The sequence below is a fragment of the Entelurus aequoreus genome, linkage group LG12, assembly GCF_033978785.1.
Source record: "Entelurus aequoreus isolate RoL-2023_Sb linkage group LG12, RoL_Eaeq_v1.1, whole genome shotgun sequence".
NCBI lineage: Eukaryota > Metazoa > Chordata > Actinopteri > Syngnathiformes > Syngnathidae > Entelurus > Entelurus aequoreus.
The window spans coordinates 31,306,952-31,426,951 of record NC_084742.1 but is presented as its reverse complement, the minus strand read 5'-3'; the positions used below and the strand labels follow the sequence as shown (position 1 = coordinate 31,426,951).

At 39.5% G+C, this 120,000-nt stretch overlaps 3 protein-coding genes across 3 annotated transcripts; 1 reads left to right on the top strand and 2 right to left on the bottom strand.

Annotated features, from left to right (window-relative positions):
* Nucleotides 1-2,078: 2,078 nt before the first annotated feature.
* Nucleotides 2,079-14,315, bottom strand: dera (deoxyribose-phosphate aldolase (putative)). The gene is made up of 9 exons (XM_062066959.1): nt 14,148-14,315; nt 12,346-12,443; nt 11,999-12,146; nt 10,692-10,787; nt 10,475-10,609; nt 10,267-10,395; nt 3,877-3,989; nt 2,766-2,915; nt 2,079-2,685 (listed from the first exon to the last, which is right to left on the bottom strand). Exons 1-9 carry the CDS (start codon nt 14,176-14,178, stop codon nt 2,629-2,631), a joined length of 957 nt encoding a protein of 318 aa, XP_061922943.1. The 5' UTR covers nt 14,179-14,315; the 3' UTR covers nt 2,079-2,628.
* A 9,660-nt stretch (nt 14,316-23,975) lies between these two features.
* On the bottom strand, nt 23,976-71,754 carry hmga2 (high mobility group AT-hook 2). The gene is made up of 5 exons (XM_062066958.1): nt 71,371-71,754; nt 67,337-67,423; nt 65,492-65,542; nt 29,837-29,869; nt 23,976-25,960 (listed from the first exon to the last, which is right to left on the bottom strand). Exons 1-5 carry the CDS (start codon nt 71,470-71,472, stop codon nt 25,889-25,891), a joined length of 345 nt encoding a protein of 114 aa, XP_061922942.1. The 5' UTR covers nt 71,473-71,754; the 3' UTR covers nt 23,976-25,888.
* A 16,513-nt stretch (nt 71,755-88,267) lies between these two features.
* On the top strand, nt 88,268-91,334 carry LOC133662012 (uncharacterized). The gene has a single exon (XM_062065653.1). It carries the CDS (start codon nt 88,960-88,962, stop codon nt 90,709-90,711), a length of 1,752 nt encoding a protein of 583 aa, XP_061921637.1. The 5' UTR covers nt 88,268-88,959; the 3' UTR covers nt 90,712-91,334.
* Nucleotides 91,335-120,000: the final 28,666 nt, after the last annotated feature.

The following is a 120,000-nucleotide window of genomic DNA, read 5'->3' as shown; positions in this document are numbered from 1 at the left end:
TCAACAGTCCAGGACTTTTATGGTATTGTTATTGTAACAAAGAAAGACATAATGTATGGAAACGAATCTGAAAAATAAAGGTTACAAATTAATTTGATCAGTTAGCATTAGGACACACGCCAGTGTTGTATCCATGAAACATACATATTAGTGATGTCCCTTTAAGAAAGGCAGTCTAATCTCAACTTTTTATCAAAGACACCTGTCACAGTCACATTCTTGTCCATTCAAACTGTGGGCCCAGATCAAAAAGCTGTAAAAGGGGATGAAGTTTTAGACCTACACAGACTGGAACAGGCTGCAAGGTAACATCTGTAACAAGTAACATTTAATGACTTGGGAAGCTTGGGAGAGTGCAATGTGGTTAGCATCAACTGGACACCATTCCTACTTTCAAACATGACTAGAAAGTAAGTATGTTGCTGTTGTCCTTTCACAGTGTCTGACGATAATGACTGACATTATTACAACTTGGGATGGGTTGGTACGAATAGGTATCGAACGGTGCCATATTTCGATACTTTTGTTGCCCTTACATGTCCAGTTGCAGACTAAACACTACCTCAAAAAGAATGCTTCGAAACAATCAATCAAGCAGCACCTTCTAGGTAATGCTGCAATTTACAATGCCAAAAGTATACTTGATGGAAAACGCTTGAGCGTAAAAGTAAGGCTCCAATTTGCCAAAATGCACTAGCTCAATGCTAATATACATTAGATTTGCAATAGACATGCTACTGATTAGCATTAGCAATTTTTACATGGCGATTTCCACACCCCCACATTCTATAATGAAAACTACAGATAAGATACATGTAAAAATTGAACAGCTGGTGTGTAATAAATAAAATATTTACAGTATAAACACTTTGTAGGGTGCAACATGAGCCTAGCCTGACACATGCAACTAACTAGCAAAGACTACTTCCTAGAAAGGCAACACTTTAGTCTATAGAGTGATTTTAAAAATGTTCACGGAAGTGCAGTGCGGCAGCCATTTTGAAAGTCGGGCGTCATCGTTCACGATAGAGCTACGAGTAATATTTCTGAACTATTCAGTGGAAAATAATGCACCGCTTGCGAGTCATTAGATAAGAATGACTGATGTTATAAGGAGAAAACAGCCGTAATTGGATGCAAGAATCAGTACAAGATCGACAAGCCTCAGTGGAGCAGAGATAACTACTGTACTTAATTGTTCAAACCAGCCCATTTTACACTTTGAAAGACTTCCCCAATTATAAGATTCAAGATAGTGTAGCTATAGTGGATTTGTTTGTGGATGGGTTTGTGATGTTTATGTTTATTTGTATAAACCCAGTGGACATTGTGTCATCAAGCCAGGCTAGAGTAATGGACTCTCATAACTGATCCGACCCAAGTTTGACACCCTGGATAATCATGGATTTAAGGTCATCTCAGCACACTGTGACTGTCAGGCAGGATTGGGAGAATGTTGTTCTCATGTCGCTTCACTTTTATTTCATGTGGACGCTACAGTCCGGATAAGAGAAGTGAGTACTATTTTTGTCAATACAACTACCATCAGTTATTCGACCAAGCACATCTTTTTAAGGCAAAGTGGGGCTGTTGTTTATTTTAGATTATTTTTTTACTTACAAAATGTTTTGTGTTCCGAACAAACACGCACAAAGTCGTCGGCATGTTACATATCGGTTGATTGTAGCAATCCATGCTCGTCTTCGCCGTTAACTTTTCTTTACAGCCGCTTCCGTTTGTCCAGAAATATGCTTAGAATGCGATTCAAGATAGTTTTATTCTTTCCACCTCAATTGTAGCAGTTGACAATGGCACACGTCATCTGCATTATGAATATTATTGGATAAATTATCCGAGACAATTAGCGTTTCACTAACTTTCTCCCTTCAATATGGATATCAGCAATGCATTGTGGGGAAAAAATCGAAAACCCTCTATACACTATAGCCATCTAATGTTTTGGAATTGCAACTGCACGCAAAGTTTACTATATAATACCTGCAAATGAGACTCAGAAATGTAATAAGAAAACAAGATTTAACAACTGGACAGCACCGTTATCATAAACAGCTCATTGTTAAATAAAACATGAGAGTTTATTATCCAACAGTTAGCATTTATTACCACATGGACATACAAAAGTACTGAAAATGTATACTGTTGAGTACTGGTATTGATTCCCCAGGTAACGGCACATGTTGACATAAACAGACTATTGTTAAAAAAAAAAGATTACTTAGGGTTTCAAAATTTTACGAGGACAAAATCAGTCGACTGTATGTTGACGTCAACTTAAGCAGGTACTTTTTAAAGAAGGACAACGCACCGAAAGAAGTTTGGCAAAAAAAAGACATTGACATGCACTAAAAATGTGCATTTTAGTTTGACTTTATATTAGCGTCAATAAACAGTCGTGGACTTCTCTTGATGCTTGAATGTTGTGTTTGAGGTACAAGTGCTGCTTATTATTATTAGCTCCGTCAGCTTTAAAGGATAAAATGTTGGGTTTTTTTTCAGTCACAGACACTTGATTCAATGTTCAATGTGTAGAACAACTTAACAAGTGAGCTGCTAGAATGTCTGGTGAATTTGAGGTCCTTACTGGTCTTTAGGAGCATCTCAGGAACTTCAGGCCATTGGAAGCTCATGGTAGGCTGCATACTGTCCAGTCACATGATGATAAATCTGGCCAAACAACACATTCATGATTATTATCATCATAACGTGAAACATTGTTTCAAATTTTGTATGGGCTGCGTTTCCACCTGTCTCTCAATGTCAGCCAATAGACTGCTGGCTCCCAAGCGAAAGAGGTGAGGAGAGAGCCAATCATTGCCCAGCTCCTCCTTGATTAGCATGAGCCACACCAAAGACTCCTTGGCTGTACGGATGCCCCCCGCAGGCTTGAAACCCACCTGAAGGGACACACACACACACACACACACACACACACACACACACACACACACACAGAAATGCACACACACACACAATTGATTTTTAACATTTACACAGTTATGGGACTTCTATCCAGTCCATCTTGTTCATTTTATCATTGTATTTTCCCGACTATAAGCCGCAACTTTTTTTACAAAGCTTTGAACCTTGCGGCTTAAAAAATACTTTTCATATAACACCGACAGGGACACTGAAAAGGTGTGTTATTGTTTGTGCTGTGGCGACATATTTCAGACGAGTTCGCTCACTGCAGGTGCTGCGGGTTTAAAATGTATTCCTGTTTCGTGCTTTGAACCCATGCAAACCCGTCTATAGCGTTCCTTCTTGAAAGGATTCTTCATTCATCATTCAAAGCAATGTTTGTAAGTTTTACAATACAACTAAAACAATTCTTACTTACTAAACCATCCCACGTGTGATGTCTGTGGGAGTGTTTTCATGCATATTTGTGAGTGTCATCATAATGAAATCAAGCTAGCGTCATTAGCAAATATGCTAACATGTTTACAAGTGTCTCTGTTAGCCTTATTAACTTACCATTGGCATTCTTTTTGTATTGTTTTAGTTTCGTAAATTCACCAAAACGTCACCGTAGAGTTATTGAGTCTAGTTAGCTGATTAGCGAGCTGGCCTCCGCAGCTAGTGGGTTCATGACGATGACTTCTATTTTCTTTGATCAGCTGTTTTACTGCCGTGTGACAGGCACCGTTTGGAAACAATTAAGGTATGTAAATAAACATTTACAAAATCTTTCGTACAGGTATATAACTGTGTCTTACAGTCCGATACGGCTAATATATGTAAAAATATGTATTTCTTCTCAAATTTGGTGGGTGCAGCTTAAATACCCTGTGCTCTACAGCCCAGAAAATATGGTATATATTATTTCCATTCAAAACATTCAGAGAATTACAGTACCTTCTGGCCTGTGCACAGGAAGTAGTCGCGTATGGCCCTCACCATCACTATGGCGACAGGGTAGGTGGCATTGACAGATTCTTTTCCTGTAGACGTCTTGATGAAGTCGGAGCCTGGAAGGATGGACGTTAACAAGATGGTTAAAAGCTTATATACACTTACGAAAGTTGTAGAATGTCTAGTAACTTGACAAGGTCAAGCCCTATTAACTTTTGTTAGCGATGCTGACTGACTACAGTTGATGTTTCCACTTAAAAATTAAATCCTCAGAACAACAGGAAATCTAAGGAACAATCTAAGAAAAATAATTGTAGCTTTACGCATGTTGGAAAAACCTTTCTGCAGAATCTAAGACCATCAGATCATGTTATGCTTTAGGTTGCAAACAGAAATTTGAGTTACAAACGTCCCTGCCACAAGTTGGCATAGCGAATGTCAGAATGGACCATGTATGATCCAAACAAAAGATCCGGTATTACTCGATAGCAATAGCTTATAGCAACATAACTTTGTTTTGCAAACATGGGAAAAGAGAAAGTGAGCGTGAAGGACAGTGCTGATAAGGAGAAGCAGATGATAATCTTTAAATTAAAGAAAGAAATCATCAAAAACATTGCCGACCCTGAAGCCTACTTCGTGAAGCCGTTGGAGCGTAGCATTGCAAGCCCGCACCATACTAAAGCAGAATGAGTCTAACGCCAGCCAAGGACGTTAAAATAATATTTAAATGTATTCATGAAAATATGGAGAAGTTGCTGATGGTGTGTTTGATGGCGAAGAAGCTTGAAGAAGTCCACTCTCCAAGGTAAATGCTGTAAAATATTATTTGATTACTTAATAAAACTATTGTAGTACATTCATTTTTACACAATACGATCTAGAAGTTTGTTCTACTTTTTAAAAGACATGTTACATGTTAAAATTGTACCTTTTACAATTGAACCATGGTACCTGAGAATCGATACCGGTACTCAACTATTTGCTACTTTTGTGTGTGTTAATAAATGTTAATTGTTTAACAGTAAAATGTAAAATCTAAAAATTTGTTTATTATGACAACTGTGCTGTCCAGTTGGTATATCTTGTTTTCTTACTACATTTCTGAATCTCATTTGGAAGTATCATATAGGAGACTTTGCATTCAGTTGCAAGTCCAAGACTTTAGAGGGCAGTTACGTGTAGACAACGATTGCCTAGTCAAGGAGTAGTCTTTGCCACTAAGTGGAATCTAGTCTTTTGCTGTGCCCCAAAAGTGTTTAAACTGTAAGAATTGTACTTATTACACACTTGCTGTTTGATTGTAACGTGCATCCTAGCTGTAGTTTTCATTACCAAATTTGGAAATGTTGAAATCACCATGTAAAGTTTCTAATAATAATCAGAAGCATGTGTATGTCAAAGCCAATATAATTTAGCATCAAGTTAGCACATTTTGGAAAAACTGAGCCTTACTTCATGTTTGAGCGTCTTCTTCTTCTTGTTTTGTTGACATGAAAAATTGTAACATGACCTAGAGGCAGTTTGGTTGAGTTCTGCTTGAGTGATTGTTTCCTTGCCAAATGTTTGAGCCGGTGTTTAGTTTGCAATCAAACATGACGTCACAAGCAAAAAAAGGTATCGAGATATTGCGTCTATAAAAAGTACCAAATTGTGTACCGATCCCTATGTTGACGTCGACTTAAGCGGACATTTTTTAGTAATAAGAAGACCGCAGTGGCCAAGTACTTGATGACTTGGTCGATATGAATGGGTTACACTGTATAACCAAATATTAATGGGGTTTATGTGTTTAGAAATCTCAAATAAATAAATGTAAACTCGTGCACCTAATTCTTGTTTTTATTCTTGTGGCTTTTCAACATGATGTTGTAAAGCCACTCCGCCCTACAAAATGAGCAGTTCCACTAAATCATGTAGCGCCCAAAATATCTACGGAGTTTTAAAGCAACTGTAAAGGTATTCCACTCATCTGTGCACAGTCCTATTTCAATCTATTCCTGATTGGGTGCTCTACTTAAAAACAGACTATAAGAAGGTGGACTGGACTCTTAGGCCCGCTTAGACAAGAACAGATGTTGCTGCTGATGGCTAACAAGAGGACAGCTGTACGCTCATCAATAAAATCCTTCATTTTTCCTTTGCAGCCAATTATCAGCTTTCCTGATAAAAATAGAAGATGAAAGTAGGCTCTTTTAATAGATTACCCACAAACTCCTTAAATCAGCCCCCTGTCTGCCTGGTGTATAATGACCGTTCATTACGGAACAGAACAAGATGAACATTTTCCAGTTCATTAAAGACATGTGCTAGGAATTTTTTTCCCCAGTTGGGTCTTTTTTTGAGCCTCAAACTGCCGTAATCCTTAAGATTCGTTATGGGGTGTCTTAATTATTAGATAATGGATAACGGTTATTAAATACGGGTGGAGGTAATGAAGCTCAATCCATTTGTGTGGGCAAGGGTTGGGAGGGGGGAATAGTTTGCGTCAGAGATTAATAGATGAAATTATCATTCAATTTCAGAAATCTCATCCGCAATTCATAGGAACAAGAGGAGATTAAAAAGTGAGAGCGGTGACAAAAGCAATGCATTTTAATAATGATCTCTATCAGAGTCCCTGACAATTTGGTTCTGTAATCAGCTTATTATGTGACGGCCTGTTAAGCATTGCATGCCTCTGTAAGTGTGTGAGTGTGTGTGTGTACTAGAATATTCAAATAAAATGTGTGTGTTTAAATAAGGTAATTTGAGGAAAAAAAGCCTGGGAAGAATGACATACTGTGTGAAAAACATTACAATATAATTTACTACAAACTACGAGAGTAGTTTTATGAAGTAGTGTAATAAGGTACAGCAATAACCCTGGAGAGTGAACTTCTACAGTATCTCCTTCCAGCTGCTTCTCTGTCAAAAATCACCATCAGCAGCTTTTTCAATTGTTCATGGATAAATGTCCGCCTTTTAGATATGATTTTAACGTCCTTTACTGGCGTTACATTGACGCATTCTGCTTCAGTATGGTGTAGACTTTTGATAATTTCTGTCATTATTCAATTAATATTATTTTTCTTTGCAGAGCTCTCCTTCACACTAACTTTTTCACTTCAATGGTTGGTAAAACAAAGTTATGTGATCTCTAGCTAAGAGCAATTGCTTTATTCTCCAAATGAAATGAATTAAGCTTCTTTGATGAACAAAATGTTTCTGCATCTTTAAATTTTTTTATTCGTGGCCCCTCCATAAAAAGTTTGGACACCCCTGACTAGGGATGTAACAATTACAAGGTAAAATTCTCGACAATTCTTATTATCGTTTCAAATTGTAATTATTGTAAAACCATGATTGATCACCCCACTTTGAAAAAGTCACAGTGATACAATACTGCTGATTTCATGGAGATACAGCTAGTGCGCTAATCGTTAGCTATCTTAAATGCTAAGAATACCAGACACATTAACGCCTTTCCCTATTACAAACATCACCTGTTATGCCTTTATCATTAGGAAACACTCTAAAATTTTACACATTAAAACGGAAGAAGATTAACATATTTAAACACTAAAGTCGTCCCGTCTACGGGGCGCTTTGAAGTTTGCAGCTTCACTCGATCGCAGATTTTTGGGTGAGGTTTTTTTAAGCATATTCTACGTATTTTTTACCTAAATCAAGCATTTTTAAGAATAAACATGGCTAAGTGAACTAAAACATCAATACTAGAGTAGCATTGGCCACTAGATGAGACCAAACCATTTGATTTAAAGCTTTGTTTAAAAGAAAGACCCAAAGTTTTTGAAGGGTGTAAAAACATTGATTATTTTTATTTATTTTTTTACTTTTTGCTAAATAAACTCAACTCAACTCAATAGATATCTCAATAAAACTTCAGTCCAAAACAAAAATATGAAAAATGTAACGTTTTTAATGTTTTTTTATTTTGACGACTGTTTAAACAGATATTATCACAGGTTCAAATTACTAAAATAACTCATGTTATGCAAATTTATACTAGTCGTCCCTTGCTAATCTGACTCTCGCCAGATCCTTGTAGTTCGCTGAGCTCCCCACAAGGAGCTGGGAGTTCTCAATTGGAGATGTATTTCAGAAGGCGGGACCTTGTAAAAAAAATCAAAACCACTTGTCCGTTATCTTGAATAGCGTGCTACTTCAACCACTCACATCGAAATCAACCCTTGACGCTGATGAGAGCGGCGCTGGGAAATCCTAACCCGGTCGGAAGAAGAGCCAAAACATCCTTGTCACCAATAAATGCCTTCAAAACCGTTCTCTGTTCATCTTTTAAAGAATTCATATTCGCTAGATTCGACAAAACAGTTGCAATAGCAGAATCAATGTCAGCACACGACGCAGCGAGGGCTGCGTGCCGCCATTGTTGTTTGAATCAAACAGTCGCTTCGGCGCTACGTCACATCTATGAAATCCTGATTGTTTCATTATTTTTTGCTATCTGGAAGGAGTTTGCAATGCCTTCAAACCCAGACCCTTGTGGAGCTCAGCGAACTACAAGGGTCTGGCGAGAGTCAGGTTAGTCCCTTGTCACATCATGCTTCAAATGTTGCAGCTTCACTACATCACATTTTTAATACATATCTTACAACATTTTTGCCCTAAATTAAGCATTTTCAATGGCTAAATAAACTGAAAATATCAATACTCCACGAGTACTGGTCTCTAGATGAGACCAAACCAATCAGAGCACGCTGTTCAGTATCGTGGCCACTGATTGGCTTAGCCTCAAGCATTGCTATAGTCACATTGCGTGAATGTGACTGAGGCGTGTTATTTCATGCCGAAAGTGCTCTCATAATGTTAAAAACTATATTTAGAAGTTTTTTTTAATGCTGTAGCTATAAAAATATAGGACAGTTGCATATGACGTCAGATCCGTTTTTCTTCTTTGCGGCTTCATTCATACAATGGTCAAGCAGCTTGAGCGTAGCATTAAAACAAGTGAGAGTGAGTGTAGAGTTTGATCAGAAAATGCCGTATTGCTGTTCTGTTCTTGGGTGTTCCAGTCGTTCAAATAAAGAAATAAGAAAGCTTTCATAGAGTCCTGAAAGAAATTGTTTATAAAAGGTAATAAAGTCAGGAAAAAACCAATGTGCGTCGAAGGAAATGGCTCTCAAAAATATAACTTTTATCATCTTATGGAATACAATCAAACTATGTTTGTGTCTGCAGGGATCAATTTGTAAAATGTTTGTTCGAACATTTGATTTGTTTGAGAAACTTTCTGTAATGCAATCGAGTTATATTAGTAGTGTTTGTGAGCAGAACTAAACGTAAAGAAATGACAATAGATCACTTTAGTTTTTTGTTCTTTTGTGGTTGCCATGCCTAAATATAACTACAAAGACATTGTTGCGCAAATAAACTAACATCATGTTAAGTCCTAGTAATAAATATTGTGATTGTTGGTCCAATTCACCGTATATTTGTTGTCGATTTTCATACCAGAAACTAAAAGCTTAGTTGTTGTGCAGGAAAGCCAAGTGCTTTCAGACGGATGACCACATTATAGCATCTTCGGTGATATTTGTTAGCATCAAGAAAATATCCTTAATACCGGTAGTAATAATAAACTAAATAAATAAATCTCTCGTAGACTCAACAGCATATACTGAATCTTGATATTGTTAGCATATATTGCTGAACAACAGACATTGACAGCTAAATAATAAGACAAAATAATTAACTTTACAGCATAAAACAACTGCAGACATGAATTGTAAACAAGACTAATATTTGTAGCAGCAGCATCCTTTTTCTCATTTGCGTCACGGCACTCTTTATGTCAATCCATTACGTTACGTACCGTTGCACGAATAAGTCCAACTTTGTCTTTCACGGATTAATGCTTCATTTGTGGATCCCTCAGATGTAAAGACATGACGTGTCTTCAATCTTTTCTTCTCCAAATACCATAAGTGTTAAATGAAGTGAGGTGGTAGTAACCTATTGCTGATGATACTGTAAATGGTTTAAATCTTTTAAAAATATATTTTTCTGAAGAGTGTAAAAATCCACTTCATCCCATTTTAAATATTTTTTCACTTTTATATTTACCTTTCAAAATAAGCCTAAATCTTCACAGATTTAGGTAAATAAACAGTAGCCTAATGGGTCTATAAACCATCGCCTAAGACCCAGAAGTGCCCAGATGTTAAAAACGATAAACACATTTTTAGTGTAATATGTTTTTTAAGAAGCTAAAACAACATTTAATGTTTCTTCTGCCAAGGAAAGTATATTGTCTGTTTTGTTTAATTATATTTATATCTAAAATATTTGAATGTGTGTGTAAGTACTTTTTGAGCACATTTGAATACATGCAAGTAAATCAAAGCAGAATGTTGTTTTGGTGCAACTGACCGGCCATCATGGAGACCAGACTGGCCTTGTAGACGTTGGTGAAGGTGCCCAGCTCTCCTATCGCCAAAATGGTCTTCATGTGGGCGTCGCCACAAGCCTCTCTAAACTGACAGATCTCGTCGTACATGGCTGTGATTAAGTATAAATATTCCATCTTGTGACAAAAAAATCGAATGTGATGTTCTGGCAGTGTGAGATTGCTCCCTACCTTCCCACTGTCCCGTGAGGGCGAGAGTCCTGTTGATAACGATGTCGATCTCAGTTGCGCCGTCTGCAACGGCGATGCGGACTTCCTGCAAGCGGGTCTCCAGCGGTGTCTGACCGGCTGGGAAACCAGTAGCCACTAGAAGGGACAATATAATTATATTGGTATTATAAGAATTTCATTTTAATAAAGAGTAATATATCAGTATTTGTTTTTTTACCTGATGCAACGGGCAGATTGGAATTTGCAGCTTTTAGAGATTTGACAGCATCTGCAACACGTGACGGATACACGCACACTGCAGCTGTTGTCAAACCTACAAAACAACACAAATACTGTAATACAGTACAGTGAACCACACGCTCAATGATCTAAAGTGGTCTGTGCTGCCCCTTGTAGGATGTAAACCAAACTGGTCAAGATATAAAAATAAAGGGTGGCCCTAAAATCTGGATATATACTATACCTACATTGTACAAAAATAAAAACATTTTAAAAAAAAGAAAAGAAAAAAAAAAGATTATTTTGCAACACATTTAAGAATAATTTTTCTTTTTAAAATGTAAAAAAACAATACAAACATGTAATTGTGTAGGCATAGGCATATAATACATACACATTATACGAGGCAGTACATTTTAATGAATCATCAATTAAATTATGAAAAATAAAAAAAGACATTAAATAATACATTATTTTAAAAAACTATTTCATTATATTTCAAAATTAAATATAACATTATATATAATGGCTGATCATGCACATACAGAACATTAAAAACATACATTAAATAATTATTTTTAAAATAACTTTATTATTAAAAAACAAAAAATAGTGTGGATAATAAAAATTATATTGTGGAAAAATAATGCACACAGATAAATACAAAACTCTACTTTCAATGAATAATTATGTTATGTTCTATTTATTCAGTAATAAACAATGAACCAAATATTCTATTGTTTGACATTGTTAAAGCCTTTTATATAGTAAAAACAATAACTGAAGAATCCAGTAATAATATAAATACAGACTTTACATTAAAAAAACTTAATACATATATATTAAACATTGTAAACATTTGATTATTTTTCTAATTGTATAAGACAGTAAATTCCCTCTATACTCAATAGCAAAACATTGTGAATAATGGAAAATGCCTGATTTTGATATTTGGCACACTATTGTGAAACACATTTTTAATTTAGTTTCACATACTACAATACCATTACAAGCAAATAGTATACAGTATTGTTCTTACTAACATGTGCAGTTAGTTATCATGTCTTGACATCCTGCTCAAAAAGGTTTAATGACTTAGGTCAGGGACTTTAAAAATGTACAAACTTGGGTATCATAAGTATATTGTATACACAAAATGTAACAAAGAAAAAAATATGGGGATCTACTGTTAATGCTTTTTTGCATCCAGACTTCAAGGACATTTTATTTTATTGATAGCTAACGCTCTAAAATATCAAATATTCCAATTCGGTGCAACTCGGCGTGATGACATTTGGCGCAGACCTTTATCATGCATATCCATCTTCTTGAGCAAGTCATACTGGACTGGCTGAGTGGCTTTCATGCACAGTCGATGGATGTTGGATGGTGTATCATCTCCCGCCAGTGTAGTCAGATCGATACAAGTGACAGCCTTCAGTAGCCAGGCAGCCTGCGGACGACAATATATAACAATTGATTGTATATCATATATTATTTAATCTTAATCAATAAACCAAACAAACTTGCGCTTAAAGAATAATTATTATAAGTAAAACAGTGCCTAAACAGATATTAAAGGTTTCATACTAGATAATAAAAGCAAAATCCAATGCTCAATACCCAGATGAATACTACAAAGGTTGTTGTACCTGCCACTGTTTTTTGGGGGTCTTCTGTCCTTGGATGTGCTGAGCTCTCCTTAGCACAGCTTGTGTGTTAACTCTCACTTTGGAGATCCACTTTAGGTCTGTTGCACACATGTAATAAGGAAAAGAAAAACAGTTATGTAGAAAAAATAAATGCCTCTATGTCATTTTTACTGCAGATTTTGGACAGCACACTTTTTTTAACTTCAAGTTACTGTTTGTGCAGGAAACAAATAATATATGTGACAATCAAGATTGTTGTCAATCATTGATGCATTTCAGAGCTTAATAGTAGCATTAAGCTGATACTGACTAAATCAAACTTTTTCCACTAAAGGCCGCACACTGAAAAATTAAAGCATGCGGAGGCCATTTTGATATTTTTCTTTTTCAAAACCAATACAATTTATATTGTAACCCTTAGGACTCCCTTCAATTATGGTGAATGTTAAAGGTCCCGCGGACCAAAACGGGTCCCAGTCATGTATACAAACATAAGTCATACTTTAATGTATCCTTTTTGACTTTCAACGCTTATATATCTCTACGTCAACTTGAAATCTATCCATTGCCATAATGTTTATCTTTTTAAGTTTTATGCCCTTTTTTTTTCCAAAGAAACACCTGTTTTTTTATGGCAAAACCACAAAATATGCAACATTTTCCCAATTATTTTTTTTTCAAAATGGAATTCATGATTATTTTTTAAATAAATATATAAAATGAAATAACTAAAGGTCTCGGGGATCTGAAAGGCCCCCACTCTAAAAAAAAAAAAAAGTCATATATCAATATATATCATTTTTACTTTCAATGCTTAAATGTCGATATCAACTTCAGATCAATCCATACATTATATGTTATTATTTTTTGAGCAATATTTTAAAGTTTTAAAAAATGCCTTTTCTTTGTAATAGTATTTTTAAAATGTGCGGGCCACACTATGTCTTTTCTTTTTTCAATGCTATTCTTAAATATAAGGTGTATGTGTCTTCTAACTTGTTTTATTTGTCTGTTTTTTTTTTTTAATAAAGAAGTTACTGGTCTTATAAAATATATGTGATGTTTATTTCTGGAATAAGTCATTTTAAAGGATTGACTCGTTAACACCAATACTAACATGCATTATTTTACTGCACGTTTTGGGGATCACAACCTGAAAATGTGTGTTTCTGCCAAGCAAGACTTAATACAATTGGTAATGAGCAAATATTCATAGAATGCTTTTAATGGTAATTATTTGTTATTTGTTTAGTTATTATTTTATTAAGTTAAGCAAACATAGTAGGACGGGAGGTTAAAGGGACAAGTTTAGGCTTAACAAACATGTTTGCTTTGGAAGGTATTAAATAGTATTTATGTGAGTTATTGCTGCATTGCTGTCAGCTGAATACTACTGTTAGAAGTACGTGTTCTGGTCATGAGATTTTAAACATTTAAATATTTAACCAGAGTTCTCACTCTGGCAGTACTTGCAATATATAATGAAAAATAGCACCGTTATTATGGAATATTTATAGAGCTAAGTAAAATATGCTCCTGTATACCGAATATGAAAGTGTAATTCGTGGGTGTAAAAGGTCAACAACCACTAAAACGTTACTTATTAAGCAGACAAAGGGTCGGATAGCAACCTTGACAAGTTACAATCTCACAATTTGACATTTGATAATACACAGGAGTGTGAAGTAATAGTATTGCATGTACAGTATTTTAGTCAAACTAAAAGTTGAGCCTAATGCAATAGGCTGCACGTGACATTATTTCACGCGGGTTTATTTTAGCTTGAGCATACTCACACTTACCGAGCGTGGTGCCTGGGTTTCTAGCAGACATGACAAAACGGAGAAAAATGTGTTGTAAGTAAAAAAAAATATTATTGCTTTAATGCAGCACCCAACGTTCACCAGCCGGATTTGACACCACTTCCTGGGTACGGCGTATACAGGAAGTGGTGACCCTTCACAGTAAAGTGTAGCAGGTCGGATGTTCATTAGATTTCCTGTTCACTCGGCTTCGACTTCCGGTTGCCAAATAAAACAAATTAAAATAATTTAACAGTTGGGTGTGTATTTTTGCGGTATGAATTATTTATGTATGTATGTATTTATTTAAATTAAGAGGAGAAAACTATAATTTACGGGGGATATTGATTTTTGAAATAGGTAAAGTAAGAACGAATATAAAATACGAATGTACTTAATGATAAATGGGTTATACTTGTATAGGGCTTTTCTACCTTCAAGGTACTCAAAGCGCTTTGACAGTATTTCCACATTTACCCATTCACACACACATTCACACACTGATGGCGGGAGCTGCCATGCAAGCCGCTAACCAGCAGAGGCAAAGGGTGAAGTGTCTTGCCCAAGGACACAACGGACGTAACTAGGAAGGTAGAAGGTGGGAATTGAACCCCAGTAACCAGCAACCCTCCGATTGCTGGCACAGCCACTCTACCAACTTCGCCACGCCGTCCTCATTTTCAGTTTTAGAAGTTAAATGGTGGAACAAGCTCATTGATGAGCTGAAGACATGTAGTTCTTTGTTAAGGTTTAAGAAAACCTTAAAAGGTGAAATAATTGAAAAAAAAAGTTTAACGTTAATGTTCCAGGCTAATCTAATTTTCAGCGAATGTATAGGATAGGCTTCAGCCTATTCCTTTTTCGGTCATTCTTTTTCTTTTCTTTTCTTTTTGAGTGCAAATGTGTTTGATTGTTAAATATGTATAATCTGTACTGTTAATCTGGTCACACAAAATGGTTGATGGTTGATTATATGAGCGAAATAAATGTATTTCATTCATTCATTCATTCATTCAATTATCGCGGATTTAGTCAGCTTTGATTTAAAACAATCAACATTAACAGAAATGTCTGACCGACTGGACTCAGAGACTGACTACACACAGACACCAAAGCAACACAGCAACCAGCAACAATCTATGGTGACTCAGGATGTTTTATATTCCAATACTACCCCTTGTCTGAGAAACCTTAGTATTGAAGATGTTCATTTCTGTGATGAAAAATGTTCCAACAAATATATGAGGGCAGTTTTAGTGAAATAATATTTTCCGGGCACAGTTCATAGACAATATATCCTGAAGGAAAATAAGGACAATATATATTACATACCCAATTATTCCCAAAATTAAAAGAAATACAATTTAAAATTATTTATGGAATATACCCTTCAAAGGATTTTTTTTTTAAACTTAAATTTAACATGGAGGTTTCTGACTGTTATGTGGAGCTGTAGACCAGTGTTTTTCAAACACTGTGCCGCCCTAGTGTGCCTTGAGATAGCTTAGTTTAGTTTAGTTTATTATTCTTCGGTCAATGGTCAACAAAATAAACAAACAGTTGTACATTCATAGATTGAAAATGAAAATGTTGCAGACCGAAAGGGTTTAGGCTGAAGTTGAACACTTATTGCGCCTAACCCTATAAACAATGTCAAGTACAAGATGAACTTCCGAAAATTATGAAATGTCCTTTGTACATCCATCCATCCATCCATTTTCTACCGCTTATTTCCTTCGGGGTCGCGGGGGGCGCTGGAGCCTATCTCAGCTACAATCGGGCGGAAGGCGGGGTACACCCTGGACAAGTCGCCACCTCATCGCAGGGCCAACACAGATAGACAGATAACATTCACACTCACATTCACACACTAGGGCCAATTTAGTGTCGCCAATCAACCTATCCCCAGGTGCATGTCTTTGGAGGTGGGAGGAAGCCGCAGTACCCGGAGGGAACCCAAGCAGTCACGGGGAGAACATGCAAACTCCACACAGAAAGATCCCGAGGCCGGGATTGAACTCACGACTACTCAGGACCTTCGTATTGTGAGGCAGACGCACTAACCCCTAAATACACATTATACACAACATAAACACAGTTAAATTATATATACAGTAATGGCATGTGAAATATCCTTGTACACGTGTTAAACCTTTGCACCAATTATATACTATATACAAACAATTATACTTACATTATTATTTATATCTCACATACAGGCTGGTGTGCCGTGGCCCGTGGGAGATTATATCATTTCACCTATTTGGGTTAAAAATATTTTTAGCAAACCAGTAATTATAGTCTGCAAATTATGTGTTGTTGTTGAGTGTCTGTGCTGTCTAGAGCTCGGCAGAGTAACCGTGTAATACTCCTTCATATCAGTAGGTGGCAGCCTGTAGCTAATTGCTTTGTAGAAGTCGGAAACAGCGGGAGGAAGTGTGCAGGTAAAAAGGTATCCAATGCTTAAACCAAAAATAAACAAAAGGTGAGTGCCCCTAAGAAAATGCATTGAAGCTTAGGGAAGGCTATGCAGAACGAAACTAAAACTGAACTGACTACAAAGTCAACAAAAACAGAATGCTGGACGACAGCAAAGACTTACTGTGGAGCAAAGACGGCGTCCACAATGTACATCCGAACATGACATGACAATCAACAATGTCCACACAAAGGATAAAAACAACTGAAATATTCTTGATTGCTAAAACAAAGTAGATGCAGGAAATATTGCTCAAAGGAAGACATGAAACTGCAGGAAAATACAAAAAAAAAAAAGAAAAAGCCACTAAAATAAGAGCGCAAGACAAGAACTAAAACATTACACACAGGAAAACAGCAAAAAACTCAAAATAAGACACAGTACACCTACCATGAGACAAGAGCTATAGTCATGCATGGTTGGTTATGGTTTGAAGTCATATCCAACAATTGCGACAACGACTTTTTATTGTCAAAGGTTGAAAAACTGCTGTGGAGGATGTCAATCATCTGTTTGTGGAATGTGAGAGTGCACATGTGTTTTGGGAGGAGATCAGAGATTGGCTGAGAAACAAGGGTGTGGAAATGTCCCCATTCACTAAAGAAGAGATCAAATTTGGTATTTTTATAAGCGACTGTAACATAGAAATGTTTGTCAACATTATTATGCTCCAGGCAAAACATTTTCTACATAAGTGTCGATTTATGAAAGTAGGCCTACATTTTCTAATTGGCTTAATTGTTTACAATTATCAATCAAATCTTGGAGTATTAGTAAAAGTACAAAAGCCCTGTGATTTATTTAGGTAGTTCTTTTGTCTTTTTGTTGTTGTTTTTTCATATTTTTTAGTATTATTACTCTCTGTATTTGCTTTTGTTTTCTTTCCTTGATGTTGAAAGTGCCTTGAATTGTGTGTGAATTATAAATGTATGTTTGTTTTTCAATAAAAATAAAAAAAGTTTAAATACATTAAAAAAAAGACTACACGCAGACGCACACTGGTGACGTCAGACATACATTGCATAGGACCGTACACACATAATAAAGACACTTATAACACAATCATAATGATCATAATATATACTCCAATATGTATAGTGTGTACACTGCGTACTTAGGTGAGTGCGGAAGTGCACCATTTAAAGCACGTCAAATGACTATGCACTTAGTTTCACATGCAATTCACGCATGCCGCCACTAGATGGTGGTGTAGACTACACAATGATCACAGTGACTCGATCGACAGACGGTGTACTCCTTTTGAATGTTTTTACTTTCATCATGATGATTCATAGTAATAATGTTATATTATGAGTAATTCCAGTTTTAACACACATACTACTCTCACTCATCCATGGGTGCACAAATGTATTACTTTTTTCTTCAGGTCGTGACCAATGTTCCTGGATGACTGGACTGGTGGAAGTGATGGAGGACTGACTCATTGGAGGGAAAGGGACTGACTGGATGTGAGTCAGTATTGTTTTGGAGTCACAACATCATTGAAAAATCCATGGAATTCCCATATTTTCTATGCCTTTCAAGCTATAACTTGTTTTAAAAAAAGATACATTCATGTTCGCTCTTCTGAATTATGTTTTGTTGATTTGATTAAGTTTGTTGAACCACTATAATGTGCATAGTGTCAACATGCTATCAAAATAAATACCATGAGGCTATATATCATGTATTTCTACACTAAAAACTATCTCCTTTTACTAAAATGAGTCATCTTCACCAAAAATGAAAGAAAGTTGCCTAAAATGAGCCAAAACACATTTTGAATACTTTTCAATGCGTATCAAATGAAATTTAGAACATTTTTATTTTATTTTGAGAGTTACAATAAGCAAATGGCAACGATTGGGTGGAATGGCCCATATATTATATTATATGAATAGGTTGATTGGCAACACTAAATTGGCCCTAGTGTGTGAATGTGAGTGTGAATGTTGTCTGTCTATCTGTGTTGGCCCTGTGATGAAGTGGCGACTTGTCCAGGGTGTACCCTGCCTTCCACCCGAATGCAGCTGAGATAGGCTCCAGCACCCCCCGCGACTCCGAAAGGGACAAGCGGTAGAATATGGATGGATGGATGGATGGATGGATGGATGGATGGAATTACACTCTGTTGTACACAGTACACAGAAAAATCCCACACAGACTTCCTGGATGCCATATTTTGTTTTATTGTGCTGAATAAAAACACAGTAAATATCTATAAAGACTTTTGACAAAGGAGTAAAAAGCATTGTGTAATCCAAGACAGTAAGTGGACAAAGAACGCAGTAAAAAGTTACATACTTTAGATGCTGCTGAATAAAGATTCTACTACATAAGCAAAAGTTACACATTCATTTAAATGTGAATAGAAAACAGTCATATAAAAATAAACTGTTATTATAGTATTATAGTTCTCAGGATGTTAAAAAACAGTATTTAGGTTGAATATTGAGGTAAAAAAATAAGGCCTTTAGAGAGGTAGCAATGTGTGTCTGATTGTAAAAAAAATCCATGTTTTTAAGACTCCCAGCGCTGATAATGGTGTTGTTCCTATTCCAGTCATTCTCAATTGGTGGGTTGGGAACTAAAAGCGGGACACAAAATTAAAATGGACCAATTCTAAAAAAAACAAAAACATGTTGACACATCTAAAAGTTCCTTTGCTGAAATATTCACTTTAACTCCTCTGCGCAAATACAAGCCGTAATATTCCATGCTGAACCGTGACAGTAAGTGGAGGTATAGCGAAAATGATGGAACTTGTGCAACATATTTGAAACGGGGGTTGAAAAGTTTCTATTCCTCAAATCATCTATTTTTATTTCACCTATCGAGGTGAAGTGAATTATATTTAAATATAAGCGCTTTACATAGTGAAACCCAATATCTAAGTTACATTTAAACCAGTGTGGGTGGCACTGGGAGCAGGTGGGTAAAGTGTCTTGCCCAAGGACACAACGGCAGTGACTAGGATGGCGGAAGCGGGGATCGAACCTGGAACCCTCAAGTTGCTGGCACGGCCACTCTACCAACTGAGCTATGCCGCCCCAATGCCAAATTAAATACGTAAAATCTATCATTGAGATTGTGACAGAACCAGGAACGTCTTTAGGCGCCTACTGAAGTCCATAAAGCATAAAAACAAACGAAAAGGAAGAAACATTTAACCATGTGATGGACGGTAAAGTTTGAAACAACCAACCGTCAATTTCAGATAACATTAATTAGATCCATTCAGATTTACTTAAGCGCGTTTCGCTGTATAGTGGTGGTCTTGAACGCACCACAACTCTTACTAACCATGGTGAGTGAAAGGGATCAACGAGGCACTACCTCTGGCCTTGTGTGAGAACTGGTAAATAGGTCATAAAAATAATCCTGCATACATCTGGTTTAACCATACAACAAGAGAAGAAAGTCACATTTTGCGTAAAAGTACACAAGACACCTACATCAAGTATATCAACTAATCAAAAAGGAGAACAACAGAATATTTAATAACCAGAAAGCCATTTTGAGGGTGAGAAGTGTTGTGATAAGACACTTTTAAAACAATCCTGCAGTTCAGGAAACGATGAATATGAGGATATGTCAGCACTGAAAGTACATATAATGGAGGTAGTGAGTGAACGCATCAGTCCATTGTTGAGGTACGGAGATAGTACTGTCGGTAGTACAATCAGGATAAAGACAATCGAGCTAAATGTTAGCAAAGACTCCAGAAACAACAACCAAAAAAAACCGTTACAAAATAAATTCAAGTTGTCCAACAGAAATATCAGTTTGTGGATGAGGATGTCGGTCGCCTTACAATGTTCAAACACAAAGTTACATGAAATTCACCCTTAGGAAAAAGGAATAGCTGCTTTTGGGATTTAAGTGTATATATAACATCTACACGCCAGTCAAAAGTCTGGAGACACTTAGTCATTCAACTGGATGCAAAAGTGTCTTTAAACTTTTGACTGGTACTGTACCAAAAAAACCATTGACATTTTTTAGGAATCGCAAAAGAAGCAGACGTTAGGTAAACATTCGTCAGATGCACAATTCGGAGCTACATTGGGGGGGTGGGGGTGTACAGTCCGCCCAGCTGAATGTTCTGAACTCCTACATGAGGTCTGCGTGGATGTCGATTAGTTTTTCATCGCAGAAGTCATCTGATGCTTTGAAATAGCTGACAGACTTTTTGGTCCTTTCGGGAAATGTTTGCTATATTTTGGCTATAATGTTTGTTGTGTTACTCCATTTCACATGATTTTTCCTGAGAGGGTTTTTTTCATGTAAAATTTTAAACATTCAATAATGAGCAATTCTTTCAAAGGTGGACAATACACTGGTAGATTTTCGACAATACCCCAAAGCCTAACAGGACATACTGTATATGTCCTTCATTTTCCATTAAAAAAATGTATGAATTATTTTCTTATGCTAAAATCTTTCAATCAGCTTCAGCCATAAAGAAAACAATAGCAAACATGTAATGTTTTTTTAACCATTTAAAGGCCTTTTGATTCAATTATGTCACAGTTTTTGATTAGAGTAATTCCTCGTTTATCGCTGTAATTGGTTCCAGACGTGACCGTGAGAAATTGATTCCCGCAAAGTAGGAATCAATAATTATAAATGGAATATTTTCATAACTGGAGCATTCAAAGCCTGTTAATACCGTCTAAATACATTTTTCCACACTATGAGAGTCCTTGAGCCACCTTTACAATATTTTAATCCAATTTAGTAATGCTGCCAGAGGCTGAGCCAATCAGTGGCCATGATACTAAACAGTGGGATTTAATTGGTTTAGTCTTATCTAGTGGTCAGTACTATTAGAGTAGTGATATTTTTAGTTCATATAGTCATTTTTATTATTGAAAAAAAATGAAGGCAACAATTTTGAAAAATATGCATACTGTAAAAAAAAAAAATCGGTGAAGTGGTGAAGCTGCAATATTTGAAGCTTGATGTGGAGAGGGATGACTGTAATATAAATTTGCATAACATGAGTTATAAAACAAATTCAAAACTGTGATATTATCTAATCAAACATTCATTAAAAGAGTCAAAATAACAATTAAAAAAATACATGTTTTGTATTTAAGTTTTGGACTGAACAAAAGAAGTAAAACACACATATATATATATATATATATATATATATATATATATATATATATATATATATATATATATATATATATATATATATATATATATATATATATATATATATATTAGAGACCTTTTGGTCAGATAATGTTACAGTTTTCAATGAGTATACATTTGCATAACATGAGTTATTTCACTAATTTACACCTGCGACATTATCTGATCAAAAGGCATTCAAAATGGTTCATTTATTTTTTTTATTAAATGTTAGATATTCTTGTTCAGGACTGAAATTTGTTAAGAGATTTGAGCAAAAAAAGGTTAAAATAATTGTTTGAAAATGTTTTTACACTCCTCAAAGACGTAATAACTTTTATGTCCTCTTTGGCATTGACAATCATTCAAATCAAAAGTTTTGACCCTGGATTAGATTTATGCTAATTCCATTATCGCAAAAAAAGGTTTATAAATCCAATTATTCCTACCTTAGAGGTTCCACTGTTGGTTTTTTTAATATTATTATTGGCAATATCTCTGCATGTCAGAAAGACATTCCTGAAAAAAAATAAAAGTTTATAAGATCAAATAAATTGTTGCTCTGTCATACCTGACATGTGCTTCTTTATGGATGTTCACTGACAAAATGTCGTTTTTTCATAAGAAGACAACAAAGCATGACCTCGCTTTCAAATACAGTTTAAAAAAATAAACACCTGAAGGCACATTTCTCTCCTGTGCATTTTGCGTTGAGTGTAATTCGGCAGAACAGCGTACATTTCTTGAGCTGGTTGTGCTGAGTCAGAGGTAGTTTGAAAGCATGAGAAGATCCGGCATGCCAGTGACCAGAAAGCACTGACACACCGCCATCAGTTATTTTAAGGCTCCCTGCAGTTACAGTGTGAGATATGTTATGCTGCCACTACATCCAAGTATCAAGTGTGTTCTGAGGTAATGCGTTTGTTCTTGTGTATCTGTGTGTCTTTTTTAATTAGGCTATTTGCAAGGCAGACCGAGTCTGATGAGAACTTTGCAGTGCGACATTATCAATGCAATCTGGCTACGTTGTGCATATGCAAACACAACTTGTAGCTATCCATAAATGGCATTCAGTAGTCTGACGCTAACAGTTTGGTTGTGGGCGCATCGGAAGTGTGTTCTTCAACCATCAAGAACAGGGAACTAAAGCATATCAAACTTGCAAGGTCTAGTGAGAGTAGAACGTGACCTAAAGCCAATCCAAAGTAGAATTTTTGAAAAAAAATGTGGCAATGTAACACACCTGGGAAATAATGGTATGTTATAATGAAATAGGGTCATCCCAAATGAAAAATTGTTTGTAATATATATGCTATGCATATTACAGTATATATAATTTACTGTATGTGTGTATATACTGTGTATATATATATATATATATATATATATATATATATATATATATATATATATATATATATATATATATATATATATATGTATATATATATATATATATATATATATATATATATATATATATATATATATATATATATATATATATATATGTATGTGTGTATATAACTGTATATATACTGTGCTGGAATGAAAAAGATTGAAAAATTAAAATATTACTTTTAATAATACTTAAGATCAAGCTCAAGCAGCAAGTTTATATTCATTTTGTTCAAAAGTAAAATATATATATTAATATGCATTAAAACTGAGGAAATTTTTTTAATATACTGTGTGTGTGTATATATATATATATATATATATATATATATATATATATATATATATATATATATATATATATATATATATATATATATATATATATACATATATATATATATATATATATATATTTATATATTCACTTAAATAATTATTAAATCCAAAATGTAATATAGATGTGTTTATTAATAATTACCGGTACATTAACACATTATATTTCATTAACACACACAGTGTGTGTATGTATATATATATATATATATATATATATATATATATATATATATATATATATATATATATATATATATATATATATATATATATATATATATAAATATATATATATATATATATATATATATATATATATATATATATATATATACACACACACTTACATATACAGTATATAAACATATACATATAGACGTATATACACACATTATGTACACATGCAGTATATACTTATATATACTCATATATGTATGAGTATGTATGTATATATACATATATGTGTGTGTGTGTGTGTGTGTGTGTGTGTGTGTGTGTGTATGTATGTATAGATATGTGTGTATAGATATATATCTACTTTTCAAATTTTAAATACATATATTACAGTTTTACTGCTGCTTGAGTATTATTTTTAAAAAGTATTCTATTGTTATTTATTATACTCTTAAAGTTTAATCTTGTTAAAGCAGCTTAAGCATCCTTAACCAATTTTAATGAGATTGAAAGAAAACTGGACTTTTTTTTTTTAATTTTGCACATCAATAATTAGTGAAAAACTGCTAGCAGGAGACAGCTAACAATGCAAACTAATTATTTATTCCGTCTGTAAAGTTCGCTCAAAAAACCCTCCAAAAGTTTCATATACATGCCGTAACCATGTAGAAACAAGCATGCTTAATATATCATGTAATATTCATAGTATTTTGGTCAATTCCGTTTCACAGCGCGCATAACAACAAACGCTACTTACGTCAACAACAACTACCATTAACCATGGGAGACTATGTGAGCGCCAATGACGACTACTTAGGGACAAAAGATGATCCAGAACCTTATCTTTTTGAGACAGAATATTTATGGATGACGGGCTAAAAGTTTTAGAAATTGGGTGCTAAGGTGATCCAGCCTAGTGAAACACTAAACCATCACATATCAGTAGTGCTAAACAAAATACAAACATAACTTCACCTACAATATCCGCTCTCACTGGGATGCACTAGTAGCGTGTGGAATTTCAAAGTTGACCAACTTCTCTGCTTATTGACACAACCTTCTACTATACAGGTGAGAGGCAGGATTTCTAATCTAGCATAGCTCTCGTAGCTAGCATTAGCGTACCTCTTAGTAGTGGCCCGAGCTGCTGTGAAGAAGGCGTTTCACTACGCCAGAAAAGTAGTTACTTTGTGTTAGCCTTTACACTAACAATGTTGCTATATCTTGGTTAATATGCAGGTCACGACATTTAATTAAAGCGGTTTTGGAGGTTTTCTTAAGATAATTAAGTATAATTCTTATTACCTGCATCGTTAACCACACCTGCTAGCAGTTTTTAACAATCTAGAATGCACAGAAAAAGGATTTTTTATTTATTTTGTCTCACATAAGGATTGTGAATGAAGCGCAGAATTCCAAAAATGTGCAGTTTTCCTTTAAAGTAGAATAAGGCTATATAAATATGAAGGGGACTATTCCTCCATTTTCATTACGATTTATGTGAATCTATAAAGGATGGCATTGTTTGTAAATGTAAATTTTTTTATAGTCCTAAGTAAACAACTTTAGCAATCAGGGCTTCAGGTGATGGTTCATGAAAAATAAAATTATTATATAATACTGCTCTGAGGAAATATGTGTCTACCTGTTCTTGATGGGTGGCTCTATCAGAAATGTAGACTGGAAGACTTCTGAATGACAAATATTTTTCAGGAGACCAACTGTATCTCCGTATGTGTCTTATGAAACACTTCTGTCGCTAGTATACAGTGTGCACTGTGTACGTAGATCCTGAGAGCGTACATTTTGACAGTAGTAAGTAGCTATGATGGTGACTACTGAGGATGGTAAGTGTCTTAACATTTTTACCTTTCAGTGTAATTTTGCTATAATTCTCACTGTCAACGCGCTTATGCACTCAAGAGACTGAGAGTAAATGCGCAAATTGAGCCGGTACACTTCCATAGGTATACTGTGTAGACCCTGTACCTAGTACTAAGTGTGAGTACGCAAGTGTGTGAATTGAGCCACGGTCTAAATCTGTATGGTGTGAGCTCTAACCAGAAACATCCCAGTGACAAAGTGAAGTACTGGACATGAACTAAAATAAAACAAAAGTAAAATGAAAACAAAAGTGGTCAAGGTAGTCGTTTCCCTTTGAAAAACCTGACAACTGTATGAGGTAGAGGTTTTGCGGTGTGGAAGCTTAATCTTCCTCAATCTTCCTCTGGGGACTCTCTTCTTCTTCTTCTTCTTCCTCCTCTTCTTCTTCTTCATCCTAGCAATAAAAAAAACAATATATGTTATTCAAGCAATTAGACAGTGGAGTCCAACGGAGGTGACAGTCTAACAAAGACGAAGCAGGACAAGCTAACGAAGCAAGCTAACCATTAGGGCTTATTCAACATATGTTTGGTTGTATTATCAAAAGTAATTTACTCGTTTCTACTTTAATATTATATAACTATCAAAATAGTTTATATAGTGATTTTGAGGGACAATGTTACAGTTTTAAATATACATTGACATTTATAGTAAGGGCCGACGCATACGGAAGCAGGAAACACTAACAAAGCTATCTAACTACGAGGCCACATAAACATGCGTTTGGTTATCTTGTCAAAAGTAATTTAGTAATTTGTACTATATTCTCATATTGTACAAACCCCGTTTCCATATGAGTTGGGAAATTGTGTTAGATGTAAATATAAACGGAATACAATGATTTGCAAATCATTTTCAACCCATATTCAATTGAATGCACTACAAAGACAATATATTTGATGTTCAAACTCATAAACTTTTTTTTTTTTGGCAAATAATAATTAACTTAGAATTTCATGGCTGCAACACGTGCCAAAGTAGTTGGGAAAGGGCATGTTCATCACTGTGTTACATGGCCTTTCCTTTTAACAACACTCAGTAAACGTTTGGGAACTGAGGAGACACATTTTTTAAGCTTCTCAGGTGGAATTCTTTCCCATTCTTGCTTGATGTACAGCTTAAGTTGTTCAACAGTCCGGGGGTCTCAGTTGTGGTATTTTAGGCTTCATAATGCGCCACACATTTTCAATGGGAGACAGGTCTGGACTACAGGCAGGCCAGTCTAGTACCCGCACTCTTTTACTATGAAGCCACGTTGATGTAACACGTGGCTTGGCATTGTCTTGCTGAAATAAGCAGGGGCGTCCATGGTAACGTTGCTTGGATGGCAACATATGTTGCTCCAAAACCTGTATGTACCTTTCAGCATTAATGGCGCCGTCACAGATGTGTAAGTTACCCACGTCTCGGGCACTAATACACCCCCATACCATCACAGATGCTGGCTTTTGAACTTTGCGCCTATAACAATCCGGATGGTTCTTTTCCTCTTTGGTCCGGAAGACACGACATCCACAGTTTCCAAAAACAATTTGAAATGTGGACTCGTCAGACCACAGAACACTTTTCCACTTTGTATCAGTCCATCTTAGATGAGCTCAGGCCCAGCGAAGCCGACGGCGTTTCTGGGTGTTGTTGATAAACGGTTTTCGCCTTGCATAGGAGAGTTTTAACTTGCACTTACAGATGTAGCGACCAACTGTAGTTACTGACAGTGGGTTTCTGAAGTGTTCCTGAGCCCATGTGGTGATATCCTTTACACACTGATGTCGCTTGTTGATGCAGTACAGCCTGAGGGATCGAAGGTCACAGGCTTAGCTGCTTTCGTGCAGTGATTTCTCCAGATTCTCTGAACCCTTTGATGATATTACGGACCGTAGATGGTGAAATCCCTAAATTCCTTGCAATAGCTGGTTGAGAAAGGTTTTTCTTAAACTGGTCAACAATTTGCTCACGCATTTGTTGACAAAGTGGTGACCCTCGCCCCATCCTTGTTTGTGAATGACTGAGCATTTCATGGAATCTACTTTTATACCCAATCATGGCACCCACCTGTTCCCAATTTGCCTGTTCACCTGTGGGATGTTCCAAATAAGTGTTTGATGAGCATTCCTCAACTTTATCAGTATGTATTGCCACCTTTCCCAACTTCTTTGTCACGTGTTGCTGGCATCAAATTCTAAAGTTAATGATTATTTGCAACAAAAAAAAGTGTTTATCAGTTTGAACATCAAATATGTTGTCTTTGTAGCATATTCAACTGAATATGGGTTGAAAATTATTAGCAAATCATTGTATTCCGTTTATATTTACATCTAACACAATTTCCCAACTCATATGGAAACGGGGTTTGTATATATATATATATATATATATATATATATATATACATACATATATACACAATATAACCAAACATATATACTATATATATATATATACACTACCGTTCAAAAGTTTGGGGTCACATTGAAATGTCCTTATTTTTGAAGGAAAAGCACTGTACTTTTCAATGAAGATAACTTTAAACTAGTCTTAACTTTAAAGAAATACACTCTATACATTGCTAATGTGGTAAATGACTATTCTAGCTGCAAATGTCTGGTTTTTGGTGCAATATCTACATAGGTCTATAGAGGCCCATTTCCAGAAACTATCACTCCAGTGTTCTAATGGTACAATGTGTTTGCTCATTGGCTCAGAAGGCTAATTGATGATTAGAAAACCCTTGTGCAATCATGTTCACACATCTGAAAACAGTTTAGCTCGTTACAGAAGCTACAAAACTGACCTTCCTTTGAGCAGATTGAGTTTCTGGAGCATCACATTTGTGGGGTCAATTAAACGCTCAAAATGGCCAGAAAAAGAGAACTTTCATCTGAAACTTGACAGTCTATTCTTGTTCTTAGAAATGAAGGCTATTCCACAAAATTGTTTGGGTGACCCCAAACTTTTGAACGGTAGTATATATATATATATATATATATATATATATATATATATATATATATATATATATATATATATATATATATATATATATATATATATATATATATATATATATATATATATATATATACACACACACACACACACACACACAGTACAGGCCAAAAGTTTGGACACGACACTTTTTCATTCAATGTGTTTTCTTTATTTTCCTGATTATTTACATTGTAGATTGTCAATGAAGGCATCAAAACTATGAATGAACACATGTGGAGTTATTTACTTAACAAAAAAAGGTGAAATGACTGAGAACATGTTTTGTATTCTAGTTTCTTCAAAATAGCCACCCTTTGCTCTGATTACTGCTTTGCACACTCCTGGCATTCTCTCAATGAGCTTCAAGCACACCTGTGAAGTGAAAACCATTTCAGGTGACTACCTATCTCACATATACTGTATATCATAAAACATATGTTTGGTTATATTGTCACAAGTAATTTGCTAATTTGTACTTTATCTAAAAGTATCTACTATTTATCCTACTATAATTTTGTACTCGTCCATCAGTTTTTCCAAGGTGGAATACAATTCTTTTTGGGAATCACGTCATACCAGAGTAAGACCCAAACCGACTCCATCTTGGAGGTTGGAATGAAAAGGGCTTGAGTTGTTGTTCAGACTGGTGTTGTCGGGCTGAGATAAAGCAGCCTATCAGAGTGGGTGTGCTAAATGACATTTTTATGGTTAGCAGCTCTCAGGGCCTCACAGCACCTCCCATCTACTTCAGACCGTGTTCCCACACAGCCACAAATCAGAGGCGAGCGACGCAAACGTGCTCTGTACCAGCAAAAACAGGGAGGTTGGTGGATTCTTGGACAGTGAGGGCATGGCGGGGGTGGGGGTCCTGTGTCATGTTTCGCTCACTCTATACCATTCTACTTCCATTTTCCCTTTGATGAAGGGCGCACACAGAGAGAATGCAAAGCATTACTCACAATTATATGTTGCACGTGCACATGAGTGGAGGAACATGAGGTTTTTACTTCACTGACTTGAAGAAATTGCTTTTTGTTTTTCTGCAAATGGATACAGATAATGGCTTACACATGCATTCAATATATTGTTCATTTGAGTCAACTGGATGGATCAACAAATCATGTGATGATATCAATTGTATATTTCCATTGTTTGCAATTATTACTAAAAAAGTGAATGCTTAAGTTGACATAAGGTGTTCCACTGTATATAATATGATGAGGATTCCAGGATAAAGTTATTGTAGGTGTGTAACATATATCATCATTGGGATGATCCTTACCTTTACAGGTTTTTTCTGGACAACTTGCCGAGGCTGCAAGAGAGCAGAGGGGAAAATGTTATCCTCCACATGCTACGATCCAACATTGAGACAAAAATTAAATGCGTTTTACAGTACACCACTGACAGGTGTGCCTTTGCCATTAAGTTGAATGGGCCAGTCTTGTCTTTTGTTGAGCCCTACAAAGTGTTTAAAATGTAAGTATTGCACTTATTACACAATAGCTTATCACAGTGTCGCATGCTGGCTATTGGCATGAACCCAAGATGCAAAGACGGCAAGTGACAGGCAAGTAAAAGGTCTGGCAGTAGCTCACGGGTGGGCAAAAACAAGGCAAAGCACGGTAAAACACAAAAAGGGCACCACGAATATACCACAGCGAACCAACATGGAAGGCAACATTGGTAGATAAACCCTCCTGATTGGTGATAAAGGACAGGTGAGCCACTTAATCACTAATCAAGAGCAGGTGTTCTTGAGCCGGGGGTAAAAGTGGCTGAGAACATGGACAGACAGGAAGAAGAACAATAAATAAGAGTGCTGGAAAGGAAATAATACCAAAAACACAGGCACATGAAACATAAATCCAACCCGCCATGAGTATTCAAGACATAGCTGTGCGATTGTAATGTGTATCTTATCTGTGATGCTAATCAGTAGCATTCATATGGTATACAAGCATAGAGCTAGAGCATTTTGAAAAATGGAACCTTACTTTCTATCAGGCAAGCTTGTTTTGTTGACATGGAACATTGCAGCATTAACTAAAGGCAGTCCGCTTCCAATAGGCCTGTTTTATTTTTGTGTGTCTTGTCCAGCTTCTCAGGCAAATCATATTGTTGATGTAGATGCCCATATTGGCTGTACACATTTACTTTACAAAAGAGAAGTGTAGGATACTTCTCTTGTTGCCTTATTTGTATTTGACTTTATTAAATGTATTTATATTATCATTTGGTGCAGCCGGGCCGGAGCAGGAGGGGGTAGAAAAAGAAAAATAGGAAGACAGAGGGGGAAATTGGGGGGACAAGAGGGGGATAAGACAGAGAGACAAAAACAACAACAGCAAACACAACAATAACAACAACAACAATAGAGCAACATCAGCAAATAGGTTATGTACAAATATGATGGTAAGGAGAAGCAGTTAGTGAAATAAATAATAATACAAAAATGACAATGAGCATTTTTACACTACAAATGGAGCAGTACAAATACCAATAGAAATAGCACTATGATAATGAATAATACCAATAATTTACTTCTATTATCAACAATACAGTTGTTCAAATGCAACAATACATATATGTAAGGCTGAAACGACGCGTCGACGTAGTCGACGTCATCGGTTACGTAAATACGTAGACGCCGTTTTTGTGCGTCGATGCGTCGCATATTTACGTCACACTACCGTCATGGCGGAGCGCAAAGCAGACTGTGCGAGCGAGGGGGGAAAAAGCACGCCAAAAGTGGTAAAAAGTGTGGGAGTGTTTCAATACACGGCCTAATAATGTTGTTGTATGCACACTGTGTCGAGCGGAAATGGCCTATCATAGCAGCACAACGGCTATGAACGAACATTTGAAAAGAAAACCATCAACTAGTCAATCGTCCGCGTGAGCATACGTTGTCATCATTTAAGGCTGCAGCTAACGATTATTTTTCTATCGATTAATCTATAGATTATTTTTTCGATTAATCGGTTAATCTATAGATTATTTTTTCGATTAATCTATAGATTATTTTTCCTTTTACCGATTATTTTTTTATTCAAAATGAAGATAAAAAAATAAATGTAGGCCCGTTTTTTCAAAAGGCATGGCTTTTATTTACAAAAAAAAAGAAGTATGGCCACTCAGTCAACATTGACAACAACATGACTAAATATTCTGTAACAATGTAAACATTTAAAACTTTTAACATTTAACAAAATTAAAAGTAGCTTATTTGCTTTTTAATGTGCAAATATAAAAGTCAACATCCAGTGCAAATCTTAATATTCTGCAATAGTATAAGCATTTCAAAAGTAAGTTGCTTATTTTGCTTTAAAATGTGCAAAACTAAAGATAAACATCCAATACAAAAAAGTGTAAAACGAAATATTCTGTAACAACAGTGTAAACATTTTAACAAAAGTGAAAGTATTGCTTATTTGCTAAAATGTGCAAAAATAAAGATAAACATCCAATACAAAAAAGTGCCAATCTAAATATTCTGGAGCACTGTAAACATTAAGTATTGCTTTTAAAATGTGCAAAAAAAACATCCAGTCCAACACAGTACACAATAACCAATTCTACTCATTCCAGTGAGTGTCTAACAGTTGTAATGAAGAAAGGTTAGCATGTCTACTTGCTTTGGTTCTTTTCTTGTTTACAATATTCCCAGCAGCTGAAAATAGGCGCTCAGAAGGGGTCGATGTGGCTGGAACTGAGAGCTAATTAGCCTTCACCTCAAGCCAGGATTGCGAGTGAGCTGAGCTACAGTTTAAGTTTCTAGAAGGTCAACGGGCTCATAGTGATGTTACTAGTAGTTGACTGGGAGGTGTTTATTATCATTCAGTCCGCTGCCTGATGCTCACCTGCTAAACACCTATCTGCTCCACGCTGAAGCGCTGACTACATGCGCTCTGAATACGCACTGCTGATTGGCTGATAATGCTTCGTGTGTACCAATCAGATGGTTGTGTGGGTGGGACAATGCTGCGTGTGTACCAATCAGATGGTTGTGTGGGTGGGACAATGCTGCGTGCTGAGACAGAGGCAGACGGAGCAAAGCAGCTTGTTAAGACTTTAGCTTTAGCTTAGAACTCGTTCGGTACACCCCCGTACCGAACCGAAAGCCCCGTACCGAAACGGTTCAATACAAAACACGTACCGTTACACCCCTAGCAGATACAAATGACACATTCATGTTTTTGTGTAATGATGACAACGTATGCTCGCGCGGACGAATGACTAGTTGATGGTTTTCTTTTCAAATGTTCGTTCATAGCCGTTGTGCTGCTATGATAGGCCATTTCCGCTCGACACAGTGTGCATACAACAACATTATTAGGCCGTTTATTGAAATACTCCCACACTTTTGACCACTTTTGGCATACTTTTCCCCCCTCGCTCGCACCGCTCGCATCGTCTTCTTTGATCGTCTGCTTTGCGCTTCGCCATGACGGTAGTGTGACGTCATTATGCGACGCGTCGACGCACAAAAACGGCGTCGACGTATTTACGTAACCGATGACGTCGACTACGTCGACGCGTCGTTTCAGCGTCGACGATGACATCATTACACAAAAACATGAATGTGTCATTTGTATCTGCTAGGGGTGTAACGGTACGTGTTTTGTATTGAACCGTTTCGGTACGGGGCTTTCGGTTCGGTACGGGGGTGTACCGAACGAGTTTCTAAGCTAAAGCTAAAGTCTTAACAAGCTGCTTTGCTCCTTCTGCTTTTGTCTCAGCACGCAGCATTGTCCCACCCACACAACCATCTGATTGGTACACAGAAAGCGCTATCAGTCAATCAGCAGTGCGTATTCAAAACGTTACCAGCCAATCAGCAGTGCGTATTCAGAGCGCATGTAGTCAGCGCTTCAGCGTGGAGCAGATAGGTGTTTAGCAGGTGAGCATCAGGCTGCGGACTCTCCCCAAATGATAATAAACACCTCCCAGTCAACTACTAGTAACATCACTATGAGCCCGTTAACCTTATAGAAACTTAAACTGCAGCTCAGCTCACTCGCAGTCCTGGCTTGAGGTGAAGGGTAATTACCTCCAAGTTCCAGCCACATCGACCCCTTCTGAGCGCCTATTTTCAGCTGCTGGGAATATTGTAAACGAGAAAAGAACCAGAGCATGTAGACATGCTAACCTTTCTTCATTACAACTGTTAGTCACTCACTGGAATGAGTAGAATTGGTTATTGTGTACTGTGTTGGACTGGATGTTTATTTTGCACATTTTAAAAGCAATACTTAATGTTTACAGTGCTCCAGAATATTTAGATTGGCACTTTTTTGTATTGGATGTTTATCTTTATTTTTGCATATTTTAAAGCAAAATAAGCAATACTTTTACTTTTGAAATGCTTATACTATTGCAGAATATTAAGATTTGCACTGGATGTTTACTTTTATATTTGCACATTAAAAAGCAAATAAGCTACTTTTAATTTTGTTAAATGTTAAAAGTTTTAAATGTTTACATTGTTACAAAATATTTTGTCATGTTGTTGTCAATGTTGACTGAGTGGCCATACTTCTTTTTTTTGTAAATAAAAGCCATGCCTTTTTAAAAAACTGGCCTACATTTATTTTTTCATCTTCATTTTAAATAAAAAAATAATCAGTAAAAGGAAAAATAATCTATAGATTAATCGAAAAAAATAATCTATAGATTAACCAATTAATAGAAAAAAATAATCTATAGATTAATCGATAGAAAAATAATCGTTAGCTGCAGCCTTACATATATGTAATGATAACTTGAAATACAAAAGAAAGCAGATAAATGGAGGGGAAGAAAGAGAAGCCAGCTATATTAACCTTGTAGATTGTTATAGTAACAATAGGTTAAGCTTTGTCAGTGTGCCATGTGTTACCCAGTTTACCCTAGGGTAAAAAAATTAATTTATGTTTGATGAAACCTGATTATATGCATGCACCAACCAACTACTTGAGTCAGTGCCGAGTCTGCAATTGGACCTGAAGTCACGTGCAACAAAACATATGGATATCAGTCGGTATTATTTGGCAGTACCGACTGATATTAGTCACTATCTATAAAAGCACTGGATTCAGTACCTATCCCTGGTCAGCTGTGACCAAAATGTAGTTTTTTTGCATCACTGGTGTTACAGTATTTGGACGCAGAGCCTAATAACATCATCCTGTTGTCAAAAATGGAGGTGGAAACAATCTGCTTTGTGGCCGTTTCTCTGATCAAAATTCCTCCTGAGATGTGTGCAACCCTGGTGACCAACTAGAAGAAACGTCTGACTTCTGTGCTTGCCAACAAGGGTTTCTCCAACAAGTACCAAGTCATGTTTTTCTTGATGAATTAAGCGTATTTTCTCCACTATATCTCATGCATTAACAATGTAAATTCATGATCTATTGACCAATAATAAGAGGACATGAACTTTACAGGCTGTATCACAGGGTCAGTCGGATTTGTCCTTAACTTCCGCCTAGTCAGCACCCCCAGTTTTAAGGCAGGAAGCAAAGAGTCAAAGGAAGCAGCTACCCACCACATGGGCATTATTAGCTCCAAGGGGGTTCAAGTGGATGACAAATATAAGATGCAGCTGCCCTTCACACCTCACAGTCATGTAAATTGAACCTGTATGAATGTCTTATTTGGATAGACAGGATTAAGCTCGTTGTATAAAAAGTAAAAATGGAAAATTCCTGGGAAGTAATTCAACATCCAATGATTAACTTGATCATACACAAAACCAATCGTCAACTACACTGAGCTCGGCTTAATAAACGTGGACATGGGTTTCGAGCATGTAAAAAAATATACCTTCAAAGTTCTATAATCATAAGACAAATGGTGAATGACTTAGTTACCTGCCCCTGCAAAGATGTTTTTTTTTACTAATCTTGCTCAAATTTCACCTACGTGTGCTTGTCAGTCCCCTAAAATTGTGCACCAAATTTGTGTCTACCAAGTGTGTACCAATTTATAAGCACCATAAAGTTAAAGTGAGTATTTGGTAGAAAGCAATACTCTCAATCCAACTTAAAGTACCAGTAGAGTGGAGAAACAAGTTGACTTTATATGCTTATATGTGTTTCATTGTATCCATGATTAAACCATATCCAATTATCCATGACATAGTGAATTTGCAAACAGCTAAAATTATGCACAAAGCAAACTATAACCTGCTACCCAAGAATATACAACAATTCTTCTCAAAAAAAGAGGAGAAATATAATCTTAGAGAAAAACGTAATTTAAAACATTTGTATGAACGTACAACACTTAAGACCTTCAGTATATCAGTATGTGGAATGAAATTATGGAATGGATTAAGCAAAGCAATCAAACAATGTACTAATATGATCCACTTCAAGAAACTTTTCAAACTTAAAGTGTTTACAAAGTACAATGAACAAGAACCATGACAAACATTCTCAATTTATTTCATCCATCCATTCATTCATTCTTAAAGTAATCTTACTTATCTCATCATATGACATATGACTTACTTCACCAATTATTATTATTAAATTATTACTATTATTTATTTATTTATTTTTATTGTGATTACTTATGGAGTTTATTGTGAATAAATTGTGAACAGGAAGTGAACAAAAAGTTATAGCAACTGATATGTAAAGAAAAGGGGTAGGATTAAATAAGCTCTGCTTCTTCCTACTCCTTTTCGAACATGTTGAAAAGAGAAACTGGAAATTGTGATGTATCATGTTGTATGCTTGCATGTTCGAAATAAACTCAAACTCAATTGTATTACAATCCACAAAGTATGTGAAAACACTGTTTAAACATGACAAAATGCCACAAAATCAGTCAGCCATTTTGAATATTGCGCTCTGAATACCTCTGGCTATTTTCGGAGATGGACATCACAGTAGTAACGCTTCTGCACTCTGACAATGTTATCAAATCAGTCATACTGGGAATACGCAAAAATTGGAAAGAGAAGTGGCGTTTATCATTCACAATCCTTATGTAAGACAAGGACACATATGCTTGGATTTTTTTTACGCATTCAAAATCGTAAATTAATAGCTAACAATTGATTCAACAGATTGAGGGTCCTCTGTTGCGCTCATTATACCTCTCTAAAAAAATCCAGAAACTGCCAACAATATTCCATTTACATGTCGTGACCTGAAAATTAACCAAATATAAGTTATATTGCTATAAGCGCCAACAAAGACGGACTATTTTAGCGGCTTATTTATAGCAGTGAGCTAATGCTAGTTTACGCTACTGTAGTTGACACACTGAGCTGACGGCTGCTTCTGCTTCATCTAAAACTTGCTAAAAGTAAGTTCTACATTATAATTCATGCAGCTCTCACCTAATAGTAGTAGGCAAATGTGGCCATGGTCTGACAGGCTGGTCGACTTTGACATTCCCCGAGATGGCGAAATAGACCCCACAAGACGCTTCTTGCAGGAACTTTTTTTTAACCCTTTGTGAGGATTGCGATTGAATCTTCATCTAAACGGAATTATGTGAGTGTCCCGTCGGGACGAGAGTGGAAATATTACAGTAAGTGTTTGTTTTATTCTGGTTTGTTATTGTCAGTTTGTATGTTTGTATGTTTACCACCGAGCAATGCTGTGGATGCTAGTGTCACAATAAAACTGCATCCATCACTCGGCTTCTAAAACTTTTTGCTCATCCTCTTTGTGATCGGGGTCAAAAATATAACATTCTGAATCATAATTTTTCCAAAAGTAATAGTTGTTGGCGCTCACAAAGTCTACTTCATAAGCATTGTTGTTGATAGGGAAGGGCTCTTTGGTTCCTAACGCTACGTCATACATCACGTGACTGGCTTCCTCATTATCCCTTAAAATGGCTGTGGAATCTCTGTGAGATTGACACTATTTTGATCATGTCTACTTATTCGCAAACTTTGGAAGTATTTTGGTTTCCTAAATCAGACATATATGATATTAGCTTCAATATAGAGGCAACTTGTTTTTCCACTCTACTGATACTTAAGAGATCAGATTTTGGGGTCTAATAGTAGCGCTACCATGTGGTGTATTTGTTGGAAATATAATAGCACAGGCAACACAGTGGAGGTGATAAGGTTGACCAATGTTCATCATTCCGTGTGCAACAGTTCGGGAGTAGAAGAGTTACTTTACACAAATACATAAAGTTACTTTAACCAACGATATGATAAGCGGTAGAAGATGGATTGGTGGATGGATGTTTTAATCCATCTTTTCCTGCAGGTCTTCAGTTGCACATTCACTGTCAAGTGAGGAATATCCTAAATCCTGTAAATCTTCACAGGAAGTAACATTACAGCTACCTAACAGCTGAGCAGCCCAACAGCTCTGAGAATGCAAAAGAACATGGGGTGTATATCCTGTGCATGTAATCCAGGCCAGCTGCAGGCCACTAAGGCCTGACATCCACCTAAGATCACTTCTAGCAACTGGTGGATTTCTGACCAGCTGCAATGCCAAGAAGCTAAATACAGCTATGCAATCTATGCCAAAACCGGATGGATAGCAGAAGTAAAGTGCAAAAACATGGTGGTTACAAGTCGTATCACCTAGGCCTGGGCTGATATTCGATAAGTCAATTAACCGACAATTATAGTCGGTAAGTTTCCCAGCGTCGATAAATTGCCATGTGCATGCATCAAGAGCATTCACGTTTTTCGTGTGAGTTTGTACATAGCATATAAAAAGTATAAAAAGAAGGGGGTGAATTATCATGTTCACATTATGTGTTTTTGACTCTTTGTGCAGCGGCGCAGGGCGCTGGCCCGCATACTTGCCAACCCTCCCGAATTTTCCGGGAGACTCCCGAATATCAGTGCCTCTCCCGAAAATCTCCCGGGACAACCATTCTCCCGAATTTCTCCCGATTTCCAGCCGGACCTGAGTGAGGACAGTCTGTCGTCACGTCCACTTTTCCTCCATATAAACAGCGTGCCGGCCCAGTCACGTCATAACATCTACGGCTTTTGGAACTCAGTGCGCAACTGCACACACAACAAGAAGGAGACTATTATATATGTCTCCGTTATCCATAGGTTTATCTATAACCCATAAAGTAGGCAGGCACGGAGCTATTGCTCAGTGTATGTTTATTCCAGCCGGCACGTTAATACACTGACACACAACATCCGGATTCCCATCATGCATTGCTTCAAAACTACGGCAAGTAGTAGAGAGGAGTGTTATGTGAAATAAATGAACACTGAAATTCGGAGGTCTCAAGGTTGGCAAGTATGCTGGCCCGTTAGCATCACACAGTGCAACTAGTTAGCATGTAGCAGCTAACATGGACAAAATGATCACAAAACCAAATCCCACCGCACCAATGTGGGAATATTTCAGTTAAAACCTTTTGGAACAAGATGAGCCTATCAACACAGAGAAGCCAGTTTGCCTAATGTGCGCGACTACAATAAACATGCACGCCCACTTGAAACTCAACCACTCGACAGTCCACACTCACTTCATGTTTGGTGAACAAGCCAGGTCAGTGTAAACAAAACAGTGCAAAATGACGTGCACTTACAGGAAGTGTGGTTAAATACATCGCCAAAGACATGCTGCCATTTAATACTGTTATAAAACTAGCATTTTTTTTAAAAAGTGCTGTCATGTTGTCATGTCATGTTGGTGTTCCTCACTCCGAATCTGCCAAACTTAATTTTGTTTTGCATATGATCTGTTAATACATCTGTTTAAACTGTAGTGTTTATATTGTTACTTTGCACTTTTGTTTAAGAAACTTGTAACTAGAGATGTCCGATATTATCGGCCGATAAATGCTTTAAAATGTGATATCGGAAATTATCGGTATCGTTTTTTTTATTATCCGTATCGTTTTTTTAATTTTTTTTAATTTTTTTATTAAATCAACATAAAAAACACAAGATACACTTACAATTAGTGCACCTACCCAAAAAACCTCCCTCCCCCATTCACACTCATTCACACAAAAGGGTTGTTTCTTTCTGTTATTAATATTCTGGTTCCTACATTATATATCAATATATATCAATACAGTCTGCAGGGATACAGTCCGTAAGCACACATGATTGTGCGTGCTGCTGGTCCACTAATAGTACTAACCTTTAACAGTTAATTTTACTCATTTTCATTAATTACTAGTTTCTACGTACTGGGTAACTGTTTTTATATTGTTTTACTTTCTTTTTTATTCAAGAAAATGTTTTTAATTTATTCATCTTATTTTATTTTATAATTTTTTTTTAAAAAGGACCATACCTTCACCATACCTGGTTGTCCAAATTAGGCATAATAATGTGTTAATTCCACGACTGTATATATCGGTATTGGTTGATATCGGTATCGATAATTAAGAGTTGGACAATATCGGAATATCGGATATCGGCAAAAAAGCCATTATCGGACATCCCTAGTTCTAACCTGATTGTCAGTTAAGTAATGTACAACTAGACTTCTGCCTACATGTTCAATATTGAAGTGCAACTTTGTCTTTCAATACTTTATTTAGCTATTTTATCTATTGTTATGGTTGTGTATATGTGAGCCTCCTCCCCACCTTAAGATATTGTATTGCTTTTGGTTGTAATTTGTATTCAAGTGCAACATTTCCAACAGATAAAGCATATTTTATTGTTATTATTTGTTTGTTTTATTTAACTTGGAGATTTAAACATTTTTATTCCAATTGCAATGTTAGAATACACAATAAATACAGGTTTATTGCATTTGAAAGGATATACATGCTATATATTATTATGTTTAATAATTTCATCAATTGTTAATGAGGTCTCATAAAAATAATGGCAATAATATCGTTTATTGGAAATATTTCGTAGACCAATATATCGTCAAGCAAAATTTATTAACGGCCCGGGCCTAGTATCACGTTTACCCTTCTGATTGTGTGCGAGAATGCCTAAAATAATATTTTACAGTCATCATACAAATATGTTCCAGTTTCAGTGACTACTACAGTGGAAGCTTATAACGACAACCCGTTTATGTCAACCAACTCCTCAAGTCCCAGTCCACCATGTTCTTGGTTTTACGAAAAATTGCCTGCTAAAGTCGACTTAGCCATACATGGTTAGGGCAGAAGCTGCTATGTGGCGTCACGTGTATCAAAGGTCTCAGAATATGGCACCATTTGTTTGCACGTGAATTGGTACTCGGTAGTATCGACAGACTTCGGTCGGTATCTATAAAAGTACCAAATTTGATAAGATATGGTTATGATCAGTCGACTGTTTGTTACGATAGTCGATGACTAGTCGACAATCAAAATAGTCGTTAATTGCAGCCCTAGTCAACAATCGTTAAGTTCTGTTGACATCAGCCAGCCAGTCCGAGGGGCGTCAACATGGATGGGTTTTTTGTAATAAACATAACCATTAACCCTTTCAGCACAGAAAGATAGAGGTTCTCTTTCACCAGAGCTAAAAAAAACACCACTGCATTGGAGGCTTTTCAATGTCACCCAGCAGATGGCTTGAGGCGTAACACGAGGGCAGCACAAGAAGCAGTGTCGTCCGTTCTCATGAATGCTGGGTAAGAATAAAACGGGAGTGCGCCTGGGACCCCTTTCTGGGGCTGAAACGCAATCACTCAAGAATGTGAGGTTCCAAGCTATCAGGCTCCTCACCCACACCAAAAGTCCAAACTGATCAAAGCCTTCACTCACAAAAGTACATTGCACAGGCCACCATTCAGAGAGACTCAAGGACACTCGCTTTGCTCCTCCTTTGTTCCTCAAAGTTTTAGCCTCGATTTGACTCCCTCTTAAAATGTACACGCACACACACTTGGTATGACTGTTATATAGCTGCAAGCTGGGTGCGTTGTGTAACAACCTCTTAAACAAAAGTTTTCACTATATCTTCAAGGTCTACATGAAAGAGCTTGTATCAAAATCAAATGGGAAAAACTGCAAAAATATACATATTTATAATAATTTGTAAATCTAGACAATCTGAAAAAAATCGAATGAAGACTAAAAACCTTTCTTATAAATATGTTGCTGCAGCATAGAAAAAAAACTCAATGATTGCCAACAGAGCATATTTTATTATATAGATAAAGAAATATATATTTTGCACCTAAAACAAAAGAGGATTGCAATGATTGCACTGAATTTTTTTCTAAATTAGTTTCTGATAAATTAGTAGAGGTGGGACTCTTTTGGCACCTCCCAATTCGATTCCGATTCATGAGGTGACAATTCGATTTTGAACCAATTCTCGATTCAACACGATTCTCGTAATATATATATTATTTGGTATATAAATTAGAATAATTGTTTTTAAAAACAGGTGACAGGTTACAAAGGAACCTCTTGGCTGCTGACATTAAACCTTTTTTTTCTTAATCTACAAAAATCACATAATGTTAATCACTCTAATAAAAAAAAGAACACCAACTTCAACCCAATCCCAGTTTACAATACTTAGGTCAGAAATGTACAATGCAATTGAGAAGAGATACTGTACAAATACAATACTAAAACAAGGAAAATAAACATTTATAAAAGTAACAATTTAAATAATAATATTATTATTAATAGTTGTTTAATAGTTTAATCCAAAAACTGATTCTTAAAAAAAAATATTTTTTTAAATGTTTTTTTTGAATGAATTTACAATCAAAAAAAAAAATGTTTTGATGTAAATCGATTCTTCTTTTTTAGCACCACTACAAATTATAACTTTTTTGTTAAGAAAAATACACACAGTGACGTGCACAACTACTTTTCAACAAGTAAATGTGTTGGTAACAAATTTTATCAACTATTTTTGTCGTTGTTTATTATTAACTGGATTAACGATGCTCCAATTACCTATACTTTTAAAGGGAAAGGGGTGGTTAAAAAGTCATTTGTAAATCGTTCACATCACTTAAAATACATCACATACATTTTCTCAACCTGTTGATTAATAATGAATGTGTGAATTATCATGTGTATCATTAATATACTGGTATATTTAAACTCCAATGAAAAAATTAAAGCAACAAATCTTCCTTCCCGTTATAAAAACATGAAGTGATGAGCCAAAGACATCTAATTGTAAACAATATTTAGACAAACTGACAACTTTTAGCCTCGTTCCCGCTCTGCTGCCCCTGCAGTGGTTTCATTATCCCTTAGGATAGGTGCTGCTGTTTGCTCTAGTTAACGGTTACTGAGCCCGCTAACCTTTGCACCTTCTTTGAAGCCCACTGGATAATTGGACCGGCTAAGTTCAACCATACCCTCCACAAACACACGTCCGCATGGATGACAAGTCCGTAATGGGGTATGTGCCTCGGATGAACCGTCGTGTAGGTTAGCAGGCTGTTAAAACCTGGAATGTTTGACATTTAAAATGGTTAAAGTTTAACAACAGTGCCTAATAGAGCACTTTGCCTCGGTGAACGTTTTACTTATATGGCAGGTTGGCGTAATACTTTGGAGAAAAAACACAGGTTGCTAGTAAGATAGTCTGGAGTTGTGGATGTCATTATGCAAATGGTTGCTTTAATAGAAATGAACACACACTTTGGTGATAAAATCAACAGCGCCTCTGCTGGTTGCAGTCTGGAGCTCTTGAAACAAAGGTGGGCTGATCGATACAAATATTGACAGTAACGACACCATGTATTGTACCAGTATATGGTCGATACTGTGGTTGGATCGATATTGTTTTGTCAAAAAACATTTTGTTGTTTTTGCTATTGTTACAAACTCTGGCAATAAGTCCCTTGGCACAGGAGGGATTTAAAAAACAAACAAACAAACAAAGGATTTAAATACAAAAGCCAATAGTAGTAAACAATTAAAATAATCAATTGATATGGTTATACTGCCTCTCTGTGTTTTTGTCTGATTATAATTATGATAAAAAAATGTAATCATTCAACAATCTTGAAGATTTGAAGTATCAGTATCAGAATTGGTATGACCAATACTGCCCCTTTAATTACTTGGTATTGAATCGATCCCCAAATTAGTAGTATCGCACAAAACTAATGTAAAGTATTAAAACAACAGAAGAATAATCGTTTATTACATTTTAACAGAAGTGTAGATACTATATATATACCATATATATATATATATATATATGTGTATATATATATATATATATATATATATATATATATATATATATATATATATATATATATATATATATATATATATATATATATATATATGTGTGTGTGTGCGAAGTTGGTAGAGTGGTCGTGCCAGCAATCGGAGGGTTGCTGGTTACTGGGGTTCAATCCCCACCTTCTACCATCCTAGTCACGTCCGTTGTGTCCTTGGGCAAGACACTTCACCCTTGCTCCTGATGGGTGCTGGTTAGCGCCTTTCATGGCAGCTCCCGCCATCAGTGTGAGAATGTGTGTGTGAATGGGTGAATGTGGAAATACTGTCAAAGCGCTTTGAGTACCTTGAAGGTAGAAAAGCGCTATACAAGTATAACCCATTTATCATTATCATTTATTTATATATTTATATATATATATATATATATATATATATATATATATATATATATATATATATATATATATATATATATATATATATATATATATATAACATGCTATAACATGATAGCAATGAGCGACATGGCCTAATAGATTATATATACCGTATTTCCTTGAATAGCCGCAGGGGCGCTAATTAATTTAAAACCTCTTCTCACTCCTGCGGTTACCAAAACCATGCGGAATGAGCAAGCATGCTCTAATTATTTTAAAACCTCTTCTCACTCCGGCGCATACCTTATCATTAAAAACACATTTAATAAAAAAAACGTTATTATGATCTTACCTTTACTTGTAGATGGGTCCATGTGCAGCTGCTTCTGATCAAAGGCAGTCTTTCTCATCTTTCTTCAATTTTAAAAGTCTCTGGAGATATTCCTTTAATTATTACCTCCTGCTTCGATTGAAAGTCCAGTTTAGAAAACGGTTTTATTTTAGATATGTAATCCTCCATGTTAAAAGTGCAAGCAAACAATTGCTGCATGCTTGCTGCTTGTTGTCTTCTTCTGCAGTACCTGTCTCCTGCAGTGCTGGTAGTCGCAAGAAGGATCACTAGCGCCCTCTACCACCTGGAGGCGGGAGTCATTTAATGACTCATATTTGACCCGGCGGAAGTGCCAAGCATGCGCTAATTATTTTGCGAAACGAGTTTGACCCGGCTGTAATTCTAGGCAGGCGAATACTATATTCCCGGCGCCAATTCAAGGAAATACGGTATATATATATATATATTTAAGTTAAGTTAAAGTACCAATGATTGTCACACACACACGAGGTGTGGCGAAATTATTCTCTGCATTTGACCCATCACCCTTGATCACCCCCTGGGAGGTGAGGGGAGCAGTGAGCAGCAGTGGTGCCCGCGCCCGGGAATCATATATATATATATATATATATATATATATATATATATATATATATATATATATATATATGTTAACAATACTACAATACGTGGCCATAAACTGACCCATTTTTCTAGAAATGACTTCATTGAGTCTCAAATTGTATGTATAATTTGTAATGCCATGTTAGCGATGTAGCATTGTAGCTACCTTTTTTTGACTGACAAAGATAAACAAGCTCTGTATAATGCTGTATTCTTGCAGGTATGTACATACAGTAATTATCTAAAATAGGCACACATACATTATAATACCCCGTAGCCTGTATACTGATTACTTTATAGCACTGAAAGGCGTTGAAATATAAAGCTACTTAACAAACCTTTGAGATGCTTTATTTATTTCGAGGCTTGGTTTTGAAGTTTCTTTTTCTTCACTTTCCTATCACTGCAGGTCAGACTCTGTTTCATACATATTTTGGATGCTAAAATCTGGCATTTCTAACCAAAAAGTAGAATAGTAGATAGTTCTCAATCCCTTACAATCTCAAAAACTACAAAAATGGCTGAGAGTTTCAGTCAGTTTGAGAGGCCGGGACATTGAGGGATTCATTTGCGCCTAAAAAGATACACACCATAAAACGGCTTGTTTTTGAGCCAGAAAGGGGTTTGAAAATAATTTATGCACAATTTTGACCAAAGCACCACTATTACAGGAAGTATTTTAAATGTTGATTAAAAATCATAACATGACCGCTTTAAGCCGGTTTTAGTTTTTGGTTTTCTGTCACACAATTTGCAGTTTTTTCGGATTTGCTTTAGTCTGGCGAGAGTCTTTTATTCATTCTGTTGATGTAATTGGTATTAAACCCTTCAAAATGACGCAAGGTGAACAATAACTTTCTCAACCACCCATTGAGCCGATAGAAAAAAATAAATTATTTTACCTGTTGGCAGCAGTGCTGGAAATGTTATACGCTGTAGAATTTTAGAACACGCTGACCTACTGACTCCGCCCACTGTCCCAGCAGCCAGTTCGCTCCTATGTGAGTTATGAGTTGCACCTATCAGGGTTCAACTAAACCCTGCGATTAGGGGGCATTTGCCCAAGGGCCCGTTGTCGAGCAGAAAACTGTCTGTCGTTGTAAGGAATGTGGAAAATTCCTCGCAGACAAGCAGCCTTTTGTTGGGGAGGGGGGTTTTTTTTAGAAGGGATGGGGGCTACCCTGGAAGGAAAAAAGGAGCAGACAAATTGGACTGGCTCCATTTAGGAATATTGCTGTTTGAAGTCAAATCTTTTCTTAGAGTATCACAGAAAAGAAGGGAAAACATACTATAAAAAAATCCAATTAATCCTTTGTTATATCAACGCATAAATATAGCAGTGATTCTTAAACTGTGGTGCGGTATGCAGGCACCATATAGTGGTACACCAAAGAATCACTTGATTAAAGTAGTGTTTTATTTTCCTATGTTCAAACAGTGTTACTGTTCAAACTGTGTGTTATTTGTCAGTGTCCAAAAATAATAAATATACTTATTAAATAAAACCTCCGCCTTATTTTTAATGAATACCTAGGCCTACGATGCTACTGTACTTTAATGATGGTCATAATAGTGGTACTTAGTACAAAAAGTTTGAGAACCACTAGGATATAGGATATAATTATAAGCTTTGATTGTTAACAGGATAAAAAAAAGTCTTCCTACATGAAAAATTAGAATAGAATAGAATAGAAAGTACTTTATTGATCCCTGGGGGAAATTCAGCACCACAGTTCGCTCACAATAGACAATAATAATAATAAATAATATAATATATATTATATATATAATATATAAATAATGTAAATATATTCTACATATAGGCTCCAACGCCCCCCGCGACCCCGAAGGGAATAAGCGGTAGAAAATGGATGGATGGATGGATATATTCTACATTTAAGTGCAGTCAAGGAACATATGCATTATACAGTCTGATGGCTGTCGGTATGAAGGACCTCCTGTGTCGTTCCGTGTTGCATTTTGTGAGTCTGAGCCTTCCACTGAACGTGCTCATTCTCTCCGCAAGGTCCGAGTGTAGAGGGTGGGAGGTGTTGTCCATAATGGCTAGGAGTTTTGCTAGACTTCTCCTCTCTGACACCACCGCCAGAGAGTCTACCTCCACTCCCACCAAGTTACTGGCCTTCTCTACCAACTTGTCCAGTCTGTTTGCGTCCCTCGCTCTCAGCCCGCTGCCCCAGCAGGCCACGGCGTACAAGAAGGCGCGCGCCACCACCGACTCGTAGAACATCTTCAACATCTTTGTACAGACGTTGAAGGATCCTAGCCTCCTGAGGAAGTAGAGGCGGCTCTGTCCCTTCTTGTAGAGTGCCTCAGTGTGTTTTGACCCATTCAGCTTGTTGTTGATGTGTACTCCGAGGTATTTATAATCCTTAACCATGTCCACATCGACCCCCCTGATGGAAACAGGGGTCCCCGGAGTACTCCTCCTCCTTCCCAGGTTCACAACAAGCTCCTTGGTCTTCGTCACTGGAGGTGGTTCTTTCCACACCATGTGACAAAGTCCTCCACCAGTGCCCTGTATTCCTCATCATCACCATCCTCAATACACCCCACTATCGCAGAGTCATCAGAAAACTTCTGAAGGTGGCAGGAGTCTGAGTGATAGTGGAAATCAGTGGTGTAGATGGTGAAGAGGAAGGGGGAGAGGACTGTGCCCTCCGGGGCCCCGGTGTTGCTTACCAGCCTGTCAGACACACAGTCCTGCAGTCGCACGTACTGTGGTCTGTCAGTCAGGTAATCAACAACCCAGGACACCAAGGGGGCCTCCACCTGCATCGTCTCCAACTTCACACCCAGCAGCTCAGGCCGTATGGTATCGAAAGCACTGGAGAAGTCAAAAAACCTGACCCTCACACTGCTCGCAGGCTTGTCTAGGTGGGTGTGGGCTCGGTTCAGCAGGTAGATGATTGCGTCCTCAACTCCCAGTCGGGGCTGGTAGGCGAATTGGAGTGGGTCCAGGTGGGGCTTGACTGTAGGGCGGAGTTGTTCCAGGACCAACCTCTCCATGGTCTTCATGATATGAAAGGTTAGAGCCTGTAGTCCTTCGACGTGCTGTGTCGCATGCACTTGGGGATGGAGACCACGCATGAGGTTTTCCAAAGTGTGGGGACTTTCTGCAGCCTAAGGCTCATGTTGAAGATGTGCTGGAGCACACCACACAGCTGTGGGGCACAGGCTTTGAGCACCCTGGGGCTCACACCGTCAGGACCCGCGGCCTTGCCTGTGTGTAACTTATTTAGCTGTGCATTCACCTGTTCTGCAGACAGACACACTGGTGGGGGGGGGGGGGTGTCTCAGGTGATTGGGGGAGGGGGGTTCATCAAGCTGAGGGTGAGGTGTTAAGTGGGGGGAGGTAGTCATTGGAGTTGGGGAGCTGTGAGGAGGGGAGGTGGGGATGGATTGGTTCGTTGAAGTTGTCAGGGGGCGGCTGGCATGTCTCGGGGGGGGGGAGCTTGTCTGAGCCACTGTGTCAAACCTGTTAAAGAACTGGTTTAGCTCATTTGCCCTCTCTTTGTCTCCGTCCACGCCCCTACCCCCGACGGTTTGAGGCCGGTGATGGTCTGCATACCTCTCCAAACCGCCTTCATGTTGTTGTCCTTCAGCTTCCCTTCCAGCTTCCTCCTGTAGTTTTCCTTGGCCTCCCTGAGTTTGGTCTTCAGCAGCCCCTGAACTCTTTTCACCTCCTCCCTGTTACCAGCATTGAATGCCCTCTTCTTCTCATTCAGTAGGGCTTTGATGTCCTTAGTCACCCATGGCTTGTTGTTTGGGTAGCAGGTGACCGTCCTTGATGGGACATTTGAGTCAACACAGAAGCTGATATAGTCTGTGATGCACTCTGTGAGCCCGTCAATGTCCTCTCCATGAGGCTCCATGAGCACTTGCCAGTCAGTTACCTCAAAACAGCCCTGTAGTGTCTCTTGGACCCCTTCTGACCACCTTCTCACTGTTTTTTTGGTCACAGGCTGTCTTTTGACCAGAGGCACATAACAGGGGTTGTTGAGGTAAACAAGGTTGTGGTCTGACCGGCCCAGCTCTGGTAGTGGTATGGAGCTATACGCATCCTTGATGTTTGCGTACAGCAGGTCCAGGATCTTATTTCCTCTGGTGTGGCAGCTGACATACTGAGTGAAGTTGGGTACTGATTTGTCCATAGTAACATGGTTAAAATCCCCCGAGATGAGGATGAGAGCTTCTGGGTGTTTGGTTTGTAGTCTGGCTATTGAGCTGTGGATGACGTCACTGGCAGCTGCAGCGTTAGCAGAGGGGGGGATGTATACTGCCATCACGATAACATGCGGAATCTCCCTGGGCAAATAATATGGTCTGAGTCCTACAGCTAACATATCTATATTCGGGTCACAGTGGCGCGCTTTTATTGTGATATGACCAGGATGACAATATTTCTTATTAATAAACAAAGCAAGCCCCCCTACTTTCCGCTTGCCGTTGGTTCAGTCTCGGTCAGCGCGCACCGTTTGAAACCCGTTTATAGAGACGTTACTATCCGGAACATCGTCGTGCAGCCACGTCTCAGTAAAACACATTAGGCTACACTCACAATATTATTTCTGACTACCGGCGATATATCGAATATACTCGATATATCGCGGGTTTGTCTCTGTGCGATATAGAAAATGACTACATAGTGATATTCGAGTATACATTCTCACGCAGTTGCTTTTAGCTGCGGGCATTACACTACAGGCTCTTCTTCACTCTCTTTCTTGTCTCTCCTTCTCACAGAGACGTAAAACAAGAGCACCTTCTTACATACGTCACATACTGTCGCGTCATACGCCCTCGCTGAGCAGAGAGGTAGCAGCATGGGTAACATTAGCTGTGATGCTAGTGGAGTGGTGCCAGTGGTAATACGAGAGAAAGAAGGTGCGAATCTGGTAACAAATGAAGGAAGAATAATTAATTCCTAAGAAAAACAGCACAGTGGTTTGGCTTCAAGCGGGAAGATGTCGAACAAGTATGCGGCAAAAGCGTTGTTACATAAAGTAGCATTACTGCTAATTTGTAGCATCATTTGAAAAGTCACCCGCTAGAGAATGAAGAGTGCTTGAAACTCCGCATGTCAACATCTCCGTTCGGTGCCATACCCACAAAATGCCCAAGCAACCATTTCCACATCAACACCATCCATCCATCCATCCATCCATTTTCTACCGCTTATTCCCTTCGGGGTCGCGGGGGGCGCTGGAGCCTATCTCAGCTACAATCGGGCAGAAGGCGGGGTACACCCTGGACAAGTCGCCACCTCATCGCAGTATCAACACCGTATGAAAAAATTAGTCAACAACAGAAGGAGATAACGTCCGCAGTAACCTACCACATAGTAAAGCACATACACTATTTGATTTCCTATTATGCAGCTCATTTTTATTTGACAGTTATTGAAATATCTTGTGTGACATCATGCACAAAAGTGCACTTTATTTGTTTTAAACTATTGTAGTTGAGTTCTGTACAAAAAGTGCACTTTAATTTAGTGTTGTTTTGATATGTCATCTTAGTGACATCATGCACAAAAGTGCACTAATAGCTTGTTTTAAAATGTCTGACAATCTTGCACTTTCTGTTTTGAAATGACATGAATGTTTGTGCCACTGCTTTAATAAATACAGTTTGGGTAAATTGACTTAATTGTGGTTTCCCTCTCTGCATGAAAGTTTAAAATTAGCATATATTAATGCAGTATGAAGAAGAATGTTTTAATGTAGACACATAGAATCATCATCAATCAATGTTTATTTTTTTTATTTTTTTTTTATTTACCATTTTATTTATCATACTGCTGTGATTATATGCATCAAGGCTAAGGCAAAATATTGAGATATATATCGTGTATCGTGACATGGCCGAAAAATATCAAAATATTAATAAAAGGCCATATCGCCCAGCCCTAATTGAAACCCATTCTAGTTCATGTCAACATGCTAAGTAGTTTGAAACGACAACAGCAGCAAAACTACTGTTTAGTTACACAGCATCAAAACCTGCAAAAAGTAACTTCCTGTCCGGTGCAAAGTAAGCTTCAAAATAAAAAAAGACAGTATTAAACTGGATTCTAACACAACAAATTAGGGATGGGCCGCTATACATTACCTCCCTGCTTGGCACTCAGCATCAAGGGTTGGTATTAGGGGTTAAATCACCAAAAATGATTCCCGGGCGCAGCCACCGCTGCTGCCCACCGCTCCCCTCACCTCCCAGGGGGTGATCAAGGATGATGGGTCAAATACAGAGAATAATTTCGCCACACCTAGTGTGTGTGTAACAATCATTGGTACTTTAACTTTAACTTTAACTTTATACAAACTAAAATCTATATTGCAATATATATTGCAGCCTTCTGCAGAATTTCCTATCACAATTATTGTGACCAAAATTATTACAGTTATCATTATTATCGCGGTATTGTTGAATGTGCTCAAAAAGTACTTATACACATTGAAATCTTTTGACCAAGTTATTTTTTAAACCCAATTCAAATAAATAGACACAATGTTAGAAAACCCACTATTTATTCATTTTTTCTTGTGTTTCTTATGCTTCACTGATAGTGATTTAGTCTTAGTGTTTCATCTGTTTTAATGGCTAAAATTGTATTGTTTTAAAATATTGATTTGTACTGTAGCACTTTAAGAGTTATTTAAATAAAAAATGCGTAACAAATTACATCTATTATAATTATGTATTATTTCTGGCGGGCGTTGTGGCGTCCTATTCTGTTTAGCTGACCGCTGAACGCACCGTAAAAACAGCTCCATCTCGTAATCCTCTAAATACAGAACGATCACTCCGTTCCAACAGAGCACAGCCTTCAGGTTCAATGTGCACAATTGAATATCTTAGTTGCTCAGACAGCAATGTTTAGATTGGGGTATGTTGTTTGAAATGGGGAAAGACGTTAATGTCGCTTGTTTTTATGTTAGCATTTAAGCTAGCGAGCTGGCCCCAGTCAGTCCATGAGTTTATCAAAGTGTAGTTGTCAAGCTCAGTTTTTCGATAATTTTAATTTAAAAGGGTGACACTAATCGTCGGTAGTTTTACAACGGTCACCATTATTACCGTTTTATTGTTACATCCCTAATATAGTTTTGTTTTACCACTGAATAATAAAAACGCTGTGCCTGATTGGATCCCCTCTCTCATTAGATAGGTTCCTAACTTGTTTCACCCGCCTAAAGACAAAATAAATATGACTGGATTTCGTCTCTGTCCATATTTGTTTGTATTTGTAGACTAAATTGTTAATTAATTTTGTAATTTTTTAAATCAACATGCATTTATTTTAAATACTTATTGTCTTATTTTAGTCATGGGAAAATAACTGAATAAATAACTACAACGGAAATTAACACTACCTGCACACAGTGGCTTCCTGTTTGATGCATATTAAGCTTCAGAATAAAAGCATGGCAGAATTAACCTGGATTTTACCACAACTGAAAAAAATACACCTATTTATTCTTTTAGGTTGTTAGCTACCAGAATAAAGATTTGTGTATGTGCGAAAGCTTTGTGCCATTTGCAAACAGTGACTAGTTTCGGTTTCGTACATATTGTATGCCAGCAACCGCTTATGTCGATGTCAGTCAGCCAGTTCAAAGGTGTTGACAGAAGCGGGTTCCAGTGTATCATTACAATTTAGTAGCAAAAGTAAATACCGTAATTTCCGGACTATAAGCCGCACCTGACTATAAGCCGCACCAGCTAAATTTAGGGGAAAATACAGATTGCTCCATATATAAGCCGCACCCGACTATAAGCCGCAGGGTTTTGATGTGTAATTACCGTAGTATATAGGGGTTCCTGCTACCACGGAGGGGATTGTCGGGACAGAGATGACTGTTTGGGAACGCAAGGCGTCCCATTTATTAACAATAAATCTTTCAATCATTCAATCAAACTTTCACATCTTTGACATGGCGAACAGCATTCGTGCAGAGTACAAATAATACAACGGTGCAAAGTAATACAAAGTGCTCGCATGTACGTTATCAAAATAACCAGCCTACCGGTATATGAAAAGTCAGTCTTTAATCATTGTGTCATCGTCTTCCTCCTGCGTACTAAAACCACCGAAATCCTCTTCGTCGGTGTCGGAGAAGAACAGGCCGTATATAAGCCGCACCGTTGTATAAGCCGCAGGGACCAGAATGAGGGGAAAAAGTAGCGGCTTATAGTCCGGAAATTACGGTACTAATGAGTTTACATTATCTGGGCTAAATGAATATACTATTATTAATATATGCATGAGTCTGATGGTTCAAACAATGTAAAGGTTTGCTGCTGTGTCTATCGCTGCTCTTGCAAACTTAATGATGCATCCTTCTGCGCTGTTACGTTGCAGAATGGAACGATTAAACTGTTCTAGAGGAAGCAGCAGGAGAAATCGGTAGGAGCTCGAGGGGGGGATTTGGGGGGTTAGTCTGTGGGGAGGTCCTCTGCGAACTCCCAGTCGGAACAAAGGTCTCTAGTGGTTGGAATTCAGCCCTTCACAGCCAAAACTAAAAAAAAAAAGGTGGGGGGTGGAGAATGTAGGGAATGAGGCAAAGGGTCGGACCAACTTATACACACTCCAAAACTCCTTTGTGTGTGTGTGTGTGTTTGAGATCGCTGGACTCCTTCTCTCCCCCTCCCAGAGAAGCACATAAAAATAACTAAAGTGTACTGTACCCCATCCAAGGTACATAAGACCAATGTAAGTCTAACGTAAAACAAAATTATGAGACAGAACTGGACTCATGAGAGATAATCCACCGAGTTAAACCTAAACCCGGTTAGTTTGACTAGTGAGAGTGCTCTGATCCGTACTTCAGGGCAGAACACGCCCTTGGCCCCAGTCCAATCCCAATTTTGGTACAGATGAAATTACCCAATGTATGTGTACCCTAAATGCAACAGGACATAAAACATTTTTGTTGTTTTTTTCTACAATATCCACATTTTAATGCAGCTACCCTTAAATTAAGTTAAGGAGAAAGAATAACATATGTATTTCTTTTTCTTCATTAGACATTGGGAAGCTGCTTATGTTGGACTGGCTGACTGACGTCCACATAGGCGGTTGTCGACATAAATAAAACTACACATTACTTGCGACTTTCGCCACAGACATAGGACAATGGACTCATTTTTGATCAGACAGATGGGTTTTGTTCTCCGTTTGAGCATATAACGGATTGATTTTTCATCGAATTTGGGTATCAAAATTCATGCCGACAAAATCAGTCGACCATGAATGTCGGCTTGAGCAGGTACTTTTTACTTTTTGAAAATTCATGCCCTCAGGATTCAGGGGTTTGTAAATCGAAATTCCTCTGTACTGAAGTACAGAGGAATTTCGATTTACAAACCCCTCATTAAAGGAACTTTTTGTTTTTACAGACCAAATAAAAATTAGCTTTATTTTATAAACCTTGTCTCAGTGTACATACATTCCATCCACCCATTGTGTGCCTTGCAGCCCAGCCATTTTGTGCCCGGCAGCATATTCATTGTGGGTGGGCTGAGCGATCACCGGTGGTCATTCAATCAACAGAGCAGTGCTATCGTTAGCTACTGTGCTAATTGCTACTTTGAGTGATTTTTTAGTTTTGCTAACTCGTTATGAGTCCAAAAAACAATGGAGGAGCAATGTGTGGTTTGAAACATTTAAGAAGTATCCACAGCGTTGTTGACACTGCCTTTCCCACTTCCTACTTCCTTCCTCTGAACACAAAGAAGATTAACCAACAAGGTAAAGTGGATTTTTTATTTATTTATTCCTAATCATTGGAGCAACCTGGCTGTTAAAGTTAGGGAGGTTTTTTTTATTTTTTATTTCAAACTGTAAATGCACCACACGGCTATTGACAGTCTGTGTGCGTATCGGAAGGGTGGCTGAAAATGAGGATGTTGTTTTGGCTTTTTTAATAAGTAGAATGTTGATCATTTTGTTTAATACACAGTACTCGTGCTTCATATTGTGCACAAACCTTTACTAAAATATGGACTTGTGTCGATGCTGGAACCTATTATTCATGTTTACATTGTTTCTTATGAAGAAATTTGCTTCAATATACAAACTTATCTAATTATGAACCCTGTTCAAACACTAATTATGTTTGTAAATCGAGGTTCCACTGTACACAGTATGCTTGTTGGAGTGTATTCACAGTGAGACACAACCAATATGTTTACATTCTTGTAGTCTAATTGTAATTTGTTGTGTAAGATAGTGTCATCTCTCATGAAATTGCACTCAGCACGGTGACTGAATGAACCGTGATAGTTCTGTGAACATCTGCCGTACGTTGTTTTGGTCTTTCAGTTTGCTGTTTGTGCCTCATTTAAAAGTAAAAAAAATCCTGCCAAGCATTGATATAGTGTGCAGCACTGAACAGCCCACTGATGCACACGTTGACATGAAGAGGTACTAGTCTCCAAGCACAAACAGCCCTTGTGTGGCTAAACAGGGCAGTTCATTAACATGGTTACATCACCTGTCCAGCATTGGGTGTCGGTGAATTCCAATCACAAAACGTTTTTTCCAACCACTTTTATCGTCTGACATATATATCTTGTGGAATTGTGGAATAAAGGAGAGAGCTAACTGTATTGAAAAATGGTATGATAAATTCTACTTGAAAACGCCACTTATTTTTTTTCAGATTTTTTAGGGAGGAACATGATTGGACATTGGACTATAACAGGTAGCCGAAGTAGTTGCTCTTTTGGAAAGTTGTAGTTATTACAGTGGAATCACTCTGATAGGTTTACTCACGTTGACATAAGTGGTTGTCAACGCAACCGAAACCAGACATCCCTTGCACATTTACTTGTGATTTTAGCCAGAGACATAAGGAGAATGAGGGATGTAACAATGAACAGTATTAATGATGAACCGTGGCAATACTCGCGACGATTAGTATTACCGCTTTAAATTTAAATGATTGTAAAACTGTGGTTGATGATAACTGCATTTTGATAAACTCACAGACTGACTGGCGCCAGCTCGTTAGCTTTAATGCTAACATGAAAACAAGAGACAATAACGTCTTCCCCCATTAAGAAACAACATACCAACATCTCAGACACATTGTTGCCTGAGAAAAAAAGCTATTCAATTATGCACATTGAACCTAAAAGCTGTGCTTTCTTAGTACAGAGTGATCATAAATCGATATCAATATAAATTGCATTCGATAAAACATTCAATATTTAAACTTTTTTTGGTCAGAAGAAACCAGAAATTATAAAGCGAGATTTGTTGCATGAAGTCACTCGCGCTCTAGGAACCCAGCTAAACAGGAAACAGGAAGTTTCACTGAGGAATGTGAGTGACACGCTAACAGTATCAACTACCAAGTTTGGTTGCGCTGTTTTTCTGTCTCGCTGTGGAATCTCTGCATGGAGTGAAAAGAGAAAACGGTAATAACTAGATATATCAACTCAATAACAAAAACTTGTCTTTAGTTTTGTTGGTTTTAATGCAGATGGTGCGGCAACATCCTGACACTTCCAATGTGACAGTTCAATGAGTTGCTTCCTAAACTACTCTGTGTAGTGTTAAAAAGCTTATACACTATTGCCATCTAGTGTCTCAAAACTGCAACTACCTTTAAATTGACTGCAAATATTTTATCAGAGACCTTCTCAACTGATAAATAGCACGCTTGGTAAGTTGGAAATTGTATTACTGTATTTATTGGCAGGCTTAAGTAAATCATAAAAATATCAATAACTATCGATATTTATCAATATAAAAACATATATCGTAATAAAGTTTTCAGCCATATCTCCCAGCCCTAAGTGATCTTTCTATACTCAGAGGATATCAGGGTTTACACAGGTCATTAAAATGAATTGAACTGAGGCCTTAAATTGCATTAAAAAGCATTAAATGTGGTGTTCAGAGGCACTGAAAAAATAATGTGGTGAAATCATACATTCCATTATCAAATAAATTGCAAGTCAGCGATTAAAAGCACAAACAATAAATAGGCAGAAACTATAAATACTAAAGATACATTTTATTTTTAACGCATTTAAATAAATCTAGTAACACTTTAGTATGGGGAACATATTCTAGGTAACAAAGACTTAATTTAGAGTTATTTGGACACTAGGGGAACATATAGGGGTTAGGGTTAGGGTTACTAATAAGCAATAATTCTAAGGTTATTGAGGGAAGACTCTTAGTTAATGGATTACTGGTTGTATAATAAGGCCATGCAGAATAAGGCATTAATAAGTATCTAATAATGACTAATTAAGAGCCAATATGTTACTAATTTGCATGTTAATAAGTAACTAATTAATGGTGAATATGTTCCCCATACTAAAGTGTTACCATAAATCTTAAAGTGCTACAGTACAGACCAATATTTTAAACAATAAAAGCTTAGCCATTAAAACAGATACAATCACTAGAATTAAACCACGATCAGAGAAGCATAGGAAACACAAAACATGCTAAATAGTGTTTTCTAACAGTGCGTCTAGTTTACTGGGTTTTTTTAAATAATAACTTGGTCACAAGGTTTCCGAGTGTGTGTAAGTATTTTTGAGCATATTTTTGAGCATGTTTATAAGCGGTAGAAAATGGATGGATGGATGGGTTTAACAATATCTAAATAATAATGATATCTGTGATTATTTTAGTCACAATAACCATGATACGAAATGTTCATATCGTTACATCCCTAATTGGAACATTGTGTACCAAGCACTTCGGAAGATTTCCCCTCCTCTCACACACGCTTGCACCAAAGTGCTTCCTCTCCCATTCAGCCGGTCCTTTCCGCAGAGTTGCATGTGGTCACTATTAGTCTCACAGTAGCCTCCATTGAGGGTTTGTGTTGGTCACAGAAAAAGGGGAGATGGGTACGAGTGTGTGTGAGCGTGTCCTGGGTGTGAGTAACTTCAGATGGGACTGCGGAGAATCGAGCACAAAGAGGCAGCTGTGTGTGGAAGGAAGTGGTACGTAGAGAGGATGGAGCGGCGAGGAGAAAGCAGACAAATATTGTACATAACGGCGCATTTCCTACTTGGCATGCCTTGTTAGAGGCCTGTCCTCACGCAGAATACACTCGGCTGTAGGATATGGTGCACGGAAGAGAAATTGCCTGACTCATTTCCCATGTCCAAGGGTGCGCCAAGACACAATCATCCTCTAACTTTCACCACATGGTTATTACTTTTAGGAAACGCAACAATAAAGCAACACACCAGCGACCGAGACTCACAGTTTTTACAATACAATGACATATTTGTATTGGTAAAACCTCTCAAGCCCTAAATACAGTAGAACCGCGCTTATTTATCGGGCTGCATTTGCTCACCCGTATTTTCGCTCTGCTTTAAATTGTAAATAATTATTATCTTTTTTAAAGGTAACTTAAACAGAGTGGTTTGAGAGCGCTCTCTGCAGGGGAAAAGTGTACTTCAGCCAATAAATCCAGCAGAGGGCGCTGTATCACAAATCAATTCACTCAACAATTTCCAGGAGGAAGATGCTTTGACGAGACGTGATGTTGAGTAACTGCATGTTTTGTCAGTACAATATTGTATTTTATATGCCTTTAATTGTTTCTTAATGCCAAAAACTTTATGTAAAATGTGTTAGATTTTTTTAAGCATATTCATCGTATTTGTGGCCTGAATTAAAAAGTTAAAGTTAAAGTACCAATGATTGTCACAGACACTAGGTGTGGTGAAATGATTCTCTGCATTTGACCCATCACCCTTGATCACCCCCTGGGAGGTGAGGGGAGCAGTGAGCAGCAGTGGTGGCCGCTAAGCATCAGATTACAAAATGAACAAAAATATCAATACTACAGTTACTACTTTGAGGCTGTTTACTCAATGTAAAGTGATTTTTACAAATAAAATATATTATTATTATTATTATTGGCCACTAGATGAGACCCAGCAAATCAGAGCTCTTCAGTATCATGGCCACTGATTGGCTCAGCGTCAGGCAGCATTACTATATTGGATAAAATAATTGTAAAAGTGACTAAAGGGTGTTATTTCATGTCTACAGGGCTCTCTTTATTTTAAAAGACGTAATTTGAAGACTGGGAACAAGTTTTTATTTTTATGCTGTAGCTATAACAATATTAGATTTTAAAAAAAAATTCACAACAGTTAGGCTGGGAACACATTAACAGTGATAAAATGATTACAGTGTTTGGTGGGTAGATTTTGAAATGAAATGCATTGTACCGTATTTTGTATATTATATGTTGATGTATATTTTAACTGTGGGTCCCTTTCCATAAGCTGTGCGCTTCTAGGAATTACGTTTTTGCAGAATGGACTCTGATATTACCAAAAGAAACAGTAATGTAATACAAAATTATGTCTGTCAATAAATAAATACATAAATAAAGTGTTTCCCAAAGGACTGCAATCTGAGGAAGTGTTGACGGTATGACATCATAATGTAATTTTCATAACATCTCATTTGCATATCTGACCATGTATGTGGGATTTTAACTGAAGATTTGGGAAACAAAAAGTGAATAATTAGTTTCAAGAATAGTGTTTTTATTTTTATTTTTTTTACAGAAGGGTCCATTATTTTTTTTCACCATTCTTCTTTATTAGTCTTGGAATCTAATACTGACGTATAGCAGGGATATATATTATTATATCTGTATTATTGTGTTATGGTGTGGTATGGTTCTAATGGTTGATTTTTATATTTGTATGTCCCTTAAGTCTGGTGCTTACGGATTGATGGAATCTAGCACTGTGCAAAATCCGTCATTTTTACTGCACTGTATTGAACTGTATGCGCATTAATATGAACGGCCCCTATCAAAAAAACCATAATCATAGCACATTTTTTGCCACAGCTTTTAGTAGATGCTGTTCAGGTGAGGGACACTTAAAGACATTATGGCAAAAACTTAATTTATTGGCTTAAATGTATATCAACAGGTTGAGCTGAAGTTGAGCTAGAGATTGTAACATTGGCAATAAATAATTAAATAAATAATAATAATATATTACTTATTTTTAACATTTGTATAACTGAGACCCTTCCGGCTCCCTGGAACCAAAATTGAGGGGAGCTCTAAAGGTTTAAAAATATATACGTACATAGTGTAAGGGTTTTGAAAATGAAAAATATCAAAATGGCCGATTTGATTTTTCAGTTTGCAGCTCTCATTGGTAAAAGTTTGGACATTCCTGGCTAAGTCAACTTTTATTCAATAAAATTAACAAAATATCATATTACTTTATGATAAAACTTGCTTTATAGAGTCATCTTCAGTTTGCTTCTCCTTATTTGCCAAGTCCCATGACTCATTTTTAGACAGCAATCCGCCTACGACTAATCTGGACATCAGTGCCAACACATTTGTGCCTTGCACCACAATCTGCATTCATGTTCATGCATGATTCAACTCATGAGAATTCATGAGACAAAGGCTACATTTTTGTTTTGCCTTTGTGTTTAAGACTATAGTATTGTAAGGCCACACAATATGTGAATGTATACTGCATATTGCTGTTAAACAAAAGAACCTTCTACATCTAATGTCCTATGTCCTAAGTTCTTATTATTTCATATATTTGTCAACAAGTCTCAGATGTTTAACAACAATGTATGAACATGTGTTGTTGAAAATCTAGGTTTGATGCTGGAATTTAGAATTATTTTCAGAGCTTTTAAAATAAGCCCTCTTGGGAAATCGTCAATGTTTTCACTGATAGTTAATAAAGCACATAATAATAATAATAATAATGGGTTGGATTTTATATCGCGCTTTTCAATTATTAGATACTCAAAGCACTCAGAGTAGTGGGAACCCATCATTCATTCACACCTGGTGGTGGTAAGCTATATTTGTAGCCACAGCTGCCCTGGGGTAGACTGACGGAAGCGAGGATGCCAGTTTGCGCCTACGGCCCCTTCGACCACCATTCATCATTCATTTACCAGTGTGAGCGGCACCGGAGGCAAGGGTGAAGTACGCAATACCGCCCCAAAAACGTGAATGGGTGTCAATGGCTGTGTCTCTCCTTGTCCAGAAACAGGGTATACTAGGATTATTATTGATGACTGTCACTTTACTGAATGTTCATTATTCTCCCGTAGTAGTAGCAGTAGCATGCGTGCGTGTCTGCCACATGCTACACGCTACAGTCAAATTGCTGGGATTCTAAAGCAATCTTGTACCGTTACATAAAACGTATCGGTAACGGCATTATAACGTACATTATAACGTACATAAAAGTAATTAATCAAATTACATGTTATTACGCGTTACATAATAACACATATAGTTTTGTTGTTATGTAATGCCGTTTTTACGAACACTGCTCATGTCTATAATTGTTTTCCCTTTTTGACATCATGAAAACCCCACATGTCCCAACTGTCTTTTCTCAAAAGTGAGGCAGATATTTTGTTTTCTATGGAGACATATTGCTGTTATCATTAAAAAGTAAATTTTGCATAATTGGGGACCTTTATCATATCTGAGAGTCAAAACTGTTGGCTGCCAAAATAAAAGTGTCAGTGCATGTGCATGTCGGCAGGGTGGTTGAAAATGAGGATAGTGGTTGTTGTTTTGACTTTGTTATTAAATAGAAGTTGATCCATCACCCCCTTGTTATGTTTGTTTGATATAGAGTACTGTGTAGCACTCTATTGTGCTCAAAGTGTACAAACGTTTGCTAAAATATGGACTTTTGTAGAGGATAAAACAATTATTTATATTTAAATTGTTTCTTTTGGAGAAATTTGCTTCAATATACAAACTTTTCAATTAAACACCCTGTTCAAGAACCAATTAACTTTGTAAATCCACAGTGTTTTGAAAAATTGAGTGCATCAAATATGCTAAATCCTCCTGCTTATCATAAATTAATAATTAATGTCTAGACCATTACTTTACAAACAAGAAACAAAACAATAATAATTTTTTTCCAGTGATACTCTAAAATAAAATATGAAAAACAACTAATAGTTACACAAATTCAACGATTTTAACTTCAGTACTGCAAAGAGCATTTAAAGTGTGATTAGAAGACTGCAGCCAGAGAGACCATATCGTCATTAAAGGGCCGACAGGTTTGAATGGCGGTCCGTGTGTAGTTGATATGGAGGCCAGTGTGTGGGCGTCGAAGCGTAGGTGTGTGTACCTGAGAAATGCGGGCCCCGGCTGACAGAACCACAAAGAAAACACTGCGGCAAACTTCAACTAGTTTTTATCAGTTCAGTCCAAGGGTTCAGTGGTGGTGGCCTTGCAGCTGGGTTGAGGAACTGATTTGGTGCGGATGTCTCGCTAACAAAAGCCCCTTTTTAATTTAAGGAAATATGTATATTTGTCTATGCATTAATGTAATTTGTGGCGTATGAGGTGAGTCAACCCCTTGCCACTCCTAGGCCTGGACCAAAAACAAAGTTTTCTGTATGTGATATTGTCCCACACATTATTGCTAAAAAACTATGTTATTGTCAGCATTGAAGACCAAATTAATCTGTAATCATAATATATAATAATGCAAGTAACTCATTTAAACGCAATAAACTGTTCTAATTAGTATCTTTAACCATTGCAAATGGCAGGTCAATAACTTTTACCTATCCCAAACAAGTAAACAAACAATACAAATAAAATGGACTCTGAATCTCAATAAATATTAAACATTTTTAAAATGCAGTTTTTTTCCGCAGTTGGAAAAAATGGGTCCAGTGTTTTTTTCTTGATGTTCTTATCAATTAACAACAAATTCTGCACGCTCGCTCGTTTGATGAATTTCTCTTGCTCATTTTGTTTGAAGCCGAAATATCCCCACATTTGGCTTTGCCATCATATCTATTCCTACTCATTTTGTTACCCTGCAGTGCTTCTCACTAGCGAGTAGTGACTCGGAAGCTCACTTGATGCATCTTATGTGCTGAAGCTAGTAAGCTAGCGGTCCTGCCTCCGAAACTGAGACAAAGATTGTGAACAAGGGGGTTCACATGTTCTGCTATTGAATAAATAAGCTCAGGTGCTGATAGCGATGCACAGAGTGAACTCTCTTGCACCATAACCCTATTACGTTGACCATTGTCAAGTAAGTGTCTTACATACTGACCACAGCTGTATATTTTCATCATTTTTTTCAGATGTGCATATTTCCCACATATTCGGTTAGCCAAAAATCTATTAGCCACACAGTGCTACCAAAACAACAATGTGACTTACACCTATTACATGTTTGACTGACTTTTGACCACTCATTCCACAGTTTTGGAATAAAGTCTCATGATTTTTATGCTTGCCATTTGCTGTGAGTGGAACATTTACAGATTACGAACATAGGGCTCAAAAGGGTATGTGATTTCGCAATGCATTGTGGGACAGTTGTAGCCATTTTTGCCGACCAAAGCTTTTGTTTACATGGCTGTACTGTACCCGCAGTATAGTGTGCGAGAGCAGCAAACTCATACAAAAATTTTTTTAAATCAAGGGACCGTACCGAGACAAACTCTTCCCTTTTCCAAAGGCTTGCTACCTCAAAAAATAGGTTAAATTGGTTCAATTGATCCATATGAGCACATCTAATGGACAAGAGATTTGAGTAAGCTGCCGTCACTGTCAAAGCCAAACTTGTCTATATTTCGTCAATGGAGTCAGTTTTTATACCGCTGAAGAATTTCAGAATGCAAATTCTGTTAAGGCTCATTGTCCTCCATTCAAATTGCACATATTCTACGGCTTTCATCTCTTATGTGTTGGAGATGGAGTGAGGCTGCCCAGCTTCATTTCATAAGCAAGTTTCCCAGAAAAAAAACAAGCCCATTACTAGTCTTAAAAACTTTGATCACTGCGCTACTTCTCCGAAAATAATACTCATTTATTTTCGTGCTTACCCATGACTAGAAGTTAACAGACGACATGCTTTTTTCCCAAAATATTGTACGTTGTTTGGAGCCCGCAGCTAGGATAGGATAGGATAGACTTTTAGTCATCCCACAAATCAACTTACAAGTCTGAAAATGCCGTTAACACATGATGGCGTTAAAAGTCATGTTTGATCGTCTCACGGCTGCTATGCAGGCTGTTCGTCGTCTCCTAATTAGCACACTAACCCGAGTTCTTTGACTTTGCCTTCACGCTGGAAATGTAAAAAAATCTCACATTATGCAGTTTTTTTTTTTTTTCCTGAAGCGATCATGACAACGATTGCGGCGGTTTACGATGCATGGCACGTTCGTGCCATGTTTTGAAATTGGAGAACAAAATTTTAGCACAGATTCTTGCATTCAGTCATGTAAATAAGCTACTCAGAGACCCGCAAGACCCACAGGGCATTGGGTTTAAGATGTCACACTTTCCAGCCCTATTGTAATATAAAGCTGCCACTTTGAGCCCCACAAAACCTACAGACCAGAGCAGCGAGGACAACGTATACATTTGTGTGTGGACTTGAGTGAACATGCAAACAGTCCATCCCCGCACACCCTTCCTGGTGGCACCTCCGGCTCCATTTCCTAGCGCTATCAATCATGTCTGTCACATGGCTGCTGATAAACACTGAGGCCTTCAAGCTGTCACAAGCATTATTTCAGTTTTCCTGTGCTCAGAGTAGGAGAGTAAACATTTTCTTTAACTGATAACATTAAGGGGAGGGGGTGGGGGATCTTCTTAGACAAATTCACACTGCCGGGTAAACTAGAAAAGCACACAGACCAAAGCCAGGCCTATCTCTCAATAGCAAGGAATCTTAAAAAAAAAAAAAAAACTGAATCAAGACGGTGATCCGGACACCCCCAAAATCATATCACTTGTTACTTATCCCTTTTATGACATTTCCTGAAGATTAAATTAAAATCTGCCTATTATTTTCTGAGTTATACTGCTATTTACTAAATAGACAGACATACAAACCTCAGCAAATAGATAAACTCTTGGTGGAGGTAACTAATCAAAGGATGAATTAAATTGAGATGTCCTTGTGTATTTGTTCCTATGTCGCTTCCTGCAGAGGGGTTAGAAATACACGACGTGAACCTTCTTGTCAGTCATCCACTCGCTTAGTATCTGTGGGTGGAGGCGGGGCCAGACTGCTGGCATACAGAGTAGAAGTGGGGCGGTTTACAAAAAAAAGAAACCGCGTGTGTTGTTCGGATCATGGTTTTTCTTTTTTCTTTGTGGTACTAATCAGTTTGGATGGGTCTAGTGGACATGTCCCCCTCAGATTCAATGAGATACCGATATGTCTCCATACTTACCCTAGGGGAGACATATCGGTCACAAACATCACCGGTAAAAAGAGGACCAATGTTTTGTTATTTTTAGACTAATATAAATGACAGTGTACGCAGAGTACGGTGTCCGCATGCTATGCCAGTGTCGCATTCAAGGTCTACACGAATATCGGAATTTTACTAAGGGTCTCAAAGAGGAACTGCTAACTGCCGTAGGAGAATGCATGCCGACAACAGAAATGACATTTCAAAACTTTGAACAAGTTAAATTCCTTGAAATAATTGATGACTTACCCATTTCCTGGGTCGCCCCCTTGGTCTTTTCTCCCCGGTTGCTTCAGCTTTCTGTAAACACAAAGACGGAGAACACTTTATAAGGAACACCATAAGATGCGGTAAAAGTGGTAAAGAATGTGTCACATCCGCGCACATTCAAATGTGTTTTCTATGTCGACGCAAATGTCTAAGATTTCTGGAGGTTATTGCGAATTAAAGCATTTTAACAATTTGCAATATAATTTTTCCACATTTATCAATGGATTCAACTCATTACAACATCAAAACGTTCAGCTCATTCCACAAAATTCACATATTTTCCATCATTCCACATTTTCTGCGACAACATTCTATTAAAAATGAATGAGGTTTTTTCAGGCTATGTTCACACTGCAGAATATGATGTCCAAATCTTGAATGTACAGTAAGGTTTTACAACAAAAAAATCCGCTAGCTTGACGATTGTAGATGAAAACTAAAACTAAGATACACGTTACAATCAAACAAGTGGTGTGTAATGAGTACGAGTACAATACTTACAGTTTAGACACTTTGTAGGTCTCAACAAAAGAAAAGACTGGCACATTCAATGAATGGCAAAAACTACAACCTGACTAAGACAACACGCTATACACTACTGCCATCTAATGTCTTTGAATTGCAACTGCATGCAAAATCTACTATATAATACAATCAAATGAGACTCAGTTTCACAATTATCATATTCCTCAACCAATTAAAAACATTCCATTATGAACGTATTGATATGACATTTGGTTTCCTAACAGTTCCCAAATATTCTCACTTTCCCCCAAATTCGACATTTTTCATAAAATGTCCCTCGATCATAAGAACTTCTAATAAAGTACTCTCTTTTCTGCTCTGCCCCCCTCTCCTGCGTGGAGAGGTTATCAGGTGGCCACAGATCATTTCCCACAGAGGAGGCGCTAGATGTTCCTGGAACTGAGAAAGTTAACGCGAAGGAGATCCTCTAAACACTGTACATTATTATATTACTTCATAAAACTACTGTATTTGTGTGCAGTACATTCTATTCCATTTCTTCTATAAAAAGTGTTTTTTTCTTTTTAAAACTCATGTTAAATGTTAACATTGTGGTATTTTGAGGGAGCTATAAAATAATTTAAATCAAAATTTAAATTAATTTCATTTAACATAAGAGTGTTTTGAATGGAACCAATTGAGCTTGTAAGTTGAGGTACTACTGTCGTAAAAAATACCTTATGATTATTTTATCAATACATTTCAAACAATTGTGTTGTGTTATTAAAATAATAATAATGTGTAATGTCAGCCTGGGCAATTATTGTGTGGGTTAAAATAATAATTTCCTATTTAAATAATTACTAGAAAAAATGACGAACCCTGCAAAGCTATTTAAAAACTAAGTAGTATTTTCTGTGTTAGTGACTTATCTAATCATTCATCACAATACGGGCAGACTCATCTGCTTGGGACGCTGCATTTTTAATGGGGACATTTGATGTGGGAAAGACAACACGGTATTCAATTAATCATCAGTGTGTACTGTGTATTATATGGCTGAGCAGAAAAACAATGTGAGCGAATATCGAAATTTACCCGGCAACACATTTATGGGTGCCTGGAACAGATTAAATGTACTTCCATTATTTCCCATGGGAAAAGTTGCTTTGGTTTTCTTACAATATCGAGCTTACCTGATCTTTTGAATACAGAAAGACCACTGTATTGCATTTGAAGTCATAAACATTTGAATAACCTCCTATTTAGTTACATAAATATAAGCAATATATTGGACTGTCAATCAAAAATATGACAAGATGCAGATGTTTGTGTCATTCAAGTGTCGGAACTCCTCACCTTCTGCGCTGCCTTTGAAGGGCCCTTGTTCTTACTTCCTTTGGGACGTCCCCTTGGGCGCTTGGGGACGGGCTCTCCACTGGGCTCCTGAAGGGAAGGGGAGGGCATGGCATGGGTGTGGAGAACAGAAAACAAAACGTTGGTATGTCGCCTCTATTTCTCACTATATGCCCATAAACATACACAGGGCAATCCCGCTTTTCAAGTATGTGCCCAAGCACATACTATCATTCTGCGCTTTTCAAAACAAAGCCTGCTCCAATAAGAACCACATGCATTGCAAACATGCAGAGCCTGCAGCCAAGCTGAATCCTGTGGAATCTGTGCAAAACGCTGGGCGGGAAAGCGACCCAGCAGTGAATCACATCTCTTTCAAACACATGTAACCACTTTCACGTCACGCTGTCTGGGACTCCACTCATGGAAGTTGGCCATTAAATGTCCCAGACTGGAAATATGCATAACTCTTTTTACATACATAAACATGGAGCCTGGTTGACGATACTGCAACTGTTGTCCTACTGAACTAGGCTACTAAACAGTTTGGCAATGCTATTTATCAGTGGTTCTCAAACCACCTCAGAAAAAACGTGGCTCTCCAAGCACCACCATAATGACCAACATTAAAATACAGTAGGCCTAAGTATTCATTAAATACAAGGCAGAGGTTTTATTTAACAAGTATATTTAACATTTTGACCACTGTAACAATACACACAGTTTGAACAGTAACACTGTGTTAGAATATAGGAAATTAAAACACTGTACTTTAATCAAGTGATTATTTGGCGTACCACTACATGGAGCCTGCGTACCACTGGTGGTACACGTACCAGTTTGAGAAGCTTGCTGTATATAATGAAACTAAAAATATTAACATTATAAACCACACAGAAAAAAATATATGTATATATCGATCCTATTAGATTGTGATTAGGCTGATACTGCTCCTACCACTGATATCAATATTTATATCCATCCGCCCATGACTCACATAGACTGGGTTGTCCAAAGCTTTTCCAAACAAAAAAAAAAGTAGAGAAAAATTAAAGGACGTGTGCGGCCACTTTGATATATGTTTTGCATCAAAAAGCTAAAACCAATGCAATGTACAGTAAGTACATTTTTTACAAAGTTATCTGACCAAAACATCCTAATTTGGTGTTGTAGGTGACCATGGCCCCTGGCTAATTTGGGGCCCAAAACAGACTTTTTAATTTGAGGTCCACATTACAAAAAAAACAAATTGTGTATTAACTTCAAACGATCTTTATACTTTTTTTATTCAAACTTGAATTGAATTTGATGCATGTTTTGAACGAAAACAAATTCATGAGAAACGAAATTTTCATAATTTTTTTTGTGTTTGCAAAATAAATGTAACGTAGGTGAAACATAAATTTCCAACCTTTCCTGAGACAACTCCAACAAGACCAGCACTAAGCAGCACACCACAATGGAACATTTAAGGGGAAATTTGCCGTTATATTCTTAACAGTGACAAAGCAGCGACAGGCTAAAAAAACAAAGCAAAAAAAACATCCATCCCATCTATTTTCTACCGCTTGTCCCTTTTGGGTCGCGGGGGTGTTGGAGCCTATCTCAGCTGCATTCGGGCGGGAGGCGGGTAACACATTTTTGCAAATTTTACTAACACATCCCCAGCCGGAATTCCATCCCAGGCATACTTTGTAGTTGTGACTTGTGCAGCCCTTTGAGACACTTGTGATTAAGGGCTATATAAATAAACTTTGATTGATTGATTGATTGACTTTTTACCAGCCAGTAAAAGTTCATATAAAGTGCCATGTCATTCATTACTTTTTCCAATTTAATTTCAAAACATTTTCCATAAAAATGTTTTTAGTGCAAAATAACAGGTTTAACATTAGTAAAACCTACATGTGCATAAGATTCCAGCCCATCTTCAGCTATGTTTTGATCCCAGTACACCTGTTTAACAGTACTGCCACTGTGCGCCACCAGAGACAATACTGTACACATCCATCCATTATTCAATTTTCTACCGCTTGTCCCTTTTGGGGTTGCGGGGGGTGCTGGAGACACATATCGGGAGATATTTGCCATTACATTATTTTCAATGACGGAGCAGGAAGGGGTTAGGAATATGTTTGCGGTAAAATGTCATGTGACGCGCCCTGTTATTCATGAATTATCTTTTTAAATGTGTTTATTCCTGTGCACAATTAGGTTACAAAGTTTGATATCTAAAAACAAGATCTGATAGCTCAATTACAGCTCATTATTATTACCTAGTCTCAGTGGTGTGTCGTTAGGGCCAGCAAGGCCTTCTCTGCTAGCCTAAAATAACCAAGAAATCATGATCATAATTAAAGATAAAATTATTTTTTAATTTACTTTCCCTAAATATCAAAAATTATTAATATTCTTTTCCATGTCATATTTTTAGTTTTAGTTTGTATCCAATCAGAATTCAGCTAGCTTATGTTGCCATGCTGTACCAAATCTGCCAGACGCCTTCAGAATCAACAATACTGGCGTCCGTGCACTGTAAGTGAACATACAGTTGATAGACAGTTGCGATAGTCAATCAGATCATGAGTTGTTGTCAGTAGGGCCTTCTAGATGGCCTCACGTTGAACATGACATTTAGGCGTCTTGTGATTGGATACTCATCGGGACCGTTAGCGGATGAATTTGAAAACACATACAGGTGAGAGACAGTTACGATAGCCAATCAGATCGCAAGTTGTTGACAGTAGCTGTTCTGTTACAACTAAAAGTTGTAAACTCTTGTTTTTAAAGTGTGTCATGCTTGTCATTTAATTAACATTGTTACATGTGTATTTGTCGCCATCATGTGGTCAGGGCAGTTAATATATCTTTGAGAAGTGTGTACCGTATTTTTCGGACTATAAGTCGCAGTTTTTTTCATAGCTTGGCCGGGGGTGCGACTTATACTCAGGAGCGACTTATGTGTGAAATTATTAACACACTACCGTAAAATATCAATTAATATTATTTAGCTCATTCACGTAAGAGACTAGACGTATAAGATTACATCAGATTTAGCGATTAGGAGTGACAGATTGTTTGATAAACGTATAGCATGTTCTATATGTTATAGTTATTTGAATGACTCTTACCATAATATGTTACGTTAACATACCAGGCAGGTTCTCAGTTGGTTATTTATGCGTCATATAACGTACACTTATTCAGCCTGTTGTTCACTATTCTTTATTTATTTTAAATTGCCTTTCAAATGTCTATTCTTGGTGTTGGGTTTTATCAAATAAATTCCCCCAAAAAATGCGACTTATACTCCAGTGCGACTTATATGTTTTTTTCCTTCCTTATTATGCATTTTCGGCCGGTGCGACTTATACTCCGAAAAATACGGTACTTTGAATCCAACTTTATTGATCGGAAGTTGCATAAACCAAGCAGAAAAAATCACGGTATATGTTGTAATTGCTGATGCCTTTTAATTGATTTTTAAATGCGCCAGAAAATAACCCGTTTTGTATACTGTTGATATGATTCAATGCACAGTAGGGTGTAAATGTGTTCCTGTATAGTATTTCTCCAGCAATGATCATAAATGATGGTATTTTAAGAGGTAATCATTGAAGTCGGAGATCACTGAAAGCCTAGGTGGGAAACGCACGGCCCGCCACTGCCTATTCTGTGTTATATGTGTTTTATGTTGCACGATCGTACAAAGAAAAATTCCTAGTTTGTGAACCCGTTCTCAAACAATGGCAATACAACTATTCTGATTCTGATATCTAATGATGTATCTTATTAGTTTTATTTTTCAGATGTGTCAAGGGCCACAAAAAAACGAGCTGTGGCCCAGAAATGGCGCCCGGGCTGCACTTTGGTAACTTCTGTCATAGGGGAAAGGATCACGTTCAGTCCATGTAATGTAAAGATAGATTAGTGAAATTGGTCAATAAAGAATCTTACCTAATTTCATAATACAGTTTACAACTTTCTCTGACAATAAAAGTCGATGTTCTGGTGACAAAGTTGATGTACAAACTAACCTTCTTGATCTTCCTGGGTCTCCCCGGCCTCCGCTTCTGGGGCTCCGCGGCCCCTGCGGGGTCCTGGGAGCTCTCGCCGGCCTCGTCCCCGCGTCCACTCATGGTTCCCGCTACTGAGGCTCCTCGCTTGTAATCCACCCACACACTAAAGTGTTTCTAATGTCTGTTTTGACAAGGTTTTCTTATCCACTAGTGCGGGATGGGGGGTCCGAGTTTTTTTACAAGCACGCCTTGTGGAGCAGCGAGAGGTCACGGCGGAGAAGCCGAGGACAGCGAGAGCTTGGAGTCCGCGACGCCGGAGGAGAGCGACTCAACTCGGCTACAACGTACCGCGCGGCGCAGGGCGACACAGCTCGGAAGCGTGGGCATAACCACTAGCATCCACCGTCCACTCTGAAAAAGCAGAGCGAGGTGGGAGTGAACGGGTCGAATCAACAGTCGACAACATCGATACCAAAGACAGTGTCGATACGAGCGTGATAAGATCGATATTTTTTTTAAATGTACATTTTGTATCATATTGTTACCTGGGCTATGGGATACATTGTTGTTATACAGACTAATTACTAAAATCAGTGGATTACCACAATAAAGTTTTCATCCAAAAAAATTTAATTGAACAAAATAAAGTCATATTATGGGGGGGCATAAGAATACAGGAAAACAGGTGAACATAATCTTTTAAATAATGTAATCTTACTTGAAGTTTGCAAAAATGATTCTACAAAAACCGTTACTTGAAATTTATTAGAATAAATTAATATTATTATGAGGAAGAAACATGACATTTTAGGGGAAAAAAACACAATTAAAGAAATTCACAAAACAATGTAATGTAATTATTTTTCAAGTATTTCTTTTTTTTTTTTATGTATAATATGTCAATTTGATGTATTATTCATGCCATGAAAAAAGTCGTATTAAATATGAAGAAATGAATTTTGGTTTTTTTAATATTATTGTGAGGAAAAAACATATTTTATGAAAAAAAAATAAAAAAATAGGAAAAAAACACAATTGAAGAAATTCACAAAACAATGTAATGTAAATATGTTTCAAGTATGTATTTTTTTCTAATGTATAGTATATCACTTTGATATATTATTCATGCCATGAAAAAAGTCATTAAATATGAAGAAATTAATATTATTTTTGTAATATTATTGTGAGGAAAAAACATATTTTATGAAAAAAAAAATAGGAAAAAAAACCAATTAAAGAAATTCACAAAACAATGTAATGTAAATATTTTTCAGGTATTTCTTTTTTTAAATGTATAATATATCACTTTTATATATTATTCATGCCATGAAAAAAGTCATATTAAATATGAAGACATTTATATTATTATTTTAATATTATAGTGAGGAAAAATATGCTATTTGATGAGGGGCAAAAGACACAATATTAAGAGAATAAAATGTGAATATATTTTTTAAAAGCTTGTAATTTTACTTAATATTGCTTGGATTTATATTACGTCATGTCCGGCTCATTAAATGGGTGTGGTGGTCAAGCTAACTCTGTTCACAATAGTTACGGCGCTACTTAGCCTTTCCCGAAGAAAAATGCCTTCTGCTTGCGTTGTTTTCGGCTATAACAGCCGTTCACATCGTGAAAAGGATAAATGTCTCTTCAGAGTTTCTCGAGAGGTAATCAAGAAGAGCGGAAGAGTGCAAGATTTTATGAAAGGCGACGAGAAAAGTGGCACACACTCCACTCCAAGGGAGAAGAGTCAAAGAACGCACAAGTTTGTAGTGATCACTTCGTTAAAGGCTTGTTTGATATATTTTTAACATATTTCACCTGTTTAGTATTTCCCATTGAAGTAATATATTGTTTGTATTTTAACTTTTAAGAAACAGAAACCACAGAGTCAGGGTCAATAATTCAAGTGTACATTGTCAGGAAAGGTACTTCTACTTCTTCCCTCTTGTTTATTTTATACACAAATGTGAACATATGACAATATGGCAAAAATCAAATATGGTGATGATTCAGTAATAGTTAGTTTTTCTTTTCTGCTCTGCCCCCCTCTCCTTCTTGGAGGGGGGGGCACAGATTCGGTGACCACAGATGATGCGGTAGCTGTCCAAAGTCGGGACCAATGTTCCCTCTAAGGTGCGCGCCTGTGCAATTGCGCACTGCTCAAGCGTCCTCTGCGCACGGCAAATCTATGCCACGCATAAAATCAAATAAAAAAATAAGCGCATAACAATTTTCGACACGACACGGACACGACAGAGAAAAGAGTTTTTGTCATCATAGTTCAAATATTGTAACGTCTGTCGAGACGCTTTGAGGACATGAATTCCATCCATCACTATACTGAGCAAAACTCGTTATTGTCGGCCAGAAACACATCACCAAAACATTAGCAAAAAAATTATATCTAGCAAAACTGGTCATTTTCTGCAGTACAAACCAGACCAAAAGCAACTTTGTTATATCAACAGCAGCCGCTCGCTCTTTCTCACTTGCGCCAACACATGCACATATGGCACTTAGCCAGTGATGCGTTTACAGCCACACAAAAAGTCGGACAACTCCAACACCACACATAAAGTGTCATTCCAGGTCGTTACACTATGATTTACCAATCAAATATGTGCTTATTCTAGTGTCATTTATTAGGAATCTTAATTTATAAATATTAATCATGAAATGCTGTTAGTATATTAAATAAATACTAATAAAAATATATTTTTTACAAACAGGAAGTTGCAAGAATGTACACATGATCCCCTGTTTACATCTCATTGTGCAACATGTGAATGTTTTAATGGGAACTAAATGCAATGTCTGAAAGGGGTACAAATTATTTCCAAAGCAGGACCTCCACATCTGCGGTCCCCTCCAAGGTTTCTCATTGTCATCCCATTGGGTTGAGTTTTTTCTTGCCCTGATGTGATGTCGTTGTGGCTTGTGCAACCCTTTGAGACACTCATGATTTAGGGCTATATAAGTAAACATTGATTGATTGATTGAGTTTGTTAATTGGATATGTCAGCAGTCGGGTGCTTGTCGTCGTTGTTTGTTTACATCAGAGGTCGGGAACCTTTTTGGCTGAGAGAGCCATGAAAGCCAAATATTTTAAAATGTATTTCCGTGAGAGCCATATAATATTTTTTAAGACTAAATGTAACTAAATGCGTGCATTTTTTAGTAAGACCTACATTTTTGGAGTATAATTATTTTTAATAACATTGTTATTCTGAAGCTAACCAATAATAAATAAATTACTTCTTACCATTAATGCGACTTCTTGAACAGGTGCGGTAGAAAACCGATGGATGGATATAAATGCATGAGAATGTTTTATATTTTGACACTGTGATTACCAGCGTAATTAGGTAGGTAGGTAGGTCTTAATTGTTATTGCACAAGTACAACAAAATGTTGTTTTCAGCACAAACCCATACAAGATTAGACAAACAAACAGTGTTTAGGGTCACAGAACAGCTATGGGAAAAAAAACTCCAGAGCAAAGCACATATACGTATCACAAAATACAACTCGAGACTTGCAACAGAGGGGAGGGAGTGGGGGCTATGGTGGCAGGCTGCAGCTCTTCGGGCACTGCCCAGCCGTCCATCACCCCTAAGGGATTCGCGTCAAGGGAGTTGGATGAATTATTCACTACATATCGTGTTAAGCAATGTCAGCTAAGATTTATCTGAGAGCCAGATGCAGTCATCAAAAGAGCCACATCTGGCTCGAGAGCCATAGGTTCCGTACCCCTGGTTTACATGGATGCGTCCTCGCAAGTCATATGAATTATTAAATGGAACTTTACCCAAGCAAATACTATGCATATTTAGTCCTGATCTCAGTTTTAACCCAGCCACACACAAAGAAGTTGAAGACCTCCATGCTTTTTCAAGTTTTCATCTGTTTTGTGGTGAAGAATGTTGTCTGGAACACAAGACAGTTTGATATGTCTGGGTACTCCCCTGACGGATTATCCTTGATATCTCTTGACAAACCTTTTTTTTTTAATAAAGTACAGGGATCTATTTTTTGCTCATATCTGCTTTTTGCAGGAAGATCTAGGCCCTTTGCGTTCTCTGAGAGTTTACTCCCTGCTTGCTGCACAACAGCCATCTTGGCTTGGTTGACCACCAAGGTTTTTCACTTCTGGGAAGAAGTCACATGACAGAATACAAGCAACAGGCAAAAATATTTTGCCATAAACATGGCCTTAAGCTACAACTTAATGTATTGTTATTATAATTTATATATTACAATGATATGTTAATCATGCCATGACAAAAAAATAATTGTCATCAGAAAGTAGTTATTTGTTAGAATATTGTAATATCGCTATGAGAAAAAAAACTCCTACCTCATTCAGTTTGCTTTTTTTTGCCCCTCACTTACCCCTTCAAAAAAAGAAAAGGAATACAATATTTTTATTTTGGCTGCATTGTTTTTATCTTTTATGTAATAATAGAGAATAATGTTATTGTTTTGTTGCAAACGTTAAATTGCCTCACATTGTTGTGTATATTCGTCACAAATAAGTTTGTCGATACAAATATTAGTTCTGTGTTTGTTTTTTGATGGGGGTGTAATCACGGTCAACAAATTAAATGCAAAAGTCACAAAATCGTTCAGGGATCTGAATAATTTCAGATAAAAATATATTGATATCGGCAAAACTGGCTATGTATTTACTTAATATCGGATGGATTACAACATGTTAGCAGTATCGGCCACCTCTACAGTGGGTATGAAAAAAAAGAGGGGGAAAGACAGAATGAAAGAAATCACCTCTCCAGTGAGTGGACACACACACACACACACGCACACACACACACACACACGCACACACACGCACACACACACGCACACGCACACACGCACACACACACACACGCACACACGCACACACACACACACACACACACACACACACACACACGCACAAACAGGCAAAAGGAGGAGGGAGTTCTGAACTGGTTCCAGAAAAAACACAGGAGACGGAACCCTGGCAGCAGGCCAGACGTGACAGACCGCATTTATGAATTAAATTCACATTTTCACACGTTTCAATGGAATTCACTGCTACCATTGAGAGGAAAGTTCCTTCTCAATGGTGGGTTGATGCTAGCGACTATCATATCTATATATAACTTGCCAAATATAGATATGTTATTACTTGAGATGTGTGATCGTAGAGGACCAAAATGTATCCCGCGAGACATCCTCAAATAATGTACAGTGTGTACAATGGCTAATAATAAAATATTTTTGGACATTGTGTGTACTGTACATATTTTTTTCTTGTGTTTTCATATTACATTTCTGACATTAAACCTTTCATCTGTGCGCAAATCTCAAATGGTGACTAACATTCTAAAAAATTTTTATAAATGCGTGCATTTTGATTGTTGCTGTGGTAGAATTCAGGTAATATTACCATGCTTTTATTTTGAAGCTTATTTTGCACTGCGTAGGAAGAAGTCCCTACGTGCACGATTCAATAGTTTAATAAAAATGTGTGTTTGTTTCTTGCGTAGACAAAGCAAAAAGAGCAACGTGTAACGATATATCAACTCTTTTTTGCTCAAACGGTACAATTGTCCTCTGGTGTGGCTCAGAGCGACTTCCTGATCCTGTCTACTGCACTAAGCCTTCTGGGTAATGTAGTACATAAACATTTACTTCCTAGTCTACGTGTATTCATAGATTCCTTTTGACATGTATTTATCCAGGGTAAGGTAACAAAGAGCCGATTTAATTTGCAATGCTGACCTAGCAAAGAGACAGCGATTACATGTTAGAGATGTTGAAGTGTGATGATAATCTCTCATCGTCTTTCACTAACTAAAACAAATAATTCACTGCTATAGGTCGTTCTCGACAGCTCACTAACATGTTTAACATGTGGGGGTAAATGTGTTGGAACATTAATGAATGTTTAAGATGGACAAACATTTTTCAAGCGTAAAATAAACACTGAAAATGTCTGCAACTTGTGGACGACAGTGCAGACTGCGGTCAATCAGGAAGCCTTTGCTGATGTTTCTTACTGTAATTATAATCATTCTAAACAGTATAGTCATTTGACAATGAACTCTGACTATGTGCTTAACCAGCAGGCACAAGACATTGATACAACGTTGATTATATTCCCCTAGAGGGGGGGGGGTTACCCACATATGCGGTCCTCTCCAAGGTTTCTCATAGTCATTCACATTGACGTCCCACTGGGGTGAGTTTTCCTTGCCCGTATGTGGGCTCTGTACCGCGGATGTCGTTGTGGCTTGTACAGCCCTTTGAGACACTTGTGATTTAGGGCTATATAAATAAACATTGATTGATTGATTGATTGATTATACGTACATGTTCTTTAAAACTGACTTTTGAAACAACGTTGCAAAATAGTTGTTTTTGTAAATTGAGACAACGTTCATGTCCAACGTTGGATTCACGTTGTTGGTTAGGAAATGACCAACATTCAGAGGTCAAATCAACGTCACAACCTGACATTGAATAAACGTTGTCAAAAAGCATGTTGCTTCAACGTTGTATTCGTGTTGTAGATTATTGGTTGGGAATTGACCAAAATTCAATGGTCATATTAACATCAGAACCCAACATTGATTAAACGTTGTCAAAAAGCATGTTGTTTCAACGTCAGGACCTAATTCAACAACTTCTCGACGTTGTTGTAATGTCTTGTGCCTGCTGGGTTGTGTCTACTTTAAAGTCTGTGTGGTCTAAAATGAGTAAAACATCAATCGAAGTATTTGTTTTCCAATTGTTGTTGAAATCCTGTGCTTTTTGAAGTGACAAGGAGCACTTCATTATCTCGGACGTGATAAAGTGTGATTTTGGGGACATCTGCTTGACGCAAAGGTGAATCCCACTTTGAAGCTCTGTGAGATGGATGACACAAGAACAACACAAACAAAGTAAAGTGCGTTACGCGGACGAACTTTCCCACGATCCCGCACTCTCGGTCTAAAGGTGCTTTCCCTGCCTCCGCAGGTTAAAGTTAAACGCCATCAAGATGTTTCCTACTGGAGCGTCTCGCGTCCACGCAGACAATGTCTCCACTGAGAGCACATGGTTAATTTGTAGCGAGCGTTCACTTCATTCATAAAAAACAGCCCCCACCCCAATGAAGGGGTTTCTGCGCAAGCTCCGCCCCTACAGACTGAGTGGCGTCAGCGTCAAACCCACACGATCAATGGCAGCTCCGTTACCTTCAGGGTGGTTTGCGGCACAAGTCTGACCCCTTGTTGCAGCGTCGTTAAACCAGAACCCCAACGTGTTATTGCGCTTTTTGCAGCCTTTGTGTCAGGAATGCACGGGAGTGAAACAGGCTGCTCCCGTGACCTTTAACCTTTTTTTTTTTTTTTTTACCTGGAATGCTGCCTGAGCTCAATAGATACATCCAAAACAGTGTGAGTGATGTGACGCTCACCAAGACTCTCGTACGCCAACATCCAATGAATGTGTGTGAATGGAGCCATGATAAAAATAAAAAAATAAAAAATTTAAACACTAAAAATACAACAACAACAGTCAGAAGATTGCAATAATTATTTTAATATAATTGTATCAAAATAAAGTAATATTATTATGAGGGGGAAAACATGCTATTTTGTAAAGAAATATGAGCAAAATTACAACTACGAAATCACAAAAAAATGTACGGTAGGTATTTTCAAATATTTTTGTAATCATAACATATTAAGGGTTCAGATAAAAATCACTTCACATTTGAATCGTGATTTGTATTTATTACAATTCTAACTCGATTGATGGTTTTCAAAAATCTTTAAGAAAATTAAAAATGAACAAAAAATTATATTATAAGGACATAAATATTACAACAACTAAGGATTCAATTCGATTAGAGAATCCATTTTTGATTCAGCACGATTCTCAAAATATATTTTTTTAGGCCATCTCAGCGCTTAGAGCAGGGGTCCCCAAACTTTTTGACTCGGGGGCCGCATTAGGTTAAAACAATTTGGCCGGGGGCCGGGCTGTATATATATATATATATATATGTATATATATATATACATATATATATATATATATATATATATATATATATATATATATATATATATATATATATATATAAATATATTTAAATATATATAGATGTATATTCCTCGCGCACTAATTGACTGAAAGAGCGCGATAATGTCACGTTATCGATGGGAAAATGCATTTTTAGACAATATGATTTGCCTGAGCGGCTACAAGCTGTAGAAAATGGATTAGAAAGGACAGATTGAAATATGACTTATCATATCTTTGTGGAAAATATTGGACACACTGTGTTGTCAAGCTTATGAGATGTGATGCAAGTGTAAGCCACTGTGACACTATTGTTCATTTCTAAATTTTGTATTTTTTTTTTTTAAATTAATGTTTTTAATGATAATATTAAGATTAAAGTACCAATGATTGTCACACACACACTAGATGTGGTAAAATTTGTCCTCTGCATTTGTCCCATCCCCTTGGGGAGCAGTGGGCAGCAGTCAATGAGGGTTTTTTAATCACTGCTTTTTTGAAATTGTTACTAATATTGATGCTGTTGTCGATAATGTTCATTTTTGTTTCACTACATTTGGATTGTTCCGTGTCATGTTTGTGTGTCCTCAATTGCTCTCAATTGCTCTGTTTAGTGTTGTTCTTAATGTTGCTGGGACGGGTTTGGTTTTGGAATTGGATTGCATTATTGTGGTATTGTTGTGTATTGTTTTGTTGATTGATTAATAAATTCATAGAAAAAAAAAAAAAGAAAAAAAAAAGAAAGGACAGATTTTAGAAAATAAAAAAAATTAATAAAAACATTTTATTTTATTATTTTTTTAAACTTGGGACTTCCCGCGGGCCGGATTTTGGACGCGGGCTGTAGTTTGGGGACCCCTAGCTTTTTAGAGAGTCAGCAGTCCAGGAGAACTTTTTTAACCTGTTTTGAAGAGGTTTTATTATCATTTATAAACCAAATAATATCAGTTTAATCGAAAATCGATTCTAAATATCCATATGAATACCCCATCGGACCCTCAGTGCGTGGCGCTCCAAACCATAATTGATAGCTGTGGTCTTACACAAATAATACATGAACCCACGCATCGCAACGGTAATACAATAGATCTAGTGCTTGTCAGGGGTGTCACCACCTCCAAAGTTATGATACTTCCATATACTAAAGTAATGTCCGATCATTACCTTATAAAATTTGAAGTTTTGACTCTTTGTCAACAAGCTAATAATAATAATAACTGCTATAGCGGCCGCAACATTAATGCTGCCACAACGATGACTCTTGCTGACCTACTGCCTTCGGTAATAGCACCATTCCCAAATTATGTCGGCTCCATTGATAAACTCACTAACAACTTTGACGATGCCTTGCGCGAAATTATTGATAGTATAGCACCGCTAAAGCAAAAAAGGGCCCCTAAAAGGCGCACCCCATGGTTTACAGAAGAAATTAGAGCTCATAAATTATCATGTAGAAAACTGGAACGCAAATGGCGCGCGATTAAACTTGAGGTTTGCCATCAAGCATGGAGTGATAGTTTAATAACTTATAAACGCATGCTTACCTTAGCTAAAGCTAAATACTACTCAAATCTCATCCGCCTCAACAAAAACGATCCTAAATTTCTGTTTAGTACAGTAGCATCGCTAACCCAACAAGGGACTCCTCCCAGTAGCTCCACCCACTCGGCAGATGATTTTATGAATTTCTTTAATAAGAAAATTGAACTCATTAGAAAGGAGATTAAAGACAACGCATCCCATCTACAACTGGGCTCTATTAACACAAATACGACTGTATATACGACGGACAATGCCCTCCAAAATAGTCTCTCTATTTTTGATGAAATAACATTAGAGGAATTATTACAGCGTGTAAGTGGGATAAAACAAACAACATGTTTACTTGACCCACTTCCTGGGAAACTTATCAAGGAACTGTTTGTATTATTAGGTCCATCAGTGTTAAATATTATAAACTTATCACTTTCCTCCGGCACTGTTCCCCTAGCATTCAAAAAAGCGGTTATTCATCCTCTGCTCAAAAGACCTAACCTCGATCCTGACCTCATGGTAAACTACCGACCGGTCTCCCACCTTCCGTTTATTTCCAAAATTCTCGAAAAAACTGTCGCACAGCAGCTAAATGAACACTTAGTGACTAACAATCTCTGTGAACCTTTTCAATCCGGTTTCAGGGCAAATCACTCTACGGAGACAGCCCTCGCAAAAATGACTAATGATCTATTGCTAACGATGGATTCTGATGCGTCATCTATGTTGCTGCTTCTTGATCTTAGCGCCGCTTTCGATACCGTCGATCATAATATTTTATTAGAGCGTATCAAAACACGTATTGGTATGTCAGACTTAGCCTTGTCTTGGTTTAACTCTTATCTTACTGACAGGATGCAGTGTGTCTCCCATAACAATGTGACCTCGGACTATGTCAAGGTAACGTGCGGTGTTCCCCAGGGTTCGGTTCTTGGCCCTGCACTCTTTAGTATTTACATGCTGCCGCTGGGTGACATCATACGCAAGTACGGTGTTAGCTTTCACTGTTATGCTGATGACACTCAACTCTACATGCCCCTAAAGCTGACCAACACGCCGGACTGTAGTCAGCTGGAGGCGTGTCTTAATGAAATTAAACAATGGATGTCCGCTAACTTTTTGCAACTCAACGCTAAGAAAACGGAGATGCTGATTATCGGTCCTGCTAGACACCAACATCTATTTAATAATACCACCTTAACATTTGACAACCAAAAAATTAAACAAGGAGACTCGGTAAAGAATCTGGGTATTATCTTCGACCCAACTCTTTCGTTTGAGTCACACATTAAGAGTGTTACTAAAACGGCCTTCTTTCATCTCCGTAATATCGCTAAAATTCGTTCCATCTTGTCCACTAGCGACGCTGAGATCATTATTCATGCGTTCGTTACGTCTCGTCTCGATTACTGTAACGTTTTATTTTCGGGCCTCCCTATGTCTAGCATTAAAAGATTACAGATGGTACAAAATGCGGCTGCTAGACTTTTGACAAAAACAAGAAAGTTTGATCATATTACGCCTATACTGGCTCACTTGCACTGGCTTCCTGTGCACTTAAGATGCGACTTTAAGGTTTTACTACTTACGTATAAAATATTACACGGTTTAGCTCCAGCCTATCTCGCCGATTGTATTGTACCATATGTCCCGACAAGAAATCTGCGTTCAAAGAACTCCGGCTTATTAGTGATTCCCAGAGCCAAAAAAAAGTCTGCGGGCTATAGAGCGTTTTCTATTCGGGCTCCAGTACTCTGGAATGCCCTCCCGGTAACAGTTAGAGATGCTACCTCAGTAGAAGCATTTAAGTCCCATCTTAAAACTCATTTGTATAATCTAGCCTTTAAATAGACCCCCCCTTTTTAGACCAGTTGATCTGCCGTTTCTTTTCTTCTCTCCTCTTCTCCCCTGTCCCTTGCGAGGGGGAGTTGCATAGGTCCGGTGGCCATGGATGAAGTGCTGGCTGTCCAGAGTCGGGACCCCGGGTGGACCACTAGCCTGTGCATCGGTTGGGGACATCTCTGCGCTGCTGACCCGTCTCCGCTCGGGATGGTTTCCTGTTGGCCCCGCTGTGGACTGGACTCCCGCTGATGTGTTGGATCCACTGTGGACTGGACTTTCACAATGTTATGTCAGACCCACTCGACATCCGTTGCTTTCGGTCTCCCCTAGAGGGGGGGGGGTTACCCACATATGCGGTCCTCTCCAAGGTTTCTCATAGTCATTCACCGACGTCCCACTGGGGTGAGTTTTTCCTTGCCCGTATGTGGGCTCTGTACCGAGGATGTCGTTGTGGCTTGTACAGCCCTTTGAGACACTTGTGATTTAGGGCTATATAAATAAACATTGATTGATTGATTGATTGATAAATCAAATAGTCACGTTAAGCACTGGAATCAATTTGAAATGTTTATCCCTATAATAAATTATTCTGATGTATTATTCATACCTTAAGAATAAAGTCAGTGGATTACAATAATAACGTTTTCATCAGAAACTAGTCATTTTATCAGAATAAAGCAGTAGAGCAGAGAGAGTATGGCCAACATGGTTTCAAAGTTGGCCTCAAAATGGCACTTTGTAGTCATGTGAGAGGCTTTTGACCAATCAGAGAGCGTATGGACAGAGGATCTCCTAAATCATTGCGCAATTTTGAGGCCAGTTTTGAAACCGGGTTGGCCATACTCTCTGTGTGCACGGCTCTGTCACAAGTGGTACGCATGTACTGTATATGGAGTATGCTTGTTCATGATGTTTGTGCATTGTGTGTGTAACCCATATTTAAAATATCCATTGAAAACATGCATACAGTGCAAAGACTTTTATTGTGAAGGGTTACTTCCTGCCGCTCACTTCCTTTTAAGGAAGTGCTGCTCACTTCACCACCCCCTCCCGTATCTGCTGTGGCTGCGGTGCTGTGAGAAGCGCTTGAGAAGAAACTTGCAATATCTTCTCATTCTCACACTTTGCAAACTTCATAATTAGAGCTGCCATGTTCGATTAATTATTGGGCCGTTCATGGTATGTTGTTTTTGCCCTCGATTACTCAGGTCAGGTTTTTTTCCGGGAAGGAATACCCGTTGACCCAAACAACCTGAGCTCCCTATCCACTTTCAAACTCAACTCAACAAATGGCGAGCTAAACAACTACGCGGTAGGACAAGCATTTTTTTTCTCCTCCGCGGCGAACCTTTTGGATTACTTTTGTTTTTGAACTGAACTTTTGGACTGACGCGAAAGCGTTTGCATACCTTTTGAACTGAACTGTGAACTGGTTCCGAGAAAGCAGCAGGACTGCATCTTGTATTTTTGTTTTGGGCTTTTTTTTTTTTTCCTATTGTGTCATTTGTGGCATTTATATTCTTGTTCAATACATTTAATGCAGTCAAAACCAAAATAACTAGTTGTCGTCATCTTTCATACCACAGGCTCCTAGACGAACCATCTTCTGTCACACTGTTTACATTCTTAACCTGCCTAGCCCATGCTAGCGTTACAATTGGCGAGCTAGCCAGGAGCCTGTCAGTATGAACGATTTTTGATACGACCTTTTGCATATATATGTATCTTTTTTTTGTTGAGTTGAAAGATGGATTACTTTGTAGAAAGTGGTATGGACATTGCTCATATGGTCATTGTTAGTGGTGCAACAAACACTGAAGCAGAGAAAGAAATTATTGATAATTTAAGCGGGTATGGTGATGTTAAGAAAGCGATTATTGTTTACGATAGTCAAAACCCTTATTACAAAAACCTGGCCGTTGAGTTTGTAGACGTTGCGGCGTTAGAAAAGCTAAAACCGTTTTTGCCATATACGACGCACACAGCAACCGGTAAAGTTGTTAACTTACTTTTGGTCGAGGGTGCCGCAGCTACAGCAGAGCATCCCCAGTCCCAACACCAATTTGTGGACTATCTCCAAATTCTGAGACGCCTTTCCCGGGAGGGTGGTCGTCCATTCGAGCATGTTTTAAAAGGAGCTATGGACCAAATTAGCTCTCATCTTGGAGCTCTTGGGGGAGAAGAGGATGAAGGCGATGATGAAGATATGGAGGCGGATGACACCGAGGTCAGAGTGGCTAGCGGTGACGTGCTCAGTGTTCAAGGCCCTTCTAACCCACCGACAGCGCCAAGGATTTCACTGTCTGGTCAGGAGTTGACCCCTCCCGAAGTCCAAAGACTTGTAGTCGAGCACATTGTGCGCAGGGATGATGCTAACACTCAGTTACTGTCTCCATTACGGCTGCGCACGTTCTCAGGAAAAGTCCCGAAACCCCCTCATGAAGCAGACTATGAAGCCTGGAAAACACAGATGGAGTTGTTAAGTGCTGATCCTAGTCTTGCTCCTTTGCACATAACCAGACGCATAATCGAAAGTCTCCTTTCCCCTGCTGCTGACTTAGTCAAACATTTGGAACCAAACGCCCTGCCTGCCACATTCCTGCGGATTTTTGACTCTGCATACGCTACTGTTGAGGATGGAGAGGAACTATTTGCCAAGTTTTTAAATACGTTTCAAGACCATGGAGAAAGACCATCTTCATATTTGCAGAGACTCCAATTAACAATCAGTGGCGTGATAAAACGAGGTGGCATTCCGGCACGCGACACAGACAAACACCTGTTGAAGCAGTTTTGCAGGGGCTGCTGGGACAATACTGTGATGAACAAGTTGCAATTGGAACAGAAAAAGGATCAGCCGCCCTCCTTTGCCGATTTACTCTTCATGCTCAGAACTGAAGAAGACAGACAGTACACCAAAGATACTCTCATGAAAAAACACATTTACTCAGTTAAACATCGTGTCAATCTACAGACTCAGAGCGCTACTCGATGTTCGTGTGGCCATTCTGCAGATTCAAGTGCCATTGATGATTTGAGAAAGCAAATGGTTAAACTTCAAGAGCAGATGTCCGCTCTGTTGTCTAGAAAAACACAGAACACTGACAGAACAGATCACAATCAGAACAGGCAGAAACCAAGAAATAGCAATGCGCCAAAACCTTGGTTTTGTTTCAAATGCGGGCAAGATGGACACATTTCCCCAAACTGTCCGAACAATCCAAACCCCGCTTTAGTGGAGAACAAGAGGAGACAGGTCAAGCTCAAGCAACAATCCGGGGAAAGCCGTAAGCCGTTAAACTGCAAGCAGCTTCCTCGGGGGGACAAGTGGGAGCTGCCACCGATCGTTGTCCCCACAGCAGGCACTCAACTTTTCAAGCCTCAATACCAAAAGGATTGGTTGGCACCAGAAGCAATGGAGTGATCAAAATCCGAGGAGCCAAATTCCATTACCTCTTTGACACAGGATCTCAGGTCACAACAGTTTCACACTCGTTTTACAACACCTACCTCGCAGATCATGAAGTAAAACCTTTGAACAATCTCCTTGAGGTAGAGGGCGCCAACGGACAGAGTGTGCCTTATATTGGATATATACTGTAGAGCTTGGCATAACATTCCCGGCAGAGTTTGTCGGTGAGGAGATGGACATTGACACTCTTGCCCTTGTTGTCCCTGACCTGCGATCTTCACAGCCGCCTGTTCTTATTGGCACAAACACTTTGGACACTGTGTATGACCTTTATAGTCATAAACGACCCGAATTCCATCCGGTTCCCTTTGGTTACAGAGCAGTGCTGAAGATTCTGGAAATAAGACACAAGCTGGCATCCGATGACCACCAGGGAGTGTTGAGAATGCAGTCCACAGAGCCCCTGACAATCCCTGCTGGGCGAACTGTAGTGCTGGATGCTTTTGCTGTGTGTCCATTCCTGCAAGGCGAGAAAGAAGTTGTGATTCAACACCCAGCTTCGTTTACCCTCCCAGGTGGTCTGATTATACAGTCCTGCCTGGTTGATCTACCTTCTGTCCAACCTGTCAGGCTGCCTGTGGTAGCCACGAACAAATCAGCTCACAACATTGTGATCCCCGTCAGAGCACGCATTGCCGAAATCAGTGCCATCCAGTCTGTTTTCCATAAAGAGCAAAGTGTAGAGCCATCCCAGTTAACATACAATTTTGGTGACTCTCCTCTCTCCCCTGAATGGAAGCTCCGTGTGACAGCTATGCTGAACAGCGTTCCGGAGGTCTTTGCGAAACACGACCTTGATTTCGGTCGAACAGACAAGGTAAAGCATGAAATCAACTTGTCTGATCCAGCCACCTTTAAACAACGGCCTAGGCCGCTTCATCCTCAGGACGTGGATGCTGTTCGCAAGCACCTTCAGGAATTGTTGAAGTCCGGCGTCATACGTGAATCAAGCTCACCTTTCGCTTCCCCGATAGTTGTGGTGAGGAAGAAAAATGGCACAGTAAGACTCTGCATCGACTACAGGAAGTTGAATGCACAAACCATTAAAGATGCCTATGCCCTGCCTAAACTTGAGGACACATTTTCAGCTTTGTCTGGTTCTGTCTGGTTCTCGGTGTTGGATTTAAAATCTGGTTATTACCAGATCGAGATGGAGGAGAGGGACAAGGCCAAGACTGCTTTCGTCTGCCCACTAGGGTTTTACGAATTTAACCGCATGCCCCAAGGTATCACCAATGCGCCGAGCACATTCCAGAGGCTCATGGAGCGTTGTGTGGGGGACTTTAAATCTGAAGCAGGCACTAGTATTCATTGATGACTTGATAGTATTTGCCCCAACGCTAGAAGAACACGAGCAGAGACTCCAGAATGTACTTCAGCGTTTGAAGGAATATGGGTTAAAGCTATCAGTGGAGAAGTGCATGTTCTTTCAGACAACTGTCCGCTATCTTGGGCATGTGGTTTCCAGTAACGGAGTGGAGACGGACCCCAGCAAGATTGCCGCCTTAATAACTTGGCCAGTCCCGAAGAACCTTAAAGAGCTTCGATCATTCCTCGGCTTTGCGGGATATTACCGTAGGTTCGTTCAGGGGTACTCTTCTATCGCAAGACCCCTCAATGAGTTGACTGCCGGTTACCCTCCTAGCCAAAAGAAAACAAAGCAAGCGGTCAAATCTCAACACTATCTCAACCCAAAAGAGCACTTTGGCGGACGTTGGACACCTGCTTGCCAGGACTCTTTCGAGGCCATAATCCAGAAGCTCACCACAGCCCCCGTCCTCGCTTTTGCGGATCCAAGCAAGCCTTACGTCCTGCACACAGATGCTTGTTCAACAGGGCTAGGGGCGGTGTTATATCAGGAGCACAATGGACGCAAAAGAGCTGTTGCATTTGCCAGCAGGGGCGTATCACGCAGCGAAGCCCGTTACTCTGCCCACAAACTAGAGTTTTTGGCTCTAAAATGGGCAGTGACAGAAAAATTCAGTGACTACCTGTATGGCTCCACCTTCACCGTAGTCACTGACAGCAATCCGCTCACCTACCTGCTGACATCTGCCAAACTGGACGCGACGAGCTACCGGTGGCTCTCGTCGCTCTCCACATACACCTTCAAAATTATTTACAGAGCAGGGAAGCTGAACGCCGATGCGGATGGGCTCTCTCGGCGGCCTCATGTGGAACACCCAGAGGACGCCCGTTCCCAGAAGGAACGAGAGAGAATCCTGAGGTTTGCACAACACCATTTGGACGACCCTTCCTGCATCTCTATTGACGAACACTCAGTGCAGGCAGTATGTGACAGGCACCTTGTGTACAGCTCACCAGACAAACTGCAAGTGGCAGCTCTTGTGCAAGCTCTCTCAATCAGCGTTGACGGCCTACCGGACAGCTTTGTGGATGATCAACATTTCTCTTTTCCAGTCACTTCCTTTTTGTCTGTCACTGAGATTGCAGACAAACAAAGAGCAGATCCGGTTATTCAGCATGTTGTCGCCCAGTTGGAACACGGAGGCAGCCCGCCGCCTTCTCTGAGGGAACAGCTTCCAGATCTGCCGCTGCTCCTGCGAGAGTTGCCACGACTGGAGATCTTCAATAACATCCTCGTTAGGAAAAGAATCATCAATGGTGAGCCCAGCTACCAACTTGTCCTACCAGAGGAGTGTCGAGCAGAGGTCCTCTACCAGTTGCATGACCAGATGGGCCATCTTGGAACAGAGAGGACACTTGACCTCATTAGAGCACGCTTCTACTGGCCACGCATGTCCATCGACATTACTAATAAAGTAAAGACTTGTGGGAGGTGTGTTCGTAGGAAAGCGCTGCCAGAGAGAGCTGCACCATTAGTAAATATCCAAACAGCAAGACCGCTCGAACTTGTTTGTATGGACTTTCTTTCAATCGAGCCAGATCGGAGTAGCACGAAGAATGCACTTGTCATCACTGATCATTTTACTAAGTACGCTGTAGCGGTCCCAACCCCGAATCAGAAAGCCACGACAGTAGCCAAAGCCCTGTGGGACAATTTCCTGGTTCATTATGGAATACCCGAAAGGCTCCACAGTGACCAAGGGCCTGATTTTGAATCGCACACCATCAAGGAGCTCTGTCAGATTATGGGAATCCACAAGATCAGAACCACGCCTTACCACCCTCGTGGCAACCCTGTGGAAAGGTTCAACCGTACGCTCCTGAACATGTTGGGCACCCTGCAAGACCAGGACAAAACTCATTGGAGGGATTTTGTCAAGCCTCTGGTACATGCTTACAATTGCACCCGCAATGACGTCACCGGCTACTCCCCCTACGAATTGATGTTTGGTCGACAACCCCGGTTGCCTATCGATTTGGTTTTTGGTCTGCCTGTGTCTGGAAATCCTCAAACATCCCATTCACAGTACGTTGAAAAGCTTGAGTCCCGTCTTGAAGACAGCTACCGCATTGCGACTAAGAATGCAGAAAAGGTCATGGGAAGGAACAAGTCTCGATTTGACAAGAGAATTACACCCTCCGAATTATCGGTAGGGGACAGAGTCTTGGTTAGGAATGTCAAGTTGAGAGGCAAGCACAAGATAGCAGATAGGTGGGAGTCGGATGTGTATATTGTCGAGAAGAGAGCCGGCACTCTTCCGGTATATACTGTCAAGCCTGAGGGGAAAAATCGACCTGTAAGGACCCTCCACCGAGACTTGCTGCTGCCTTGTGGCTATTTGTCAACAACCCCCAAAGCAGACTTGCCAAAGCAACCAATGACATCAGCCAAAGTGATTCCACTAGTGGACCCAGCAATTCTGGAGCTCTCTGAACCAGAATACTACCCCCCAGATGTGTATTTACCCAACTTACCTGAAACCTGCTCCGCTCCAGCAAAATTCACAAGAGTGATTGACTTACCTGTTCCTATACATTCAGTTGTCCCAGTTGCAGTGCCCGTGAGTTCGCCTGGCCAGCCCTCACAATGTGCTACAGAAGGGGATCCTGTTGGTGTGGTGCACAGTGTAGAGATGGATCAGGAAACACCTGCCGACCCTGGGCAAGTGTTTGAATTGCAGGACACAGAGTCAGTGCCAGAAGTGGATGGAGATGCTTTAGGGAAGCCAGAGGACAGCACCTCCTCTACGTCAGAATCTCCGCAAGCAGCATCTACCTTGAGTGAGCCTGAGTCACCCACTGGAACCGAAACATTCAGTCCAGAATCTGTATCCCCAGCTCCACGGCCTACTCGAACCCGCAAACCTCCCAGTCGCCTTCAATATGCAAAGCTTGGACATCCAGTTTTGCGCAGGATCCAGACCTTGTTCCAAGGATTGAGTAATGTCTTTGATTCTACACTGCAGGTAGAGGAGTCTGGATCGACAATCACTCCCCAGGAAGGAATTGTTTGCCGCCAGCCACCTCCATGTACGAGGCCGTACATGAGTATAGGGGGGGAACCTGTAACCCATATTTAAAATATCCATTGAAAACATGCATACAGTGCAAAGACTTTTATTGTGGAGGGTTACTTCCTGCCGCTCACTTCCTTTTAAGGAAGTGCTGCTCACTTCACCACCCCCTCCCGTATCTGCTGTGGCTGCGGTGCTGTGAGAAGCGCTTGAGACGAAACTTGCAATATCTTCTCATTCTCACACTTTGCAAACTTCATAATTAGAGCTGCCATGTTCGATTAATTATTGGGCCGTTCATGGTATGTTGTTTTTGCCCTCGATTACTCAGGTCAGGTTTTTTTCCGGGAAGGAATACCCGTTGACCCAAACAACCTGAGCTCCCTATCCACTTTCAAACTCAACTCAACAAATGGCGAGCTAAACAACTACGCGGTAGGACAAGCATTTCTTTTCTCCTCCGCGGCGAACCTTTTGGATTACTTTTGTTTTTGAACTGAACTTTTGGACTGACGCGAAAGCGTTTGCATACCTTTTGAACTGAACTGTGAACTGGTTCCGAGAAAGCAGCAGGACTGCATCTTGTATTTTTGTTTTGGGCTTTTTTTTTTTTTCCTATTGTGTCATTTGTGGCATTTATATTCTTGTTCAATACATTTAATGCAGTCAAAACCAAAATAACTAGTTGTCGTCATCTTTCATACCACAGGCTCCTAGACGAACCATCTTCTGTCACACTGTTTACATTCTTAACCTGCCTAGCCCATGCTAGCGTTACATGTGAAATGTTACAGTGTCCAAAATGATTCAATATACTTGTTAGGTAAAACCTCTGCCTTGTTTTAACGACGAATACTTAGGCCTACAACGCTACTGTATTTTAATGTTGGTCATTATGGTTGTACTTGGAGACCCAATTGATTTCTAAAATGGTACTTGTTGAAAAAAGTTTGAGAGCCACTGGATTAAATTAATGTTATTATGAGGAAAAATACATGCTATTTTATGAGGGGGGAAAGCCATAATAATAAGAGAATAAAATGTGAAGATATTGTTCTAATTGTTATTTTAACTAAGGTTAGCAGCAATATTCCCGAAAAAACATTGCTTGAAGCTACCACTCAATTTATTGTGAATTCACAAAAAAGTGACAGTAGATATTTATTTCTATGATAATATATTACCATGATAAATAATTTAAAAGTCAATGGACAACAATAATAAAGTTTTCATCAGAAAATAGTCATTTCATTACAATAAGTTAATATTATTGTGAGGAAAAAACATGCAAGATGAGAGAGAAAAAATACATCGTTTTACAACAATAAAATTGGAATATTTTGATTTGAAAAGGTTGTAATTTTAACCAAAAACATTTGGAATAATATTCTGGAAATAGCTTGCATACAGTTGTAGAAAAAAATCAACAAAAATATAATGAAAAATGTGTCATTTTTGACCATGATGTTATGATCCGCTGCCCGGATCATAGTTTTACGTTTTCAAGTCACATGTGTTTTCAGCACCTTGTTTTGTTTCTGTTGCCATGACGGCAGATTATGCTCAGCTGCCTCTGGTTAGTGTTCGAGACGCTCACCTGTTGTCCGGGCACTAATCAGAGGGCTATTTAGTCTTCGCCCGGGCAGCACTCTGCCTGGCTTCCTAATTTGCTTACATGCAACAAGTATCGACCTTTTTGATTCCTGCTAGCTTTCAGGCTATGCTATTTTTTTGCTTGCTAGCTCCCATGCTAGTCGTTTTTGTTTTTTTTCCTGTCTGATTTAGTTCTGAATAAATCATTTTTTCTACCTGCAAGCTGTGTCCGAGCCCGTCTGCATCCTTGGGAGAACACCTCGCACCACGATGCGACCAGGTCGTTACAGTAGGAAGCCAGCAAGAAGTTCTCCCGCAACGAGCACGTCGGAGGAGATGGACGAAGGTGCGTGGATGGTGTTGCGAGCAATGGAGGCGGAGACTCTCCGCTATTCCCCCTCGGAGCGCCAGGACCTGATCTGGGGTCCTAACGGAAAGTTGGTCCCAATCCACTCCGTTTGGCCCGAGGACATCGCCACACCTCCGCACCACCGGACGCGTCAGCGAGGACGGAAGCCACCCAGGAGGTCTTCACTTCGCTGCCAAGACGCGCCACTCCCACAGACTCCTCCACCACCACACAGTAAGCAACATTCAGCCCAAGATTCCCCTCCTCAGATGTTTGGCAACCCTATCGACCACTTTGCCAAACATTTCACCGATTGGGCTGTCAGTCAGCTGGAGACCCACACGGATGACGTCATCCCGCCCACTGTGGATGACGTCAGAGACGAAGATTTTTTTTTCAATTCTTCTGCTCCTTTTGTCAGCCACCCCCTAAGGACTTTAAATCTAAGATAAAACATTATCAGGACATTTTTGTGAAATGTAAATCTAGTCAGTCCCGGTCACCTGACCTTCTAGCTCCACCCCCAGTGACTATTGCTCCGCCCACTGCACATATTTTTTCCCTCTGTGCTCCCACCCAGTCTCAAGTGGGGAGTAAGAAGAGACATTTTGGACAATTTAGAGGAGAGGATTCTCCCCTCCCCCGGACCTCCCTCCACCCACCCTTGAAGACGGTTCCAATCCGCAAGGAGCGCGTCTGGGATCCGCTTTTTGAGGGGGGGGCTAGTACTGGGAGCTGTGCGAGTGGGGTGGCACAACAGCGTGCTAAGCCGCAACCTCCTGCTCGGCCACCGCCACCAGTCCGACGGCGTGCTAAGCCGCAACCTCCTGCTCGGCCACCGCCACCTGTCCTTCGGCGGGCTAAGCCACAACCTCCTGCCCGGCCGCCACCACCGGTTTTTCGGCCTGCTAAGCCGCAACCGCCAGCTAGGCCACCTGCACCTAAGCTAGCGCCAAGGCTAAGGCTAGCACCAGCTCCACCACAGGTTGCAGTACCTGCACCTCGGCTGGTTCCCGCACCAGTACCTGCTCCACGGCTGGTTCCCGCACCAGTACCTGCACCACGACTGGTTCTCGCACCAGTACCTGCACCACGACTGGTTCTCGCACCAGTACCTGCACCACGGCTGGTTCCCGCACCAGTACCTGCACCACGGCTGGTTCCCGCACCAGTACCTGCACCACGGCTGGTTCCCGCACCAGTACCTGCACCACGGCTGGTTCCCGCACCAGTACCTGCACCACGACTGGTTCTCGCACCAGTACCTGCACCACGACTGGTTCACGCACCAGTACCTGCACCACGACTGGTTCTCGCACCAGTACCTGCACCACGACTGGTTCTCGCACCAGTACCTGCACCACGACTGGTTCTCGCACCAGTACCTGCACCACGACTGGTTCTCGCACCAGTACCTGCACCACGACTGGTTCTCGCACCAGTACCTGCACCACAGCTGGTTCTCGCACCAGCACCTGTACCACGACTGGTTCTCGCACCAGCACCGGCTGCCACGACAGTGACTCCGGCTGCCACGACAGCGACTCCGGCTGCCACGACAGCGACTCCGGCTGCCACGACAGCGACTCCGGCTGCCACGACAGCGACTCCTGCTGCCACGACAGCGACTCCTGCTGCCACGACAGCGACTCCTGCTGCCACGACAGCGACTCCTGCTGCCACGACAGCGACTCCGGCTGCCACGACAGCGGCGACTCCGGCTGCCACGACAGCGGCGACTCCGGCTGCCACGGCAGCGACGTCGACTCCTCCGGCTGCCACGGCGACGTCTCAGCGACCTCGAGTGGTCCGGCTGCGCAAGCGGCTCACTCAGAGGTCAGGTAATGGACGCCAGTGGCGCAAACAGCAGCAACATCCAAGACTTTGTTGCAGGACTCAGAGGCTGCTGAAATTTTGGCGCCACTCACGCCCACCTTCTCGGCGGCCACAAATGTGGCCTTACCTTGGTCGCCCGCCTCGCCCGCCTCGCCAGCGGCGGCGGCGTTCCATTCGCCGCCGCCACCTGACCCTTCCCCGGTGGATTCGGGGACACGTGGCCTGGCGACCCACCACCAAGTCACCCCCCCGCCCGCCCTTGACTCGTGAACTTTTTGCTTGTTTTTTTTTTTCGGGTTCCAGTTGTTTTTTTGTTTTCAAGGGACATCTGGAATCTGTCCTTTTAGGGGGGGGGTACTGTTATGATCCGCTGCCCGGATCATAGTTTTACGTTTTCAAGTCACATGTGTTTTCAGCACCTTGTTTTGTTTCTGTTGCCATGACGGCAGATTATGCTCAGCTGCCTCTGGTTAGTGTTCGAGACGCTCACCTGTTGTCCGGGCACTAATCAGAGGGCTATTTAGTCTTCGCCCGGGCAGCACTCTGCCTGGCTTCCTAATTTGCTTACATGCAACAAGTATCAACCTTTTTGATTCCTGCTAGCTTTCAGGCTATGCTATTTTTTTGCTTGCTAGCTCCCATGCTAGTCGTTTTTGTTTTTTTTCCTGTCTGATTTAGTTCTGAATAAATCATTTTTTCTACCTGCAAGCTGTGTCCGAGCCCGTCTGCATCCTTGGGAGAACACCTCGCACCACGATGCGACCAGGTCGTTACACATGAAGCTGTAAGAATACAAAAAAAAGTGAGGAAACTAGTTTTATATGTAAAAGTAATTTCACATTAATACCACTGAAAAAAAAAAGTCACAATAATTCCATCATGATTGATAAGTTCATGTTTGGTCTCATAATATTACTACTTTTGCCTAATTGTCTGAAAAGGCCATCTATCCATCCATTTTCTACCGCTTGTCCCTTTCGGGGTTGCAGGGGGTGCTGGAGCCTATCTCAGCTGCATTCGGGCGGAAGGCGGGGTACACCCTGGACAAGTCGCCACCTCATCGCAGGGCCAACACAGATAGACAGACAACATTCACACTCACATTCACACACTAGGGACCATTTAGTGTTGCCAATCAATCTATCCCCAGGTGCATGTCTTTGGAGGTGGGAGGAAGCCGGAGTACCCGGAGGGAACCCACGCAGTCACGGGGAGAACATGCAAACTCCACACAGAAAGATCCCGAGCCAAGGATTGAACCCAGGACCTTCGTATTGTAAAATAAATCATCTCTATTAATTAGGGCTGTAAATCTTTGGGTGTCCCACGATTCGATTCAATATCGATTCTTGGGGTCACGATTCGATTCAAAATCTATTTTTTTCAATTCAACGCGATTCTCGATTCAAAAACGATATTTTCCCGATTCAAAAGGATTCTCTATTCATTCAATACATAGGATTTCAGCAGGATCTACCCCAGTCTGTTGACATGCAAGCAGAGTAGTAGATTTTTGTAAAAAGCTTTTATAATTGTAAAGGACAATGTTTTATCAACTGATTGCAATAATGTCAATTTGTTTTAACTATTAAATGAACCAAAAATATGACTTATTTTATCTTTGTGAAAATATTGGACACAGTGTGTTGTCAAGCTTATGAGATGCGAAGCAAGTGTAAGCCACTGCGACACTATTGTTCTTTTTTTATTTTTTTATAAATGTCTAATGATAATGTCAATGAGGGATTTTAAATCCCTGCTATGTTGAAATTGTAACTAATATTGATACTGTTGTTGATAATATTCATTTTTGTTTCACTACTTTTGGATTGTTCTGTGTCGTGTTTGTGTCTCCTCTCAATTGCTCTGTTATTGCAGTTCTGAGTGTTGCTGGGTCTGGTTTGGTTTTGGATGGTATTTCTGTGTATTGTTTTGTTGGATTGATTAATAAAAAATAAAAAAAATTAAAAAAAAATTAAATAAAAAAAAAAAATTGATTTTTTAAAAATGAGAATTGATTCTGAATCGCACAACTTGAGAATCGCGATTCGAATTTGAATCGATTTTTTCCCACACCCCTACTATTAATAGTCCCTAGGACATGAGACACACACGCACACACAATGTATTTTAAGTCAAATGCTGTGTTTTGTGCACTTCAATCTTTAGTACAACATGTTAAAGTGCATCTTAATCAAGATGCATAATGTTAATATTCCTTGAAAGTTTTTTGGTTGAGCTTTCAGATAAAAAAAGAATGTATTCAAAGCGCAGGAAGAACAGATGAGGGTTTGACCGCTACGCCACCCAAAGACCATTTGAAGCGTCTCCCCTCCAGACATGTCCCACAAGCGGCACATATGTCATCCATTTACACCGCACTGCGCTGAAAGACCATGTGCCAAACACTTAAGACCGTTGAAGAATTCCTGTTTCTATCTCAGATTACAAAGTTTGCTGAAATGTTGGGGTTTTTTTTGTTTTGTTTTTTGTGGATATAGACACCAGTAGATAAAGTGAGCCATACAGACATCAAGCAGTTGGAATTGTATTTGGATTACAAAAATGACAAAAGCGCAAACAGAACCAACGACAGCATGGAAAAATAAAAGTGTCTTTTTTTGCACGAGGGAATTTGCCACTATATTCTTATCAGTGACAGAGCAGGAAGGGGCTGGATATATGTTTGTGTCACTGTGTGCATGTTTTCATGTTGTGTAACTAGACCGTAATCATGTTGATGTCGTTTCACGCTGCTAAGTGATAATGATGAAGTTAACAATACTGCATATGTCAACATAAACGGGCCCCTATTGGTCTTAAATTGTATGTCCACAAAATCGATCAACCATGTATTATTATTATATATTAAAGGGGAACTGCACTTTTTCTGGAATTTTGCCTATCATTCACAATTATGTAAGACAAGAACACATATGTTGTTATTTTTTTCGATCAAAAGTCTGCTTACAATGGAGTCTAATGGAGCCGCTCTATATTTCTGCCTATAAATCCCTTAAAAAACATCCAAAGACCTCCATTAAAGGCCTACTGAAATGATTTTTTTTTTATTTAAAAGGGGATAGCAGGTCCATTCTATGTGTCATACTTGATCATTTCGCGATTTTGCCATATTTTTGCTGAAAGGATTTAGTAGAGAACATCGACGATAAAGTTCGCAACTTTTGGTCGCTGATAAAAAAAAGCCTTGCCTGTACCGGAAGTAGCGTGACGTCACAGGTTGAAAGGCTCCTCACATTTCCCCATTGTTTACACCAGCAGTGAGAGCGATTTGGACCGAGAAAGCGACGATTACCCCATTAATTTCAGCGAGGATGAAAGATTCGTGGATGAGGAACGTGAGAGTGAAGGACTAGAATGCAGTGCAGGACATATCTTTTTTCGCTCTGACCGTAACTTAGGTACAAGGAAGGGTTCATTGGATTCCACACTTTCTCCTTTTTCTATTGTGGATCACAGATTTGTATTTTAAACCACCTCGGATACTATATCCTCTTGAAAATGAGAGTTGAGAACGCGAAATGGACATTCACAGTGACTTTTATCTCCACGACAATACATCGGCGAAGCTCTTTAGCTACGGAGCTAACAAGATTGCATCGTGCTTAAATGCAGATAGAAACAAAAGAAATAAACCCCTGACTGGAAGGATAGACAGAAAATCAACAATACTATTAAACCATGGACATGTAACTACACGGTTAATGCTTTCCAGCCTGGCGAAGCTTAACAATGCTGTTGCTAACGATGCCATTGAAGCTAACTTAGCAACGGGACCTCACAGAGCTATGCTAAAAACATTAGCTATCCACCTACGCCAGCCCTCATCTGCTCACCAACACCCGTGCTCACCTGCGTTCCAGCGATCGACGGAGCAACGAAGGACTTCACCCGATCATAGATGCGGTCGGCGGCCCGGAGACGGAGGAAGTCAAGGTGAGGTCGGCGGCTAGCGCGTCTGCTATCCATCTCAAAGTCCTCCTGGTTGTGTTGCTGTAGTCCGCCGCTAATACACCGATCCCACCTACAGCTTTCTTCTTTGCAGTCTTCATTGTTCATTAAACAAATTGCAAAAGATTCACGAACACAGATGTCCAGAATACTGTGGAATTTTGAGATGAAAACAGAGCTTTTTGTATTGGATTCAATGGGGTCCGAATACTTCCGTTTCAACGATTGACGTCACGCGCATACGTCATCATACATAGACGTTTTCAACCGGAAGTTTAGCAGGAAATTGTGAAGACTTGGTCTGTGGCGTGGTTTGTTCTCCCGTGGTGCAAAGGAATTGGACCAAACGTGGCGTGCAGGTGAGGACATGTTTAATATATTAACTCAAAAAAGGCTCAAAAGGGGATAAACAAAAAGCGCTCACAGCGGAGGGAAAAAAACTTGACTATGAAAACAAAAGGCGCGCACAATGGCGGAAGTACAAAACTAGACTATGAAAACAAAACACTAGCACAAAGGCAAAAAACTATGAACAATAACAAAACTTACTTGACATGACAAGAGGGGCAAAAGGAAGAGCAGCATGGATCATGAGGGTGAACAGAGTGATGTCGCCAGGCCGACTGCCTGGCAACAATGGCCTTAAATACTGGTGACATGATTAGTGAAAACGTGAGACAGGTGCGTGACATGAGGATGTGAAACAGGTGCGTGACAAGACAGGTGAAAACTAATGGGTGACCATGGAAACCAAACCAAACAAGGAAGTGCAACCAGGAACTAAAAAAAGAGCCCAAAACCCAAGCAAAACAAAAACATGATTAACACAGACATGACAGAGCCCCCCCTTACGGACAGATCCCAGATGTCCCAACACAAAAAAATGAGCAAGAGTCATGGGGGGGCGGGAGGGGGACATGGCCGTGGGTCGCCAGGCCAAGTGGCCCCGAATCCACCGAGGCATAGTCATGTGGCGGCGGCGAGTGGAACGCCGCCGCCACAGGCGAGGTGGGCGACCCGGGAAGGGCCACATCCGTGGCAGACGATAACGTGGGCGCACTTGGCGTGGCGGACGACCAGGCAGCGGCCATATCCGTGGCCGACGAGAAGACAGGTGCGGCGTCGTCGTCACGGCAGGCGTAGAAACAGCAGATGAAGCAGGCGGCGAAGCTTGGCGTGGCGAAGCTTGTCGTGGCCATGGTTGGTCTTGGCATGGTTGGTCTTGGACTTGGTCTTGGCATGGTTGGTCTTGGACTTGGTATGGTTGGTCTTGGACTTGGTCTTGGACTTGGCATGGTTGGTCTTAGACTTGGTCTTGGCATGGTTGGTCTTGGACTTGGTCTTGGCATGGTTGGTCTTGGCATGGGTCTTGGCATGGGTGGTCTTGGCATGGGTCTTGGCATGGGTCTTGGCATGGGGGGTCTTGGACTTGGCATGGGGGGTCTTGGACTTGGCATGGTTGGTCTTGGACTTGGTCTTGGCATGGGTCTTGGCATGGTTGGTCTTGGCATGGGTCTTGGCATGGGGGGTCTTGGACTTGGCATGGGGGGTCTTGGCATGGGGGGTCTTGGACTTGATCTTGGCATGGTGTGTCTTGGCATGGGGGGTCTTGGACTTGGTCTTGGCATGGTGTGTCTTGGCATGGGGGGTCTTGGACTTGGTCTTGGCATGGTGTGTCTTGGTCTTGGCGTGGAGCTGCGACTGGCGGCACTTGGCGTCGTGGAGCTGCGACTGGCGGCACTGGGCGTCGTGGAGCTGCGACTGGCGGCACTGGGCGTCGTGGAGCTGCGACTGGCGGCACTGGGCATCGTGGAGCTGCGACTGGCGGCACTTGGCGTCGTGGAGCTGCGACTGGCGGCACTTGGCGTCGTGGAGCTGCGACTGGCGGCACTTGGCGGCGTGGAGCAGGTAGCGGAACTTGGCGTGGAGTTACCACGGGTGGCGCTTGGCGTGGAGTTGCGACTGGTGGCGCTTGGCGTGGAGCTGCGACTGGTGGCGCTTGGTGTGGAGCTGCGACTGGTGGCGCTTGGCGTGGAGCTGCGACTGGTGGCGCTTGGCGTGGAGCTGGTGGAGGTGGCCTAGCTGGAGGCTGTGGCTTGGCAGGTCGAAAGACAGGTGCTGGTGGCCGAGCTGGTGGCTGTGGCTTGGCGTGATGAAAGACTGGTGGTGGTGGTCGTGCTGGAGGCTGTGGCTTGGCGTGACGATGCTGAGCCACCCCACCTGAACAATTCCCAGCCCTAACCCCCCCCTCAAGGAGCGGATACCAGACGCGCGCCCTGCGGTCTGGAATCGTGTCTTTCTTTCCCCCCCACCTGGGCTTTTGTGGGTGAAAAAAAAATTTGTGACTTGGGCGTGGCTTGAGTCCTGGGGGGCGGGGCATGGAATTTGGGTGGCTTGGATTGAACCGGTAAAGAATTTGGAAAAAAAATCTCCAGGTCTGTGGAGTGCTCCTTGAGCTGCCAGGCTGGCTGACTTCCATTTCCGCCCGGAGGGGGAGGAGCCCGCAGGAGTGGTGCATCCTGTCCACTCGCGGAAGTCTTTCCTTGGCAACGTTTCCGGGGCGGGAGTGACGCGCCGATCGGCACCAGCTTGCCTCCGGGCCCCCACATCATCCCCCTGCGCTCCCTGGGGGAAAAGCGCAGTGTTTCCGCTTCCATAGCGTGCAGGACTTCCCACGCTCCCTCGTCCAATTTTGCGGGAGAACTCTTCTGCTGGCGACATCTGTCAAGACTTGGTCTGTGGCGTGGTTTGTTCTCCCGTGGTGCAAAGGAATTGGACCAAACGTGGCGTGCAGGTGAGGACATGTTTAATATATTAACTCAAAAAAGGCTCAAAAGGGGATAAACAAAAAGCGCTCACAGCGGAGGGAAAAAAACTTGACTATGAAAACAAAAGGCGCGCACAATGGCGGAAGTACAAAACTAGACTATGAAAACAAAACACTAGCACAAAGGCAAAAAACTATGAACAATAACAAAACTTACTTGACATGACAAGAGGGGCAAAAGGAAGAGAAGCATGGATCATGAGGGTGAACAGAGTGATGTCGCCAGGCCGACTGCCTGGCAACAATGGCCTTAAATACTGGTGACATGATTAGTGAAAACGTGAGACAGGTGCGTGACATGAGGATGTGAAACAGGTGCGTGACAAGACTGGTGAAAACTAATGGGTGACCATGGAAACCAAACCAAACAAGGAAGTGCAACCAGGAACTAAAAAAAGAGCCCAAAACCCAAGCAAAACAAAAACATGATTAACACAGACATGACAGAAATTTAAAATTGCACTTTATAAGTTAACCCGGCCGTATTGGCATGTGTTGCAATGTTAAGATTTCATCATTGATATATAAACTATCAGACTGCGTGGTTGGTAGTAGTGGGTTTCAGTAGGCCTTTAAGGTTTTGTTTACATGATGTAATTATATATGTAATGTAGTAACAGGCACATTTATAATAACATTTACTATTTACATATTTTGATCATTTTAAGAATATGCGGCGCATTAATTTCAAAAACGTATCACAATCACAACGTTCGCCTTTTTTTTTAACCACATCACTGATTACTACCCACTGCAGCAGGCACGTGCACACATAGGGCCCTATGGGTGCCTGAGCCCCTGCCCTTTTTTGCCTCGTCTTAAAAAGTGCCCTCTGCCTGTGTGTGTGTGTGTTTTTCTTTTCTTTAAACAACATTAATAAATTCCTGTCAGGGATGTAAAAAAATAAACAAACAAAACAGCGATACAAAAACTCCACGTTTTCTTGTAATACCGGGTTGTTTGAGCCTGCCGCTTCCTTTAAACGTTTAGCCCCTCGTCGATCTGCGGGCTGCAGCCAGGGTTACTCAGACGTGACAGTGGAGCAACTTGAACCTGTGAGTTATGGTCTAGTCGCCGTCCACTTATTCAGCATCTAATATGGGTAATATTTCAGAAAAATGCTGTATTATTCTATTAGTCAATGTGTCAGCTTCTGTTTTTGCCGGACGTCGGAGCACGGCGCATCAATTGAGCACGGCACATCAAGTCCGCACAGAGCAGAGCGGATCGTGCGGGACAGGAAGTAATGTACAAAATAAAACACCGGGTTAATTTTCAAAATAAAATGCACGGATCACATTTCTCTCACAGTAGAGTTTTAGATATAAGGTTATTGTGACTTTGCTATTACTGTGTGGGTTAACAAAATAATAATAATAATAATAATGATAATAATAACAATAATAATAAGAAGAACATTTGGGTATTTTTTTTTGTATTTTTCTTCAAAGTTCATGTTGCACTGTTCAATGTTCAATATTAAAGTGCTTATCTTTAACAAAAAATAGCCTAATAATAAACCAGTGTTTTGTTGCTTTTCATGTCTTCCAAGCCTATGATAATGTAAATTAACTCATTATGACCATAATTTGTTGACACAAAAGAAATGGCAATCACTTTTACCTACAAAGGACACACAGCTAAGTAGTTAGCTTCCTATTAGCAAATTTAATTTTACATTAATTTCCATATTGTGTAAAGGACCAAAAAATAAATTCCTGCCCTTTTCTGACTTTGAGCCCCCGCCCCTCTATAATCATGTGCATGTCCCTGCACTGCAGACTTCATGAGAGACAACAAACATACTAAACATCACTTACTGTACAAGGTCTGCTGTCAGTAGGATGCCGACTGCTCGGATGTTCATATATTTCCGTTTAAGTGAAGAATGACTCATAATCCTCGAGAGGAAAAGGGCGTCGAACCAAGCGTCTTTTTGTGTCGTTCTCGCCATTTCAGGGTCTAAATTGGCTGTCAAAGTGTACCAACTTGTGGGATTCCATCCTCGTCCTTCTACTATCCAGGTGAGAGGCATGATTTATGATCTACAATAAACTTCCACGAGCAGGGAAGCGAGGAAACAGCTGACCACTCAATTAGGTAAACATTGTCTGCGTTAGCGCTTATAATAACAATATCAACAATACTTGGCTAATATTCAAGTCCCAAAATGTAAATGGAGTATTGTTGGCGCTTTTTGGATGTTTTTTTATTGGGTTTTATGGGCGGAATAGAGGACTTCCCATTGGCTCCGCTGTAAGCGGACTTTTATTTACGTTAGTTTCCGTGTTTGAATGCAGTAAAAAAAATTATAAAATACATCCGTCGTCATGTCTTTCATAATGATTGTGAACGATGGGAACATTTCCAAAAAAAGTGCCTTTAAGCGAGCACTTTTAGTATACACCAGTGATTCTCAAACTGTGGTACGGCTCTATCAAGTGGTGGGCCAAATAATCACTTGATTAAAGTACAGTGTTTTATTTTCCTATATTTAAACACAGTGTTACTGTTCAAACTGTGTGTATTGTTACAGTGGCCAAAATATTAACTGTACTTGTTAAATAAAACATTTGCCTTGTGTTTAAAGAATATCTGGGCCTACTATGCTACTGTTTTTTAATGTTGGAAAGCCAAGTTTTTTCTGAACTGGTACTCGGTGAAAAAATATTTTGAGAACCATTGGTATATAATTAATATATTTTACTTCTCTCTCATTCTGTCCAAAGACAGATGTGCTAATGAGGAGACAGGAGACCAAGTGGTCTGCAGACAGACTTGAGTCTCACGTTGGGAAATGCTGTCAGAAGCACACGGTCTTCAGTCTGAGTACATTCCTAACCTTCCAGCAGTCAACTATTTCATCCTCATACATGGTGCAGGGATCCGAGTGTGACATTCCACAAAACACAGGATCCATGAAGATTAGGGAGGCTGGAATGTGGACAAAAAGCAATAAAAAAATAAATTTAAAAAAGGCAGCCTGTACCCGTCAGACAAGCGGTGATGAAGTTGTACACAAAATGCTTAAAAAGGAAAAAATGGGATGTTATTGTAATTTGGATTCACACAAGCAGGATGTCCTCTGGTAGCACAGGTCTGACCTGACCGAGTTGCACTGCGACCTTTGACCTGAGCTGTTTACATGGTGACCCCATGGTGGGTGGTTTATGGACTCACTTCCCCGGCTGCAGCTTCATATGGTTTGTGTCTGCGCGGAAATAGGCAGCTCAATTTGACAAAACTGTCTTTTCGGGGGATTTTAATGACTGTGAAGGGCTCTTACGTTCCCTAATTGACACAATATTAAATCAAAACATATTTAAAAGTATATATATTTTTAAAGATTCAAACCACTGACTTCCTTCATATATTTTGTAGTTTACCGATATTATTATATTTTTTAAAAATCATATGAGATGAATATTAAATGTTCATTCATGAAGTGATTATCTAATACGAATCAAACTTAATTCATATATACTGTAGTGCATGTAAATTAATAAGCAAATATGATAAATAATCATCTTGTTCCATCTTCTCGTAGAAGGTTGGATGTCATGGTGCGCCGGTAGCACCGTTTTTGAGGTGTTATTTTACAGTTTTGATAGCATTTATTATTTCATGTTGTGATGTTGTCAACCCATCTGCGTCTTTTCCTTTTCCCTTCTATTTTCCCCTCCAGGAGTTGACTTTGACACAGATTATGTGTCAAGATCGTGGAGGCAGCTTTGGCCACGATGTACCCCAAGAGGCAGCAGTCGACAGGCAGACGGCGAGTAAAAAGAATCCATCCAACCATTTTCTACCGCTTATTCCCTTTGGGGTCGCGGGGGGCGCTGGAGCCTATCTCAGCTACAATCGGGCGGAAGGCGGGGTACGCCCTGGACAAGTCGCCATCTCATCGCAGGGCCAACACAGATAGACAGATAACATTCACACTCACATTCACACACTAGGGCCAATTTAGTGTTGCCAATCAACCTATCCCCAGGTGCATGTCTTTGGAGGTGGGAGGAAGCCAGAGTACCCGGAGGGAACCCACGCAGTCACGGGGAGAACATGCAAACTCCACACAGAAAGATCCCGAGCCCGGGATTGAACTCAGGACTACTCAGGACCTTCGTATTGTGAGGCAGACGCACTAACCCCTGTCCCACAGTGCTGCCCGTAGCGATACATACATCCACACATTCACTGTACAAACATACATATACACCTACTGTACATATACAAGCACATACTGTATGCATACATACACTCGTGTATATAATCACGTTTCATCAAACATATATTAATGTTGTTACCCTAGGGGAAACTGGGTAAAACACAGCACACTGACAAAGCTTAACCTAAAATTACTATAACAATCTACAAGGTTAATACAGTTAGCTTCTCGTCCATTTCACTGCTTTCTTTTGTAATTCGAGTTCATATATGTTTTGTTGCATTTGAAACAGTTGTATTTTTGATAATTGATGTAATTGTTATTATTATTCATTACCAATAGTGTTGTTTCTATTGGTATTTCTATTGCTCCATTTATAGTGTAATAATGTTCATTGTCATTTCTGGACAGGACAAAAAAAAAAAAGGAAGACAGCGTCAGACTGAAATAGCAGACTAATTGGCAACTTGGTACAGGTATGTCGGGGTTGCCTATCAATGCCAGGTGTGGGGGCAAGTACACAAGACAGACAAGGGAAGTAAACCCACAAAATAAGAGTACTGGACACTCACTTAAACACCACACAAATGGGAAAAATCAACACAAGTCAAAAACAGTCACATGGGTGTGACATTACGTCTGATTGTGTGGCCAAAGAACATGTTTTTCCTTTCCATAATGTTGATTGAGAGCGCTCTATGAATTAATTATCTATGGCCCCCGGGATGATATGTGATTAGTATTAGAACCGGCCCGCAGGCCACAGCCGCCTGCTGCTGTTTTGCACGCACCAATACTCCATTCCCCACAATGCAACGGTAGCCCGCAAACTCACTGCAGCGCCGCAAGTGGGCCTTGGCTTAATTATTCATCAGCATTCAGGGCAGATGTCAACTTTCAGCAACCCCCCATCCCCAAATAATGGCTAAACGGAAGGTGGACGGTGAGAACAGGGGGTTTCAAGCCAGGTGGGAGGCAGAGTTCATGTTCACAGAGGTAAAAGGCAAACCTGTGTGGAGAAAGTGTGGCTGTAGTGAAATAACATAATCCAAGAAGGCACTATTAAACGTCTAAGAAACACAAAGACAAAGACAAGAATATGGACACGGAACAAAAGCTACAGAAGGTGGAAGAATTCAAATGAAGTCTCAAGTCCCGGCAGGCTCTGTTCACAAAAGCCACACCACAAAGCTATGGTGTCGTTTTGATAACTGACACCATGTTTGATTATAATTGTAATATTTGAATGATGATAAATGAATGTGTTGTGGCAGTATGCAGATTTCACCAATGCGGCGGTTTGTGGAAACAATCGGCTGCTTTTCCAAACATTTTTAATAAACTGCCAACGTTAGAATGCTAAACAGGAAGTGCTTGAAGTTTAACGGCTTTGTAAAAACACAAAGTCTAAGTTCATTGTGTTCGTCATGGTGTTTTTTGAAACTGCACCAATTTTTTCCTCAGAGTTTTCAACTTGCGTCAAGTGTTTTGCCAAGAGGATTATTTGTAGTAGGTACATTTTCAGAATGTACTTGCTCTATTTTTGGCCAAGGTAAGACAAAGAAAAGAATCTGAAGTTGTCTTTATTGTTAAGTTATTATGCCAGTCCGGCCCGCGTGGGAATAGACTTTCCTTCATGCGGCCCTTAAGCTAAAATGAGTTTGACACCCCTCAGTATAATAAAGTACATAGCACTTACGTATTCTGAATCCTTGCTATAAGGCTTTTTTCCCCCTAATCTTAAAACTGAGTACATTTGACGAATGCCCTTTGGACTACGGCTGTTCTACATTTAATTTCTTTCTCACATGATCCCTCCATTGATATGGTCTGTCCTGAATACGTCAATTCATCTACTTGTTCAGTGTTTTCACCATGGAGATCAAAGGACCCACTTTCTGTCAAACTGTCAATCAAAGTGATGACGTCATATAAATTTAATACGAAAAAATAACACATAAAAACTGACTTCCGGTCAATGTTTCTCCTTCCTTCCTGTCTTCCTTCTGACATCCTGCTGTTCTTTGAGATAAGAATGTTAGGCTTGTACAGGGGGGTGTGTGGGGTCCCCCTACCCCCGATCCTGTCTCCTGACAGTTAGTTAGTAGTAGATAACAAGGAGGATGACCTGTTATCAAAGCTCGGCATTAGAGTTTCAAAACACTCACAAACCCATCCATTGGCGGAACAACCAGTTGCCACTCCAGCGCCGGAATCGGAATAGTCGCCCCCACCCATCATGATTGATCGCAGTCTGTCGTTGGATGAAGCTGAGACACCTGATTACAATGACTTGGCAGCATTCCGTCAGTCTCTGCCGAAACCCAACCCTAGCACTGGCTTCCATCTTCAAGAAGATGTTGTAACACTATCTGTGTTTTAATGCTACGTTGAATATTACTTCACATCATAGTAAAACTGAATGACATAGAAATAAGTATTTATTTGCTTCTAAAAGGTGCCATGATTATAAACACCCCAAAGAAATAATATTGTTTTACCAACTTTCAAATATATCACGCCACAATACTTTTAACAATACTACCAATAATACTCTAATCATGTCATTGATTATGTGGTTTAATGAAGGTTTTAAGCCACATCACGCGGTTAAAAAAAGATGAACAATTAGTTTTGTATGAATGCTAAATGTTTAAAGCTAAGAATACCAATGTTTTTGAGATCTTCCCACACAACTTTTAAAACCTCCTGCGTAGTACAGCATATACTCATCAAATTGGTGAATCCCGTTCTCTGTCCATCTTGATTCACTTATTCCCAGTATGTCAGTACTTAACCTTGCCATTTCGTTGACTAGATTTTCCACTTTTCCTGGTTTGTATCATGTTCTTACATTCCAAGTTCCAATCTTCAAGATTTTCCTCCTGGTTTTCAGATGAGTCACATCAGCTAAGGGCCTTCAACTCTGGTTTTGAGCCTCTAGTTTGATTAAGCCGCTTCCTATTAAGCTGAATGTCTTCTTCTTTCCTGGTATTATTTGCAGAAGGTCTTGCTGCAGGGGTCCCAGCATGACTCTCAACTGAGTATGGTCCTGGTCCTTTCTGAGGTGGCTGCCCATTTGTTTGTTCTTGCCAAGACTGCTCAAGTGTGCCCCTGCTATCTGGGCCAGTGACCATTCCGGCTCCTCTGTCCTGTCCTCCAGTTCACATGCACTTAGAGAGGATGGCATTTCTCTGTCCACCTCCACTGGAGGCCGACCGCCCTAACTTAGTTTGGCATACCAGTCGAGGCAAAGTCCGGTATGGCCAAAGGTGTGCACTCCCGTTCACTTGTAGCCATGAGTGAGATATTCAGGGTGGTGAAGGCCCAAGCATTAGTTAGCCTTATCATGGATATGTGAGGTGCTACTCCTCAAAAACAACCCCTATTCTCTATATTATTAATACACACCTATATCATTTACTATATATAGACCATACACTTTTAATGAATAATTCATACATTAAAAAAACTATTGATTGATTGAGACTTTTATTAGTAGGTTGCACAGTGAAGTACATATTCCATACAATTGACCACTAAATGGCAACACCCGAATACGTTTTTCAACTTGTTTAAGTCGGGGTCCACTTAAATTGATTCATGATACAGATATATACTATCAGATATATACTATCATCATAATACAGTCATCACACAAGATAATCACATTGAATTATTTACATTATTTACAATCTGGGGTGTGGAGGGGGGGGGGTAGGTTTGGTTGTTATCATCAGTCATCAACAATTGAGAACAGAGAAATGGATATTGGAACAGTGTAGGTCTGACTTGGTAGGATATGGACAGCAAGTAGTGGACATAGAGACAGAGAGAGAGAGAGAGAGAGAGAGAGAGAGAGAGAGAGAGAGAGAGAGAGAGAGAGAGAGAGAGAGAGAGGATCAGAAGGCATAAGAAAAAGTATCTGCATTTGATTGTTTACATTTGATTATTAACAATCCGGGGAGGGTGTTAGTTTAGGGTTGTAGCTGCCTGGAGGTGAACTTTTATTGCGGTTTTGAAGGAGGATAGAGATGCCCTTTCTTTTATACTGTCATGTCTGTTTATCATGTTTTTGTTTTGGCCATGTGCTGTTTGTTTTTTTGGACACTTTCTTAGTTCCTGGTTTCACTTCCTTGTTTGGTTTGGTTTCCATGGTCACCCATTAGTTTTCACCTGTCATGTCACGCACCTGTTTTACGTTTTGAGTCACGCACCTGTTTGTTCCAATCATGTCACTGTTATTTAAGTCTACCTTTGTTCATCACTCGTTCTGCCTGCATTGTGTTTGTCACGCGTTTATGTCAAGTAAGTGTTTGATTATGCCATGTCATCCATGCCAAGTAATTAAGCTTCATGTGTTCTAGGCACGCTTGCCTTTTTGCTTTATTGTTTGCGTGTGAGATAGTTTTAGTGATTTATGTTGAATAAATCCAAGCTCACCTTCACGCTGTCGTCCGGAGCCGTTTTTTGCATGGGAAGAACAACCCCCCCCCACGTGACATTATGCAGGCAGCAGACGTTCTTCCACAGACGGGCCATGACGAGGTGATGGAGACGCGCTGGCGAAGATGGAGGCCAGCCAGAAAGGCTTCTTTTCGCCAGCATGGCGCGTCGTTCCCCCAGGATCCTCCTCCGGACAACAAGATTCCCCAACCAGCCCTGTCTTCCTCGCCGCCGCAGGAGACCCGTGCTGATGACGTCATCCCGCCCACTGGTGATGACGTCAGAGACCAAGACTTTTTTTTAGATTCCATTTACGCCCTCTGTCAGCCGCCCACTAAGGACTTTGTTTCAAACAGTAATCCTTTTGAGAAATTTTTTTCAAAATTTAGATTTGTTCAGACCCAGTCTAAAGTGGGGGTGGTAAATAGACATTTTGGACAATTTAATGGGGAGGATTATGCCCCACTCCTGACCACCCTCTACCCACCCCTAAAGAAGATGCCAGACCGCAGGGAGCGCGTCTGGTATCCGCTCCTTGAGGGGGGGGCTGGGACCGGGAGCTGTGTTGGTGGGGTGGCTCAGCTGCACCCAACCAGGCAGCAACCTCCATCCCGGCCGCCACCACCAGTCCGTCACCATGCCAAGCCACAGCCCCCAGCTAGGCCACCTGCACCACGTCAAGTTCCACACGGCCAAGCTCCGGTACCAGCTCCACGCGGCCAAGCTCCGGTACCGGCTCCACGCTGCCAAGCTCCGGTACCGGCTCCAAGCTGCCAAGCTCCGGTTACGGCTCTACGCTGCCAAGCTCCGGCTCCACGCTGTCAAGCTCCGGTTCCGGCTCCACGCTGCCAAGCTCCGGTTCCGGCTCCACGCTGCCAAGCTCCGGTTCCGGCTCCACGCTGCCAAGCTCCGGTTCCGGCTACACACTGCCAAGCTCCGGTTCCAGCTCCACGCTGCCAAGCTCCGGTACTAGACCCACGCCAAGACCAAGACCCACGCCAAGACCAAGACCGCCAAGACTGCCAAGACCAAGACCAAGACGACCAAGACCAAGACCAAGACTGCCAAGACCAAGACCAAGACCCACGCCGCCAAGACCAAGACCCACGCCGCCAAGACCAAGACCCACGCCACCAAGACCAAGACCAAGACCCACGCCACCAAGACCCACGCCGCCAAGACCAAGACCCACGCCGCCAAGACCAAGACTGCCAAGACCAACACCAAGACCAACACCAAGACCCACGCTGCCAAGACCAAGACCCAAGCTGCCAGGACACGCCACGCCAAGCTTTTCCGCCCGACGCACCACGCCAAGCTTCGTCATCTGCTACTGCCACGTCGACGAAGCGCCTGCCTTCTCGTCTGCCATGGATGTGGCCGCTGCCTTGTCGTCCGCCACGCCGGGTGCGCCCACCTTCTCATCGGCCACGGGTGTGGCCCTTCCCGGGTCGTCCACCTCGCCTGCGGCGGCGGCGTTCCATTCGCCGCCGCCACATGACTATGCCTCGGTGGATTCGGGGCCACTTGGCCTGGCGACCCACCGCCATGTCCCCCTCCCGCCCTCCCATGACTCTTGATCCTGTTTTGTGTTTTGTTTTTTGGACATCTGGGATCTGTCCGTAAGGGGGGGTTCTGTCATGTCTGTTTATCATGTTTTTGTTTTGGCCATGTGCTGTTTGTTTTTTTGGACACTTTCTTAGTTCCTGGTTTCACTTCCTTGTTTGGTTTGGTTTCCATGGTCACCCATTAGTTTTCACCTGTCATGTCACGCACCTGTTTGTTCCAATCATGTCACTGTTATTTAAGTCTACCTTTGTTCATCACTCGTTCTGCCTGCATTGTGTTTGTCACGCGTTTATGTCAAGTAAGTGTTTGATTATGCCATGTCATCCATGCCAAGTAATTAAGCTTCATGTGTTTTAGGCACGCTTGCCTTTTTGCTTTATTGTTTGCGTGTGAGATAGTTTTAGTGATTTATGTTGAATAAATCCAAGCTCACCTTCACGCTGTCGTCCGGAGCCGTTTTTTGCATGGGAAGAACAATCCCGCAGCCAGCTGCGACCCCCCACGTGACATATACCTGTTGGGAGCGCATTCCACATTGATGTGGCATAGAAAGAGAATGAGTTAAGACCTTTGTTAGTTCGGAATCTGGGTTTAACGTGGTTAGTGGATAATTAATTATTTAAAAAATGCAAATCAAATCACTAAAATAACTACCAATCATTAAATAAAACATGTATTATTCTTTAGAATAAATGTAATGAAGTAGTAATCACGAGAATGGTAAGAAGCAAAAGTCTGCATGACCTGTATAATATACACATATGGTAAAATATACATTTAAATAATAATGAATTAACTCATGCAAGAAAATCCATAACTAAAATGTTATAAATAAATAATACACATACAAAAATGTATAGTGAATTTAAAATTGAAATAATTGTGTTATATTCATATTTTTATTGTATTATTTATTTGCATTAAAGCAGTGGTCCCCAAACAACGGTCCGTGACGCATTTGCCACACAGAAACATTTATTAATGTATAAACTACCGCAGTTTCTCCGACTTAAATTCCGCCTGTCCCATTAAACACACCAATAAACTGGTTAACAGATGTACATCACAGCTCCTTTATATCACAACTTCAGCTTTATAGTGAGTTCATTTTTCATGCTCATTTTTTGTGCTGTTTGTATGTTTCACACATGGAAAGTCGGTCCGTGAACATAATGCATACACTAAACCGGTCCCTGGTGGAGAAAAGGTTGGGGACCCCGGAATTAAAGTATATGTATTACATTAAGAATTTGAAATATCAGAATCAGAAATACTTTCTTAATCCCCGAGGTGTTTTATAAGTGTTTGCTTTTTGTGTCCAGACTTTAGGGACACCAATACTTTCTTTAAAGTCAATACATGAATAAAAACTCAAATATTATATTTATTCAGCCAGCTCTGGTATGTGTATAGAAAACATATTTATTGTCTATTTATACATTCTATATCAATATTCTTATAATATTTTTTTTATATTTCAAACTTTCCAAAGCATTTATCGTGCTCTTTTTTTAGCACGTAAACTACGCCCCATGTAACTGTGGATAAAGCACTTAGGAAGTCAACATGAGGAAAAAAAATAGTTTTTTTTGTTGTATTATTTTTCAACTGTGAAGTTGAATTCCAATGGATTTGTGGAATCCAGGGACCACACCCCCAGAGGTCGGAGGTCGCATCTCAGAAGGACTCTTTGTCAGCGCACATGGAGGTAAAATGCCTCTGAGCACTTTTTTTTTTTTTTTTTCAGGAATCCAATTCAAAATGTGTTTTACACATGAGAGGAAGAGAACCCGTGAAATGATGAGAGACATACTGTACCTGTGCTGACATTGTGGGGCAGCATGCATATCCTGGAATAGTCACGTGACTGTCAGAGGACAACTTAAAAGGGTTGTCTGCCATAGACTATTTAAAATATACCCTATTCTGTTCAACCTCACTGGTAACATGAGCTGGCTGATGGTGTTCTTGTCATATTGTTGCTTTGAAAAATGTAACTTTGAGCAAGTTGAAGACAGACACTTTATAAGAGAGTTCAAATTAAAAGCAAAAAGTTGTATATAATACATTTTTTAACTTGTTTTTCCGGTTTTAATCTCATGACATCATTTGAATTCTGAACCGTAAAATCATAAACAAATATTAAAGCAGGTTAACAGCGCCCTCTGCTGGTTAAACGAAGGCAATGCTACAAATGGCACGATGGATGGATGGATGGATGGATGGATGGATGGATGGATGGATGGATGGATGGATAGATAGATAGATAGATAGATAGATAGATAGATAGATAGATAGATAGATAGATAGATAGATAGATAGATAGATAGATAGATAGATAGATAGATAGATAGATAGATAGATAGAGGTTTTCATTATCTAATAAACCCAATTCTTGTATTTGTTATCTGACACTGTTTTTTTTACTAAATTATATATGATTTAATTTAGGATAAATGATATCAGACACTGGATTTCAATAAATAACGATGAATGAATTGATTTAGGATACATGATCTCAGACAGGGTAGTTTTCATCAAATAATGAGAAATTAATAGATTCAGGATAAATTATATTAGACACTGTGGTTTTCCTTCAACATGAATAAATTCCTAATTCAGAATAACTGATGTCAGACACTGTTTTTATTTAATAATAATCAATGAATACATTCAGCATGAATGCTGTCAGACACGGAGGTTTACATTTTGTGATAAATTAATGAATTTAAGACAAATGATATCAGACACAGTGGTTTTCATTGAATATTGATAGAGGAACAATTTCAAGACGAATGATGTCAGACACTGTGGTTTTTATTAAATAATGATAAATGAATACATTCTGGATAAATGATGTCAGACACTGAGTTTTTTATTATGTAATGATAAATGAATTAATTCAGGATTAATTATATCAGACACTGGTTATCATTGAATATTAAAACATTAATGAACTGAAGGATAAACAATATCAGACATTGTGGTATTCAATAAATGAATTAAGGATAAATGATATTAGATACCGTTTACACTTTTTCTGAAACTGGCTCCTATTAGTTTTGGAATTGCATTTACTGTATTCAGTATTGACTAAGTTCCTTGCTCAATATTGATATGTTAACAATTTTAAAGGTCATTTTTGGTAAATGACCGCTGAAGGAATGGAAAAAATCTCATTCCCTTCAGAGTTGTCAGAGTTCACATGTTCCAGGCCCGTCTCAGCAGGCGGATGTTTAAATGTTCACTAATCCGCATTTAGAGCCTACAGGCCTTTGCTATGACATCAACCCTTCCACTCCTGCACGCACGCACACACAACTTCTACTACTATTAATAGACCTGTTAGGACCTCCAATGACTGCATCCATGCCTCACAAGGTGACAGATGTTTACGAAGGTGAGGATATAAAGCGACAAAGTCTGCACTGAAGGAACTCCTATGTCTGATATGTGTCACATATAGTACATCCAGTATTCACAGCGCTTCACTTTTTCCACATTTTGTTATGCATCAGCCTTATTCCACAATGGAATACATTAATTTCCCCCTCAAAATTCTACACACAATACCCTATAAGAGTATTCACAGCACTTCACTTTTTCCACATTTTTTATGTAACAGCCTTATTCCACAATGGAATACATTAATTGTTGCCCCTCAAAATTCTACACACAATACCCTATAGGAGTATTCACAGCACTTCACTGTTTACACATTTTGTTATGTAACAGAGTTATTCCACAATGGAATACATTCATTTGTTTCCCTCAAAATTCTACACACAATACTCTACAAGGACAAGGTCAAAACGGTTTTTTTTGAGAATCTATTGTAAAAGTATTAAAAATAGAAAAATAAGAAATCACATGTACATAAGTATTCACAGCCTTTGCCATGAAGCTCAAAAGTGAGATAAGGTGCATCCTGATACAACACTTGAGGCACGGCGCGTCCTTGTTTGACACCTTTTTGACACGTAACAACAAATTCCAACTCTGTCTGTAATTCCACATTTTTCGCACCAGAATTCCCCAAAATTTGAAATTTTACACAATTTAAAAAATTCTACTTTTCACCAATTTATATATTTTTAATTACACATATTACCTTTTTAAAAAAAAAAATTAAAAAAGTTTTGCGACTGCAACAGTATATTTATAAAGGGGATCTTAATGTCTAAATTTTGATTTTCTTTTATTTAATAAAATGGTAATCTACCGTCTCCGTTTATACCAAATGGAAAAAAGTATGTCACATACATTTTCATCTATTAAAATCTATACATTTTTATACTAAGAACATCTACATATGTGGACTTTTAAATGCTTTAAGAACATGTTTTATTAATATTCAAATTTCTTTTTTGAGAAACATGGTGAAGTAAAAATTACAAAATGAACTCATTTTAAATAAAATGTATCAAGCTAATCTTTTTTTTTAAACTACATACATTCGGGGCCTAATATCTAACAGATATTAAGATTAAAGATTAAAGTACCAATGATTGTCACACACACACTAGATGTGGTGAAATTTGTCCTCTGCATTTGTCCCATCCCCTTGGGGAGCAGTGGGCAGCAGCGGCGCCGCGCCCGGTAATCATTTTGGTGATTTAACCCCCAACTCCAACCCTTTGTTGCTGAGTGCCAAGCAGGGAGGTTATGGGTCCCATTTTTATAGTCTTTGGTATGACTCGGCTGGGATTTGAACTCCAACCTACCGATCTCAGGGCGGACACTCTAACCCAGGGGTGGGCAATTAATTTTTACCGGGGGCCGCATGAGCTACCCGAGCACTGCTGGAGGGCCACATCGACAATATTTCAATTAAATTTTGCTCAATATTATTTTTGATATATACCGTAAGATAAATAATAATAATAATAATAATAATTAATAATAATAGTAATACTTCAACATAGTGTGTGTAACAGCATTCCATGACTAATATAAATAAATTAACATTAATAATAAATGACAGTAAAATAAGCACACGTATGACTGAGGAGTCATAGTGTAACTTTGTGTGGTGTTTGAGTTGTCCGACTTTTTGTGTGGCCATAAACGCACCAGTGGTTTAGTGCTATGCGTGTTGGTGACAGATGACAAGTTGGTTTTGGCCTGGTTTGTACGGCAGAAAATGACTAGTTTTTCGAGATAGAAGTGTTTTACTTATGTTTTTGGTGTGGTTATGGCCGAATATAAACAGTTTTGCTCAATAAAGTGATCGATATAATTCCTGTCCTCGAAGCATCTCGATAGACGTTACAATAATTGAACGGTGTTCAATTGAACGGTGTTGACGAACACCATTAGGGCCGCTTGTTGTCACTGTCACTCAAAGTTGCATTGCAAAATTCCATAGAATAAATATGTTTATTTTGTACCCCGCCTTCCGCCCGATTGTAGCTGAGATAGGCTCCAGCGCCCCCCGCGACCCCGAAGGGAATAAGCGGTAAAAAATGGATGGATGGATGGATGTTTAGAATTCAGATGGGATTTGATTTGGTGCGCGGCATATACTTTCTGCGCGCAGCGCACGCTTGAGCAGTGCGCAATTGCGCAGGCACGCATGAGGGGACGTTGCTTTGCAGTTCATGTCTTGTTGAAAACACGCCATTCCTCATCAACTTTTCTCTTTTTAGCGTCTCGGGTGTAAACCGTGCATCACTTGTCGCTGCATGTGCACCTTCACTCGCAGGTTACACACTGACACACGCCCATAAATAATACCTTTCAAAATAAAAGCAGCACAGTTGTATTGCGCGCACGACATAGATGTTTTTTCAACTTTATTTTGTAATTGCAGCTGTTCACATTCACTCACAATCACGCACACGCATATGTCCACACGAAAGTAATACAAATAACGATTTTCAAAACAAAAGCAGCACCGTTGTATTGCACACTCGACATAGATACTTTTTTAAATTGATTTTGTAATTTATAATTGGCCTCACGCGGGCCGGACAGGGACGCACAAAGGGCCGGATGCGGCCCGCGGGCCGCAGAATGCCCAGGTCTGCTCTAACCTATCGATACATTTTCAAACTTTGGTACGTGTTCGTGGGCTCTGGTACGCCAAATGATCACTTAAAAAAAGTAGTATTCTTTTTTTTAAGAACCACAAATCTAGTAATGAAGTGACTGGAGTCGTTATCAAAAGTTTATCAGCCTTCAATGGAAGTTGTTACATTTCGACTACTGTAGGCCGTAGTCGAAGCCAAAATAAAGAATTAAGACCGTTTTACTCGGTCATTTCTATCACTCAACACGAGAGTTGGGGAAAATAATCGATTTTTAGATGCATTGCATTTCGGACAAGGACGATTATAAAATCGATGAGTGGATATATTTATTGTGAATAAAGTAATGCAGACAGTTCTAAAATTTGGCAAAGAGCCACCTCACCGATAGATCCGACCAGCTCCTTTATTTTACGGCTCTTTTGTTCCAGTTTTGCACACATTTCTATTAATTTAATAAATGTGGCCATTAATTTAATTTATTATTTTCACTTATTACAATTGCACTGTTTTTAAAAGTTGCAATTGATAAACGCTCATTTAGTTAAACAAAAATAAATGTAAAACTGCATCCGTATACATAAATTAAAGATGCATCCATAATCAATTTTTAACCGAATCGTAGCTCCTGAATCGTAATCGAACGGCGTGGCGAAGTTGGTAGAGTGGCTGTGCCAGCAATCGGAGTGTTGCTGGTTACTGGGGTTCAATTCCCACCTTCTACCTTCCTAGTCACGTCCGTTGTGTCCTTGGGCAAGACACTTCACCCTTTGCCTCTGATGGCTGCTGGTAGCGCCTTGCATGGCAGCTCCCGCCATCAGTGTGTGAATGTGTGTGTGAATGGGTGAATGTGGAAATACTGTCAAAGCACTTTGAGTACCTTGAAGGTAGAAAAGCGCTATACAAGTACAACCCATTTATCATTTATAATCGTGAGGTGCCCAAAGATTCCCACCTCTACTCGACACGCGTGGGAACCAAATTTTCTCCGCGTACGTCCGCTCTTTCCCAGCCTCCAAGCCAATCAACGCGCAGAAAGCATGTAAACAAAGCGGAACATTGGCAGCGAAAGCTGCACATAACAATGATGCCTTCAAGGCCATGGGAAACCACAACATCTGGTAACTATTGAATAAAAGTACACGTGGAACATAACATAACAGAAGACCCAGTCCATTACAACATGAATCAAATAAAAATAAAATAAAGAGGTGTTTTATTTTCCTATATTCAAACACAGTGTTACTGTTCAAACTGTGTGTAATGTTACAGTGGCCCAAAACATTAAAAATGCTTGCTAAATAAAACATCTGCCTTGTTTTTAATGAATACTTAGGCCTACCGTGCTACTGTATATTACTGTTGGTCATTATGGTGGTACTTTGACAGCCAAGTATTTTCTGAGGTGGCCTAGTGGTTAGAGTGTCCGCCCGGAGATCGGTAGGTCGTTGTCATGTCTGTGTTAGTCATGTTTTTGTTTTGCTTGGGTTTTGGGCTCTTTTTTTAGTTCCTGGTTGCACTTCCTTGTTTGGTTTGGTTTCCATGGTCACCCATTAGTTTTCACCTGTCTTGTCACGCACCTGTTTTCACTGATCACGTCACTATTTAAATCTGTCTGTTTCTGTTGTTCGTCCTGGCGTCCTCACACATTCACACTCTGATGATCCATGCTGCTCTTTTTCATGTTTTTTCATGCCAAGTAAGTTTTGTTTATTAAGACCACAGTTAGTGTTGTTGTTTCTTTGTTCATAGTTTTTGTGCCCACGTGCATGTCTTTTGTTTCTTAGTCAAGTTGTATTTCCGCCTTTGTGCGCGCCATTTGTTTGCTTCCTTTTTGTTGTAGTTTATTAGTGTTAAACAATAAGTCATGTATTTAAATTCACGCCTTGCCCGCGCCAATTTTCCTTTGCCTTCCGGAGAAGCAAAACCCAAGAACCCAGTCGTGACAGTCGTGAGTTCAAACCCCGGCCGAGTCATACCAAAGACTATAAAAATGGGACCCGTTACCTCCCTGCTTGGCACTCAGCATCAAGGGTTGGAATTGGGGGTTAAATCACCAAAATTATTCCTGGGTGCGGCCACTGCTGCTGCTCACTGCTCCCCTCACCTCCCAGGGGGTGAGGGTGATGGGTCAAATGCAGAGGATAATCTCACCCCACCTGGTGTGTGTGTGTGACAATCATTGGTACTTTAACTTAAATGTAAAAAAATAGAGTTAACTTAATTGCAAAAAAAAATATTGCATTCCTCAGGTATAAACAATGCGTAATAACACTGAACAATGTTTTGTGTATGACATTCTGACAATAAAATTGCCTTTGTGTACAAATATTGGGGTCTTTTTAAGGCCCTGTGATTGATCATGAATAATCCAAATTCAAAAGTATGATTAATCTGATTGAAAACAATCATTTGCACGTAAAACACAAAACAACAACAACACAAATCCAATCTGGTTGGAAAGAGGAAGTGGCAATTGTTGTTGTGAGGACTTGTGCAATCAAGCACCTACTTCCTCACAGGACTCTCCCACAGTAGCAATAAACCGCAGAAAAAAAGCCTGTGA

Bases quoted from the DNA above. Each gene is read 5' to 3' on its own strand.
- dera (XM_062066959.1), bottom strand. From the start codon at position 14,178: ATGTCTGCTAGAAACCCAGGCACCACGCTCG. The intron at 10,610-10,691 runs GTAAAAAAACAA...TGTCCCTTCTAG, and splicing joins CAATCTGCCCGTTGCATCAG to TGGCTACTGGTTTCCCAGCC. The intron at 3,990-10,266 runs GTCAGTTGCACC...CCATCCTTCCAG, and splicing joins TCTGGTCTCCATGATGGCCG to GCTCCGACTTCATCAAGACG.
- hmga2 (XM_062066958.1), bottom strand. From the start codon at position 71,472: ATGAGTGGACGCGGGGACGAGGCCGGCGAGAGCTCCCAGGACCCCGCA. The intron at 29,870-65,491 runs GTAAGTCATCAA...GCTCTCTTGCAG, and splicing joins GGGGGCGACCCAGGAAATGG to CCTCGGCAAGTTGTCCAGAA. The intron at 25,961-29,836 runs GTAAGGATCATC...TTTTATTGCTAG, and splicing joins TCCAGAAAAAACCTGTAAAG to GATGAAGAAGAAGAAGAGGA.
- LOC133662012 (XM_062065653.1), top strand. From the start codon at position 88,960: ATGGGCCATCTTGGAACAGAGAGGACACTTGACCTCATTAGAGCACGC.